At 34.5% G+C, this 110,465-nt stretch overlaps 2 protein-coding genes across 4 annotated transcripts; both read right to left on the reverse strand.

Moving 5' to 3' along the window:
• Positions 1 to 12,624: 12,624 nt before the first annotated feature.
• Positions 12,625 to 70,030, reverse strand: LOC123561700 (nicastrin-like). Of its 2 annotated transcripts, XM_045354245.2 has the most exons (17): positions 69,892 to 70,030; positions 58,815 to 58,919; positions 56,669 to 56,792; positions 55,762 to 55,895; positions 55,294 to 55,436; positions 51,015 to 51,269; positions 49,599 to 49,760; positions 48,735 to 48,827; positions 47,970 to 48,080; positions 47,190 to 47,350; positions 45,421 to 45,619; positions 43,362 to 43,449; positions 37,028 to 37,173; positions 36,714 to 36,834; positions 32,926 to 33,029; positions 30,205 to 30,337; positions 16,329 to 16,467 (listed from the first exon to the last, which is right to left on the reverse strand). In XM_045354245.2, the coding sequence occupies exons 1-16, from the start codon at positions 69,938 to 69,940 to the stop codon at positions 30,206 to 30,208; spliced, it is 2,127 nt and encodes a 708-aa protein (XP_045210180.2). In that variant the 5' UTR covers positions 69,941 to 70,030; the 3' UTR covers positions 16,329 to 16,467; position 30,205. The 2 variants fall into 2 exon arrangements, with proteins under 2 accessions (XP_045210179.2, XP_045210180.2); XM_045354244.2 differs by lacking the exon at positions 30,205 to 30,337 and having other exon boundaries at positions 12,625 to 16,467.
• A 19,839-nt stretch (positions 70,031 to 89,869) lies between these two features.
• On the reverse strand, positions 89,870 to 101,984 carry LOC123561699 (uncharacterized). Of its 2 annotated transcripts, none has more exons than XM_045354243.2 (2): positions 101,744 to 101,984; positions 89,870 to 92,041 (listed from the first exon to the last, which is right to left on the reverse strand). In XM_045354243.2, exon 2 carries the CDS (start codon positions 91,866 to 91,868, stop codon positions 90,411 to 90,413), a length of 1,458 nt encoding a protein of 485 aa, XP_045210178.2. In that variant the 5' UTR covers positions 91,869 to 92,041; positions 101,744 to 101,984; the 3' UTR covers positions 89,870 to 90,410. The 2 variants fall into 2 exon arrangements, with proteins under 2 accessions (XP_045210178.2, XP_045210177.2); XM_045354242.2 differs by lacking the exon at positions 101,744 to 101,984 and adding an exon at positions 100,367 to 101,709.
• Between the last annotated feature and the right edge of the window lie 8,481 nt (positions 101,985 to 110,465).

Raw genomic sequence — 110,465 nt, forward strand, 5'->3', positions numbered from 1 at the left:
TAGTCTGAACAAATTGAAGTGAATTAAGTCGATCAATTAAATTCGTAAAGACTCGCAACTACATTCATCGTATATAACATGACATCTGCGGGTTGTGTCCCATATATCTAAACATTTCTGGACTATCTTTCATAGCCATATATGCGTTTTGTTTTCTACAGAATAACAATTTTCTTCAATTATTTACACAATTACTGAAAATGGGAGTCTCATTATAAGAACTTCTGAACTTTCGAATTGTTTAAACAACCAAATTTACTCGACAGTGTTGGCTTATATTAATCATTTTACACTCTATAAAATTCTGTTTCAGTATGCATCCGTTTATTCAGAAGACTCGATATTAGAGTGAAATATACAAACCATGTGGCCTCGTTATTTTATTTACATGATTTCATGTTGAGAGGGAATTCCTTTATTTAATTATAGAACACAATTACACAGATGTAGAATTGTATGAATACATGGAACATGATTTTACGCTCATCTCTACTGGGTTCATGTTGAAGAAGAAAAATAACAATGAATTCATTGTTTGCAAGCTGAAATGAAGAAATTTCATTACTTTAATTGCATTTTCGAAAACAGAACACAATTTTATTAGTTTTAGTTTAATGTTATGTCAATGAACGCCGCCAATACACGAAATCACATTGCGAAAATCTGGTTCCATTATATTGATTACTTTAAATTTAACTTTATAGGTTCTGAAACCTACGGTTTTACCCTGCCGGAAATATTAAAACTATCAAAGATCAAGAGATAAGCAAAAATGTTTAACACCGACCTTAAATTTTGGTGGATGATATATCAATTAGAATTAGCACGGTGTTATAAATGGTAATGTAATTTTTCTTTATTCCACTGCCACCAGGTTTGTTTTTGTGAGACACGTGGGATAATTATTATGTCATACACCATGCTCGATGGTACTCGTTTCTACTATATCTTATAAATACTGTTAAAACGTACGTATCACTGTTTTCAAACATCTGTAAGATACCAGACACGCGAGGAATGCAAGTATCGCATGTGATGGCTATAAATGATGACTGTTTAAGCATATGGCAAAAGCATTACTTTACCCTTAACCTGCTAAATTTGTATAATGAACTTGTCCATCTTTCAATTTGGACAGTACCATTAACTGTTAAAAGGGGTGCTTACCAAAAAGATACTGACTGAATGGCGAACAGTGCAGACCATGATCAGACTGCAAGGATGTGCAGGCTGATCTTGGTCTGCACTGGTCGCAAAGGCAGAATCACTTGCCGCCAGCAGGCTAAGGGTTACGTGAAATTTGCATTCGAGTGTCAGAATCGTTCTTAAAAACATATACAATCTCTCATGGTTATGTGAGTTTCCATATTAGAGTGTCCATATTTTGTATACCAAGGATCATTTAGACAGATATTCGTTTTGAAAAAGATTTCAAATATAGCTATCGGTTGCTTTTTTGTCTGCATTGATGAAAACAGTGATGAACAGAAAAGTAAATTACTTCAAAACTGTCTTCAATAAACTAAGGTTTCTTTTTTACTTCTGTTTCCTTTGTCGGCGGGTAAAATGTTAAATGCCAATTTGTCACAGCAGGAAGCTCAGTGTATCGACCTTAACGCAGAGTATAAAACTCAACACTGTCTCACTTCCGGAAAACACACAAAACCGTTTATATCGTCTTCATTTAGAACACGTTTTCGGGGCAATACTGGAGAAATTATTATTATTTCAATATGTCGTATAGCTGATTCGATTTGAACATGGTCCACTTTCATTTTGAAGCGTCCATGAAAAGTTGAAAAATATTCTTTACAATGGATTACTCAAATTAAATGATCCAATATACCCGAATTCATATTCCATTCTCTTGTCTGACTTTTTACGATAATTACTGGACTATTTTTTGTTGGGCAACGAATGTTTTGAATTGCTGATATGGGCGAAGTTAAACAAGATAGCAATTTTTAAAAGATCAAACATTTTTCCATTTCATTAAACGGGTTTAAACAAATAACTCAATAACGAGAGTAAGGAAAATTCAAACACGACCCGATTTGTTTACCTATTAAAGAAAGACGCCTGAATATTGTGTTTTCTTTAATATGCAACAATTCAATGTTTTACGTCACAATTGTTACGTTATTGAACCGCCTCCATAGCTCAATGGTAGAGTGTCGGCTTTGAGTGCGGGAGGTTAGGAGTTCGATTCCCGGCCGCGTCAAACCAAAGACGTGAAAAATGGTACTGGTAGCCCCCTTTCTTGGCACTCGGTATGTAAAATGATGTACGAGGAGGTAAAATAAGCCCAGGTAAGTATATGTTACTGGATACCATGTTTGTCGTAAAAGTGTTTTGTTGCTCATGTTGTTTGATGATCATATGCGATGTTAAATAAAGTTAACCTTTACCTTTTTACCTTTATCAAAGCGTCAAGCGTCATAGCTCATACAAAACAGACAAATTTTTAGTGGATATCGTCAAAAATGTACATAGCAATTCCTGATTACGTGTTTGAATCGAAATAATATATCTCAAACAGTGATTTGCTCTTGAATAAAATTTTGTTGTTCACATTCTCCCACATGATATAATTCCTTCGCATTTGAACTACCCAAACAATGATTTTATTCAACGGCAAATCACTGTTTGGGAAGCAATTCAAATTTTTGAAATTCTTTAGATGCAGAAAGTTTGCCTCGGTATACCAATATGACTTAAAGCTGTTTACGCAAATCATGTATGTTACAATATCGCGACAGTTTTTAATGAAATAAGAAAACGTCTAAGTTTAGATAGCCTTATGATTGTTACGTAATGATATCAATTGTTTTGCGTGCACCGTCTTTTCTTCCGAGAATCACCACTCAAGTAATACTGTTAAGCAATCATATCATGGTTGACAAAATAGAACTGAAATCGACTTCAGTTGGCTCAAGATACCGTTGATCTATTTATTTAGAACATAACAAATTGAAGATAATTTACTAAATTATTTAGCCGATCAGTTAAATTACCTTGCAAGATAAGCGAGATCAAAAAGAGTCGCAATTCAGCACGACCACCTGTCGTTGTCGTCAAGACAAATTGTGGCGCATTTTGGAAAAAGACATTTATTCCGAATGGTAATGTCTGGGCTTGAAATGTGTTTGTTTCTTTTCTTTTTTAATAAATTAATGTTAGTTTTTATTTTGGTTTCGCTGACAAAATCAAAATATTTTTCACAGAGTGAACGGTCAATGTGATATCTCCACCAGTGACATTTAAGATCTGACATTTCATACTACTATGGGATATTTTGGTCTTGCATGTTTTCATTTCACGTCTTTTCATTTTTTATAACAAAAATTACCAATTTTGAAATTTAATAAAATACAACGGGAAAACGTGTTTGGTATTTTTCACTGTGAAATTACCATAATTATATCAACAAAACTACATTTCAATAATTCATCGAAAGCATGTGAACAAGTGTACCTTTTCTTGTTTTTCCCCACTAAACTTTCAATTCATAATCAATTGATACGAAAAGAAAATATGTAATTCTTTCCAAATCAGTCATCGGCTTTTTTCGTATACATGACGTTTGCACGTCTTTGACATATCAGAGCATGTGATTCATGAAAGAAATGATTACTTTGACACGCGCACCGTGTGCCAAAAAGCATTATTGGCCGATGTAGAAACATATTTCGCGTGAAGCAGCATTATTAAGTTTCAACGCATATCAAATATATTTTCAAGATTTACAATTTACTTTAAACAAAATCAGTGATCGATATCAGTTAGCTGTCTGGATTGATATCGCTTTGAAAACAAGTCTGTTAGCATACGTCTCTTTTTACAAGGTATTTCTTTGTTCAAGGGTAAAAGATAAAAGTCAATTTACAATATAAAGAAAGTGAATGTATTGACCCTAACTAAACAATGTATGACTTCTGTTGAACAGTACGTTTAACACTCGAAATTAGTAAAACGTGTTTCCTTTAAAAAACACTGTTGGAATTACTGAAGGACTTTGAAGGGCTTTTGAAACAACAATCGCAAAAATTGTAGAAATTTCTAATAGATCGGGTCTTATTTGAATTCAAACAGTATGCTTTGAAGTTTTGATGAAAAGTGGAAATTCCGCCATTTCGTATCAATAGATCACTCTAGATACTTCCTGGAACTGTTCAAAATGCTTTAATTTATATTCAACACCTGATTATAGATTTTTCCCTTTGATGAATTCTTTTACTGCGCACGCTATCTCGATCGGGCTGTGTATTATTTTTTATTTTTTTTTTTATATATAAACAAGGTATGGTAGCGAGTAATTTCAATTAAAAATAGACCATTTTCTCATTTGATATCAAGCGCACAATTTCGTACATTTACAAGAATTATTTCAATGTTTCAACGCAGGATGAAATGTGATAATTCAAACATTTAAAATCGATTAAATGTTGTCTTTTAAACAGAAGTGCAACTGACGGCATATATGGCCGTTCAGTAGATTTTCACGCTTAGCCCATTTTATGAAAAATTCAGTTGAGGACATTTTATTTCAGTTACCAGTTTTATTTTTTTCCAGTCACTGTTTACAAATATCACATTTAAAGGCCTGGGTTATATTTCTATATTTTCCAACGAAAAGGGTACCAGACATCGGATTTTAATCGTGCGCTGTAGGTGTTCGAAATGAAAATTAATCTTGCTGGTAAGTTCAGGTTTAATCTAAGAAGTTAGTGTAGTTTCTAAGACGGCCAAGAAATATCTTATCAGTCTGCTACACTGTGTATTGTGTATATCTACAAATGCAAATGGTATTTAAGCAGGATATGTGGCTTTTAGAAACATTTTCGAATGTACATTTAATATCAATTATGGTGTTACATATTCCTAGTTGAGAAACAAGTTTGCCGGTGTCAGAGGATGTCACTATCAATTACAGGACTACAAAGAGACAAAAAGTATGAACCTGTCAATATTAGCATATAAGCGAGCTGTATGTAGTTTTATGGCGGAAAACCTACATTTATTTTTGATATTTCTTTTTCCGTTTAATAAATATAATGAAAACATAAAAATATTGAGCTAACGCATTTATTTTCGTCGGCGTAAAATGACTGTACCAAGCTTCATTTCCGAAATTAACAACTACAATGTAGAATGTAGTTCTACGAGTTATAACGTCAAAGGTCAGTTAGGCTAAGATAAATAAAACAGGTGTTCTACTTGTTTCGGTTCGCTTGAGATTAACAATTCAATTAAATCTGCATTAAAATCTAATCATGGATGACAAAATAAAGTTTATATAGCCATTGATTGGCTTAAGGTGCATCTCTGCACTGTAGAAATTGAAGGAAGCTGTGTCGATCAATTCCACTACCTTGTAAACATGTTCGGGAAATATAAAACTGAGGTTATAAGAACTCACAACTGCAATCTGCAAGCAAACATGGGTCTTTTATCTAGACAGCTGTGTAGGAAAATATAGATGCAACAAATCAGGAATTAATTCTAATACCGAATTATTCATGATTTGCGTTTTTGATTTGTCTATTTAAGCCAGCAATTAACAGCGTGTGTATTCATATTTGGGAGAGAAACGATGTAATGGTTCTGGACAAAGTTCATGATGTTCCATAATATGTGGTCATTTTTCTCAAAATCTAAAAGCGTTATTAAGCACGCTTTAGAGTTTCATTTCATGACATTTTTATATTTAACTTGCAATTTTGTAATTAACAAGTAAAACATGCTGTAAGATTTTATCAAATACATATACGATACGATTTGAATTGAATGTATAACCATGACCATCTTATACAAGGGGTCTTTCAGAACTTTGGCAACCGGAGGAATTTCTTTGAATTGTACAAGGTGGCTCAAGTTGTCTCCAAAGTAATCTCAATTAGCCAAAGAACCACACTATTTCAGTCGTCATATCCAGTTGTAACAGCTAACATCTACTTCTCCGGTTATAACAGTGAAATATCGCAACCCTATAACGGTCCTGGTGTCATAACATCGTCTAGAAAGAGTTTTTCCAGCATTTGGAAACAGACAAAAATAGTAAGAATTCCCTTTTGACCAGTGCTAATGGTTTGGGGTGTTGCTCTCGGGAACAGACTAAATCAAACTGAGTCTGCTGTGATTTTGCTTGCTTTCATTGTGTTTCTAACGGGTCTGAATATTTAAGGTGTAGAATTATAACCACATTTAGGTCTCCTGTTGTTTGTTTGCATATACTGTGCGATGGTTTGTTTTTGGTATACTGAGCGAGTGCAAAATTTCCGCCGAATACCTCTACCACTGCATTTACTTATTGAATTAAAACACCAAAGGCCAAGAAAACTCCGAAAAACCTTTAAAGCTTAACGATTTAATTGTTTGCGTTACAAATTCCTTGCATTATAAGTCCGTAAAAAACCATTCTAGGCCGATACGAAATCATAATCAACTGATAAATTGTAAAAGCAATCTTTAATTACAGCTGGCAAAACAAAACTGATACTCGCGATGCCGCTGAACAATACAAATCCAAGAAAAGTGATAGATCAATTAAATAACATTGCAAGATATCAACCGGGAATTATAAAACCAGGATCATAAAGAGTCCTTTTTTCGTAGTACGACGTCATTGTATCCGTCCGTCCGTCCGTCCGTCCGATCCCATCTCACATCTCGACAAACTGGAAGTCACAGCAATTTCAAATTTTAATACATAATGATATTTATCAAATGGCTCTAGTAGTGTGTTTGTAGTTCTATCAATAAATAAAATATACTCGACTAGTACTTTTCCTTGTCTCATTCTTTTCACCGAACTTTCACACGTAATAAATGAATAACGAAACATATAGACAAGTTCAAAATATTCTTCGTTCTTTAAATTTGTATAGAACTTCACATATCAGAGTACTAGTCGTGTGTTAACAAAAATCGGCGGAAAGTACCGAGAAGTTGCGTCAGGTCAGAGCTATTTTTGACATGCGCAACACGAGAATCGCGTGCCAAAAAGCCGTTGTCATGAAAAATCATACGCAGTCACTCATGATCATGTTTCCGTTTTGTAAACAAGCTACTAGGCACAATACGTTATAAAATGTGATGATTTATAAAGATTTCAACAGTTATTTATTTGAATTAGTGTTTATAGAGGGACGTTTACGCTTGCGCGATCTTTAGCAACTGTAATAAAATTTCGCGCAAAAAGCGTTTTTTTTTTAAATGAAAAAAATAGCCGTACTTTATTCTTTTGTCGTAGGGTAAAACATCATGCCAGTTTGCCACAGCAGAAAAGTGTGTGTAACGACCCTAAACGCAGACGATAAAACACTGTCTCACTTCCGTTCAACACACGAAATCGTTTAAATTTGCTTCCTTTCGAAAACACTTACTGAAATGCTCAGTCTAAAACACCACTTGCATAAACAGGAGGATTTTTAATGTATTGTTTGAGAATCCTATTTCAATTCACAATCTTTTGAAGATTCGTAATTTCATAACAATTGATCACTTGAAGGACTCTGAATGCTTTGATTTATATTCCATACCGTAGTCCCTTTTTCGCTTTGATGAATACTTTATCCCGGTCGGTCGTCCGTCTTTTTAATTACTATGTTTGATAGTGCGTAATTTACATGAAAATAAGCCATATTCGAATTGACATTAAAGAACTATTTCTTGTTGTCTAAATGCAGTCCTATACATGTGATAATTAGAATTTTTGAGTGGTACACAAATATGTTTATGCCCAGTGTATAAACAGACCCACTTTCTCCACTAATATCGGTAGTGGATCACTGAAAAAAATTCAGCGGATGGCTCTGAAAAAAAAAGACCTTGAGTACAGGTCACATTCCTCTATTGATATATATGTATATATAGACCTCCAATTCCATTTTCAAACAAATAAATTTCTTTGAATTTTTAAGAATCTGAACAAGACATCGTGTTTTCCGCTTAAAAGGTCTCTTTGGCTTGGTGGTTACTGCTGCAGACAACTAGTGCCTGACCACACGTACGTTCGAAAAGGAAAAGAAATATCTTGTTGGTCTGCTTATAATTAATCAATGACGCTCCGATGGTTTGTTAGGCGGTAAATTTGTTTTAGACTGGTACATAAGGAAATTATGCCATCATATGTTCATATTGAGAGTTGGAGGATTTTGGCAATACACTGCAGGTCTTTAAATGGCAAATTCCAAATAGTCTAAAACAGCACATCACAAAGTGTTCTTTGCTATTTTAAGCATCAGTTTTCTCGTTTTACTATATTACAACCGATGTAAAAACTCAAAATATGTGATGGCGGGCCATCTGGCTTGGTTATACTGTATTGTTCATAGTGAGTAAGTCTCATTGGGCTGATGTCCAGTCATTATTGCATCTGATAATACCAAAAAAAAAATCATCTAGAATGCTACAGAATTTTCATAATACATGCATATCGTTTTTATGGTCTATCATAATACTAGAAATCATAATACGAGAACATGATAGTATTTAAGGCGTCAATTTTCTCTATTTTTGTACGTTTATGCATTTACTTGAAAAGAAAGAATGCAGCATACCAGTTTTCACGCTTCAGAGTGACATTTTAATAAGAGAGTTAGATTCCCCGTGGGAGTGATGACAATTCGAACGACAATGTTAGACTGTTGCGCCGCTGATGGCTTATGTTATACATTTAGCACGCGGTGTCAGTGGTCTATTCCGGTATGTTTGTTGTGGGTAGTTATATTTGACCACATGTTATTGTCCGTAAGTATTTACCTGGCACTCATGAATATTCCGTGTATTTCCGTAAATTAATTTTCGGTGTCCGAATATAAATAGCGGTATAACTAAATAGTACATATATCGTTCTAACTGATATACTGTCGCATGTGCAGGTAGCTGTGCGGACAAAGCGTTTACCTGCCAATATCAGGATTGTAGGTTCGAGTTCTACGTCCGAACATATATTTTTTCCCCAAATTTTATATGCAGACTTACTACTCATTTGATCAAACGTATCGTGATATCTATGGTTCATTAATTTAGAGTAATCATATTTTCCAGTTATAAAATAATGGAATAAAATTGTTTTAATAGTATCTTAGATAAAAAGACAAGTTACCTGTCACCAACGTTCCAGGAAAAGAAAATATTACAAGAGAAAACAATCAAAATTCATGAAATATGACACATAAAAATAATGTAAACGATAACCTTACAATGCATTAAATTGAAAAAAGATCTATTCCGTAAGTGATTTCGAACCCATGGTAACGTGCGTGCTAGACACCTTACCTCTACGCCACCGTGCCATTGATTAACTTTACATGTACTTTAGTAATGTAGATACTTTCAGGATACTAATATTGCGTAAATTAACGAAAACGCCCGAAAATATTGGCGAAGATTAATGAGTGCCAGGTCAATACTTACGGACAATACTTATGTTTACAATACTGATACAAAGATATAATAATACACTATATAGATAAAATATAACAATTATATGAACAGGCAGCTATAAAACCTTTGTTCATAATTAATATGTCAATTCTTTTAAACTTATTATACAATGAAATATGCCTGTAGTCTATCGCACAAAAACACTCCATGAATTGATTTTTAACCATTTGTATTCTCTGGTTCCTAAACGCATAAGGACCATGATTTCTTTTTGGGGTTTGAGTTATACAATAAAATTTAAGGTCATAATGGCGACTTTCTAGTTGGTAGTGGAGGAAGACCTTGCATTATTCCACGCAAGGGCGGGCACCTGGATAGAACCACTGATCTTCATTAAGACAACTGGATGTTTCCTCACATAAACATCGAGGTTTCAAATCCGCATCGGTGAGAGGCAAGTGATTAGAACCACCCAACTATGGCGGCCACTCGTAGGCCATGAAGATCTTAGATCGCTCACCTGAGTATCACAACATACACGTTTTATTGGAGCTATGATTTTTAACCAGTTACGTGTATTTCGACAGTGGGTCACCAAAGGAACGATTGTGTGAAATCAAGTTTTATTAAAGATGCGTCCTCTATATATTATATAAGCCGAGACATTGCTGCCATGGAATTAAGTAATCCGTGCAGCCATCCTTGGTTAAAATTCACCCAAGGACATTTCTGCAAACTAAGTAATAAACTTAAATGTTTTGAGTGCGTTTAAAAAAGGTATTTCTATAAGTTGCCCAAGTGACTAGGTTTTTTTTGCCTAGATTGTCCAGTTTCAAACTCAACCGCTTAGCTCAGTAGGTAAGAGCGTTGGTCTACGGATCGCGGGGTCGTGAGTTCGATCCTCGGGCGGGGCGTATGTTCTCCGTGACTATTTGATAAACGACATTGTGTCTGAAATCATTAGTCCTCCACCTCTGGTTCATGTGGGGAAGTTGGCAGTTACTTGCGGAGAACAGGTTTGTACTGGTACAGAATCCAGGAACACTGGTTAGGTTAACTGCCCGCCGTTACATGACTGAAATACTGTTGAAAAACGGCGTTAAACCCAAAACAAACAAACAAACAAACATCAAACTCAACCTAGATTTCATAGAGACAAACACTCGAACAGAGTTTAGTGAGAAAGTGTCCACAAAGGTTGACCTGGTAACCTATTACTTGACACCAGGTAGTCCATTTTCGGACTGATTTATAGTGACAAACATTTTGACACAGGTTACCGGTAATCATATAGAAAATGTTGCCTCCCGAGTGTTACAAAGGTTTTTCACTAATCTGACCTAGTGTCCTAGTTAAAGACCTTATGTACCCCAGTTTTAAATGTGACCTACAATTCATACAGACAAACATACTGACATCAACTCCAGAGCTTTTTTAATACAGGGTTTTCTTTGATTTAACCTGGTGACCTAGTTTTTGACTTCATGTAATACAATTTTGAACCAGTTCTAGGTTTCATAGAAAGAATATACTGACAAAAATCATGATAGTCATCCAGACATATATTCATACGAATTTTCATTACGATGATGTAGAAAATGTGGCCTGTAGAGTGTGAAGGTGACTCGGTGACCTGGTTTTTTACCAAACTTGACCCAGTAAGAAAGGCCTCCAATATTTTATTCAGCGTAGCATTTTGACCAAGTTTCATCAAGATTGTACCAAAACTGTGACCTCTAGTGGGTTAACTGTCAAATTGATGACGACGGACGATGGGCACACGGTGGTCACAATTGAGCAGGTTGTGCTCAGGTGAGCTTAAAATACAACTGGTGTAGTTTAGAGTGAAAAAATCAAATTTGAAAAATAAAAGGCAAGAATGTAGATGTTTTGTTTATTGCAACTCCTTAGGAAAAGCAAGTTCTCTTGCTCCATGCTGATTCAGAATAACAATTCAATTAAATTTGCATCACAATCTAATTAGGGCTTGAAAAACAAAATTAATATTGCCATTGATTGGCTCAAAATGTCATTGACTTTCGTATTCTGAATGGTACAAATTGAAGGAAACTTCGTCGATTAATTAAATTACCTTGTAACATGTTCAGGAATTATCAAACTGAGGTCATAAAACCTCGCAACTGCAATCTTCTAATGTGGTGTTTTCTTTCTGTATGTCTAGAGAGCAGTGGATGGAATTGATCAGGAAATGTTCATTCAACGCAGAATTAATTTTAATTTCAAACATTTGATATGTTCATTTTATAGTCGTGTATCTACATATGCAGTGATCAAAGACAGCACCAAGTATATAAACCTGTCATCTCTATTGTAAACCTGTTAACTCTTAAAGCTGCATACAGTGACTCTCCACGACAACAAAATGTGCCTTGTAAGGTATTTACTTAGACCATTTCTTTCCTATGAACTAAAATGTAACAAGAAAGAAACTAATCAAGAGGGTCACGATGGTCCTTAATTTGCTAAAAAAGGGCAGTGGTACTGGAGCGAACGCTTACTCGAGTCGAGTATCACTGCTCTTTGTAGCATCTAAGTTGAAGGTCTTTCATATCAAATTAAAGTACAACAACCGGAAATCTTCAAGGTGAAGTTAATACAGTCAGTCACTGTAATTTTATGTCATAATTCATTTTTGTTATTTCAAACCAAAACATAGTAACTGATCTGTAAACTGAAAGCAATATTTATTCTTCACTACTGAAGGTTAATTTGTTTTAAAGTCGTAACAACACAATTTTCAGTCATATGGTGACATTCCAGCTTTTCATGGTGTAGGAATACCCCAAGTGCAGGCTGCTGCACTACTGTAAAAGCATGTTTTCGTTGGGTCAAAATTTTGTGAATTTGAAATTTTGAGTATGATCGCGAGGTTTAATATTCGCGAAATTGTAAAAATGGTATCCTACTTGAATCTGAATTATACTAATGGTGAATATTTAAGCGAGGATTATTTTCATGATATATAGGGCCTCGCGAAAATTAAACCCTTGTGAAAATTTCTTTTACAGTATTCCAGGCACCGGTAATGATACCTCGGTAGAACCACAAATTTCGTAACCTAGCTGAATGACTTCCTCACAAGAAAGAACTCTATGCCGACGTTTTAAGATGATTCGAAGCTAGTGTCCTTGATCACTCTGCCATGTAGAGCCCTAGCTATGGCAACAGGACATCCAAAACTATTTGGTTCATTAAGTGGGAAGAAAAAATGTAAACAGTTTATAAATTTTATATTTCATTACAGCATTTTCAACTAAATCATTTAAAAAAACATTGTTCTTTGTAACAAATACATGTATGTATTAAAACAAAAGACATGAAAATCAATTTTTCAGTTACACCACAGGCAAGGCACAAAACATAGTACTGCAGTGATAACCTTACACTCACAATTTAATAACAACTTGCATACTTTCAATCACTTCAAACAGTACTTATTAATGATATTAAACTAGTAAATGGCTCTGTAAAATGATGTTTGGCAATATATTCTATATGACAATAATAACATGGCCTCATCAATTTTATAGCAATGTGTCAACTGTTGTGATGAAATGAAATGTTAGTTTTCTGTCACACCTGTATATGCAGGGAAACCAGTGTGATTAGGGACAGCAGTGTTACTGAGTACCAAACGGTCCTAATGACTCTAATAAACTGATCTAGTTTCAAATCTGTCCTTTTGACTTATACTTCCTGAAATTGCACATTTTTGATACAGGAGGGAAAACATGCCAGAGTCACATTTATTATGACAGTATAATGGTCGGCCAAACCCTTAAAGTGGAATTCTGCGCATTTTTCAAGTAAAAGTCCAGATGAAATAGATGTGTGTGTAAAAAGGGTGGAGGAAATTATAGCTTTTAACCCAGTAACCCAAACTCTTCCTCTTACCAGTACGAAATAATAACTTTCCAAATATGACTTCTTATGACTGGGGCAGTCTTTTTAAGAAAAATCAAACTGCATGCAGGAGTTGCTTCCCTTCAACTTCAGAAATCTCTACATATTGGTAAGGGAGATCACTGAGTAGAAGATTGAAGAAAAGAACTATTATTTTATTAATCCGATTTCTTTATTTCTAAAGCATCAACTTCAAATACTTATGTGGCATTATCGTTAATTTAACACATTTAAATGCACAGAAACCAAAACTTGCTTTTATAAAACTTTCACCAAAACATACTATGTGCAGTAAGATGCGCATAATGCCACTTTAAAGATATCCAGTGGCTATCTTTCACAAAAAAAAAAATTATGTTTAGTTATTTACTTCAAATGTAGAAAATCCTCAAAAAAAATCTTGAAATGACTAATATGAGCCAAGGATGACTGTCTTGACAATTAAATAGTTGGCATATAATGCTTATTATAAGGCAACCATATTAGAATAAGACTAACAAGAGTTAAAGGGAAAAAAAACTCTTTGATAGAATAGGTGCACATTTGACAAGATGCTAAACTTCTCTAATGTAGATACCCCTCTAAATCTGACAAAAGCTTGGTCCCAAAGCTGTCCAGTAAAGAGGGGTTCTACTGTATTTATAAGCATTAGCTGTAAAAAAATGAACAAGACAAGTTAAGACTGAGACAGAAGTTTTTTTCTCTTTTGTTTTGTTCTGCTGGGTTCTATGTTTGTTAACAGTATCCCCAAACATCCTGGATTTGTTTTCTCCACAACAACTTGATAACTTCCCCAATAGGAATCAAAGCTGGAGGATGAATAACCCTAAGACATATTTGCCTTTAGTCAATGACCTCTTATTTTCCGCAAAAAAAAATATATGGTATTCATGTATGATGGAACATGGCTGCATAAGATGAAACAAGATTAAATATGCCTTCTTGGTTATAAGAGGTTTCATTAAAGTTTAAAATTAATCTCAAATTGAAACGCAAATTCTTATCAAACTAAACAAATACATTTGAAGGCCAGTCTGCTAAATCTCAAGTGCATGGTGCTTTTTCTTAAAAATAATACATGTGTAATAACATATTCCCGCGAGACATTCTTCCATTTTAGGAAAACAAACACATTAAATTCTATAAATAACAAACTGAAATTTAAAATGCTATTTACAGTGCATAAATGTACACAAGCAGACAAAATACAAACTGTGGATAGGTGTTTCAGTATCAGTAAAAAAAAGTACAATTCTAAATAAATATAATGTAAAAACGTATTAAAGACAAATAATCATTACATGATCAAATTTCAAAACAATATTCTTACATCAAAGACAACAGTTCTCTGATTCAACACAAACCAAGTATACATGTAACACAAACATTCAGCAATTTTTGTTTTGGGTTTAACGCCATTTTTCAACAGTATTTCAGTCATGTAACGGCAGGCAGTTAACCTAACTAGTGTTCCTGGATTCTGTACCAGTACAAACCTGTTCTCCGCAAGTAACTGCCAACTTCCCCACATGAATCAGAGGTGGAAGACGAATGATTTCAGACATAATGTCTTTTATCAAATCGTCACACAGAACATACACCCCGCCCGAGGATCAAACTCATGACCCCTCAATCCGTAAACCGACGCTCTCCTATTGAGCAATTTCCATACAATTACAAATTCTCTGTATGCGATTTCGGCATTCTACGGCTTGTTGTTCATATTAACTGCATTAGTACCTACATCATGCAGACATAGCACTAGGAGATTACGGAATTGAACGAAAATTGCCGAATGTTATTACAGGTCCATTACCTTAACAATTGAGTCATGAAAAATCAAATTTTCTTGCAAAGGGTGGTCAAAATATTAAGTATTTGGAAGCCATTGACCATACTGCACCATATCTGGTGCCTGTCTGATGACCTCGTCATGCAACTATAACATAATAACCTTTTTATTACATACGTATCTAAACGTATAAATGTAATGCAAATATCATGAATTTGTTCAATAGCCTAAATAAGATTGACAATACTGAACTAGATAAAAACAGATAATGCAATGACACACATTGAATTATGTCACACACCTGATATGAATTTCAGGCGTCAATGTAAAGAAAAATATTGACGTTTCTGGTACCATTGTAACTTAACAGGGAATAGAAATGAGTATGTAATAAAATGTATATACATGCATCTCTAACAAGATTTTTGTGGAATGTAGCAAGATTGTGTTATACACAAATGAACTATGACAGCAAGTGAAGACTTGTAAAAGCAACAACATATATTTGGTCATGTTTTGTTTTGGTACAATGTAGTATTATTACTCCATTTCCACAGTATTTAAGTCATATGTGGCAGTCAGTGTGCTTGATAGACAACTTTCAAACCTGAATTAGAGGTGAGGGATCGACAACTGTAGACATAGTGTTTATAATGTTACATCATCCATAAAATATCTGCCAAACCTGATTATCACATTCATCAACTCTGAATGCTGATTTAACCATTTAGGCAAAATTCAATTTCTCATTTTATTGCTTTATACTATGTGGGAACTGTACTGCCCTTAAGTTATTAATTTTTCAAATTAAGACAAGTTCTACAACTGTTACACCACATATCCTGGTGCATTATGCAAATCTATGAACTGAATCAAATAAACTTGTATGGCCAGCACACAAGTTTAAACAAGAAGTACAAAAATTGTGAAAAAAAATGTGTTGCCTTCCTGCAACAAATTAATGTGCCATCCTTAGTGGCCAACATGGTAAAGTACCAAATAAGTTGCAGTACCTTCCTTCATAGCTATTTTTTCTTTACTTTGTGCTAAAAACCATGTAAATTTTAAAGCAGATTTTTAATCTTAATTATAATTATTTTCAAAACTAAAAAATTATAAATATAAAGAATTGTCCCCTGATTGTACAAGAGGATGTAACACGGAGAATGCAAATGTGCACACTGTTTGTCTTTCACTTTCTATTAAATTAGTAAGTTAAATTATCACATTGAAGTCGTTATTGTCCGGTACTCTTGAAATGGTCCAGGGGGGGCAAACAGAACATCTACACGTCTGTTGATTAAATATACAATCACCATGGAAACCACCAACACAACTATTCCAATACTCAGTGTCACAGTCTGTAATATACAATGTATTATGATTAATTTATCAAAAATATAGATGTTAACAGGAAGTTTACCCCCCCCCCCCCTTAATAACATTCAACTACCCTCATTTTTAAAGATTTAAAATATTTTCTCTCCTCTATACAACTGAATATGTCTGGTGATTAGTTTTAACAAGAAGAGGGCCATGATGGCCCTAGATCGCTCACCTGAGTTTCAGAGCTTAAACAGGCTAGACAGTGTGCAACTTTGGAAGACGACCATAATATGCTCCAGGTGTCTAAAGTTCCAAAGACAGTAGAAGATGATTACATAAATCAGTGTGACAGATGACACACAGTTCAAACAATATATTTTCCTTAGGTCTTTAAAACTGGGTGGAAGAAATGCACACTAAACTGGAGCAGGCTGAGGGTGTTTGGAAAGTCTCTTTGTAATGGTCATCTGTATCCAACCGTGCATGAGAAGTTGTTTACAAGTATTTCTATATTCCATACTAGTACCCCACATCATCTGAACAAGTTTGGAAGAGGACCGCACAATGTTGCTATAGACCAAGTTTGATGAAGATCCATCTAGCCATTCATGATAAAAAGTTGTTTAAAGGTATTTCTATTTTATGCTCTAAAGGTCCCTAAGAGGGTCTAACCACCCCCACTTGAATATATTTGGCAGCAGATTTTACAATGATAATGGATCTTCATTAAACTTGGCCTGTATTAAGTAGTTCATAATAAGAAGAAGTTGTTAAAAAGTATTTCTATATTTAGCTCTAGCAGCCCCTAAATGGGGCCAAGATACTCATTTGAACAAAATAGGGACCTTATAATGATGCTACTGTTTAAGTTTGGGGAAGATCCATCAAGCCATTCATGAGCTAAAGTCATTTAAAGGTATTTCTACATTTAGCTCTAGCGGCACCTAAAAGAGGCAGGGTGCACTGATTTAAAGCAAGAGTGCCTGAATGTCACAATATACGCCCGTCACAGCAAATTTCTTTACTCTAACTGCTGTAATGCAAATGAATCTTAATTTTGTGGTTGTTTAGTAATCATTGTAAGTCTTTTGTTTTCCTAAGTCCACAAAAAAAATTCCTTACCAGGTAGAGAGACCTTAAAATACACCTAAAATTTGAAAGTAACATCTATGTTGTACCATAGAATAGTGGTCTTGGTTTTTCCCTAGAGTCAATTATAAAAAAGTTACAATATAAGTTATTTATAGTACTAAGGGAAGTTAATCTTTAAAAAAAAAAAAAAAAAAAAAAAAAAAAAAAAAAAAAAAAATCCAAAAAAAAATTGTAAGTCCACACAAAAATCTTTACCAGGTAGAGATTGGTCAAAATACACCTCAAAATTGGATGTAGCATGCATGTTGTACTACAGAAAAGTGGTCTCGATATTTCCCTACGACTAGTAATGAAGAAGTTACAATATAAGCTATTTATAGTAACAACAAAGGGAAGTAATTCTAAAGAAAGGAACTGTGCATGACACTTCCTCTCATGATGGTGTATAATTGTGCCAAGTTACATCAAAATCCCTCCATGCATGAAGAAGAAATGCTTCAAACAAAGTCATTCTTGTATCTGACCTTTGGCCTCTAAATGTGACCTTGACCTTAGACCTAGGACCTGGTTCTTATGCATGACACTTCGTCTTGTGGTGGTGAACATTTGTGACAAGTTATATCAAAATCAGTCAATGCATGAGAAAGAAATGCTCCGGACAAGGTTTTCATTCTTGTATCCTTTGACCTCTAAGTGTGACCTTGACCTGAGACCTAGGGACCTGGTTCTTGCGCATGACACTCCGTCTCATGATGGTGAACAACTGTGCCAAGTTCCATCAAAATCCCTCCATGCATGTTGAAGATATGCTCCGGACAAAGTCATTCTTGAATTTGACCTTTAACCTCTAAGTGTGACCTTGACCTTAGACCTAGGGACCTGGTTTTTGCGCATGACACTCTGTCTCATGATGGTGAACAACTGTGCCAAGTTTCATCAAAATCCCTCCATGCATGTAGAAGATATGCTCCGGACAATGTCTGTGGACGCCGCCCGCCCGCCAATCCGCCTGCCAGGGGCGTTCCCATTATACGTCCCATTTTTCAAACAGGCGTATAAAAATTGGGAGAGGACCTTACAATGATGCTACAGATTAAGTTTAATGATGATCCAATGAGCAGTTCTTGAGAAACAATTGTTTAAAGGTATATTTATTTTTAGCTCTAGTTTAAATACCTATAATAGGTGCTGACTGCCCACATTTGAACAAATTTGGGAGAGGACCTTACAATGATGCTACAAAACAAGTTTGATCAATATCCATCAAGCAGTTCATGAAAAGGAGTTGTTAAAGGGTATTTATATTTTTAGGTCTAGGGGTCAAGTGCCCACATTTGAAAGAAATACGGAGATGACCTTATAACATGCTACAAACAAAGTTTGATGCAGATCTATCCAGCGATTCATGAGAAAAAGTTGCTTAAAAGTATTTCTAATTATAGCCCTAGTGGCCACTACAGGGGGCCAAGCCTCACCTTTTGAATAAAATTGAAAGAGGACCTTACAATGATGCTACAAAAAAAATTTGATGAAGACCAATCAAGCAGTTTATAAGAAGTCATTTAAAGACATTTCTATTTTTAGGTCTAGTTGTCACAAAAAGGAGCCAAGCTCCCCCATTTGAATAAATGTCGAACTGGACCTTAAAATGATGCTACAGGATTTAGGAGACACTGCTGAAGATATTTCTATTTTTAGCTCTGGCCACACCCGTGTGATGCAAAGTGCAAACATTTAAACAGCTTTGAAATGGTACATTCAGACCAACTTTCCACAACTTCCATCATATGGTTTCAGAGATGTTATTTGAAGAAAGTGGTGATTGAACAACACACAGACAATGAGTGATCAACAATAGCTTGCTCCAAAACCTTTGTGTTCTGATGAATTAAAATACGATGAGGATCCACAACATGAAAGAAATGTATGGCGCTATATATCATATGTTCATAAAATCATTTATCAACAAAACTTCTTTGCACAAGAATTGGTCCTTTATCATGGGGTAAGATGGAAAATTGATTAAACTTTACATTAGTTAATCTCTTAAAAGTTCAAAAATCAATTCCAATTGCAAAATAATATAAAAGCTATTGAATATCTATTGTAAATTAATCTTATGACCTTTAACCTTTAGCCTGCAATTGATTCTGCCTTTGCGACCAGTGCAGACCAAGATCAGCCTGCACCTCTGTGCAGGCCGATCCTGGTCTGCACTGTTCGCCATAATCAGTCAGTATCTTTTTGGTAAGCACCCCTTTTAACAGTTAATGGTACTGTCAAAACTGAAAGATAAGTAAGTTCATGATTATAGAAATTTAGCAGGGTAAGGGTTGAAAGTTCAAAAATCAATTCCTTTTGCAAAATAATACAAAAGCTATTAATTGTCTATTGTAAATGAATTTTATGACCTATTATAAATGAAGTCACAGCAAAGTTCAGCCTTTCGTCACTCAATATGTAAACCTTTCTTAATATTTATAGATCCTCTACAACAACAGCTGGAAATTTATATCTGGAAATATTGCAGCTATATTAACGAAACCATTCAAATCACCTGTGACAAGTGGCAGACAAGATTTGTCTTCCAAACAACATTTTGTAAAGCTGTGGATAAAGATTACTGAATAAATCATTTACTTAGAAAATGAATGGCAGTAAAGCTGTATGTAACAAGCAAATTCGATGAATTGGTATCTGCCGCCGAAAGGGTTTGTGGTGAGGAATGACAAAAAAATATATCCGGCAAAAAGTTAAGGATGTTACTAAGAAGCAAATAATTTCATTAGTCAAAATCAATTTAACAGAAAACAGATGTTTAATTAAAGAGTAAATAATAAATGTATGATACTTTGATCCTGACTAAAGAATTTATTTTGAATGGTATATGTTTACTGTAATAAGCTTAGCTTTTAAAATTAAATGCAGTTAATTGAAATGTGAGCTTAAAGTTTAGGTGGAACGAAATATTGTCTTCGAGTGGTCTGGCACCAAGCGTTGCTGTTTAACATGTACATTTGAACTTAAAAGAACTGATGTCCTTAAGAGAACACAATCAAGTAAGATATCTTGAACATGGCTGGGGGCAAGATTGGTGCAGTTACAACTTAACATGTTGAAGGTTTGAACATTTAAAAAAAAAAAAAGGAATGGAAATATATATATATATAAATATATGTTTATATTCTTTTTTTGAGGGGGTGGGGGCAGAGGATGCATGATTGGTAGTGGGCATGACTGGGTGGAGGAGCGAGGTGGGAGAATGGTACAACTTGCATGTTTATAAATATTCATGGAAGTTTGTTATGTACAAATATGTGGATTTTTAAACAATTAAACGGCAATAACTCTGAAGTTACAAAAGAAATCCAAACGAAATTGTGTGTGCACAATCACATTTTGGTGATCTAAATTCTGTTTAAGTTTCATAGTTCAAGGTCAAATATATCAAAAGTTATGATGCAGAAATTGCCATATTTAGAGTACCCTATATAGTTAACACTAGAAACTTCTAAGGGCCATAACTCTGGTGTTACTTGGGCAACATGACTGAAACTTGACGGGCCCCATAACCTCATAGTGGTGGACATGTATATGAAGTTTGTTTGAAAAAAATCCAAAAAAAATAAGGAATGAGTTTGTTTTTTGCTTTTTTTTTTTTTTTTGGGGGGGGGGGGGGGGGGGGGGGGGGTCAGGAGTGGGTGTGACCAAGGTAAGGGGGTGACCAGGTGTGGGTACACAACTTCACATGTTTACAATAAATGTTCATGGAAAAGAATGAAAGAAATTTAAAGAAATTCTACCAAATGGTAAGTTTGTTATGTACAAATATGTGGATTTTTATACAATTAAAGGGCAATAACTCTGAAGTTACATATAAATCCAAATAAAATTGTGTGTACACAACCAAATTATGGTGATCTAAATTCTATACAAGTTTCATAGTTCTAGGTCAATTATATCAAAAGTTATGATGCAGAAATTGCCATATTTATAGTACCATATATAGTTAATAGTAGAAACTTCTACGGGCCATAACTCTGGTGTTACTAGGGCAATCTGACTGAAACTTGACGGGCTGCAAAAACTCATTGTAGTGAACATGTATATGACGTTTTATACAAATATTCCCAACCACTTCCTAGATATGGCTCCGGATGGACGGACGGACGGACAAAGCCAAAACTATATCCCTCCGACTTTCGTCGGGGGATAACAAAATACAAAGCTACATCTTTAGACTTTGGTAGTTCCTTTAAAGTAGTGGTTGCGTAATGACAATCTGCAAATTACGTATTTCAGCTGCATTCTACGTTTCACTAGGGAAAGCCGTAAGTGCGTTCAGCTACATTTACATTCGAAGCATGCAGAACTGCTAAACATAAGAATGTAACCATACAAAAATTGCCGAGCGACATCACGGGTCCCACTACTTTAAACAATGTAATATCAAATTTTGTTGTACTTTATCTCACTGTGGACTAGACAGAAGAAAAACAAAATTCATCCAGTTTTGTTAACCACAGACAATTTCAATCAAATGTACTTTTCCCCTTCTGTAACATTTTACATACATTAAATCTACTGTTTTAAGAATGTACTACCATTTTATAATTTTGTCAACAGCTCATAAATGGACAAATACTATGCTGTAAGATTTATTCTTCTTTTTTGTTGGTATAAAATTTCATGGTTAAGACCAACACTGCTATTCATTAGGGACATAAATTCATGGATATCCAAATTTGTTGAAAAAAAAAATGGAAATTTTATTAATAATTGAGCCGTGCCATGGGAAAACCAGCATAGTGGCTTTGCAACCAGCATGGATCCAGACCAGCCTGCGCATCCGCGCAGTCTGGTCAGGATCCATGCTGTTCGCTTTCAAAGCCTATAGCAATTAGAGAAACTGTTAGCGAACAGCATGGATCCTGACCAGACTGCGCGGATGCGCAGGCTGGTCTGGATCCATGCTGGTTGCAAAGCCACTATGTTGGTTTTCCCATGGCATGACTCAATTGTTTCTTGGGATTTAATTTTCTAAACTGATGCAATATCTTAATCCCCTTCAATCAGTCTTCAATAAATATGGAGATTTCAATGTAAGTCAAACTGAAATATGCTAATACTCAAAGAAAAACACAGCACTTTCAGTACAATACAGTTGAGACGCAATATTTCTAAAACTTGCGAATCTCAGAAGTCTGGCTATCAAAGACATTTTCAAGTCCCATCCCAGAAAACACAGGCACAAAATATAACTTTTAGTTGAATTTCTGTTATCTCGAAGTAAAACGCTTGATCCCATGGAATTCAAGATACTGAGTTTCAACTGTATATGAGCCGCGCCATAAGAAAACCAACAGTGTGTTTGCGACCAGCATGGATCCAGACCAGCCTGTGCATCTGCGCAGTCTGGTCAGGATCCATGCTGTTTGCTTTTAAAGCCTATTGCAATTAGAGAAACCATTAGCGAACAGCATGGATCCTGACCAGACTGTGCGGATGCGCAGGCTGGTCTGGATCCATGCTGGTCGCAAAGCCACTATGTTGGTTTTCTAATGGCGCGGCTCATATCATAATACATGACAAAACAAGAAGCTGCGTTCAATAAACGCTTGATGCCCCCGGTGGCATCCTTGTCAATACAAAGCAAACTAAGTCCAAAACAAAGTCAAGTTCAAGGTCAAACTGAGGTCAGGTGATGTCTGAAGATGAGGAATGGTCACAGGTTACATCTGCATTAGTATCAAGTCATTCTAGTAAGGGGTATTTATGCTAGACAAAACGGTCCCATTTGGTTAACCAAGAGATGGCCAATATAAAGCAACCTAAGTCCAAAATGAGGTCAAGGTCAAGGTCAAACTGAGGTCAGGTGATGTCTGAAGATGAGGAATGGTCACAGGTTATATCTACATTAGTATCAAGTCATTCTAGTAAGGGGTATTGATGCTAGACCAAACGGTCCCATTTGGTTAACCAAGAGATGGCCAATATAAAGCAAATTAAGTCCAAAATGAGGTCAAGGTCAAGGTCAAACTGAGGTCAGGTGATGTCTGAAGAAGAGGAATGGTCACAGGTTACATCTGCATTAGTATCAAGTCATTCTAGTAGGGGGTATTGATGCTAGATGAAACGGTCCCATTTGGTTAACCTCGTACGGACGGACGGACGGACAGGACGATCACTATATGCCTCCCGCATCAGTAGATGCTGGAGGCATAAAAAACCCAACACATTTTACAATTTTACTAAAAATATAAGTATGGTATTATTATATATTCAATCAACTAATGAAGTAGCAATTTTAACAGACATTGTCAAAATGATCTGCCCAGTAGATAGACATACCAAGAACTAATAATGAAATTATTATGAAACTTCAAAGTTAAATAAATACATCTGAAACTCGGTATCTCGAATTCCAAGGGATCAAGAGTTTAACTTCAAGAAAACCGAAATTTGAATTATTATTATTATCACTATTATACCAGATTTATATAGCGCCCTTTTCATGATACACACGTTCAAAGGCGCTTTACATAGAATTAAAAATATATTTTGTGCACATACTTTTGGGACGGGACTTGAAAACGTCTTGAGATAATCAAGTTCGAGATATTGAGTTTCAGCTGTATATTATAATTAATAGCATAAATTATACATGTAAAACCTGTAATTCACTTAGCCCATTACTTAAATGTTTTTTTTTAACTATTACTGCCATATTTCTGCTTACATTATTACTTTCTTGCTTTCGATTTCAAAACACATGTAAAAAGTAACGACAACACTGGTAACATTTCTGACTATAATAAGCAAACACAGTCTATATGAAGAACTACCTTGAAAAGAAGGGATACAACAAATATTCACTGTAAATTTCTAGAAAATTTGCCTTTCATAAATCAGCAAAGCACTTACTAGTACTCATAATTAATAAGCATTTATAGGCAGGCCACCTTTGCAATAAAACTTTATGATTTCAACCATTATCATGCTGGACACAATTTATTCTGCCTCTGTGACCAGTGTAGATCATGATCAGCCTGCAAAACCATGCAGTCTGATCAAGATCTGCACTGTTTGCCATTCAGTCAGTATCTTTTTGGTATGCACCCCTTTTAACAGTTAATGGTACTGTCCAAATTGAAAGATGGAAAAGTTCAATAAGAAATATTTCAGGGTAAGGGTTAAGAAGCACTAAAGGGTCCTATGTCCAGATGTACATCAAAATCCAGGTTTCATAGTTCTATATACAACCTAAACAAGAAGTTAGCTACTAGCAACCATGAGTTAAATTTTAAAAAATTTTAAAACAGTATTTTGATTTAATATTTATGTTACTAATTAACAAAAACACTGCATTTGAAGTGAAGACTAATTCCAATTAATACATAAATTTGTAGACTTAATATATCAGTGAGGTTAAAATGGAACAGTTTATTATATAGTAAGTTTCATGGGAGAGTGTAAAGATTATCAATAAATGGAATAAGATGAGTAAGAAAATACCTAGTACCAGTATACTCATGACAAAAGCCAAGACATTGTATTCACACTAGCAAGCATTAGCTAAGATCCTTTCTGTATAATGCATGTTTCATGCATACTCTACTTCATGTGTTCTGATTAATTCTCCCAACTTAAGAGTTGCTCCATAATGTTGGCACTAACTCATTCTAATTTAATCTAGGTTGATTGTAAAACAAGTTCTATAACATGTACTCATAACTCTTGAGACCTCATTTCTGATGGCACCCATCAACAGAAGGGTTTAAGGGAAGAGAACTATTGTAAAATTAAGTGACATACAAGGGAGCCACTGGTACCAACTTTTACATCTTTGGTAACCAGATAATGAGCCTAAAATATTCAAACTGATTTAATTTCCAGTTTTTGTAAATCAATATATTGTATTCATCTCAGAAAATATGGTATTGCAAAGCTGTGCATATAAAATGAGGCTTTTCTGACTCAGTAAGAAAGGATACTGCTTGGCCATGTCTACAAATTGTGGCTTTTGCAATTCTCGAAAGATAATATTGCACAGATGTGCATATATTACATTGGTAATTTAGCCTTGACACTAAGATTATATTCAGTCACCATCATCAAAACAAACTACAGCTACTTCACATGACCTTTACTTTGAACTTAGTGACCAAAATGGATTAAGTTAACAATTAAAGCTAGTTTTATGAAAACCCTTCCAGTGGTTAGGAAGATATAGAGCTGACATGAATTACAGCTACTTGACCTTTAACCTCTAAATAACCTTGACCTTGTACCTAGTGACCTGGGTTGTGCACTCAACATGCAGTCTAGATGAGGCTAACTTGTGAAACTAATTCAAGGGGTTTGGAAAATATGCAGCAGACACAAATTTCAGCTACTACATCTTTGGTAGATCTAGCCGGAGGTTGAAAAGATATGGAGCCAGACATGAATTTGAGTCATTTAACCTTTGACATCCACATGTGACCTTGAACTTGAACTTATAAATGATAAACATCTTTAGTCCAAATAAAACTGAACAAGAGGGCCAAGATGGCCCTAGGTCGCTCACCTGAGAAACACACCATAACAGTGTTGTAAACATGTTTGACCTAGTGATTTCATGGAAATAAATATTCTGACAATTATCATTAAAATTGGAGCAAAAATCTTGAGTATAAATAAATATTTTCTTTGATTCGACCCGTGACCTAATTTTTGACCCCAGAGCACGAGACCCATATTCTAACTTGACCTAGATTTCATCAAGACTATCATTCTGACCAAATTTCATGAAGATCAATTGAAAAATACAGTCTCTATCACATACACAAGGTTTTTCTTTGATTTGACCTAGTGACCTACTTTTTGATCCAAGATGATCCATTTTCAAACTCGGCCTAGATTTCATTAAGGGGACGCATACTTTGAAATTAGAAAAAAGTGGGTGGGGTATTATAAAATTTACCTGCAAAAAAGTACAAGGTTTTGGTAAATGAAATGAATACTGTTTCAACTGTTATAAGTACACAAAGGATTGCTCACTAAAATAAAAATGAGAAAAACTGAAACACGAAAGTTATTGTTGAATTACGTAAGACTTCTTATGTACATTCAAAGTCAACAATTAAGACTTTTTGGTGCGAAAATAATAGTGCTTCACTTTGTCTAAACATTTATCAATGTCCTACAGATTCTAATTTAAAGAAAGAATGTGAAATAAGTTCACTGTCTTGCTTTTCATTTCGCATATGTGAGCTAAAACACATTATTTAGTTTGTTTACAAAGTAGTGCATAAGAAAAGATACGGTGGTCAAGGAATGCCACATTACAAAACTAAAAGAGTATATTCGCCTTAATACATTAAACATTTATCGTTACAGAAGTCTAGTGGCTTACAATAAAGGCCTAGAAATGTTGCCATTATAAATTTTTAACTTGGTATTCATGAACTACAATGCACTTAAATATCAAAACACATTCAACAAACTTTTGAAAATGTATTGTCTTAAAAATCCCTAAAATAAGGTATGAAATTTGGTTGAGAGGTCCAATCAATGTGTATATGTGCAAAAGCAACATTCTAATCTTGTTCACAAAAGTTACTAATAAACAGCAGGAATGCCAATGATCAAAACTGGACGAATATACACTTATCCTCACTTTAATATCATTTATAATTTGTCCTTGAATTCTCCACCATACTTTTCATAACTCTGTTTGCACGAGTTGCACGAGAATGCTGTCATTCACGTAAACAAGAGGACCATGATGGTCCTGAATCGCTCACCTCTTCCCACATGACCCAGTTTTGAGTATGACATCGTTTTTTCTATTATTTGACATAGTGACCTAGTTTTTGAGCTCATGTGACCCAGTTTTGAACTTGACCTAGATATTATCAAGATAAAAATTCTGACCAATTTTCATGAAGATCCATTGAAAAATATGGTCTCTAGAGAGGTCACAAGGTTTTTCTATTATTTGACCTATTGACCTAGTTTTCGAAGGTACGTGACCCTGTTTTGAACCTTACCTAGATATCATCAAGGTGAACATTCTCACTAATTTTCATGAAGATCTCATGAAAAATATGGCCTCTAGAGAGGTCACAAGGTTTTTCTATTTCTAGACCTACTGGCCTAGTTTTTGACCGCACATGACCCAGTTTCGAAACTGACCTAGATATCATCAAGATGAACATTCTCACCAATTTTCATGAAGATCCATTGAGAAATATGGCCTCTAGAGAGGTCTTAATTTTTTTTCTATTTTTAGACCTACTGACCTAGTTTTTGACCCCACGTGACCCAGTTTCGAATTTGACTTAGATATCATCAAGATGAACATTCTGACTAATATTCATGAAGAGCTCATGAAAAATATGGCCTCTAGAGAGGTCACAAGGTTTTTCTATTTTTAGATTTACTGACCTAGTTTTTAACCCCACCTGACCCAGTTTCGAACTTGACCTAGATATCTTCAAGGTAAACATTCTGACCAATTTTTATGAAGATCTATTGAAAAATATCGCCTCTAGAGAGGTCACAAGGTTTTCCTATTTTTAGACCTACTGACCTAGTTTTTGACCGCACGTTACCCAGTTTCGATCTTGACCTAGATATCATCAAGGTGAACATTCTGACCAATTTTCATGAAGATCCATTGAGAAATATGGCCTCTAGAGAGGTCACAAGGTTTTTCTATTTTTAGATCTACTGACCTAGATTTTGACCCCACATGACCCAGTTTCGATCTTGACCTAGATATCATCAAGGTGAACATTCTGACCAATATTCATGAAGATCTCATGAAAAATACGGCCTCTAGAGAGGTCACAAGGTTTTTCTATTTTTAGATCTACTGACCTAGTTTTTAACCCCACGTGACCCAGTTTCGAACTTGACCTAGATATCATCAAGATGAACATTCTGACCAAATTTCATGAAGATCTATTGAGAAATATGGCCTCTAGAGAGGTCACAAGGTTTTTCTATTTTTAGACCTATGACCTAGTTTTTGACCCTACGTGACCCAGTTTCGAACTTGACCTAGATATCATCAAGTAAACATTCTGACCAATATTCATGAAGATCCTGTGAAAATATGGCCTCTAGAGAGGTCACAAGATTTTTCTATTTTTAGATCTACTGACCTAGTTTTTAACCCCACGTGACCCAGTTTCAACTTGACCTAGATATCATCAAGATGAACATTCTGACCAATTTTCATGAAGATCATTGGAAATATGGCCTCTAGAGAGGTCACAAGGTTTTTCTATTTTTAGACCTACTGACCTAGTTTTGACCCACGTGACCCAGTTTCGAACTTGACCAGATATCATCAAGATGAACATTCTGACCAATTTCTGAATCTTGAAATATGCCCTAGAGAGGTACAAGGTTCTATTTTGACTACTGACCTGATTTTGAGGCACGTGACCAGTTTCGAACTGACCAAGTATCAGATGACATTCTGACCAACTTCATAAAGATCCCTGAAAAATGTGACTTAGAGTGGTCACAAGCAAACAGTTTACGGAACGCACGCACGACCGTAGGACGACTGACCGAGGACCCCGCTGCGATCACAAAGCTCACTTGCCACTATGTGACAGGTGAGCTAAAAATACAGCCTCTATCGCATACACAAGCTTTTTCCTTTCATTTGACCTAGTGACCTACTTTTTGACTCCAGAGGACCCATATTCGAACTTGACCTAGAGTTCATCAAGGCAATCATTCCGACCAAAATTCATCAAGATTAGTTGAAAAATACAGCCTCTATCGCATACAAAAGGTTTTTCTTTGATCTGACCTAGTGACCTAGTTTTTGACCCCAGATGACCCGTTTTCGTACTCGGCCTAGATGTCATCAAGGTTATCATTCTGACCAAAATTCATGAAGATTAATGGATAAAATATAGCCTCTATCGCATACACAAGGTTTTTCTTTGATTTGACCTAGTGACCTAGTTTTTGACCCCAGATGACCCATTTAAGAACGCAGCCTAAATTTTATCAAGGTAATCATTCTGACCAAAATTCATGAAGATTAATTGAAAAATACAACCTTTATCGCATACACAAGGTTTTTCTTTGATTTGACCTAGTGACCTAATTTTTGACCCCAGATGACCCATTTTCGAACTCGGCCTAGATTTCATCAAGGTAATCATTTTGACCTAAATTCATGAAGATTAATTGAAAAATACAGCCTTTATCGCATACACAAGGTTTTTCTTTGATTTGACCTAGTGACCTAGTTTTTGACCCCAGATGACCCACTTTCAAACTCGGCCTAGATTTCATCAAGGTAATCATTCTGACCAATTTTCATGAAGATCAGTTGAAAAATACAGCCTCTATCGCATACACAAGCTAAATGTTGACAGAGAGACGACAGACGCCGGACGCCGGACATTGAGCGATCAGAAAAACTCACCTGAGCATTGAGCTAAAAAATCAGAAGTAAGAAAAAACACTTCAGAATGGTGTCACAGTCATTCACTGGATATGAAATTTATATATCAACATGGAAAAGGTTGAGGTTTACAGTTCCATTGTAATTTAACAGAAATTAAAAACGAGTATGCATGTATGTATTGCACTGGACAAAAGAGTTTTCTGCATGCAGGAACTAGCGCTATACAAAGAACTAATAAAATAAGAACTACACACACCTTAAAGTGAGACAGGGGACTGGGAAGTGTCAGGGGTACTCGATTCAAATAGTATAGATGCTCTCTTGTTCAAAAAGTAACCCCCAAAAAGGGAGATAATTAGAATCAGCACACCTACAACCAGAGTGGCTACCTGAAAACAAACATGTGATAAAAATATGCATAAAGTGAACAGGGATAAAATGTGCATGTAATGATGATATATATATATATGGTCAATTACTCACCAAATTTTTAAGAATACAAATGTATTGATAAGTATTTGAGGTAGATACTGAAACAACGCCTTACAGACCTTCATTAAATGACAATACACTTTAAATTAACAATTATGCTTTATATATGCAGGCAGGTTTTCTTTTTTACTAAGAGTGAAAGGGCAAACGCATGTGACTTGAGGGGGAAATAGCTCAGTATGTGGGCAATGGGAATAATATAAAAACTTGACGTAAAGTCAATTTTTTAAGGGAAAACTGCATAATTTATAAAGAGTTTTCAGATGGAAAGAAGACTATAAACTGCCCCTATTATAAAGAAAAACAAACCCTGATATGTGACTGAAGTATGAGAGACACTGTTCATACATTCCAGGTGTTTTTTTCACAAGTTAAACACATGACCTCATTTTCAATACTTTACGAAATATTTACTTGCCATCTCTGTACACAGATACATGGTGTGACTCTAACACAGAGTAAACTATGAATAATGAATATTAATAAGCAGAAATATATGGAAGTAACAAAAATATAGAACAAAAAATGTAAAAATGTCAGTCTCTACAATATGTGAAAACACCCAACTCCTAATCTAGTTCTAGTTAAGTCTTTAACTTTAAAATTAAAAATCTGAGGGGGTTTGGTAAAGTCATGCTAAACAAGAGGGCCAAGAAGACCCTGTATCATCCACCTTACCCAGTATTCACCCCCAGATGACCAAGTTTCCAGTTTGAACTTAATATCATTAAGATAACAAAATTGATACAGTTTCATATACATCAGGTAGAAATTGTGGTCTCTAGAGTTTTAACATGGTTTTTCTACGATCTGATCTAGTTACATAGTTATTTAACCTAGATGATCAGGACTGTGTCTAATAAAATCTGGACTTCATCATGACAAATATTCTGACCAAGTTTCAAAGAGATCAAGTAGAAAATTTGGCCTACAGGATGTTAACAAAGTTTCTTTATTATTTTATCTTGAAACTCAGTTTTTAACCTCATATGATCTAGTTTCTAACCTGACCTAGATTTCAAAAAGACAAACACACTAATCCAGTTTCATGAAGAGTAAGTAAAATTAGAGGCCTCTAGAGGGTTAAAAACGTTTTTCTATGATTTGATCTAGGGACTAAATGTTTTAACCTTAATGACCAAGTATTTAAAACCCCTTGATTCCATTAAAACAAACATTCTGAATGAGTTCCATGACTATCAGGTTGACAGTATGACTTCTAGAGTGTTAGCAAGGTTCTTCTATACTTGATTTAGGGTGTTAAAAAGTTTTTTTCTTTAATCTAATCTAGTGACCAAGTTTTTGACCCTAGTTTCCCAGTTAAGTTGTTCAAGATCTTCTTTAAGCAAACATTCTGACCTAGTTTCATTAAGACTGGGTAAAAACTGTGACCTCTAGTGTGTTAAAATTACAATGTAAATTAATGATGATGAACAAAATACACTAAATGACCTGCATCAAACACAGGGTGATCATAGTAGCTCAACTTTAGCTCAACTTGAGCACTTTGTGCTAATGTTAGCTTAAAAGTTAAACTATGAAAATTACTAAGTAAAAAAGTACCCTCGAAATGGTATAGATTTTGAACTCTGTCCACTTTATATTTCATTACAAAATTACTATTAATAATACTGATTACAATGATTATTAAAGTATGAGGTATGTTTAAATTATCTGTTTAATATATTAAATGAGTTACAGGAGTTAAGACATGCTATTAATAAAATTCTATTAACAGAGTTGTTTGTGTAAAAGTAGAATGTGTTTTTTTCACACACACAGTCCTACTAGTGGGCAATAACATAAAAAGGGGAATAACCATCTTTAAACAGATGCTAACCAATTTACATTTATAAGTAGGAAATGTTTCATCTTCTTATTACGATTTTTGTTTTTCCATCTTTGCAGAATGGACAAACAAACATCACTGACAATCTTTTGACCTTTCACCTAGGGATACGAGTCTTGTTTGCACCACCTTCTCTTATTACTGTGGATGTTTATTTAATACAGAAATTTGAAGATACATCCAACTTGAATACTGATCAGACATGAAAAATTACCTAAAATCTTACAAAATCTTCAAAACATGACCTTGACCTTTGGGGTTGGGGTCTAGATCTTGCATGAATGTTTATGTTAAGTAATATCAATATCTACCACTGCATGGCAATGTTACTGAGCACACAAAACTGGGATGAACCATGAGACTGGGCACAAACCTGAAGCCCCCAAAGCTAGTTTTCAACCAGCAGGGGACTAATTATCCTGACTGACATTTTAAAACTAAACTAATGATATAAAAAGTATTATTGGGAAAATATCAAAATAATGAACATAATAAGAATGGAGATAGAAATAAGAAAACACTAAGTTCTACTTTTTGTCAAGTTAAAATGAAAGGTTTTATTTAGTTACATATTGTGGTTACTCAAGTTTTACATACCATTAAGATATTTATTAATGAGTAAGTGAGACCTCTTACCTCAAATTTTTTACTAGGGATGAGAAAAATTCTGACATTTATTGCATCAATTTGCCAGACACTTTCTGTCCATGTGGAAAACTGTCGTGACTTGAAATCATAGCCTGTAACAATACATACATGTTTAGTGAGTGTTTCTTTATTCTATGTCACACACAGAACACTATATTACTAAATTTACTGGCACTATGAAACCTACTTCAGCAGAGTCTGATTCAGCTTAAAGGGACTGGCCTCCAGATCATTCGACAACAATTTTTTATATTTTTTTAGATACATTGTATCTAGAAATAAATGCTATATTTCTTAAGGCTTTAAAACTTAATTACTGACAAACTATATGTTATGGAAACACAAGGGAACTTGCTGTTTTTACTACTTTTTACAATGAAAACGCTGTAACGCTTTACTCTAGATAAACTGTCTTGATTATAAATAATTATATTTTGAAGTCATAATTCACTTATTCCGCTATACTGTTATTGGTTACGACGACGGAAAAATGTCTTTATTGCCACTGCTGTCCAGCTATCAATTCCCAACCTGTCATATTCTTTTCTTGATTTGGAATTTTTTTTAATTTAAGAAACAACAAGAGTGCAAGAATGTCACAATATACGCCCGTCACAGCAAATTTCTTTACTCTAGCACCTGTATTTGCAAATGGAATTTTAACTTTGTGGTTGTTTAGTAATAACTAAGTGTTTTGTTTTTCTAAGTCCACAAAAAAACTCCTTACCAGGTAGAGATACCTTAAAATACACCTAAAATTGGAAAGTAACATCTATGTTGTACCACAGAAAAGTGGTCTTGGTTTTTCCCTACGGTTAATTATAAAAAAGTTACAATATAAGTTATTTATAGTAACAACTAATAGAAGTTAATCTTAAAAAAAAAAAAAAAAAAAAAAAAAAAAAATAAAAAAAAAAAATTGCAAGTCCTCATAAAAATCTTTACCAGGTAGAGACTGGTCAAAATACACCTCAAAATTGGATGTAGCATGCATATTGTACTACAGAAAAGTGGTCTCGATTTTTCCCTATGACTAGTAATGAAAAAGTTACAATATAAGCTATTTATAGTAACAACAAAGGGAAGTAATTCGAAAGAAGGGAACTGCGCATGACACTTCGTCTCATGATGGTGTATAATTTTGTCAAGTTACATCAAAATCCCTCCATGCATGAAGAAGAAATGCTTCGGACAAAGTCATTCTTGTATCTGACCTTTGGCCTCTAAGTGTGACCTTGACCTTAGACCTAGGGACCTGGTTCTTGCGCACGACACTACGTCTCGTGGTGGTGATCATTTGTGCCAAGTTATATCAAAATCCCTCTATGCATGAAGAAGATATGCTCCGGACAAGGTTTTCATTCTTGTATCCTTTGACCTCTAAGTGTGACCTTGACCTTAGACCTAGAGACCTGGTTCTTGCGCATGACACTCCGCCTCATGGTGGTGAACATTTGTGCCAAGTTATATCAAAATCCCTCTATGCATGAAGAAGAAATGCTCCGGACAAAGTTTTCATTCTTGTATCCTTTGACCTCTAAGTGTGACCTTGACCTTAGACCTAGGGACCTGGTTCTTGCGCATGACACTCCTTCTCATGATGATGAACAATTGTGCCAACTTTCATCAAAATCCCTCTATGCATGAAGAAGATGTGCTCCGGACAGTCATTCTTGAATTTGACCTTTGACCTCTAAGTGTGACCTTGACCTTAGACCTAGGGACCTGGTTCTTGCGCATGACACTCGGTCTCATGATGGTGAACAACTGTGCCAAGTTTCATCAAAATCCCTTCATGCATGTAGAAGATATGCTCCGGACAAGGTCTGTGGACGCCGCCCGCCCGCCAGGGGCGTTCCCATAATACGTCCCGTTTTTCAAACGGGCGTATAAAAACTCATATTCTCATGTTCATAATATGAACAAACTTCAATTTGAAAGAAGGATTATTTTTAGCCAAATCTGGAGGTCAGTGCCTTTAAATTAACTTTTAGTTAAAGAGTTTGCAAAAAAAAAAAACAATTCAATAAAAGAGTAAATGTAGTAAATTTTATCAAACTGTAAGTATTGGGTTCAAGATTATGAAAACAGACTTTTGAAATTAATCTTAAAATGCTGCATTGTGATTGGTCAATTTCAATATTGAGCTTTGAATCAACCAATCAGAAAAGAGAGTTTAAGACTGGTCTCCCAATTCAGCTTTATCATCCTTGACTCTGGTTAAGGATATATTCCATCAATGAACTAGAACTGTCATAGGAGTGACTCATACCCCCACCATACGGTCTTGTCACAGAAGAATGGCAACCATAAGGAATCTTAAAAATACTTTGGAGTACTTCATCCTGGGCTTCCACATATAAGTAATACTAGTATAATACTAGTATAGTAATACTAGTAAATATATTAAATCTCTAATATTAGAGATACACTAAAAGTGAATACAAAAAAGTGTCTTACCGACCCATGTTACCACGGAAAAATGTTCTTATTTTTTACGTAGGACTTATAATAAAAAAGAAAAATACCTAAAATATTGAAAATCTAAAAATAGGATTTCTAAAAATAGACTAATTCCTGGAATTTAAGGGGAAGAAACCCAGTACAAAGGTTAAAAAAAGGTTACTTCCCTTTGGCTCTAAGCCAATCAGAATGAGATATAGTGAAAATACATCAAAATTAACCTTAAATTCTAGGTAAAAGGGGACACAATTCAAGAAAAATAGTGTCAGAGGTATGCATCTTGTGTCACATGATGTGGGTGATGAGGTGGAACATCTATTTTAAGTCTGAATCAAATCCATTCAGTAGTAATTGAGATATAGTGAAAATACATCAAAATTAACCTTAAATTCTAAGTAAAAAGGGGCATAATTCATGAAAAATTGGTGTCAGAGTTATGCACCTTGTGTCACATGATGTGGGTGATGAGGTGGAACATCTATTTTAAGTTTGAATCAAATCTGTTTTGTAATAATTGAGATATAGTGAAAATACATCAAAATCAACCTTAAATTTAAAGTAGAAGGGGACATAATTCATAAAAAATTTATGTCAGAGTTAAGCACCTTATGTCACATCATCTGGGTGATGAGGTGGAACAACTATTTTAAGTTTGAATCAAATCCATTTAGTAATAACTGAGATATAGTGAAAATACAACAAAATTAACCTTAAATTCTAAGTAAAAGGGGACATAATTCATGAAAACTTGGTGTAAGAGTTATGCACCTTGTGTCACATGATGTGGGCACATGATGTGGGTGATGAGGTGGAACATCTATTTTAAGTTTGAATCAAATCCATTCAGTAGTAACTGACATAAAGTGAAAATACATCAAAATCAACCTTAAATTCTAAGTAAAAAGGGGCATAATTCATAAAAAAATGGTGTCAGAGTTATGCACCTTATGTCACATGATGTGGGTGATGAGGTGGAACATCTATTTTAAGTTTGAATCAAATCCATTTAGTAATAACTGAGATATAGTCAAAATACAACAAAATTAACCTTAAATTCTAAGTAAAAGGGGACATAATTCATGAAAACTTGGTGTAAAGAGTTATGCACCTTGTGTCACATGATGTGGGTGATAAGGTGGAACATGTATTTTAAGTTTGAATCAAATCCATTCGGAAATAACTGAGATAATAGATTTCGGGACGCGACGGGACGGGACGCGACGGGATGCAACAAAACTGACTCCTATATACCCCCCTCAAACATGTTTGGTGGGGGTATAATGAGCTAGTTCTTAAGGTTGTTTTTATCTTACCATCTATTTCAAATGCTTTAGATATAGCAAGTGAGAAATTAGCACTTCCTCTGATACAGTAAGGATTTCTTGTACCATTTTCATTCAAAGGTCCCTGTATCCATTGTTCATGATATACTGCCTGCAATAAGACACAGACTTCTATTATTAACAACGTATATACAGAATAAAGATACTTAAAATTAAGGCCAATGCACATATTGCACTTCATTATTATGACAACAGAGGAATATATTTTTACAAACACATTAAGCTTTATACAGTGCCTGTACAGTTAAATGGTTCTTTTAAAAAGTTCATCAAGTGGTACAAACTTGTTTTTTTGTATCTGTTGTACAGTTTTTTGCTATGACATTCTCCACACGGTCTCCAAGGTAAACCATCAGCATCTGATTGGTTAAAGCAGTATAGTTGTTAAGTTGTGTATTCACACCAACATAAAATTGGTAAGGTTCATCAGCTGAAATACAACAAGAGCTATCTGTAACTTTGTAGTTGACAATCTGAAGCCCTTCCATGTAATACTAGCTTACATACAAAATCTGATTTGATTTGTGTTTTACGGCGCACCAACACAGTATAGGTTATATGGCGCCAAACAGGATTACAGATTTTGATTTCACATCTCATTTACATCAAGATAAAAACATGAGGTATGGAGTCAAAATTTGTATACCTGCTGGAATCACAGAGTTACAGCAAAACCAAGTGTTAAGACCCTATTAGTTGCCTCTTATGATCATGCAAGGGTAAAACAATGGTTCCAATTCTTTTTATACACAGATCGCCCCAGAACCACATGGGGCTACATAAAAAAGATTTAGCAAACTCACTAGGTTGAAAAAGGGCAATATTTTGCCAAAAATGCAAGCCAGACTTATGAAACTTGCCAAGTGAGATGATCCCATGAAGACAAAGAAGAATCTGAAAACAATTAGTCAAGTAATTCTCAAAACAAAACTTTCACAATACTTTTATGTTGAAAAGGAGAATAACATTGACAAAACATGAACTAGAGTTATGTAACTTGCTACATGAGGAAACCACATGATGTGTGTAAAGTTTTGAAAGCATTTCACTGAGTAGTTTTTGAGAAACCTGCTTACATGACTGTGAAACTTTAACCAAAATTTTCAAGTTTAAAAGTGGCATAATTTTGACAAATTAAAATCTTGAGTTATGAAACTTACAATGTGTGGACATCTTACAATGCCAAAGTCATATGTGAAGTTTGAAACAATTAGCCAGACAAAACGTTGACAGTGTACTTGACTAATCAAAGCACTGATGGAAGTATGGGATCAAAATATTACCAGAGACTTTCAGACAAAACAAAGAAAAATAGGTAAGACAATCTACCTGCATTTGTAGATTTTGATAGGTCTTGCTCTATACGGCAGTGTGTGACCATGATGGTAAGCAAGTGTACTAAATTCCAAAGCCATATTTCAAACAGTTTAGACAAAATATAGAATGGTATGCAAAACTTAAAACTAATTTCTATGTTAAAACAAGAGCTCGCCAAACACGAAATGCTCCCCTTGATGCATTCAGTAATTGCACAAGGAACAGAAATTATTTGCTCACTGAAAACGGAAGTTCTACTGTTCTGGTTCAATGAGACCTTGACCTTTGACCTAATGACCTCAAAATCAACATGGGTCATCTGCTAGTCATGGTCAACCTCAGTATCAATTTTCGTGATCCTAGGCCCAAGTGTTCTCGAGGTATCGTCCGGAAAGGGTTTAACTGTTCTGGGTCAATGTGACCTTGACCTTTGGCGTACTGACCTCAAAATCTACAGGAGTCATCTATTGGTCATGACTAACCTCCCTATTAAGTTTCATGATCATAGGTCCAAACGTTCTTGAGTTATCATCCGGAAATGGATTGGTATACATACCGACCAACCGACCGACATCTGCAAAACAATATACCCCTCCTTCTTTGAAGTGGGAGTGGTGGGGGGGGGGGGGGCATAAAAAGCTAAAGCATAAGTCCTTGTCCTATTAAAGAAGTACTGCCTACACATGTAGGCTATGATTGTAAACAAGTGGTCAAAGTTTCAAAGTCATACAACAAACAGATTAGGCAAAATATGGACTTGTATGAAAACTTAACTGATTTCCAAGTCCAAAAAAGGCCATAATTCAGCCAAAATACTTGACAGAGTTATGTACTCTTGCCTTATCAAGACGATAAACAAGTGTAAAAAGTTTAAAAGCCACATTTAAAATTTTGACAAAACCTTGACTTGTATGAAAACTGAACTGATTTCTATGTCCAAAAAGAGCCATAATTCAGTCAAAATACTTAACAGAGTTAAGGTCTCTTGCCTACTAATGGAAATCATGATGATAAGCAAGTCTTCAAAGTTTCAAAGCCACATTTTGACAAAACATGGACTTGTACAAAAACTGAACCAATTTCGAAGTCCAAAAAGGGCCATAATTCAACCAAGGTACTTGACAGAGTTATGTACTCTTGCCCACAGATGGAAATCATGATGATAAACATTTGTTCAAAGTTTCAAACCTACATGTCAAAGTCCATTTCCATGTCCAAAAAGGGCCACAATTCAGCCAAAATAGTTGACAGAGTTAATTACTCTTGCCTACAGATAGAGACTGTTATAATAAACAAGTAATAAAAATTTCAAAGCCATATGTTAAACATTTTACACAAAATGTGAACTGGTACAAAAAACTTAACCAAGATTTCTAAGTTAAAAGGGGCCATAACTCAGCCAAAATTCTTGATAGAGTTATGTATTCTTGCCTAAAACTGGACATGGTGATGTTACACAAGACTTTGTGTTGAAAGTCTCAAAGTTTTATCTCAAAAGACTTTGTCAAAATGTGGACTGGTACGAAAAACTTAACCAAGGTGTGACGCTGACGCTATGGTGAGTACGATAGCACTACTTATTCTTCGAATAGTGGAGCTAAAATTGAGAAAAATTTTAACAGAATACCAGCTAGAGTTCTACAACTTGTCATGTGAGGTCAGCTCATGATGCCAAATAAATGTGTGAAGTTTGAAAGAATTAGGCAGAGTAGTGTTAGAAAAACCTACTGACATGTAAAACTTCCATGATGCTGACAGAGAGTAATATTCTTTCAAACCATCAAGCTTGAAAAATTAAAATACTAACATAACATTACTATATCCAAACTTGTGTTAATGTCCATATGAACACAAACAAACTGCTTTTAAAGACCACCTGCTTTATTTCCAACTCAACATTTTCTTGTATTTTAGCCACAAAATATAGACCCCCTTTCAAACAAAGACCAATTTGGCTCTCCCAAGGAAGGTCTTAATATATGGGTCTGACTGTATATAAACAGCTTGACATTAGTAAACAAAGAGAATGATGGACAGGATACAGGGATTTTCTTTATGCAAACAGTAAATGAGCCACACCATGAAACAAGAGGACCATGATGGTCCTGAATCGCTCACCTCTTCCCACATGACCCAGTTTTGAGTATGACTTCGTTTTTTTTTATTATGTGACATAGTGACCTAGTTTTTGAGCTCATGTGACCCAGTTTTGAACTTGACCTAGATATTATGAAGATAAAAATTCTGACCAATTTTCATGAAGATCCATTGAAAAATATGGTCTCTAGAGAGGTCACAAGGTTTTTCTATTATTTGACCTATTGACCTATTTTTCAAAGGTACGTGACCCTGTTTTGAACTTTACCTAGATATCATCAAGGTGAACATTCTCACTAATTTTCATGAAGATCTCATGAAAAATATGGCCTCTAAAGAGGTCACAAGGTTTTTCTATTTTTATACCTACTGGCCTAGTTTTTGACCGCACGTGACCCAGTTTCGAAACTGACCTAGATATCATCAAGGTGAACATTCAGATTAATTTTCATGAAGATCCATTGAAAAATATGGCCTCTAGAGAGGTCAAAAGATTTTTCTAATTTTAGACCTACTGACCTAGTTTTTGACTGCAGTTGACCCAGTTTCAAATTTGACCTAGATATCATCAAGATGAACATTCAGAACAACTTTCATACAGATCCCATGAAAAGTATGGCCTCTAGAGAGGTCACAAGGTTTTTCTATTATTTGACCTACTGACTTAGTTTTTGATGGCACATGACCCACTTTCGAACTTGACCTAGATATCATCAAGGTGAACATTCTGACCAATTTTCATGAAGATCTCATGAAATATATGGCCTCTAGAGAGGTCACAAGGTTTTTCTATTTTTAGACCTACTGACCTAGTTTTTGACCTAACGTGACCCAGTTTCGAACTTGACCTAGATATCATCAAGATGAACATTCAGACCAACTTTCATACAGATCCCATGAAAAATATGGCCTTTAGAGAGGTCACAAGGTTTCTCTATTATTTGACCTACTGACCTAGTTTTTGACGGCACGTGACCCAGTTTCGAACTTGACCTAGATATCATCAAGGCGAACATTCTGACCAATTTTCATGAAGATCTGTGAAATATATGGCCTCTAGAGAGGTCACAAGGTTTTTCTATTTTTAGACCTACTGACCTAGTTTTTGAAGGCACGTGACCCAGTTTCGAACTTGGCCTAGATATCATCAAGGTGAACATTCTGACCAATTTTCATGAAGATCTTGTGAAATATATGGCCTCTAGAGAGGTCACAAGGTTTTCCTATTTTTAGACCTACTGACCTAGTTTTTATCGGCACGTGACCCAGTTTCAAACTTGACCTAGATATCATCAAGGTGAACATTCTGACCAACTTTCATAAAGATCCCATGAAAAATGTGACCTCTAGAGTGGTCACAAGCAAAAGTTTACGGACTGACGGACGGACGACGGACACCGCGCGATCGAAAAAAATCACCTTGTCACTTTGTGACAGGTGAGCTAAAAACCAACATAGTGGCTTTGCAACCAGCATGGATCCAGAGCAGCCTGGATCCATGCTGTTAACTTTCAAAGCCTATTGCTATTAGAGAAACCGTTAGCAAATAGCATGGATCCTGGCCAGACTGCACAGGCTGATCTGGATCCATGCTGGTCGCAAAGCTACTATGTTGGTTTTCTCATGACACAGCTCAAATACTTTTCTAACTACAAGTACTTTCAATCTAGACCATTTACTACTAGACTCACAGTCTTGTAAATTGTTTGTCTAAATGTGTTGAGTATTAAATAACTTTTAGCAAAAGATAGACTAAGTGTATTTACCAAATAACATAAAATGCCTACATCCAAAAACAATATACTGTAAGTGTACTTATATTAGCGCAGCTTAATTTTAGCGCAAACGCCTATAATTGACTAGTTTCGACTTATTAGCGCGTATGTGTATCAGCGCAGTAGCAGCAGTGCTAAAATAGCCAGTTGGCGGTATCTGAAACACCAATATCCGATGAAATATGGAATGGCCCGTACGTGATTGTTGTATCATACAGTTTTGCCGGGACTATAGATCTATAGATTACACGTTTTTTTTTTCTTTAAAAAATATTATTTAATAAAGTTTGAATATGTATTAAGTTTTTAAAAAAAATAAAAGCAATAATTATATATATTATGCATGCCGATCTGTTTTTTTTTTCTTTCTTCTCTTAATGTGGAAAAATCTCTTAGTATTAAATAAATGTTATTACATGTATCTACATGTTATTTTCTTTACACTTTATACATGTATACAGTGCAGAATGGTGATAATTGTTTGTTTTCAAATTCACACTTGGTTTTCAAAGCAGTAAAATGTTATGGTGACAGGTGTTATATACCATGTTTACGGACAATGGTGAAGATTAAAAAAATGCAACTTAATTTACAAAAACAGATGACTTTTGCTCTAATGTTGAAACAGGTTTAATTATTTTATTCCAAACTTTCTGCAGAATATTAGTTAAGAGTGCAGTTATTGCCATATTTACACAATAAAAATGTATTTCTCTGTGTTCTGTTGCATTGTAATAACGGTATTTAAGACGATAAATGTTACTTTTTTATTAGGAAAGTTTTTCATTACAGTCTAATATTAGCGCTAAATATAAATTAGCGCATGCCCAGTCCTGCTAATAGCGCGAAAATTAGTACTCCGCTAATATCAATACACTTACAGTAGATTAGGTAATGAAACCAAAGATAATATCTGGAAAAAGTGGAACTTATGTCCATAATGCAATTAAATTCTATCATCTGACAGTCAGTCCATCAACTCCAAATGGACTGAAGTGCCATGTATAGCCTTTAATAACATAACATAAATATCAAATTGTATCATGTTTAGTTTAGATTAATTCATTTTAGCTCGATTGTGATGAAAGTTTTGAGCTTATTTGAACGATTCGGTTCAGTTTTCTAAAAAACCCGGTACCAGTGTCATATGAGATGGCACAGGCGTCACTCAAATAGGACTTGAACCCATCAACTCCAGCATGAGCATCTGAGAACCTTAACCACTAGACAACCACTCTCCTTACCATGTTTGTAAATGATAATGTTGTATTAATCAATATCAGGTCCATGCTCACATTCTCGGCCGTAAGCAATGCTACCAGTCATAGAGCTGCCTTAAAGACTAAATGCCATCATGCTGCACCAAGCGGGAATAATATGAAAATGAGGCACATCATTAATGTTTTGTAATCAAAGTATAAGACATTACCCAGTTGGTCAGCCTTGTCCTTACTAAGACTTTGTTTAAACAGCTCACAGTTTGGAGATATCAGATAGCAGTATAATAAATGATTAACCTGAAAGAGAAAACACAATCAAGTAAATTACGGCAGTGGTTAAATGATATTACATATGGTTAACTGGAAAGGAAAAACTCATGGTTAGGTAATATCTAAAAGTAGGGCTGTCACTGATTGGGTCTTAGGCATATCGACGATACCGATATATCAGAAGACAAATATCGACGATACATCGATATATCGATTATTAAGTTAGATTAACAACTTATCTGTTCATATGCATACTATATACCTTACTGTAAATGCTATGTTTAGTTTTACTGCCTACTTTTCATATTACTGTTTGATTGTGTTGTATTTGTATTTATGAAATAAAATAAATAAATAAAAATTAATAAAATCTTTCATTTTTATTTTGCCTTCACTTCTCTTTTGCATTTATCCAAATTTACAACTTTATGAACTTAAATTGTTTTTGAGGGTCTGAGTGTTTATCTGGATAGTTTTTTCTCTCTGTAAAATATCGATTTTTGAAAATAGGAATCGATAATTGGTCGACAAAAAAATATCGTTGATACATCGATATCGTTTCTATCAATGACAGTCCTGTCTAAAAGAACAGTATGTAAAACTCAAAAAATTCATATCTAAAGCTAAGTAACACTTTACATTCTAAAACTAACTGATTAAAAATCTAAAACTTAATACCTTTACTTTTAGAACAAACTTATTTAATATTTTAAAACAAAATGAACTTCTAAAACAACATATATTTGATTTCAGTAACTTGGAATGTATTTACTATATAATTATTTTTTTTAAAGTTTTACCCCCATCTATTTCTTAAGGGCAGTTTCAGCAGTTCTTACTGCACAACTTATTGCACAGAGGCCTGTCCGTTAGTTATGATTTTTTTTTCGTCAAATCAGAATTGAATTACTTTCAGACGATACTGAACACTTTGTGTTAATGGAAATAAACTGGTCGAGAGCATATTTTAGTCAGTGAAATGTTAAGTGGTTGGTTTCTATTTCTATCTGTTTACAAGTAAGATTTGTTTGTTTGTTTGTTTTTGGTTTAAGGCCGTTTTTCAACAGTATTTCAGTTATGTAACAGCAGGCAGTTAATCTAACCACTGTTTCTGGATTCTGTACCAGTACAAACCTGTTATATGCAAGCAACTGCCAACTTCCCCACATGAATCAGAGGTGGAGGATGAATGATTTCAGATGCAATGTCTTTTATCAAATCGTCATGGAGAACATACGCCTCGCCCAGGGCTCAAAATCATGACCCCTGAGATCCATATATCTGCGCTCTCCCTATTGAGCTAAGCCGGTAGGCTTTTACAAGTAAGACGACAGAAAGTAAAGGAAATATAGCTTTCTACAATAGGTATTGTAGTCACAAATGGATACAATTAGTTAAAATTCTGACACATGTTTAAGAATGTCTTAGTGTTTCTTAAGAAACGCATATAATATACAATTTTTCTTATTCAAACACCCAAGAAATGGAACAATGCTTGATGATAGTAGAGTTATGCCCCCTGGCAAAAATGACCCAAAATTTGAGAAATATCTAAATTAAACCAATTTGTCATGAAACATATTCAAAGTTTGCTTCAGTTCTAGATTCTCATATTTGGATACCACTGTCAAATTGGTCATGCACTTATCCTGTTCTTAACCCTTACCCTGCTAAATTTCTATAATGAACTTGTCCATCTTTTAATTGAGAGACTGACCATTAACTGTTAAAAGGGGTGTTAACCAAAAAGATACTGACTGAACGGCGATTCTTGATCAGACTGCATGGATGTGCAGGCTGATCATGATCTACACTGGTTACAAAGGTAGAATCAATCATGTCCAGCATTGTAAGGGTTAACATAAAAACGAGCATGGTGACATACCATTAAGACTGCTAAAAATGATACGTGTACATATTGAAGTAGATATATGCAAAATTTCTTTAAAAAAATCTTTCGATAGAAAAAAATTTAATTCTATTTTTTGAAACACTTACAGTATTTTCATCCACAACTACATCATTTGTAGAATTTTCTCCAGTAGCAAGTTTATACAAGAACTTGGCAAGCATATCGGCAATTTGAGTGAGGTTTTTAGCCTGTTCCGAAACTGTATTGTAACACTCTGACTTGTTTGAACCTTTCTCACAATTTGCTTTAATTTCTGAAGCAAGATCTAACCTACTGTTGTAAAATCTGTAAAGATAAAGAAACAAATGTTCAACTGATTTAAGTATTAATACATAAAAGGTTAAGTAATTTCATGATGATACCTTGAGCCGCTATCCTGATACCATACTTCCAGTTGTTTTAAATAGGGTTTATGCCAAATTCATCACCGTTGCTGAAAGGGGAAACTGAAAATTCCAAAACTGGACAAGATAAAATAGCTTTAAAGAGTAAATCACTTCAAATGGCAAACATAACATGCCCTATGTACCAACAAAATACAACAGACATAATATGACATGATTTGACATTATGTCACAGGATTTTAATATTCTCCAGGGGCTTCTGTGGTCAAGTGGTAAAAGTAACTGTCTTCAAATCATTTGCTCCTCACCAAAGTAGGTTCAAAACCATTTGGTCTTCCTCCACCATCAAATGCTGGGAAAATTTTGTTCATGTGACATTAAATCTAACAACAAGAGCACCGCCTTGCGGGTGCTGATGCTCATCTGATTTTTTTTGTATAATAGAAATATTGTCCTACCCATGATTTTCTAAGTCTAAAAAGGGCCATCACTCTTGCAAAAAGCAGGATAGAGTTATGTTTCTTGATGTACAGTGTCCACTTATGATGGTGAAAAACTGTTGCAAGTTTTAAAGCAATAGCTTTGATAGTTTATGAGAAAAGTTGACTTAAACATAATATTCAACCAAGAAAATGATTTTTCTAAGTCCAAAAGGGGCAATAATTATTGCAAAAAGCAAGGTGGAGTTATGTTGCTTGCTGTACAGGGTCAGCTTATGATGGTGAACAAGAGTTGCAAGTTTTAAAGCAATAGCTTTGATAGTTTAAGAGAAAATGTTGACCTAAACATAAAACTTAACCAAGAAATCTGATATTTTCTAAGTCCAAAAGGGGCCATAAATCTTGCAAAAAGCAGGATGGAGCTATGTTTCTTGCTGTACAGGGTCAGCTTATGATGGTGAACAAGTGTTGCAAGTTTTAAAGGAATAGCTTTGATAGTTTAGGATAAAAGCTGACCTAAACATAAAACTTAACCAAGAAAACTGATTTTCTAAGTCCAAAAGGGGCAATAATTCTTGCAAAAAGCAAGATGGAGTTATGTTTCTTGATGTACAGGTTCTGCTTATGATGGTGAACAAGTATTCCAAGTTTCAAAGCAAAAGCTTTGATAGTTTAGGAGAAAAGTTGACCTAAACATAAAACTTAACCAAGAAATCTGATATTTTCTAAGTACAAAAGGGGCCATAAATCTTGCAAAAAGCAAGATGGAGTTATGTTTCTTGCTATACAGGGTCAGCTTATGATGGTGAACAAGTATTCCAAGTTTCAAAGCAATAGCTTTGATAGTTTAGGAGAAAAGCTGACCTAAACATAAAACTTAACCAGGCAACGCCGACGCAGACGCAGACGCCGACGCCGACAACCACTCAAGTGATGACAATAACTCATCATTTTTTTTCAAAAAATCAGATGAGCTAAAAAGAGATTAATATACCTTCATTTTGTCACAATATTCCTTGATTATTTTGTGGAATATATTTTCATACAATAGAAGACAATGTTACCACTTACTTGTTTGTATATTCTTTTTTATGATCTGTTACAACAACTGCAGGTAGATCCGCCTTTTTCAGGAATGACTGGACACTGGCTGGAGGTAACGGAAGTGACATATCTGCCACTTCAACAAGCGAGGGGTCAATATCCTTCAGGTCCGACACCATCTTGTCAACCTACAGGTAATTATATATTTAAGAAATAATATATTTCAAATAGTGATTTGTCATTGACTTAAATCAAGAAAGTTCAGATGCGAAGGAATTATATTACCAGGGCAGAGTCCAAGTGATATAATATGCATAGGACGACAACGATTTTATTCAAGAGCAATATATATATATATATTGTTTTGGTTCTTATACAATATCAATGAAAATAATCCACATCCTGATGACATCCAACTTTTGCCTGTTTTGTGTGGTTTTCTTTTCCAGTGTGCCACTGTGAAATATGATGTCATGATGTAATATTTATGGGTTTCAATATTTCTACACAGTTGATCCTGTACTTATCTGCAGAAAGGTCACTTACAGCTAGCTCAGGTACATACTTTCTAGAGAGTAGATCAGTATCAATTGGTTGACTAATCCATAGCAAAAAAGTTCACATCCTATATATGTGTGTTAAAGGAAGGGCAACTGCTGGCTCCCATAAACTGACAGTACAAATCAGTACTTGCTAGGTATAATACTGCATGTTCAGAATAAAATAAGTCTAACATGACCTTCGAAATGTAAGATAAAACATCAACTACTAACACTACTATCTTATATAAAATTATATACAGCATACCTCTGGCAGTTTAGGTCTTGAGATTGGATCTGTATGAATCCAGACCTTTCCTTCATCTCTATACGCCAGTTGGTTTACTTCCACAAAATGTGAAATATGTCTAAAATTTATCTGAAATATAGGTTAACAAAACATGAAAGCCAACCCATACAGACTCATTCTTAAAGCACCTATCATATTACTATCTCTCACAAAAAAGTCTCAATTCTTTACGTTTTGCTGTAATTCAATTCATACCAACATAATTTCAGGTCAAATGGAGACTTTCCAGCCTGAAGCGATAGGAGAAGATCCCAGGTGACCTTTAAGGCATTACTTAAGGCTTGGGTGAGCCCCCAAACAGATCAACAAAACTTCTGCATGTCTGAGCTTGATGGCTTCCTTACAGAAAAGAATTCTACCCCACATTCAAGGTTTGGACCAACAGCAGTGAGTGGCAAGTGATTCTGAGCCCAAAACTGTAACCACTCAGCCAAAGATGCCAAGGTTTCTATTATCTCCAAAGACGCTATGATTTATCTTTTGTTTTTCAAGAAAAGATATTCTTTTAAAGATCATGGCGATGTTTTCCCTTCTATAGGGTCATTTTTTTTTCACACTTTTGGCATGTAAATATTGTATGCTCATGTTTCCTTTCAAAATATTTAACTACATAAACCTAAATTAACAGGTACAATGTGTTTCCTACTCAAGAAATGCCCCTGTATTTACCTTCAAGAAAAATGGAGAACATTTGGAAGGTATTGTATGAACGTATATCATTACCTTTTGTATGTACTTTCCAGTTACAGACGATGGAAAGAGGTTGTTTTCCATATCATAAACCATTCGTCCTGATCCTATATAGTCAAATGCTTCCTGAAAATCATGTTAATATATCATAGATTTACTACAGTTATCACAAGTCAATTAGGTGAATGCTTCCTATAATGCATGACTGCATTTCTAGCTTAAATAAACAAATACAAAAATGAGGAAAAAGTGTACTAAATGGATAATTCAGTAATTTTGGTGGGATTTATTTTTGTGAATAGTCCATCCCAGAAAATATAAATACTTTTAAAAGTATCATTATTTTTGTTAAACAAGAAAACTATTCTTCAGGCAGTTTCACTACCATCTCACAAAGTGGCTCTATATCCCAAACATCTTTAATACCGCACAAACCAATTGCAATTATAAATAGAGCACCCTTTTGTTTGTGCGAAAATATCTGATTTTAAAGTAGTGAAACTCACTTAAACATATTTAATTTACCTAGAATATCATTTTTGAACACCTTACAATTAGAAATCTTTCATTTTGTAAACCCACTGCATAATCAGTGAAAAGTAAAGAATCTGTGAGGCTGTTACCAGACAACTACATCAATCCAATTAAAGAATATCAATGTAGCTTAAGACATGCTCTGGTTGAATTTTGATTCAATTTGGATGTTATGGCATGCAATGAATTAGTGTGTGAAGTTTCAATCAATTCCCACAAGTGGTTACTGAGATACTGGCTTACATACGAAAACTTAACCAAATAGGAACGCCGACACCAAAGCCGACAAATGGGAGAGTCCAATGGCACTACCCATTCTTCAATTAGTCGAGCTTAAAAAGTCAGTATCTGTAAAAACCTTACCCCTTGAAAGAATGTAAACATGACATCTTTGGTTAAGTTTGAGTCCCGTATTTTGTCCTTCACCTTTCCAATGGCCTCTGCTACTGCCAGCAAAGCTACAATACCTGACACATGGTTATCTGCACTGGGATAGTGATCTTCAAACATCGAGAAAGAGTCCATCTGTAAAATATACATCTAGATAGTGAAATTGTTGCTCTCGTTTAAAGTGACATGTTTTCAGATTTTGTCAAAGAAAGTTATTCAGTTAGGGTAACACTTTTTCACAATAGTCATTGGAAATAGAAAGAAGTTCTGGGAGTTCTGCCAATGCTCATCTTACAAAAACATATTTAGATGTTGTGAAATGTATAGAAAATCTTCTTCTCTGATTTCAATTTTGCTAAATTTCTAAAAAGGACTGGTCCATCATTCACTTTGGGCAATACCATTTATTATTCAATGGGGTGTTCGCTGAAAATTTACTAACTGAACAGCGAACAGTGCAGACCATGATCTGCATGGAAATGCAGGCTGATCTTGGTCTGCACTGGTTGCAAAGGCAGAATCACTTGCCGCCCACAGGCTAAAGGTTAAAGTAACATGTTTTCAGATTTTTTGGCATCAAAGAATGCTATTTAGTAAGGGAAACACATCTTCGTACCAGTCATTGGAAATAGAAAGCAAAACCAGTGTCATCTGGGAGTTTCGGCCAATGCTCATCTTACAAAAACATACTTAGATGTTGTGAAATGTATAGAAAATCTTCAACTCTGATTGTCAAAATTTTAATGTGTATCAAATATAGCAGACTTTCTTTCTTTACCTATTATAGACCAAGTAAATTCGCCCAATGTCTCCTGATATATAAACAACGTCAACGTCAAAACTTTATTACACTAGTGTATTATCAAATTTATGTAATGGCTTTATTTCACTCCCGCGATGTCAAACATTTGATAAACATTTATATAAGAAACCAAAAACTCCATTACATAGAGTCAGACCCCTGTAAGAAATTCATGTTTTATCATTACTAAGACATTCTGAAGTTACCTTCCTTTGATATAAAACTATTTGATCTTTTGATACCAATATGATTTCTAGTTTTAAATTTGTATTTGATAGATAATGGGATATTTCAATTATATGAATTAAAATCAATTCCATTTTTATCTATCAAATACAAATTTAATATCACATTGAACCTTAAGCCCGCAGGTGGCAAGTGATTCTGCCTTTGCGACCAGTGCAGACCCAGATCTGTGCAGGCTGATCATGGTCTGCACTGTTCACTATTCAGTCAGTAAATTATCAGTGAAAAACCCTTTGAGTAATAAATGGTACTGCCCAAAATGAATTATCGACCAGTCAATTTTAAAAATTTAGCAGAGTAAAAGTTAAGAGAGACAGCCCTTAATAGAAATAGATGCTTACCCTTGCAGCAACAACAATGACAGATTTGTTTTCTCTTGTCTCCTCGTTAGTAATGTCTTTCACTGTTGCATAAACATTTTGATCTCCCAAAGCATCACAATATCTGTCTGGATTCAAGTTCAACTGGTGGTTAGTTCTACGTGTGCATGTCTCAGAGTCTTTTGCCCCGTCCATTCGATCTTTGAGCTGTACTGCACACAGTGGGTAGTCTCTAGCTTTACCAGCAGAGTCGCGCTCATTGAACTTCTTGTAACACTGAAATGTATTTATACAGAATAAACAAGAGGACCATGATGGTCCTGAATCGCTCACCTGTTCCCACATGACCCAGTTTTGAACTGAGTATGACGTTGTTTTTTCTATTATTTGACATAGTGACCTAGTTTTTGAGCTCATGTGACCCAGTTTTGAACCTGACCCAGATATCATCAAGATAAAAATTCTGACCAATTTTCATGAAGATCCATTAAAAAATATGGCCTCTAGAGAGGTCACAAGGTTTTTTTATTATTTGACCTACTGACCTAGTTATTGACAGCACGTGACCCAATTTCGAACTTGACCTAGATATCATCAAGGTGAACATTCAGACCAATTTTCATGAAGATCCATTTGAAAGTATGGCCTCTAGAGAGGTCACAAGGATTTTCTATTTTTAGACCTACTGACCTAGTTTTTGAACGCAGTTGACCCAGTTTCAAATTTGACCTAGATATCATCAAGATAAACATTCAGACCAACTTTCATACAGATCCCATGAAAAAAATGGCCTCTAGAGAGGTCACAACGTTTTTTTATTATTTGATCTACTGACCTAGTTACTGACCGCACGTGACCCAGTTTCGAACTTGACTTAGATATCATCAAGGTGAACATTCTGAACAATTTTCATGAAGATCCATTTGAAAGTATGGCCTCTAGAGAGGTCACAAGGTTTTTCTATTTTTAGACCTACTGACCTAGATTTTGACCACAGTTGACCCAGTTTCGAACCTGATCTAGATATCATCAAGATGAACATTCAGACCAACTTTCATACAGATCCCATGAAAAATGCAGCCTCTAGAGAGGTCACAAGGTTTTTTTATTATTTGACCTACTGACCTAGTTATTGACCGCACGTGATCCAGTTTCGAACTTGACCTAGATATCATCAAGGTGAACATTCTGACCAATTTTCATGAAGATCCATTCATAAGTATGGCCTCTAGAGAGGTCACAAGGTTTTTCTATTTTTAGACCTACTGACCTAGTTTTTGACCGTACGTGACCCAGTTTCGAACTTGACCTAGAAATCATCAAGGTGAACATCCAGACCAACTTTCATACAGATATCATGAAAAATATGGCCTCTAGAGAGGTCACAAGGTTTTTCTATTATTTGATCTACTGACCTAGTTTTTGATGGCACGTAACCCAGTTTCGAACTTGACCTAGATATCATCAAGTTGAACAATCTGACCAATTTTCATGAAGATCTTGTGAAAAATATGGCCTCTAAAGAGGTCACAAGGTTTTTCTATTTTTAGACCTACTGACCTAGTTTTTGACTGCACGTGATCCAGTTTCGAACTTGACCTAGATATCATCAAGGTGAACATTCTGACCAATTTTCATAAAGACCCCATGAAAAATGTGACCTCTAGAGTGGTCACAAGCAAAAGTTTACAGACGGACGGACTGACGGACGGACGCACGGACGACGGACGCTGCACGATCACAAAAGCTCACCTTGTCACTTTGTGACAGGTGAGCTAATAAAAATTAAGAAGACAAAAAAATGGTTGAAAGATCTGTGTAGGATTTCATGTTCTGAGCCGTGCCATGAGAAAACCAACATAGTGGCTTTGCGACCAGCATGGATATAGACCAGCCTGCGCATCTGCGCAGTCTGGTCTGGATCCATGCTGCTCGCTTTTAAAGCCTACTACAATTAGAGAAACCGTTAGCGAACAGCATGGATCCTGACCAGACTGTGCGGATGCGCAGGTTGGTCTGGATCCATGCTGGTCGCAAACCCACTATGTTGGTTTTCTCGTGGCACAGCTCTTCTATTTAAAGGGATACACAGGTACAACTGAGGATGAAAAATTAAAAATCTATCAAATCATTATAAAAAGGACATTTCTCACATTTTACTGGCATGCTTAGTTAAAACAGATTTAACGACTTTTGACTTTGATGATGCTGGTATGTAATTTTCATGCTTTTGCTAACCTGAATTACCAATATATATGCCAGGTAAGGACAACACCTAATAAATGCTATAAAATGGCACCTTCGACTTTTCTTTTCTGATGTTACTCATTTTTACCTTGGATATGGTAAGACAATTAGAGTACGAATGATCAAATTGTTGACTGGATGACCTGTCATATGCTTTCGTGACTTCAAATATAGTCATAAAGCTACAACACAGGACAAGAGTTGTTTTTTTTATTAGCTCATCTGATTTTTTGAAAAAAAATGATGAGTTATTGTCATCACTTGAGCGGTTGTCGGCGTCGGCGTCGGCGTCTGCGTCGGCGTTGCTTGGTTAAGTTTTATGTTTAGGTCAGCTTTTCTCCTAAACTATCAAAGCTATTGCTTTGAAACTTGGAATACTTGTTCACCATCATAAGCTGACCCTGTATAGCAAGAAACATAACTCCATCTTGCATTTTGCAAGATTTATGGCCCCTTTTGTACTTAGAAAATATCAGATTTCTTGGTTAAGTTTTATGTTTAGGTCAACTTTTCTCCTACACTATCAAAGCTATTGCTTTGAAACTTGGAATACTTGTTCACCATCATAAGCAGACCCTGTACATCAAGAAACATAACTCCATCTTGCTTTTTGCAAGAATTATTGCCCCTTTTGGACTTAGAAAATCAGTTTCTTGGTTAAATTTTATGTTTAGGTCAACTTTTATCCTAAACTATCAAAGCTATTGCTTTAAAACTTGCAACACTTGTTCACCATCATAAGCTGACCCTGTACAGCAAGAAACATAACTCCATCCTGCTTTTTGCAAGAATGATGGCCCCTTTTGGACTTAAAAAATATCAGATTTCTTGGTTAAGTTTTATGTTTAGGTCAACTTTTTCTCTTAAACCATCAAAGCTATTGCTTTAAAACTTGCAACTGTTGTTCACCATCATAAGCTGACCCTGTACAGCAAGCAACATAACTCCATCCTGCTTTTTGCAATAATTATTGCCCCTTTTGGACTTAGAAAAATCATTTTCTTGGTTGAATATTATGTTTAAGTCAACTTTTCTCATAAACTATCAAAGCTATTGCTTTAAAACTTGCAACAGTTTTTCACCATCATAAGTGGACACTGTACATCAAGAAACATAACTCTATCCTGCTTTTTGCAAGAATGATGGCCCTTTTTAGACTTAGAAAATCATGGGTAGGACAATATTTCTATTATACAAAAATAATCAGATGAGCGTCAGCACCCGCAAGGCGGTGCTCTTGTTTTATACTTAAGTGCAGCAAGAAAACTCAACTTTTCCAGACAGTCTTTTGCATACACTTATCATTATGCAAACAGATTTAATATACATGTGTACACACTCAAGCATGGAATTGCCACCTCTGTACTAAGTTTAACTATGCAAATTTCAGTTCTAAAATATTGCAATGATGTAGTTTTCAGAAATTCTTCTTAAAGCCTGACAATGAAAGCATTAGGAACAATATTATATTATGTATGTTTTGTTGGGTTTAATGTCGCACCAACACAGATGTAGGTCATATGGCGACTTTCCAGCTTTGACGGGGGAGGAAGACCCCAGGTGCCACTCTGTGCATTATTTCATCACAAACAAACACCTGGGTAGAACCACCACCAATGCTCAGAGTGAGGCTAAAACCCACATTGGTGAGGGGCAAGTGATTTGAAGTCAGTGACCTTAACCACTCTGTCATGGAGGCCACCATACTACATATGTACAACAGTATACAGAAACTTGCCATAAAACTTTAGCCTGAAGGCAATGATGACAAAAATTTAAGGGCAAATTTAATAGCCCTCTTTATTCTTAGAATAATGAAGCTAATGTATCATTACAAACATGAACCTATCCATTAACATATATATTTTACAAGAGGTCATACAGACACTTCATAACAATTAAACTTGTTCTCAAGTTAGACATAACATACAAAAATATTTTTAAATTTTTAAATGCTTCCATGTTTATGTAACAGTTATGAACTTGTGAATAAAATTGGTTTCTAAGTACCAATGATGCTCGCATAAAGGTATCAGTACAACATGTTACCCACCTTCTCTATGATGAAGTCCACATCTTTTTCTTGTGTCAGAATAAATATTGGTATACTAAGGTCCTGGAACATTAAGCCCTGTCCAACTGGGTTCCACACTGCCTTGGAACAGCCTTCATAATCTTCGTTACCACTATACAAACCTACAAACAGGAGAACAATCATTATAATATCTGAAAACATGCCATGTAGGATGATCCCATGATGCCCCTAAGAGCATAATTTCTGGTCCAGAAACTGGGCACCTGGCCGAACTATCAGCTCTTGGCAATAAACTGACTTCTCAGATGAATGTATCTGACCACTAGTAAGGCTGGAACTCAATCAAACAGGTTAAGACTGAATGCCTTTCAACATATCCTTTAAACACTAAGTAATATGATTTAAGTCTTGTTGATTTAGGCAAGACTTAACCATATTATAAACCTGACTGGAAGATCCAACTGCAAAGAGAAAATGTGTACTTACCATATCCTTGATTGGGACAGGACTTGTCTGGAGAAAATGCCTCGGCTGGGGGGTACTTGTCTTCTTTACCTGCTACCTGTATAACCATAATGCCATTCACTTTTCCAGACGCCTGCAGTCTTTTTACTGTCCCCCTGTCATTTTATACAATACTTTAATAATAAAGACAAATGCACTGCCTCTGGGTGTCAACACTTTTTTGATAAGAACAATATGTTTAGGCAATATCCAAAACAAAGTTATGATTCTTATCTGACTTACAAGATCAATTGATGACAATACTTCATTTAAGTCTATGAACTGCTATTTCCACTCATAAATGAACCAAAAGTATGCTTTAGAATAATGAAACTTGAATGTAAGAAAACCTGCATTTGTTAAGTGTATGTGTGTATGTCCGGGTTTAACGTCTTTTCCAACAATTTTTCAGTCATATAAACAACGGTGTCTACTTGTAGCAGTGAGCACAATGCCCAACTTTATAGTGCTGCCTCAATGAAATATCACGCCGTAGACACATGGCATGATACCCCACCCAGTCACATTAGACTGACACCGGACTGACCAGTCCTAGCACTATCCCCTTAATGCTGAAGTGTCTGGTGTTTCAGAACACCTACACAATGTACCATTCTTTGATTTAAAGAGTTTGTCTTTAAAATAAGTGTATAAAATAGCTAACTCTTACCATGCTGGACGCGACTTGCCTTTGCGACCAGTGTAGATCATGATCAGCCTGAATATCCATGCAGTCTGATCAAGATCTGTACTGTTTGCCATTCAGTCAGTATCTTTGTGGTATGCACCCCTTTAGACAGTTAATGGCACTGTCCAAATTGAAAGACGGACAAGTTCATTATATAAATTTAGCAGGGTAAGGGTTAACTGAGAATCATGGCAAACTTACATGTTGAAATAACGAGCACTGAGCAACACAGCATATGGTTTGTGTGGGCCTTTTTCCAGGAGCCAATCAATATCAGATGATGTATTCACATAATGTACAACACCAACATTCCCCTTTGGATCAGCTGAAGAAAAATGACTAAGTGCTCACCAAATTCTGATTTGAGAAAAACTGAATTACATTTGTAGAAATTTATTCGATATCATATTGTTATAGATACTTATTTATTAAGCTTTTTGTAACTGATGCATTCTCTTGCAATAAAGGTTCAACATTGTGTCTAGATCTATAATGCTGACATCAGATGTGACAGAATACAAAGTCAGGTAAATTATTCAGAATTTAATATTGTGTACCCAGTAGATGGACTTAAACCACTGAAGATATCTATGTTTAGTATCTATATAGTAGTAACATATTACCATGATTACTGCAAAACAATCTGGGGAACTTTTGTTTTCACAAAGTTTTCTGGGCTAAAATCTTATACAGGGATTTTTGTATGAAATACATTTTTTTGCTAAATTTAAGATTATTAAAGGTTTTCAATACTCAAAAACTTCCACTGTATGTTCTGAAAAACCTTAAATATGATGTATTGTTTCATTCTTGTGAAAATTAAGACATTTTCAAAGCTTACTAAAACCACGAAATCAAAAACAAGAGGGCCATGATGGCCCTATATCGCTCACCTGTTATCATTGCACTTGAGGACAAGAAGGTCCTCAGAAAAAATATCCAAGTACAAAGGACAGGAACAACAAAGGGAAGGAATTTAACCAAAAAGAAAAAAAAATCTTACAATGTATAGATATGCTAAAATACACCTAAAAATTGGAGGTACCATCTATGTTGTACCACAGAAAACTGGTCTCGTGTTTTCCCTACGGCCAATAATAAAAAAGTTACTAAAATAAGCTATTTATAGTAACATAAAAGGGAAGTAATTAAAAAAATAAATATTGTAAGTGGACAAAAGAAGGATCTGCCAAATAAATCTGTTGACATAAATGAAATTTCAGATCAGTATCTTCATTAGTTATGGAGATATAACAATTTTAATTTGAAATAAAGGGAGGTAATCTGACATAAAATCAGTCCATAGTTATCTACCCTGATTGTGTCAGTCCAACTAATAACAATAATGAAATTTCAAGTAAGTCTTGTAAGTACTTACTGATATAAATCCATTTTGATTACAATCAGGGGAGGTAATCAGATATAAAATAACTCTGGAACATATGATTGGATCTGATTTGTCATGGAATCCTAGATTTATTGTTGTTGAAGATATTTTGGAAGTTTGAGTCAAATAAAACCATAAATGAAGTCTCTACATGGCTGCAAAAGCCAAAATAGCCAATTTTGGACCTTTAAGGGGCCATAACTCTGGAACCCAAGACAGAATCTGGCCAGTTGAATAAAGGAAGCAAGATCTTGTGGTGATACAAGTTGTGTGCAAGTTTGGTTAAATTCAAATCATAAATGAAGCTGCTATTGTGCAGACAAGGTCAAAAAAGCTAATTTTGGCCCTTTCAGGGGCCATCACTCTGGAATCCATAATGGAATCTCGCCAGTTCAAGAAAGGAACCAAGATCTTATGGTGATACAAGTTGCATGCAAGTTTGGTTAAAATAAAATCATAAATGAAGCCGCTATTGTGCAGACAAGGTCAAAATAGCTAAATCTGGCCCTTCCAGGGGCCATAACTCTGGAACCCATAATGAAATCTGGCCAGTTCAAGAAAGGAATCAAGATCTTATGGTGATAAAAGTTGTGTGCCAGTTTGGTAAAATTCAGATCATAAATAAAGCTGCTATTGTGCAGACAAGGTCAAAATAGCTAATTTTGGCCCTTTCAGGGGCCATATCTCTGGAACCCATAATGGGATCTGGCCAGTTCAAGAAAGGAATTGTGATCTTATGGTGATACAAGTTGTGTGTAAGTTTGGTTAAAATAAAATCATAAATGAAACCACTATCGTGCAGACAAGAAATTGTTGATGGACGGACGCACAGACTGACGACGGACGAAGGGTGATCACAAAAGCTCACCTTGTCACTATGTGACAGGTGAGCTAAAAAAACAAAAAAAAAAAACAAAAAAAACTGAAGCATTTGTTTTAAACTAGCAAAGTGATTCTTACATGTGCATCCAATCTGATGTGTTCCATTCAACCTTCTGAAGCATGGTGACCTCCCACTTGAAGTTATATCTACATAGATCTTCTCTTTTGTTCTCTCACAATATACTGAAATGACACATGAGTATATATAAACTAGCTTATGCTAATTAAGGAATGTCTTTTTCATGGCCATGCAATAAGTTTCATGTAGTGAAACCCTTTATAAATAGCTTACGTGAGGATTCAATCTTGTAAGATACAGAAAATTAATAGAAAAGAAAATGTTGAAGTTTTGAGTTGTATATTCGACATCCCTAACTATACCCGCCAAACGTAAATGCAGAAGCAACATATCATAAATGCAGCCTAGTAAACACACCAAGTACCTATTTTGCACTGCATTCAAAACACTGTCATGTGCCATATGATCTTTGATCTCAAGCAATGTCAGTTAAACAAGCAATAAGCCAAAGACAGGTTTGGATGTAGAACTGTTGACCTAACATTACTTTTATTGGTAGGATTATACACTGCTCAACCTTTGCACATGACAACATGCTAGCTGAAGAAATTACGAATGCAAATTGTTTTTTTTTTATGGACAAAATATTTAACAACATCTCAGAAGATGAGTTAGAAGAAATGAAACCATGGTAAAATTTTCAAAAAAGGCCTTTTTAAATATTCCTTGATCAACATATCTAAACAAGCTTAACATATAAAGGCCTTCCACTATTTCATATATTCATTAAAATAAGTAGACATTCTTAGTGATGTTTTTTTAATAAAAACAGAAAGGCTTGAATGCAGGTTTTCCCCCCTATAAATCTACCTCTGGTAAAAGGAGGTAATCCCAAAGCAAAAAAGTATCTTTTTTTCCTAATTCTGAATTTAAAATTCCCTAATGATTGTGACCTTTCAGGGTTTTGCTGTTTTAAAATAGTTTTGCTAACTTGAATTTATATTTTGGTTATTGTTTGTTTGTTTTGGGTTTAACACCATTTTTCAACAGTATTTCAGCTATGTAACGGCGGGCAGTTAACCTAACCAGTGTTCCTGGATTCTGTACCAGTACAAACCTGTTCTCTGCAAGTAACTGCCAACTTCCCCACATGAATCAGAGGTGGAGGATGAATGATTTCAGACACAATGTCTTTTATCAAATCGTCACGAAGAACATACACCACGCCCGGGGATCAAACTCACGACCCAAAAATTTGTAGATCTGCACTCTCCCTATTGAGCTAAGCGGGCGGGTGCTATTTTGGCTATTAAAGCAACAGTTATACTGTTGAACAATTACTGTAATGCAATCCATTAAATTAATACTTTACATAAAATTTTTTTTTACATAGATTTTGGTAATTTGCAATTTTTCCCAATTAAGACAATTTCCGAGAGCATTTCCCCTATTCCACTGGTGTTGGTGGCATTCCCAAAATGATGAAAAGCCTTGAATGGTTTGACCAAGTAATGTAAAAATCCCTGAGAGCTACTTGTATTATATCATCCCAAGTAGTAGTTGACTTCATACATATATTTTATGTATCATTAACAACTTTATTCTGTAACAACCCTTCTGTAAATATGCCACCAATGTCCATCATTTTCCATTATTTTTCATGGCATTGTATGGCATTCAGTGGCATATCTGATGGAAAATATGATGGACAATACTGGCATCTGATGGAAAATTGTTGCCTTTTCCTTACACTGCCACTGTTTGCCACCAAATGACAACACAAGTTCCACCAAATGCCACAGAACTGTAGTGGAAATCAGTGGAAAGTTGAACTTTGCCATTTTTATGAGTGTAAATCAGTGGAAAACACTTAGAATTTTTCTCTCATTCTGAGACTGGAAATTTCTGTGCTGAAATCATTTGTGTAGTGATAAAGCTGAAACATTAGATTTAAGTAAAGACTTGTCACATCGAGTTCCTCTTGCAAAACATAATTATTTTAATCATAATCATAATTTTTGCTTATAATTATAATGAAGGTGAACTATTGTTTGAGTCACTCTTAAGCATGTAGTTTATTGTTTAAATTTGCTGTTTCTACTGTGTAACAAACCTCAATTGAAATAAACATCAAACTTATAGATAGTTAATATTGTTTCATCATTGTATCTTACTCTGGTTACTGAGAATCTATTTGTTGACTAGCACTATAGTATAGGGGCTGTTCTCTCACAGCATGGCCTTGATACCTGTACATTGTATAAAAATACAGTGTAAACACACTGCAGAGATAAAGGGTTAACTCTGGAATTCTGCTGTGTTATAAATAGAACTCTCAACCAATGAAAATAAAGATATGTAGTAGAGCCAAAACACACAAAGTAATCCCAACAGTCCTGTTTTATTTCAAAGGCCTTTTAAATATTTAAAAATAGACAAATGAGACATATTCTCTCTTTAGTAGATATAAGTATTTGTTAAAACATTCTAGTGGAGATTCCTTCAACAATAGATAGCAAAATAGAAAGCTGCTCAAGAATATCAGAAGTTTAAAAGTAAACAGGAACTTCTTTGTTGGAGATATTCCTTTACACATGCAGCTGGAATTTAAACAGTTTATGTTGCTAAAATAACTTTTAAATGGACACTAGGTAAGTACATCTATTTACTTATTTTCTATTTAAACATGTTTATAACATTCAGGAAGCTTCAGAATAAACTTGAGTAAATTAAATGCTGACTCAATCTTTTCAAATGACCATTTATTCTTCAATGATTCATCTCTTGTCAGTTTATACACAAACTAAATCAATAATAAACATAAAAAGGTTTAAATTCTTTTATCATGATTACTTTTCAGATAAAGTATCAGGTTAGTATATGCAGTACCTGACATATGCCAAAACACACATGGATAAAATTATGAGGCCTGAGACATTTTCAGGCTTCAGTGATTTACACACTGCAGAATGAATGGTGCTCACAGAGAAACCCTATTGATGTGTGAACTTTTGTTGTAAGTATGTCTGCAGGTACTTTAATTTAGCACAAAACTCACTGAATAGTGTTTATTTTAAGTAATGTTCTTGTAACATCTTTTTACTTAACAGTTCTTAGTAAACTTCTACCTTTAATACAAAATTTTCTTTTATCTAAGCATATTCACTTCAAGAATTTTTAAATCAAATGAGCAAAGTTGAATTGTGCTTTAATAATATCATGAAAATGGTGTGATTTAATTGACAGTTTAAAAAGGAAAAAACTACATAAGCTGCTCTAATGATTATATTCCTTTCTTTCATTATTTATTTCATATCATGTTTCCAGCATATGCAGTGATGGTATACACCTCATGGACTTGATGGCAAATGGTGGAAAACAGTGGCATTCTCCATGCTGGTTGGTGGAGAAATATCCATGGCAAACAGTGGCATTTAGAGAAAAACAGTGGCATATTTTACACTGATTGCCAGAACAGTTATGGTGGCAAATAGTGGAAAATTTTAGTGGCAAATGGTGAAATACGTTCCAATACTCCACTGATAGTGGCATTCAATGGAAAACAATGGCAGTTTTTACATCAATATGTGACAGTGGCAAACAGTGAAAAACTTTAATGGCAAATAGTGAAAAATGTTCCAATACTCCACTGATACTGTCATTTGATGGAAAATGGTGGACAATTTTGACTGGCCTTTCCATCCTCTATTTTTTCAATGTCAGTTTCCACTCAAAAGGCTTGTTCCAATACTCCACTGTTTTCCAATGATTTTTCAGTGGAAAATGGTGGCAAATTTACAGAAGGGTAGGGTGCTGTAGTGATAGAAGGTTCATAGGCCACTTCCAACAGCCTTGCTAAGTCACAAATTTTGTAACATAACCCGGAAGTCAAGATGGCAGCCTACTGAAAAAAAAGTGAGTGATTGGTTCAGAATTTGCTGAGATTGTTTAGGCTAGTTGTTATAAGTTTATATGCAAACAAGAGCTGTCTGATGACAGCCAGACATCCCAACTTTTTCTGAATGCCAAGTGGGAGTTTTTGCTTTCTGAAGTGGGAGATTGAGGTGTTCAAGTGGGAGATTTTATACCGCGGTAATTATGTTCATGATAACGAAGCTTTTAACAAATCTAATGATAATATAAACTTATTTGCCCTTATAAAATCACTAGTCTTAAAAAAATTCACTTGTCTATATCTTATTATTCATGCATTTTTAATGTTTTGGAACAATAATACATGAAGCCTTCTGTGCAAAATTAAATAGTTATGGCACTTTAAGCACTATGTCTAAATTCAAAACACCACTGAGAATTAAACCTGCACTTTTATTTCTTAAATTTTGTTGGAAAGAAGACTCCCCAGGTGAATTTTACATGACAAACAGTACAGCTGTTAGAACTGTAAAAACAAAATGTATATAGCTAAAAGAATAAAAGTTCAAGCAATAGAAAATTTACTGTTTGATTCTCATCCCTGTCAACCAGTATTTAAAACCCCTGGCTCAAATACTTTTATTGATCAAAATTCTGTTATCCAAAATTGAATGTCCGGGTATAGTTACACTTTCGTAGATTTGCCTAAATCTCCAGTTAAAAGGATGTGTTTGACAAATTGTTATGATGCAAAGACAGTTTAACAGCATTTGATAGTAAGTGATATTAAAATTTAGCATGACATTTCCTCTTATCAAAATGATTTAAGAGAAATGTTTTTGATCTTGATCTTGATTCGAAGCCTTCCGGCCGCAATAACACATCGTTGTCGTCTCCAACCTCGGTAAAAAGTCACAATGTAAAAGTCTCTCAGGTAGTATTTTGTATTAATCTTGTAACTTTTATATTTAAGCATTAATGTGGAGTCCGGTTGTGTCATCGGTCAGAACTGACTTAACAAATCTTTTTGATTTATCAATATACTGGCTCAGCTCGTCTAATATAACTGGTCTTATGTCTTTCCACTTGTCATTTTCTCCTGAAGTTAGTAACATCTTCAGATTAAAGTCTCGAATACCAGTTCTTAGAATCAGATTTGTTCTCATTGTTTCTCTGTGGTTCTCTGTAATTGGGCATTCCAGCAAGTAATGATCTACTGATTCTGGGTCGCCACATTCACAGTAGGGGTTACTGTCCAGTCCAACCTTGTATCTGTGTTCTTTTAGATTGCAATGTCCATTCTGCAATTGTATGAGAATTCTTTGGTTAGAACTATTACTGTAGTCCAGTTGTTTCAATTTAACTCTTGGCTTCATCTCATACAATGCCTTTCCCATTCCAGAAGTGTCCCATCGTCTTTGCCACAACATTGTAACTGTTTCTTTTGCTGCCTTCTTTATATCTCTTTGAGTAATTGGCTCTTGTGTCTCCCCTTTTATTTCCTCAGCTTGTAGTGCAGCTTCCTTAGCTAAACGGTCTGCAATTTCATTCCCAGCAATTTCGGCATGCCCTGGTGACCAATCAAGTTTTATAATGGTTTAAAACCTAGCAGGTTGACTCGGCGACCATCTACTTTCGATTTCAGAAAGTTACAGAAAAAGGTAAAGCCAGTATAATTTCTAATCTAAATTTGATTGAATTTAATTAGATATCTAATGTCTGGATTTTAATTTCAATTGTGACACATTAATCATCACCTGGCTTTGTTAAATCATGTAATAAACAACAATCAGCACGGGTAGAATAAGGTGCGAAAATATCTGAAAGCTGTTGTTTACAGACTCGTCAGTAGTGATACAGTATCAGATAGGCGCAAAGAAGTGGATTATTTCATAATTTTTGTGGGTTTTTTTGTTGTTTATCTTGTTTTGTTGTTGTTTTTTTTTAATCAGGAGATTGAGACTTCTGATCGGGTAGTCTAAATAATGAGACCTCGGTCAGACCGATTTCACAATTTGATATTTTACGTTATCTACCTAGAGGAGGCGGATATCGACAAGTCAAAATAATATAACGATATTCAACTCTCGAGTACAATTATTTGGACTACTGATCGGGGTGATCGGGTTTTACAACCAGAATCGGGAGAAACCCGATCGGATCGGGAGAGTTGGGATGTCTGGACAGCGCTCGACTATTCGAAGAATTGATTGAAGAATGAGGTCAAAATATTTCCATGGAGATTCAGACAAAAGAAATAAATAGATTAGACAAACAATGTTCCTGTATTACTTTGATTTCAGTACGTCTTGCACTAAATGGCAATATATGAGCCAATTTCAAAGTCCAAAAAGGGCCACAATTCAGTCAAAATAGTTATGTACTCTTGCCTACAGATGGAAATCATAATGATAAACAAGTGTTCAAAGTTTAAAAGCCATATGTCAAATAGTTTTGACAAAACATGGACTTGTATGAAAACAGAACCAATTTCAAAGTCCAAAAAGGACCATAATTCAGCCAAAATAGATGACAGAGTTATGTTCTCTTTCCTACAGATAGAGACTATTATACTAAACAAGTGATAAAAGTTTCAAAGCCATAAATTATGTCAAACACTTTACCAAAAATATGAACTGGTACGAAAAACTTAACCAAGATTTCTAAGTCAAAAGGGGCCATAATTTAGCCAAAATCCTTGATGGAGTTATGTACTCTTGCCTATAACTGGACATGGTGATGGTAAACAGGTGTTGAAAGTTACAAAGCTTTATCTCAAAAGACTTTGTCAAAATATGAACTGGTACGAAATATTAACCCAGATTTCTAAGTCAAAAGGGCCATAATTCAGCCAAAATCCTTGATGGAGTTATGTGCTCTAGCCTATAACTGGACATGGTGATGGTAAACAAGTGTTGAAAGTTTCAAAGCTTTACCTCAAAAGACTTTGTCTAAATATGAACTGGTACGAAAAACTTAACCAAGATTTCTAAGTCGAAAGGGGCCATAATTCAGCCAAAATCCCTGATGGAGCTATGTACCCTTGCCTATAACTGGCCATGGTGATGGTAAACAAGTGTTGAAAGTTTCAAAGCTTTATCTTAAAAGACTTTGTCAAAATATGAACTGGTACGAAAAATTTAACCAAGATTTCTAAATCAAAAGGGGCCATAATTCAGTCAAAATCCTTGATGGAGTTATCTGCTCTTGCCTATAACTGGCCATGATGATGGTAAACAAGTGTTGAAAGTTTCAAAGCTTTATCTCAAAAGACTTTGTCAAAATGTGGACTGGTACGAAAAACTTAACTAAGGTGTGACGCCGACGCCGAAGCCGTGGTGAGTAGGATAGCTCTACTTATTCTTCGAATAGTCGAGCTAAAAATTGTAATTTTCCAACATATCTGCCCTTTAAACAACATAATTTTTAAAGAGGTTTTTCTCATAAACATACTTATTAAGTAAAAATGTACCAATTTTAGGTCTTTCAAGAAAACAAGTACCGGTAACTTTACAGTGCTCGCGCTGCCAATCGACATTATCGCCAAATGGCGATTATTTTATTCAAAAGTCGATTAAAACGCAATTTTTGGCGATAGAAAATGGCGATTAATTAATAAAAATGCTACAAAAAATATTGCAAAAAATTGTCCATAAACAGCTGGAACATGCATAGTGTTATCGACAAAAACATGCGAAGTTGGTAGCAGGAAGTGTATTTGCCTAGAGGCATAATTACCCCCTCTAAATGGTGACTTTGACTCAGTAATTATCGGCAATTAGCGTGACACCTTGTGTCAGTTTTGTTGTTCACAGTTTGATCTTGGTTGGAGATAACACTCTATCTTTAACTAGTATCATAATATCTATGATTTTTTATATTTCTTTCATCAAAAAAAAACAAAACAAAAAACAAAACAAAATCAACAAAACATTATTCCTGTTTGTTTGTTAAATACATACTGTTTTCTGACTGAACTAAAGATGCATAAATGTTTGATTATTCAAAGCCTATGATAAACATGAATAATGATAATTGAAAAATAAAGTGTGTTTAAGTGGTCCATGAACAAAAAAAGATTACATAGTTATAAATTCCCTGTTTTATGTTTTTTATTGAAATGCGAAAGTGCACGGGAATAACGCGCACGCAAAGTTTGTCTATTAATTTTTTCCCTGAAAAACAAGTGGCTATTAATTTATAATGGCCAGGGCTAGCACTGACTTTACATGACTTAGCTAAAATATTTCAGCTTCACAGATGTTATCTCTGAGCAGCAACGAACCTTTGAATTTAATGTATCTTTAATCCATTTATTCATTTAGCGTAAAATGAGCCGTGCAACACCATTTGAAAAAGAATTGATCCTGAAATTCAAAAATAAACATGTGCTAGCCTACGAATGACGTCATCAGTTTCTTCTTCTTCTTTTACGATAATGGCCTCGTTCAATTACAGATATATTTTGGCCATGCGTGGGGGGTTAAGAAGTGAAAGACTATCAGGTTTCCTAAGCTAGGGTACTCGGTCCACCTAGTACTCCCCAGGGCCGTCGCTGGCTTCGAAAAAGTGGTCAGGCCATTGGACCGCAAAGGCGTTCCGCGAGTGCCGAAGGCAGGAGAGGGGGAGAGCAAGAGAGGGGCATTTCCCCCTCTCGTAAGGGAGGTTTGGGGGATGTTCCCCCGAGAAATTTTAAGATTTGGGATGCCCGTAAGTGCGTTTTCCTTGCATCTTGAAAGCATTTTCCATAAAGATTTTTAGTCAATTGTATAATATTTTTCAAGGAAAACTCACTGGCACCAGAACAGAACGAAAATGCCTCTGTACATGTTATACCTTACCCCTAGGTATTCTATAAGAACCATGGTTATGAACGGGAAAATATACTAACCCGTTTCAATTATACATTTCTCAACTTAAACGCGCAGTTCAGTGAATGGGTACCTAGTATATTGAACAAGCAATAATTTATCTTCCATCGTGCACCAGTCACATTGTCTCAATATTCCATATTGCTGAGATTATCAACATATTTTATGCTTTCGTCTACGTTACAGAAAAAACTTGCGTGACCTTCCCTAATGAACATCCGGTCTAGAGGTCACGGCAGTGTACACATGTTTGGCAAAATGTAAACAAACAAAAACAGAATTTAAAAATATCACAATTTACACTAAAACTCGAAATGATGAATGAAATTCATCTTGTATAATTATGATCTTTAATTTGAAAACGTACATTGGTCTGCATCTGTTCTGTTTATTTTATTCATTTTGCACATTTATGCTGCATTTTCACATTTTAGCGAACATGTGTAGTAAAATGACGATTGACATACATTTTCACTACAGCCAATCATAATGGTTTTGTAATCTAGAACGGAACTTCACCAGGGAAGTTCAAGCAAGTTTTTTGTGTAACGTTGAAATAACTATAAACTACGCGTTGTTTTTCTAAGATAAGATGTTTGAAGAAATGTGACTGGTACACAATGGAAGATAAATTACCACTTTTTTGATATCCATAGTACACATTTACCGAACTACGTGTTTTAGGTATGAAATGCGCAATTGAAACGGGTTAGTATATTTTCCCGTTCATGACCATGGTTCTTATAGAATACCTAGGGGTACGGTATAACATGTACAGAAGCATTTTCTTTCTGTTCTGGTGCCAGTGGGAAAACTATCCGACATTTGCCCAATGAATGCTGATGTATTTCACTTCTGAGTGTCAACCAATACAAAACAAAACAACTATTTCGACCCCTCTGTGATTCTCATCAGACGGTGGCATCAAATTTAATGCAACGATAAAGTCTGAAAATCCATTTATAATGATGGCTTTATCAAGATTTAAACTTGACAAAACTTGCCGTCTCTTTGAGCAACCATACACACATGACAATAAGCGAGGTCATTAGTTTCATCGTAATACAACCACGACCTATTGGTGAACCACGAAGGCTGAAAACTTCTATTCACTGGATTTTTCTGACCAAATGTGCGTTTTGGAAATTTAAATGTCTTAGGTTGATTTGGAATTTTAGGTATGTCCATTTTGCAGCAATAACTTAAGCAACAAGTTAAGCATACGGTTTCAGAACTTAGAGTAAATAGTATCAAAGTTTACATTTTTTATAGTTGAGATGTACGTTGGCATTTTATTTGATTTAAAGCAATTACTAAAGATTATTCAAAATGATAAGAAGATATTAACTTTCGGTTAGTTTTGTTTTATTATACCGCGAAAAAACACAATTGTTTCCAATTTTTTTAAATATACGACTATTTTTTTTCATAAAAAAAAAAGAAATAATATAGATTAAAAAAAAATCGCCCTTTAGATCATACCGGATTAAAGATGTATCAGATAAGTGTTTAATTATGATTAATCCAATCAAGCAGGGTCGATATGTTTGACACGAGATGTGTGCCGAAGTCTTCACACCCCGCGGGCAATCATAACAGATACCGCTCGTTGTGGATAATTAGGAAGGCAATATTTCGGCACTTTTAATCTAAGCAAAAGCTGAAATTTTATGTGAAAAAAAAAAAAAAAGAAGAAAAAACTGGTACAGCCGAACGGCCGATATCATGCTCGGCCAAAAAAGTGGTCCGGCCATAGCCGGACCGTCCACGACGGCCTTGCTCCCTAACAGTTGGTTATAAAAAAGGTGCAAAAACCTAACACCTTATAGCCCTTTAAGAAACATTTTAATGAGAAGATTAAAAGCTATTTTTGATTCAATGTGATAGTAGGATGTAGCTAATACTGGTTCAAGAGCAAATTGCATGGTAAAAGTATCAAATGAAATAGAGATTTTAAAAAATGGCAATAACACAAAATTAAGGTCTTAGTAGTCACATTTTCAATAAATGCAGCAGTATTTTGCGACAGATCATGACTGAATTTTTCACTTGTGATAATCATCGTAGTATAAGACAAATTTATAAAGTCTTATCGCAGAAATTCGCAACATGTACGGAAACTAAAACGGCATAGATCTCCATTCTTTGTGATTGTCTTTTGTCTCATAAACAATTTGAATGCGAAAATAACTATTTTATATTTGATATCGACATATTTTGAACAATTTTTATTGGTTTTATATAGCTAATTTGTGGCTTTTCTGGGACCTGAGGAAGGCTACAAGCCTGACAAGTGTCGAAAATAGGTGCACTGGTGTAAAAAATAGGTTGTTGGGGATATTTTCGTCTATCACACTTGAAAGTATCTGCTTTTAACTAGACTATTTCTTACCTTTTGAACATAGGAAGAAAACGGTAAATATCAATAAGAAATTAGACATTTTCTTTCTTTTCTCTTCCTCAATGAATCATAATCTAGAGAGTGACCTCCCTTACTTCATCAGTATCACGAGGTGATTCTAATCCAAGTCCGATGGACGTTTGAGGCGTCTGCGTAGGTTGTACTATAGCATTTTTTTTTTTTAAAAAAAACGGTGGTGCTATTTCATTTTCAGTTATAAATGCTACCTGAGAGGTAAGCGATAAATTATCAGGTCTCTTTGGATCTGATTCAAGGTGATATATGATTTTTGAAGACATTTTAAGCAGGTGCACTATTGTGTTTATATCAAATTTCAGAATTTTATTAATTAGATCTTATATTTTTTTCTTAGCCATTAATTTGATGGTAATATTGTGTAATCTGGAGTTCTGCAGCTATATATAATGTATAATGTGCATTTACACTTGAGAAACAATTAATAATTATCGTATACAACAGATGAGATCAAAAAGCGTAGTGATTAATATTATACAGTACAATGTAACTTCCGAAAAATGCACACCCGGGCCTCGGTATTAAAAGAAAAGTCCGGTTTTTGGAAGTTTCCGGTCTTTGGAAATACGGAGTAAGTTGGACACCATAAGCAGTTTCTTCTTTCTGATCTGGAGAAAGTTCAGACTCGCGAATCATTTTAATTTTGTCCTGCAGGGAGAGTGCAGTTATATGACGTTTCGACGGTGCCTTGATCATTTAAGTTATGAAAGCGATTGAAATTTCGTAAAATGTCATGATTCTAAAGGATTTACTCATGTACGTTTTACTTATTTGTACCCTTCTTTGAAGTTGCTAATGTTTATGAAAGTGTTTGATCAATTACGAAACCAAGCCATTGTCCGAAGTCAAGTCTTCGTGCTGGTTAATTAATTTCTTAACTAAATGAACGCTTTCAATGATACCGCAATTAGAATTAAAAGTCCGTGAAGATATTTGATATAACATCGAAATTTAATTTAATTCAATTTTTCAATTTATTGCACAAAGCATGTTTAGCAAGTACAGTCATAATATGGAGTACAAAGAGTGCATAATTATTTTTAGAAAAGAATATAAACTCAGCCTAAGACACGTTTGAAAAGATGAAGAAAATGAATATTTTTGTATGTCTGACAAGTGTTTATTACTTGATTTCAGTTATTATGCTACAATGTCTAGAGATGCTTTAATGTCAGAATAAAGGTTTTATGAAGATCTTACAATAGTAAGCGAAAGTATATGCAAAGTGACTATAACATGTGTAATGAGCGAACCTTTTATTTATTACAGGGACACAAAGTTATAGGTACGAACTCTAAAAACTATTCTAAAAAGTTTACCATCCTTTCTAGCTTTGACAAAACAATTGAGTTATAATACTCTCTGTGATAAGATTCTGTGTAAAAATGAAATTTTGATTTAGTTTTAATGTATACAACCTAGTAATTTGCCACTAGTATTTGAAAAAAATATCTCAGCGAGGAATTAATTTTATTAACACTGACTTGTCTAGCCAGTTGAAAATCGGAACATTGTAAGGTCGGCATGGCTCAAACGTGTTTAAACCCTTTGTTAGGTAGCTGACCGGTCTAAGGGACAAGTCATTTGATATTCGGTGCGGGGCGGGGGAGGGGAGATATTTTTTGTGAAGAAAAAAGTCTGATTTTGAATTTGCTTGAAAAAGGTTCTTGCTTCTACATATTGAGAAAAATATTTCTAGTTTGCAAATCACTGGAAATAGATCCTAACTCGAGGTCAGATTAAAACAAATTCCATATTCTTTGCTTTTGAATTGCTTTTAGATTCCATATTTTATAAGTACATAATATGAAGTTATATATATATATATTTGTACTTGAGAAAAATCCCGAGAACAGATGACAGACACTTTGTGGGGAGGAAAATAGGATGCTCTTTATCTTACGAATAACCGTCAAGTAATAAGGAAAATATATTAAATTCTTATTGAATCGGGACATTTTCTCCGTGTGTATGTATCCAAAAGTAATGTGGGTTAGTCACCGTGCTGTTATGTTTTTAGGTCAAAAAGCCCGGACATGCGCATGATTTCCACAGGTATAACTTACCATATTACTAATTCCAAAGGGGGGGGGGGGGGGAGATTACATCTCCATATATACATTAAATTACACCAGAGGTATTCTACAATTCAAACATTTTCCGGAGAAGTGGTGGAGGACATGCCCCTGAAACCCCTTAAGGTATTGGACCTGTAATAGAGTATCTCCTTTTTGAAGAGTATTCAATTCCTACAATAAACCTACTCTGACTGCAATTTTCGGGGGGCGTAGGTAACCACTGACAATTTTTTTCATTTTCTTTTTTAGTAAAGATGTTTACTTTTAAGAATTTGGATTGAATGTACAAAATGGAATTTTCATTTTATACCCATTTTTGCTGTTAATATTTTAATTTACCCTGAATCAGGGGGAGAGTTAGATCTTAAAAAGACTGAGGTCAGTGCGTAAAAGTTCCTATTTTGCTTCATTCTTAGATTAATGTTTATAAGTAAATGAGGTAGGTTTTATATCCCCAAGGTTATTTTGAATGAGTGAGCAAAATTCAACAGACCACCGGATCGACCTTAATTTTTCATGTTGGAGTTAGAATTCTGTCTCATTAATCTGTTACTTCAGGCACCTAGAAAAAAAATTATTTTTAAAGTTTTATTTGTGTTTTAATTGTTACAATAGTTTGATGTTTCTTTTACCAAAATTAATGTTGTAATGAATTCTTTGCAACGTTAGATAGTGGCCATCACATTGAATTTGTCTCTCTGAGCATGAGAAATACCATATTTACAATTTTACAAAAACGACACGGTGAAAGTTGTTTAAAATTTGCAACACAGTGTGAAACATGGTCAACTTTAAGAATATACCAAGCAAATGTCATTTTTAAAACATCACTATTAGGGGTCCAATACCTTAATTCGTCTCTCGATATCCATTTTGGCTGTATTTAACCCTTGTGGTTCATTTATTTTTCGAGTATCAATAATATAATTTATATATGTGTACATTAATAGCAGATTTATGTACAATTTGCTTGTAAAACTATATGACGAAGCTCAAAATAAGGAATTATAATTTGGATCAAAGGAAAAAAGGAAATACACTTTAGTTTACTCTCACCGATAAAAATTTTCTGACCTTCGAGATCTGAAAAATATGGCTTTCATAGAAAGCAAAAATAAATTCTTGACGCCAAGTAAAATCTCAACCGCCGGGCCCCAGAAGTTCAGATGGTCGGCCCTTAATGGTTGTGCATATTTTCAACCTGCCTTCTGTCCGTTTCATTTAATATGTTATAAGTATTATACTAGTGGCGTTTCACACCCCACACCCCACAACCACCAGGCTCTTCTTTTCCTTCCCCTTTTTCTTCCTCCTTCTTTTGCCCAATCCCGATATTGATACCCCTCATATGTTTAAAATGTTATTGTTGGTGGGTATATGAAGCAATCAGTCTGCTATGTTTTTTTTCTATGTTTTATGTTTGTAGCTGGCTAATTTGCCAGGTTTCTCTCTGGCTATGTTTGCTGTTCTCATTGATTCTAGGGATTCGACTCTTTAATTTCTTTTTGTTTGTTTTCTATAAATGCCAAACTTGTCGTTGAAAATGCGCCTAAATGTTATGAATATTCGTTGTAGCCACAATGGAAACAAACACAGCAACTGACCCCGGATCATACAAGTGTCATTTTAACTAAGAAAAAGTAGGATTATCAACTATTTTTCCATGGGAGGTCTGTGTAAATTGACGAAAAAGAGGTTTAATAGTTTCTAGCTGGAATAATTTCTATTATGTTCCCACCCCTTAAACATTTGCAGTCATTTGTGTTCTTCTACCCTACACATGCTGATACTTGTCCGTACATTAAAACCCATTCTTTAATTTTCAATCTACAAAGCCTAATAAGGAAGATGAACATTAAAGCGTCTCATTTTATGCTTAATGCTAATTGTTCTACGGAAGAGAAAGTGCCAATTTAGCTCCAGTCTTACATAAAAATGTGTAAATTCGAAGAATTAGAAACAATTGAGTACATTTTAGACCGAATTGCTATAACTTCAATTTTTATATTTTACTTGATTTTCTTTTTTATCTGGCGGTGACTTTTGTTATTTTGTTTAAATATTTCCAATAATAAACACAATTCAGAACGGTTTTTATATACTGTGACAATATGGTTTTTTTGCGGTTTGAACAATAGCAAAGTAATAGGTCGGAACTAACACATAAATGTTTCCTGGTTTGCTGAGACATTGGATGTGTCCTAAGTGTGTGTTTCTTTTTCTGATCTTGTTTTAAGTCTGAACTATTTTCACTTCTATAATTAGTACTGTATTGAGTAACTTGTTTTGCGAGAGGGTTTAACATCACATTGACACAATCATAGGTCATATGACGATGTTCTAGCTTTTCGCGACGGAGGAAGGCCCCAGTTGCCCCTCAGGGCATTATTTCATCGCAAGCGGGTACTTTGGTAGAACAACCGACCTCCAGCAAGGCAGCTGGATGGCTTCCTCACACGAAGAGCGAGGATCGAACCCACAATGTTGGGGGGCAAGTGGTTTGAAGTCAGCGACCTTCACCACTCGAACAATTTAGTTAGGTAGTATGCATACTTTGAAGTCTTCACCTTATTGGCAACTTAAATAAATTAAATGTATATTCTATGTTGTACCTCCTGCGGTTAATTAAGTTATGGACCTAATTTCAAATTAAAAGACTGTCTGACTGCTTTATATAACTGAAACAGTCTACAATATGATTTAAGAGCTGATGAATATTACAATGACGTCAACCCTCCTTTCGTCGTTAATCTCTCTATATAAATCCAGCCAAGGTTATTTTCGTATACACATTGTATATTTCATTTTATTAGAGTCTCATCCATTTACATTTTATACACATATACAAACAATAAACATCACATGTCATGCAAGTAAATGGCCATTCTATATAGAATTACAAGAGACTTTTTTAAAAATAGTACATTACACTATTAAAATCACAGTAAAACTATTGCAAGTGTATTGTGTTGCATTTTGTGTTGTGTTCATTTCAAGTGGTGCATGTTTGTGTGTGTGTGTGCTTGTGTGTATGCGTTTGTGTACTGAAGTTGTGTGTATGTGTATACTATGTTGTGGTTGTGTTGTGTTGTGTTGTGTTGTGCATGCATGTATCGTTTTATTTTTTATTTTAGTCTCATCTTTATGCAAACATGTAAGTTTACAATTCAGTTATACATAAATGAAACTAAGTACATAGCCGCTCTATAAGTAGGGCTATAAGAGACTGTATCAGCTGTGACACCACTTGCTCCAATGCACCTGGGACCCACCACTCAGAAACCATAAATGCAACCAAGAGCTGTCCGTAATACAGCACGCTTGACCTTTCTCAGTGCCTGACTCTTAATTAAGAGTTAAAAAAAAGGGAAACAGGCATAATTCTACCAAAATTCAAATAAGAGTTATGGAGGTTGTTTTCTGGTGTAGACTACTATAATAATTACTACTTTAAGCTTCAAGTCAAAATCTGTAATAGTGACAATAATATGTAACTTTTCAGAAACTTTATCCAAAACCACTACATTACAATTAAAGGGGCATAATTCTGTTAAATTCAAATATAGTTATGGTGATTGTCACTCCTGGCGTATACTTTGATAATCAACACCTATTTAGATTCCAAGTCAATAGCCAGTAACACAGACACTTGACTTTATCCGCATGGGCGAATGCAATAGCTCTACATATCCTTCGAAAAGACGAGCTAATAAATTCATGAAATTGTTTCAGAGTCGTGCATTCCAAATGCGCCACAGCAAGAAGGGGCCATTTTGCCTCTTACAATACAAAATGATGCACTTTGAAAGGTACATAATAAAATGGATTATATAATCTATAGTACATGGTAAAACTAAGTAGTAGCTGCTAATCTTTCATTAAAACACAGTTAAGACGAAGTTCAAGATTACAATTTTGCGAAGAAATACAGGCACTAATGCGCTTATATAAAAAAACTTTTTAAAAAATCATATATCACCCAGATCAGATCTAAGATGAACTGATTAGCAACTGTTACTTAGATGAGCTAAAACGAATATGACTAGGTTAAGAATTATAATGACATTATTTACAAAGATAAGACTTTCTTCTATTAAGAATAAGAAAACAGGTTCTGGCACATGATCTAATTGTCTCCTTATTTGTAAAAATAAATGCTAGCTTTTCGGATTCTGGCATATTTTCAAACAGAGGATTTACAGGTTAAACAGTACATGTGACTCTGTCTCAACAGTATACAAAGGCATTTCATCTCAATGGCTAAACTCATACCGACGTTCGTCTGACTGGTGTACCACACTAAATTGCAGTTTCGACTGTGTGCAAGTGGTAATTCATTTGACAATCATTTTTCTACACACTAATTTCTTTTGATAAGTACAATAAGTTTCTATGTAAGCTTATTTCTGCCTTTTCTCGAATTACCAACTTGACTGTTTAAACTTTCCTTCCAATCATTTACAAACTTGTCCATGAGTGATTTACATACTGTCTCAGTAATATATTGCTTAGGAGCAGGATTCCTAATATCACAATACATATGCAAATGACATTCAATCAGTTTAGCCTTTACTAAGGTGTACCAAGTTTTACGAGAGTTGGTAGCCCTTGATGCTGCCCACAGTGCGACCCGCTTATTCAAACGAACATTACAAGTATTACACAGCCGAGTCCAAAAATTAATCACACTTTTCCACTGGCGGACAACTGTATTTCAATTTCATTTTAATTGCTACTTTTCATAGGTTACATGATGTACTATTTTAAGCGAACTAATCAGTTCTGTAACACATGGCGACATAGTGCTTCTCTACACGTAATGACTTGGTGATAATTATGTCAATAATCGCTCAAACAGACACGAGGGAGTGGTTCATGATATTAGCATGTTTCACTAATTGAAGGTGCAAATTGTAATGTCTGGCTCGAAGGTAACTGTTCAAGCGGCAACGAGTTACCGCAAAACAGTTTCTTAAATTGAGAGTTAGATCTTTCCATCCATACCTTCAACCAGTGAAAGATATTGTTTCTTTCATACCACATTCTTCAAATAATAGAACAAATAAGATAAAGCGAAGAGGCCTTTTAAAGCACTTTTTATGGTTGCAGCATATGATATTACGCATTCATTAAAAAATTAAAGCACATGAATCATTATACATCCCGGGGTGTAAGATGATTTTTTTCTAACACCGGCAAAGATCCTGTCTGGCATTCAAAAGTAGTAAATATTTACCCCAAGTTGTCTATGTAGCATTCATCCAAGACTGTTGGTATTATATTTTTTCCGTGTAGGAAATACAAACCATTTACTAGTATCCATAATAAATGTGACAGCCACTTCGGCAGCTAATGTTTTTATAAATAGTAATGTGAACATCGGCAAGTCACAAACCTACTTTTTTTTTAGAAACACACTCACAACGACTTATTCCAATTGTCGAAATGTTTTGATTTAAAATATATTTCATTGCTGTTTCAAACTGATTGGAACATACGAGGGATGTTCTCGTACAATTTATTTATATAATGATTGGCATAAGCGATTTGGTTAAGCTGCAAGATATTACGAAATTAGATTTCAGCAATCGTCCCAGTAGCCTCTACATGACATAATACAGAAATTATGAATCACGGATGAGAGTCACATTAAGTGAATGACGAACAATTTCAATAACTCACGGAATTTTTCGTCCAGTTCCTATTAGCAGGTATAACACTAAATACCTTTCATCAACAGACAGTCTGCTGTATTGCTAAATTGACTATCACAACAGCAAACGTCACCCCTTACTCAGACTCAATGTTTCTATCGTTTCTGGTATTTTGGGGTCATGTAGTCCGTGCTTGTAATGATGTCGATGCAAAGAGATGTGAAAGGTGTTGAACTTTCCACTCAGTCAAACATAAACTTCTGTTGTTTTGCTTATTTCCAAATAATCTGATATATTTTACAACTTCGCCAGGTAATCGGGTACGTTTTACATCTCCATTTAAAATCATATATTATAACCTGATGTTAAAAATTCGCGGGAATCCTCAGAAATACGCTGGAAGTTGTATTTTCTATACAAATAAAATGCTCTGTATGGTATTGTTGTTTTGGTGTGTGTGTGGGGGTGAGGGGGGGGGGGGGGGGGGTTGCGACGGAAGAGAACAGCAGAACGTTTAGTGGTTTCACTCACTGACAACGTCAGTTGGGAAAATTATTACAATGAAATGGAAAGACGAAGGATATGCTTTTCTTCCTAGGGTTAACGCGCGTTATTTGAAAAAGTCGTCTTGATAAAAAAAAATTGTGAACTGAGTGACCAGATTACTGTATATAAAACTTTTGTGCTATGGGCTCTACCTAAAAGTCTACTGAGCCTCCTACCGCGGTAACATACATTTATTTTATGCTGATTTGTTAGGACGTAGGTAACTGAGCCGCAAGCGTCCCATTTCCCACTATAATTATTCTGTATACATGTTCATAGCTATTACATCCTGAACTGTGTTTGTCATGTTTTTTATTGAATATAATTAGCCATCACGAGATGAACTGAACTAATGATGTCAAATTACGTGTTTAGAAGTCAGATAAATAGATTAATTATTCATCAAAGAAATACCAACGGTATCGGGAGAATCTCAATGACAGTGATGACATACGTATACTGTAGGGATCTATTAACAAAATTAATGTACATTTATAGGGATAAAACAGATGCTTTAGAACACTGACCCCCACACTAATGAATTAAAAATGTCATAATCATCATGGTAAATTTTAGTGTCATTGAACCAAAAAGGACAATGATATAGAAATGACAATTCTATTTATACTTTTCCTACGTAATTACATGAAATTTCAGTGACCTTGAATAGTGCCTTACGTTAAGTTCGGATTTAAGTCATACTCACAGCTTATGATTTGGGAACTTTCCAAGTTTACTGGTTATATTATTTCAGGCATGGGTGGGCACTTAAATATTACCACCAATATTGTGCATGCTTGGCAGCTAGATGGATTCTATACGTGAAATAATTTGATTCCCTGGCGGGGCTTGAAGCTGTGACGGTGAGGAGCAAGTCACCTTATCCGCCGAGCAATATTTAAAGCGACTCGTTATAAAGACCGAGAGTCCTCTCAGTGTATACAATCAACCTACTAGCAGTATCTGAAAACAATACTTTGCGTCTACGATGGTATTGCAATAACTGAATATGCGAAATAGGTCTTTGCGTTCTGATGTGTACCTAAAATGATATCATGACAAACCATTATTCTGCCTTGTTCATTCAAGATTTTATCTTTTAAGATGTTAATTTTTGTACCTATAATGAAATCATGTTAAAACACCATCTTGCTAATTATGTCTCCCACACCACTGTGTGGTGGGAGACATATTGATTTACTCCTCTCTCTCTCTCTCTCTCTCTCTCTCTCTCTCTCTCTCTCTCTCTCTCTCTCTCTCTCTGTGTGTGAGTGTGTGTGTGCGTGTGTGCGTGCATGCGTGTGTGTGTGTCCGTCCGTTTGTCACAAATCTTGTCCGCACTCTAAGTCGAACATTCGATCTTCCCCAAACGAACAAAATGTGTTTGCCAATAAGTCCTCGGCCAAGTTCTATAAGTAGCCAAATCGACCCAGGCACTTCGAAATTATGGCCCTTGAATTACCGAAAATCGCTCAGGTCTTGGGGACATAAAGATTTAATCATGTAAGATGATTAGGCAGTTGTGGTCTTGGTGCATGGTTGACTCATATACTACTATTCAGATGATTAGGCAGTTGAGGTCTTGGTGCATGGTTGACTCATATACTACTATTCAATGTTTAGCATGGTCTTGGCATGGTACTCATATATACTTTAGTGATTGGGCAGTGAGTCTTGGTGCATGGTTGGCTCATACACTATTCATATTAGGCTTAGCTTGGATGTGCTATTAAATTAGTGTAGCAGTTTAGACATGTGCTTCTCAAAAGCAGCTCTAGTTAGTATATAATCTTCTCCAAACAAACTGTCTTCTTAACGCACTGTTGATGCACAATGGAAGTGGTAAAAAGCCAACAAGATACACGATATTGTTTATTAATGGCACTGACCTCTAGATCGTATGGCAACAAAGAAAACAGAAAAGTTTAAGATATAACGATATGATTTCTTTATTTTTGAAGAACTTGGTTACTGACAGATTATATGTTAATTATCGGAATTAGTTGTTTTTGCTATTTTTTCCAGTCAAAATTGAAAAGCGTTTACTAGTATGTAACAGGGTACCGAAGTCACACGGCCGTAATGGTACTTGGACTCAGTCTTGTTATACTTTCTGGAGGGGTATATTAATTTAGTTTTTATAACAGAATTCTGCTTAAGCCGGTGCTAGAGGTTGAATAGAGTCTGCTATTTTTTTGCTTGGTTGCATTTTATGCTTCCAAAGGATCTTCATATAAATTTAATATATAAACGGTCGTTAAGTACGATTCCTCCGTGGTGTATTGGCGAAGGTGGTAGGAACGTTTTTATAGCCGAGGCAACCCGAGTTCGATTCCCGACTCAGACAATTTTTTAAAAACAAAATGTTTAGAAACAAAAACTCATGATCCTATATTAATTATATGGTTAAACTTCAATTTAGATAATGATCATTTTTAGCCAGAATCAGGAGTCAAGTCTCTTTTTCGTATAATACGCTGTTCCCCTGTTGAAAATGTTAATGATACTATGTCATGGGGATTAGTTTGGCAAAATTAATTGAATGTACTTATTTTCTAAGGTAGAGCGGGGACATGCTCTATCGGAAAGATTTCCGCAGCTGCATTCTCGGGGCATACTGAAAAATGATTTGAAGAAAAATAAGGTAAATAAGCTTCTTCTTTTTAAATTACTTTCTATACATCTGCTCATATTTAACAATCTAAACTAACTATTATTGTACGTATTGCATACATGTATATAAACAGATAATATGAAGAACAGTATTAAGAACGGCAAGACATACACAAGCTATTCTAATCAAGAGAGCTTTTCGATGATGATTTATTTTTAAACCTATTTATAGATATTTTGTGTTGTTTTTGTATATATTTTTTTTCAAATCAAATGAAATCTGAGAACAACTCGGAACTATTACACATTGTATAAAGAAAACATGCGTTGTTGAACTGATTTCTTCTAAAAAGTTTATGGCTTGGAGTAGAGATAAAGGTTATTTCTTCTATGTAAGTGAAAGTATAATGTGCATTTTGTTCAAAGCTATTCTTAGTACAAAATTCGATGCACAACATAACACTAGATTATCATATTACGTATTTATGAGTGGACATACACTATATATAATTATTTTGACGTCCAATCAATTCCTGTACGAAATTTTACAGCTGTAAAAGACCTGTATTATTGTTCAAAATTACAGTTATGATTATTTAAATTTTACACCTGTAGATTTTATATAACAACATTGGTTCTACAGCTGTATCTTGCAATAAACAGCTGTAAAACGACTGTAAAACAGGTCGAATTATGCAAATGAGATACAGCTGTAAAAAACTTACAGCTGTAAAAATGAAAAAGTTACAGCTGTAAATATGCCTAAAAGTTACAGCTGTAGAATTATAACAGGTGTTGAAAAAGTGAACTTTATTTTAAGGGACGAAAGCAGAACTACAGAAAGTTTAAGGATGAATTGTAATTCTCTAGAAAGGGTAGCAATTACTGCACAAATGGCAAAATAAATGACCTAGTAAGTAAAGAGCAATATCAAATATGTTTCTTGTATAGCAATTGCAAACTTAAAGAGTAGGATACAGAGTAGAAACTATGCATCATATCTTGTTTATATAACTTTATATTTCACGTAAACATGTGCCAATCTTGTAATTATTTCCTTTAAACCTATCAGTTTCAAAGAAAGAGTAAATTGTTAATGCATGTGCTTACACATGTCCTTTTACAACTGTATTAGATAATTAAACATATGCACTTACTCCATAATGGCTAAAATTCCAATATTTTAGATGATGTGGTGTCCCTTCTGTGAATTTCAGTTATATCCCGCCAAAATGCAGTAAAGATGGCTGACAGTACTCATGTTCCCTCCAAAAAAAGTTACAGCTGTAATTTTGAGACATGACCATTTACAGCTGTAACTTTCAACTAAATGTTTTACAGCTGTATTTTTGAGACCTACAACTGTTTTACGCCTGTAAATTTCAACTGTATTTCTGGTAATTATCCACTTACAGGTCTTTTACTTCTGTAATTTCAAAATACAGGTATTTTACAGACGTTTTACAGCTGTAAAACAGGTCCTATTTTCGTACAGGTTGTACATATGTAGTATTGCCAATGACGACATACCTGTACTGACGTATGATCGATTGATTCGCCCCATCGCCCTAGAAATACGCTGATAATATGTCACGCGTACTATGAGAATTTTAATAGCCTTTGCTGGTTTGTATGAGTGTTTACTTTGAATCGAAGCTGCCTGCTTTTCACGGTAATTCTTTAAACTCGTGTCGCTGTGCGACATTTTCGGTTGCGTGTCGCCGTCACAGCATCGGTGTGCAGTTGTGTTTATATTAATGACATGGCACGTATAGAGGTAGTGTCCCCTACTAGACCTTAATCACGAAAACGGACGAGGAAATGTAAACGTACATGTACTCTGTACTTCAGTCAAATTTGAGGGGTCATCTCAACACTGTAAATTACTTGTTCAAGTTGTTGAACGTGCGTGTATATTAAAGATATATTGAGGGCTTTGTGCAAAAAGAAATTACTAGTAGGCCTATTTCGTATCTTCATTTTTTTCTCTCTATCAAAATATGCAGATTAAAGTTAGGAATGCTGTAAATTTCTCTCAATGGACTATGATTTTCTGTAATTAAATAATAAGATGGATAAATAATGCTGATACATCTACAAACAAGTATTTTAACGTCATGGTGGAAATAACATTATTAGCGTTTCTAATTGTGACGTCACTGATGACGTCATTTATATGTGAAATACTGTATTGCTATAAAATAATAATAATAATGATAAAAAAAGAAAACAATAACAATAACAACAAGAAAGGGGAAAAAATCCGCAATGGAAAAACTTTCCATTATTTACATGGCCAAGTGGAAGGAAGAGTTATCTCTATCACATAACAAAATTTGTAAAGTTCACCGCGAATACTAGTATTTTTCGAAGGTCTGACAACTTGTCAGCATTCCTTTTTTTTTAAAGAAACTAAATATCTTACTAAAATGATTCTTTATTTATTTAAGGGTGTTTTTTTTTTAACAACAACCACTTGAAGTTTGGAGATATGAAAACTATCTTGACAATTTTTTTATTGAATTTTAATAAGAGACGAGAGTCTATCCGGTATAGGCCTATATAGTCCCTGAAGATTCGTAACAAGATTAGATCTACACAGTTTGGCGGTAAGAGGTATTTTGGACGAGTAAAATATAATTCAACATTTTGAACGTAACTTAGTCATAAATGAAATATGTTGTAAGTACTAATGAACTGCACTTATCATGTGTCGCCTTCAGATAAACAATAATTAGAGAAATATATGCATGGGTCTCCGTAGTTTGATAGCTTTAGCGATGTGTCATGCATTACCAAATCTAATGAAACATACACTCTATAGTAGTTTTATAAACTACACTGCATGCTTAAAATCTCAAACTTTTAAGAATGCATCTAAGCAATCAACTTTTCATTCGATTTATCATTGATTTCAATGAAACGGTGGAAATTTCAAATTCTATACATTCTTTCAGCGTAATACAGATTTACATAATATTTTGATAAATATTCATTTGAGTGAATTATTAATCTTAATACTTGAATTTTACAGATGTTGGCGAAATAAATAGATGCTCTTACATAAGTTAGTTATTTTACTGAATTTATTCAACTAGTTAATTAACATAATAAAACGCGAGGCTCGTGACGAGCATTTTATCTTTAATACATAAATGAGGCAAGTGTTTCTTCCTCGTTCTTATAATTAACCGAATATTATTAGAAATCAAAACGTTTTAGCAAATAAGTCCAAACTTTTCATAAATTTCAGCGTGTGTCTGTGGCTCTAATCCGTTTAGTTTAGGAAAACAGTACTATATGTGTTCTATGGACAATTCACCTTTTATAAAATCTTGTGACGTTATTACTGATAGTCTTAGTTATAAAATGGTACAAATATCTCAATTTTGATTTAATCCTCTTTCTTGCATTCCAATAAGCCCTTTTTATATAATTACACATTAAGATACACTTAAATGAAATTACGTTTATCCAAGTAAAGTTGCATGTCGTACAAGAATTCAGAAACAGTTCCGAAATAGAAATTGCCTGGTTATAACTACATTGGGGTAAGTTAGTTCTGCTCAACAACTTTTCAGACTGGCAAATTTCCAAGATAAATAGTATATAGCAAATGTATTTGAAGACCTAGCTTGGGATGGTGTTTGGGGCGCTAGATTCAGTGTCAAGATCAATATTGCTAAAAACATTTTTGTTAATGTGTCCTCTCAATGAATTTATATTAGAGTGAAACCTTGCCTACAGCTAGCTTCAAGAAAAACCAAGACTCGAATTGTGTTTGCAGCCAGAAGGTTCAGTCTAAATGTGCTGTACTTGAAAGACTCCAGTGTGTACAGCGATCTTAGGCGCTGGTCCAGAGTACATTTCACATTTAGGAATTTTGAAGATTTGTGGTTAAAATCTCGATCGGAACTTTACTTTGTTTTAGCAGTGTTGATTGCATTAGGGTAAATACTGCCAAGGTCAAAATATAATACTAAAAAAGATGAAAAATAATTCAGTAATTGGATCGTCGAGCAAAACAGATGGTTTCCAGTTTACAGCTGAAGTACACGAATTGTCGCCAAACTCTGTAGATAGCAAGCTTCTGTAGAAGCTAGTGGGACCGCCTAAGTTAATGTCAAGGTCGCCAGTATTTAGAATAGAACGGGATAGAAGTTTATTCAGTCAAGAAGGTTATTCAGTCAAGTTGACTTAAATACAGTATGATATAAACATGGTGTGATATTAACACTGAAATAGTAATATTTAAAACAGAAAAAAATATAAGTGCAATAACTCGCTATAAGACTGAAATATCACCACGAAGCTTTCTAGGGTAGAAAGGCTTAGACTGTATTTGGGGCCGATCGAGGTATTTAATAGAAATAGACGAAAAACAGTATTTGGCCAACAACTTAAGGGACATAATAATTATCCACCAAACATGGTATATAACATGCTAATATAAAGACCCAATTTGTGACTTTATTTGTGACGCTGTTGTTTATTGAAATTGATTAGTTTCGAATTTTATGTTTTGAGAACAGAGTACGTTTACATTTACATTTTACATTTACATCTCCGTGTCCGTTGTAAAGGTCTACTAAGAATATCTTTTGAAAGAAGAAACATAAATGAAGACTATTACTTTTCGTCCATTTTGCTGGATACATATTTTATTATACACCTCTGCCACCTTATCCTTTACTTTTTATTGCATCTTTTGTGGCATTTTGTAGTTTTTATTTTGAGAAAAAGTGACGATATGTGCATATAGTTAATATATGAAGCTAAATCAACGTATAATGTCGAAAGTGTGTGCCACACTATTAACTGTTTGTTTGTTTGTTTTGGGTTTAACGCCGTTTTTCAACAGTATTTCAGTCATGTAACGGCGGGCAGTTAACCTAACCAGTGTTCCTGGATTCTATACCAGTACAAACCTGTTCTCCGCAAGTAACTGCCAACTTCCCCACATGAATCAGAGGTGGAGGACTAATGATTTCAGACACAATGTCGTTTATCAAGTAGTCACGGAGAACATACGCCCCTCCCGAGGATCGAGCTCACGACCCCGCGATCCGTAGACCAACGCTTTACCTACTGAGCTAAGCGGGCGGGCTACACTGTTAACTGATTTGTTACCTGATTTGTTACCTTCAAAATAAAGCATACTGTCTGAAGAAGATGGTGAATCAATTAAGAAGGTAACGTTTGACAATAAACCACTTCGTATATATACACTGTCTGAAGAAGTTAGTGAATTAGTTAACAAGATAGTATATATAATTGACATTACTCCAAGTTCGGGTGCACATAATATCATTCCAAATGAGAAAAAAACAGTATATAATTTTAAGAAATGAAATGTATCTTAATCTGTCGTTCATTTCACATGAACACCGAAAAAATATATTTCATTTCTTATATTTACGTTATATTTCCTTTCCATTTGTAAACAAGATTATATTATAAATTGCACACATTTTGTTGCATTTAACATTAAAATCAGCTTCCCGGCCATTTTGTTCACCAGACGGAACAATTGTATCGTCATCTAAGGAACGCTTTTCCGCAGCGTTGACTAACTTTCGCACCTCAGGAAAAGAATAGGGCGAATGTAAATATTGTGAAATAATTGATTATATGACGGAGCATTAATAATGTGTTAATATTACTATTTGACATGTATCATTTCAAGTGTAAATAGCAACATTTTATTTAAAGACGTATCCTGGAATAAGTTGTAGAGCAGAGAAATTTTTAGAATTTTGCTTGTACGTCATTTTAGATAATTATGATAAAATAAAAACAAACTTCATAACAATCGGTTGCCATGCTAACTCTTGTATTTTGACTATTTTTAGAACACCACTATTTGGCATTTAACAAAAAATGGGCGTAAAAATATCAGTTACCAAAACTCAGAAAACTATGTATTATACTTTATAATAGAGAAGCCAAGTAATAATATTTCAAGCTATTTGATAATACGGGTATGTTATTTACTAAAATTTTAATTTCAGCCGCACGTGGTCTATGTGTAAAATCTGGAATAACCATAACTGTATCAGTTATTCAAGATAAGATATACATGTTTTCATTAATAAAAAAATCCTAGTGCGGAGAAACGTACATTTTTCTTGTATATATAGATCAACATATATATCATTAAGAAATGTTAAAAAACTTAAAGGTCGCCTTGCTTGTTTCCGAGATGTATAGACGCGACGTCATAAGTTGGAGCTAAGTCATTTTTGGCTATATTTTCTATTAAAAAAAGTTTCACTATCGCTATTTAAGATACAATAAATACATTATGTAATATATCTTCTGAAACAAGAAACCAAGCTCTATTTCATTTTATAGATTTTACTTAATATAGATATCCTATTAGCGACTTTTGCGGGCCTAGATAGACCTAACATAAAGAAATTCAGCTGTAGAAATATAACGGGAAATTTCATGCATCTACGATAAAAACAGAGATATGAAAAACAAAAACATGTCTGACGCTCATGAAAATTCCGTGAAATTATCGTCTGCCATAAGCTACTGACGTCATACACGTAAAATAAAACAACGTAATCAGAATCGAGTCAGATACATGCACTTAAAAAGTTCAGACATGGATGTGTAGAGCTTCAGTAGAAATAGGACTCGTCGTTTTTTAAACAAAAATCTATATTATTTCACACAGAAAATATTATTTTTGTACTTATTCGGAATATGTATATATCTGACATTTTATTTCAATGTCAGAAATGTACATATAAATTTTTCATGTCTACACGCTACTTGTAACGAGTATAACTGAAACAAACTTAAAGTTCCAACTTGGTTTAATTTACAGGTAACACAGTTGCGTTGTTTCTGTAAACAGAATTAAAATATTATTTTTTCCAGCTATTGAAAGCTGTATGTTAAAACAATCATTCAATGTATCAGAAAGTTATTACGTTTTTTCCGTGTCCAAGTAAAATGTCCCATAGCGTGCTTTCTTTAAAGGCGCTGTTGACACATCGATTTTTGTTTTTGTTTTTGTTTTTTTTTTTTTGTTTTTTTTGCGAAAGAGCAGAATTCTGTCGAAACCCCTTTACTTTAAGACGAAATCACATAAATACAACTTATAAAATATATTCCAGATACATGTTAATGGATATATTAAGTTCATGAAATGCCAGAATTCCAGGAAGACAGGATCCTATATATGTGTGTTAGAAAAAGACGAAACAAACGCTCGGGAAGCTAAGTGGAAGTCCGGAACAAATATTACCAAGAGCAAATACTATGAGAACTCCAGGGCTACCGCTAAAGTACAAATTAATCCAAGAATATTTTGCGCTCATGCTCTCTTTGTCCGTAGTCTTCAAAATTAAAATTTCTTAAAGAACGCACGTACTGTTAAATATTTCCGAAGATCATCATCATAAAATCATAAAAAGTGCTTAATAAAACTTGAATTGTAAAGACATGTTCAGAATTATAATGGTCCTGTAATTCGATCTACAAGAATACTGTACATTTTTATGTTGTTTTAAAGATATTTATACTCTTTGATATACATATATGATGTGCATTATTATGTGTAGGCCTACTTAGGAACAATTTATAAACATTTAAGCTCGGAAAATATTTTAGTGTAAAAATATGAATAATTAGAAATGAAAATAGAAAGATTTATGTTTTCTTGTCGTTTATATAAACAGGGTAATATAAACGTAATATGGTTTTTTAGAACAAGTGAATGTTCGAGCTATTACCAAGCGTCAAATGTAAGAAAACGGCGTTTTTCTGGCGTTACGCCTTTTAGATCCAACTTATGACGTCGTGTCATAATAACATTTAATTACATCCCTTTTAAACTTTTAATATTTTAGTACACATTCTGTCAACACTTTCAATCTTCTCTTCTGATAATAACACTATGAACAATTGATTTAAACAATAAAAACCATTGCGATTAAAAATTGATTTAAACAATAAAAACCATTGCGATTAATGAATTATTTCAAATACTGGAGACAATGTCCGTTATTTGCATGTGTTTTCGGCTTAAAAAAACTTATCACTTATTAAGTAACTCATATCTGGCTCATTACAGTCGAATTGTCTATTATATCTATAAATATTTGTTGATGAAGTGATCGATTCACTGTGTTCTGCTAAATTACCCGCATTTTAAAACAATTAAACAGCTTTTGTAGCATGAAAGTGAATGCGCAAAAAGATGCGCACTGACAACTCCCGGATACGTCTTTAAGAAGATGTTAAGTTAGCTGAACAAGATGACTAATGAACAAGCCCCGTGTTCATAAAACACCTCAGTCCCGGCTGAGTTTGATAATGAAACTTTATTTGTTATTTATATTTATATAGCATGTTTAAAACTAAATTCTATGTTAATAACTATTTCAAACGGCTATTTAGTATTAGTAAATCCTGAATACACCAATAAACCTAATGGTTGCTACCGGCTCAGAGTTTTGATGAACGAATGTAGAAGAAAGAGGTCTGTAAGTGGATTACCTATGTTGTTATTTACATCAGTTTTTGTCTTATTTTTGCACGACTCATTCCCAAAAAAATTAACGACATTATCTAACTTGGAATGAAACAGTTGTGCCAGGAGCTAAATTGAGAAGAATTAATCGAAGTGTAATGTCAGCAAGATGTCAGTTTGTTGTTTTACAGTATTTTCATTTGCTTTGGGTTTGTTCAATACTTCGTGTGATGCTATTTTATATTTATTTATATATTGCAACTGGAATGCATTTTATTATGTAACTGGTTCTGCTTGAATAATATGGATCTTAAATTGTAAAGCACAACACAAACATAATAACTATTGATGCTAAGATATTATAGGGAAGATTTTTTTTCTTGTCAAATACATAAGAGGAAATTCCAGCTTATATCTAAAGTTATGTATTGTGCTTAAAAATATATATTTTGCTGATAGTGATATATATTTGTTACGTTATAAATCAGTACTATGAAATGATCTGGTTCATTGAAAGACACCATTCAGACATAAAAAAGAACATAAACTAAAAGTTTAATGAAATATATTTTGAATACAAATTACATTTATAAACAATAAAATGAATGAGTAACATTTGCCGCTCTAATTCACAATTCAGTCATTTCTTTAACTTTCAAACTTAATTTTAAAGTCAACATATTTATATTCTGAATTTGTAAAAAAAAAAACAACACAATTGTTAAATCGTGCAGTCATCACAGTCCACAGACGAAGCAAAAACGTTCTTATTGAAATCATATTAATGATATCAGTTGCATGTATGTCGAATTCTTGCATACATGATGTCGAATTTTTATGTGTTGCCAATGTACCAAGATCCAGTTCTGTTGAGAAACAAAGCGGTAAGATAACAAAACGTCAGTTGAGTAAATAATTTCGATGCATCTAGATCTATTCCGTTTTATACTGGAGAATTAATGCTAAATAGTAAATGCACTCAAACTGTTTATTTTCTTAAATAAATCATTATATATTAGCATAATCTACAAAACTGATATCCAAAAACAAAAAATCTTCCAAATGGTTTTGTCACACGAAAGGCGCCACACAGACTCATTCCTCTATGCATGATGGCGCTATCGGTTTGAGCTTTCTGGGTTTTCTATTTGTGGTAACGTTGTAAGTTTGTGTTGTGCCACCGTCGTAATTGCTAAACTGTTTACCCATTTCAGAGTCTTTTTTTATTACTAAGCCAGTAGATAATGATTTGTCAATATGCGTTTCATTAGTTCGTGATTTATAGGCGTTTTCTCCCGAATCACTTTTAATTCGTTCTTGTCTTCCATTATAAAAATAACGCTGATTGCCTTCTGGTATTGAATTTTGCAGTCTTGAAACTCTGTTTCCATGGAAACGATCAATCACTTCAGGTGCTGAATGGCGTTTGTTTTGATTGTTGCCTAGGAAACCGATTGCCGGTTTAATTGTCTGGCGAGAACTTTTCTCATTTGTGATAACATTTATTGCGTCTTTTGATAAGGAAGATCTTTTCTTCGCACTACCCTCACGGCTATTACATGTGTCCTGCATAAAGAACAAAACAGGGTCTACATCACGATCAATGTCTTCAATTTGCAAATTTATGTCATCAATTCCGTGGATTTTGTCAACAAGGTCTGGATAAAAGGTACTGATGCCAACGTGATAACCAACGTCATTTAAAACATCATCGGGTTCGGTATTTCTTACACTGACTTGGCGTTGGTTCGAGTCTTTGTTTAAATTCAATGGCATATCTGTAGATTCATCGGAATGCAATTTTGTTTCTCTCTTGTCACCAATACGAGATTTAGGTCTCTCGTGTTCTATCTTATGGCTTTTCTTTTTTCGTTCTATTTGTTCCACATTATTATCCATTGATTTTTGACGTCCGTGACTCGTTTTTGGTCTAGATTGCAAATTTGACACTACTTCGGATTCAGAAAGGTCAGTTTTTCTTGAATCTTTTCCGCCTGGTAAAGATGTTATATATTTTATGTTGGTGTCTGATTCCTCGTCACTTATGCCCAAATATTCATCTTTCACGCGTCGCTCCCATCTCGAATCGGGCCTGGCTGACATGGGTCGAGATTGTGTAACATTGCTCGATGACTTTTGTGTCTGCTGTGATGAAACGTTCGCTTTGATATCTTTACTTTTGGCCTTATTATGCCTGCTTTCGATCAGAGAGGAATCCTTTCCATTGTTAAGAGAACAATTAGAAACTAATTTGTTTAACTCTCGTTTGCCATACATTGTAACTTCATTTCCTTTTGCCATTTTGTCATATTTTCTAGCTGCAAACATCTCTTCTGTTTCCCGGTTGGATTTAATGTCAGAAAAGTTAGACTTTTTCTCGACCCCATGGGTTACACTTGTAGGAGCAGCAGCACTAGTAGAACTTTCTTCATCAGGAGGGCGGTACATGATCCTCCTCCGTGCGGCGTTTCTTGCATTCGCAATATGATTGGACGAAATAGGCAACGGCGTTATTTTATAATAATTCCTGGCGTACTGATTTCTTACGGACATTTTTATGTCAAATTTAAAATTGAAATGTACTTTTATTTCATATCGATCTATAACTGAACATAAATAAACATTACATCATTGAACTATTCACTTGTCATTTCACACACCTTTAATCACCAGATTTTACAAAACACAATAGTTTTTGACAGTAGCTTGTTTCTGATGGCTGTTTCCTGTAAAAGACAGAGAGAACATAATTTTAATCTTTCTCGCATTACAATAGATATGGAACAATAATCTTGATGAAAAAATGTTAATATTCTATTTGTGTTAATAGTGTAAAAACTCATCAGTCTCAGTTCAAATAACAAAAGCATGTCTGTGGTATATGGATAAGCAGAAAATGGCCTGCGCAATATATTCAGAAAAAATAAACGCGCGTGGAATAATGTTCGTCAAAGTAGTTAATGGCCCTCTCATTTTACACCAGTAGGTCTCGCTTTTTATCGTGATGGTTCTAATACTTTATGTCTTAAAATAAATTAATTTTTCAACAAGGTGTAATGTTTCCATTCTGCGCTATGGAAGGTATGTGACTATCAAAAATATATTGCAATTTTAAGTACAATATCTGACATTATTTATGGTATTAAAGACCCCCTTGCACGTATTTCCCGCGATCGCAACTATTTTCAGATTACCAGTAATCAAATACACAGTCAGTGATTCCGGAAAATCGCGTGACTCCAGATCTAATGGCCGCAAAAAGCCACTTATTTCGTATAATGAACGATTATTTTAAAACACAATATGTGATCTGTCCCGTGCGTAATTGTGTCATCAATAATGAAAAAGATATGACACCGCATATGACGTGATTTGTTGATGCGTTGCCTTGGTTACCAGAGAGGCGAACGAATTATTGATGACACTGTTACAGGCTGTCTTAGGGACTCAAAGCACTACAACGCGGATGGATGGTTAAGTTTGATAACCATAAACAGAGATAAAAGTCAATTAATAAATTGCTTAACTTTGATACGCATCTTTTTATGGATGTAACCTTCAGTAATAAGCCTTTATTACTTTAGATAGAGATAACATGTATTGACCATAATACATTCAAAGCCGTATGCTTTTAGGAAAAGAACAAGTTTGAATCTTTTATGTGATGTCGTCATGTTTAAGTTCGTGCGTTTTCTGAATGTATATTTTTAAATTTGACTTTATACAAAACTTTAGTGAAAGAAGCACATGTAGCTTTTGTACAGAAGTAAAGTCATTGTAAATACTTCAACTTTAGAATAAAATATATAATTATACGAATCGACAAACATGATAATATATTTTTGTTAAGTTAAAAATGTAATACATTTGTACTATTTGCCTTAGAAAAAATAGAAAGAGATATATCTTCTACATTAAAATTTCATTACGGAATTATTTTGCCCTTGTTGCCATGTCATTAATCAATTGTCATCAATATAAACATTATGAATATTTCATATGTAATTACACAAAATGATTATTGATAATCTTCGTTATAACTGTTAATGTCATAGAATTGTAATTTGCTAATTGGAAAAAATATCCCAGATGACTTCGTGACAGTCTAAACTGTCACCCGTTAAACGCGACTAGGTCAAATCGAGAAAGAATGGTTTTTTTGTTTGTTTGTTTTGAAAATATTTTCTGAAGTTTGTTTCTCAGAGTTTCATCTTCTATAAGCAAATGCCTCCAAACGGGTTAGAGAGGTTGGTATCTCATAAGTTCTAACGCAGTTACGTGCACGTGTACAAAATCGTCCTTATCGCGTTAAAATTAAATTACAAGTCATGTAAAGTTATTTTAGTTGTTGCATGGATTGAGATAGGTTAATATGCTTGGTTACGGCTTATGGATAGAAATCTAATAGGATCAGTTTTATACTTAAGCCTGCTTGTTGACATGCACAGAAATAATTAGAAATCTGACAGCAGTTGACATGTTGGACGCTATTGCAAGGTCATTTCCAAGTCAAGATGGAAACTTGTTCTGTCGACTAATGTCAGTCAGTACACTCACTATACACAGAGATTTATTGTTTTATTTCATATGAATATTCTAAAGTCGTGTTTTTACTTGAGTTCTGGGCCCGGTTGTTCGAAACTTTAACAGGGGATTAAGCTAACAGTTAGTTAACTTTTAGGGTTAGTTTTCGACATTTTAGAAGACTTAGAAAAACAAATGTTTGAGTTAAGAACTATGAAATTTGAAAATTCTTTACAATAAAATCAAAACATCATACTTGTGTTTCCCACCAAGACTAGTGTTTTGAATCAAAAATTAACCAGCGGTTAGTTTAACAGCCGGTTAAAGTTTCGAACAACTGGCCCCTGAACGATACTTTAACGTAACACTATTTCTTCATTATGGAATACAAACAAATTATCTAAAAAACAAAACAAAGCTGACATCAACTAAATAAAGCGAACAAAAAGAAAATATAAACATTTTCAATCAATGACCAGATTTGGATATCAGCAATAATGTTACTTAGACTAATTTGTTACGGTCATCGTATGCTGCCAAATTATATGGAACAACGACTAAAATAAACAAATCAAATCTTTCTATCTAAACTGGAAGTATTGCTTGCATTTTATTTTTTGCAGTATGTACTTCCAGTTTTTGGTCATTGATAACATACAAGCCAACATTGATAAAATGTTACGTTCCGTTAAATCGAAATGAAGGTTGATATTTGCTTAATAAGGAAAAGCTCATTTCGCACTGCTTTTTCCTACTAATCTAGTTACTCTTGCATTTTTTGTTCGAACTTAATTAGTTCATAGTTTTATTATAAAACGCAAAAATTATTCCTCGTAATTATCATGCATTATTGATGACACGCGCAGGTTAAACAAACTTGTCGTTTACTTCCCGTTACCTGCATCGAACCATTTTATTGCGTTTAATTATTGATGTTACGTTCGTTTGTCTGCTGTTGTGAAAATGTTGTTTGACTGATCTTTCGTCTCTATGTCGGTTTGTTTGTCGATCCCTTAGTAGCAATTCATACCATGTGTGTACAGTCAAAGAGATTTTTTCCACTGTTGAAATCAAAGAGTTGTGTACATTACGGAGTTCAACATGACACAACATAGTATTTTCAATTTAGTTAAAAGGAAATTGCACAGCATTCCACTGTTTAAATCATGTAGAACTTTCCACCAAGAGCTGCAACAATTAAAACATACCACGTGACCTTGTAGGCAGATTGGTAACCAAATTGTTAAAAATTATTACTTTTTCTAGATTATATCGTATCTCTTATTTACGGTGTTCCGTTTGGACAATCGTGACTTTTTATTTAATACTAAACCGCGATGCACGATGGTACGATGACGAAAACGCGATGGCGCGATGGCACGATGATGAAACAACGATGGTACGATGGTGAAAACGCGATGGCACGATGATGAAATCGCGATGGTGCGATGGTACGATGGTGAAATGTCGATGTAATATCGCGTTTTCATCATCGTACCATCGCGTTTTCACCATCGCACCATCGTGCCATCGCGTTTTCATCGTCGTACCATCGTGCCATCGCGTTTTCACCATCGTACCATCGCATTTTCACCATCGTGCCATCGCGTTTTCATCATCGTACCATCGTGGTTTCACCATCGTACCATCGCGTTTTCACCATCGTACCATCGCGTTTTCACCATCGTGCCGTCGCGTTATCATCATCGTACCATCGTGGTTTCAACATCGTACCATCGCGTTTTCACTATCGTACCATCGCGTTTTCACCATCGTATCATCGCCTTCCGGTTAGAAATGCGTAGTCCCGTACACTTGTATTTTTATCAACAATGGATAGAATAGAATGTATCTCAATATATTTTGTGAGACGAAATTTACCATTTAGATTCTGCTGTTTTGCAAAATGTTTTACAAAATGTTCAGTGCTCAGTTCATTAAAACTGTAAAATCTTCAAGGCCGCGTCCTTTGTATTTTATGTATGCATGAAAGTAAATAAAAAAGCTGGGTGTAATAGTCACATGGTATTATTCAAACTCAGCTTATTCTTGTTAGGATGTAGAAGGTACATAGTTCAATGTGAAATGAGATTGTATCAAGCCTGTATTTTACTGACAAATATACTGTACCACTGCGCATGACCACCGGAAGGCGATGGTACGATGGTGAAAATGCGATGGTACGATGGTGATAACGCGATGGTACGATGATGAAAACGCGATGAAACGATGGTGAAAATGCGATGGTACGATGATGAAAACGCGATGGTACGATGATACGATGGTGAAAACGCGATGGTACGATGATGAAAACGCGATATTACATCGACATTTCACCATCGTACCACCGCACCATCGCGATTTCATCATCGTGCCGTCGCGTTTTCACCATGGTTCCATCGTTGTCTTATCATCGTGACATCGCGCCATCGCGTTTTCGTCATCGTACCATCGTGCATCGCGGTTTAGTATTAAATAAAAAGTCACGATTGTCCAAACGGAACACCGTACTTATTAGCTAATAAAGTTCCAACATAAGAAGTAGGGAGACCGTGCGATGGTGCAGAAAATAATTTTTAAAATAATAAAATGATTCCGCACGACTGGATCATTTTCGTCTATTCGACACAGAATTTTCAAGGTACCAGTACTTGTTAACATTTACCCTGCTTAATTTCTAAAATGAACTGGTCTATCATTCAATTTGGGCAGTACCATTTATTATCTGTAGGGGTGTTCACTAAAACTTTACTGGCTGAATAGCGAACAGTGCAGACCAAGATCAGCCTGCATGGACGTGGACGTACATGCTGGTCTTGGTCTGCACTTGTCGCAAAGGTAGAATCACTTGCATGTAAAGAATAGTTCAAATTGTATTGCAATTTTCGGCAAATCACTGCCAAAAAGGCAATAAATACAAAACATAATATGTAAATCACTTGGGAGAATAATGATAAGGCCACATACTCGATTTTCGCTGGATTATTTGAGCAATATGGACCGCTTATAAAAATCTACAATTTAGGTTTTAAAGAAATGACTGATAATGTGGTATTTTTTTATCGTATCGTCGTATCAAATTTATACATGTACAAGTTTGTAATTTAATGCTAAATTTGAAGCTGATAGTATAACATTCACTTGCAAACTGTTTTTGGCAATCCACTAAAATCTTCAAAGGCGTGCATCCTTTTAATCATATCTAGAGTGTATAGAAACCAATGCATTTTTAAAAGGTATTTTAAATCTCTAAACAAATATTCTACTTGATATGTAAATATATATTCAAATGGCTACACTTTTGTTATTAGCTAAAACATGAATTACTACTTACGCGTTGCATTTATGTTTTCGTATGTCAGACTCAGGTCTTGTACCAGGCTTTTACTTGTGGAATTTTTATGTATTCGTATGCAAATCCCATTATATATACACGTTTATATTACTGTAACAAGCGTACAAAAGAAAAATTCAAAGGTGACATGTCCGTACAACCAATTTTTGCCTTACTTGTCACGCATGCCTACCGGAATTATACATTATAACAAAGCAGTATTATTATACATTTTTGTAAATATACTTTTAATTACATGTTTTAGGGAATTATTGAGAATTTAGGGTAAAGTTTATCAGTGAAAAATGCCATATATATTAATCATAATTGAATGCATCTTTAATGATTTAAACCAATAAACAGCATGAAATGAAAAGGAAAATTATTTGATTTACATGAAAGACCAAAACAAATATGTTTCAATCATGAACACACTATTTTACATTTTAAATCAAGGCTATGTTAAAAATGCTCACTCACTCGGTGACTTGCACTATAACAAACAGATATCATCTATATATTTTCTCTTTGTAGCTTTTTTTTGTAATGAAGTTGCCAAGGTTTAATTTGGCGGACGTGATATAACTTATCTGTTACAGACTTAAATGACGTTAGTCAAGTCAAGTCAAAATTTATTCGGCAAAAACATATACATGTTCATCGCCAATTACAATGTGGAGGTACATATACATATGAGTCATATATGGTATGAGTGGAGTTTACAATCAATTATAAACATATTAAGCATTATGAATAAATATAGTTTCAGTTTCAGTTTCAGTTTTATTTTATTTATTCCATAAGGCTATTAGCCCATCATGGCATAACAAGCATACATACAGATATGACGAAAAGTGAAAACATATATATAATTACATATACTTCAATGTGGAGAAGGTCTGACAAATATGTTTTGCAACCTTTTCATTTAACATAAATGATTTAGATTATGTTAATACAGTATTTCTTTTAATGTATTATACACTTGTATATAAAATATTGATATAGTAGACACATTCATTCTGATAAAATTTAAGGAATTATACATTTATAAATTCTGCATTACTTAGTGAAAAATGATGCAGTTGCATAAGAGTTATATTGTCAAACGATAAACACATTAATATACATATGCACACACAAAAAACACTAACTGTGGCTATATACATACAAGCAAGAACATTTCATTCATTACAATAGCATAAAAGTAGCTATCCAATTGCTTCATTTCTTTTAAGCGTTGCGAAGTAAATGTATTTTCCTAAATTTAGAACCTTACTTCTTTGAGTTAAGCTCATAATAGTTTAGAATTTATGAACACTAGGCCATACACAGTAATATTTAATAATTGTAATATGTTAGTGGAACATATGTGTAGGAATAAAAGGAAGAATGAAAAACAAATGCAACCACTTCAGTACTAAGAATCTTCAAAATTGAATATAAAAGAAAATTCGAAAACTGTTTGAGTTTTAACATGAAGCTGTCAAAATGGAAAATTTCTATATTTGTTCTGTATACGTTTGTTTACTTGTCTTTCTGTTCAACATTTAGAACGTTTATTGATAAATTTTAATGGTGAACCTTATGACTAACGTTTTATCAAAAATTGAAAGCAGCAATATTGGGATTACATATAATTCCGTATGATTGAATTTTGAAAGATATCAAATGTGTTTCTATGAAACCTATTTGATACACTGGATACCTTATTTTTATTTTGAATACCCGGTATTAATAATATTAATATGAGATGTTGATGTTAAATAAAATTTCACCATTGTTTATGTCATCTTACACTGTTACATACCAGAACAGCTTTCCCCGTCTTCTTCCGTGCATTTCAAAGTTATATTTTACAGTCATATGTAAGATCATCGGGATATCTGGTTAATAATGCCCATAAAATAAGCACAAAATAAGGTACAAGTAGAAATAGCACGATTTCCATTCCAAATTATTTATGCGTATATAGAATGATTTATGACCACACATAGCTGCGATAATTAACAAGTGCTGAATATTATCTTCAAAGTCAATAAAATAACTGGAATTATCTTCTTGGTCCAAATCGAAAAGTTAAGCTTTTTATCTGATTTCGGCAAGAATTGATACATCTTTTTGTCAGGATTAATCAATGACCAGGCATGTTTTGAACTAATTACTTAAAAGCGGAAATTTTGACTGGTTTAAAACGTAGCTCTTAAAAACAGGATAAACCTGAAATTTATACGTTTTTGCATATTTTTCAGGGTTTTCCCCTTCCGTTCACCATTGCCGTCAATGGCATCAGGAATTTCAAAATTTGCTTTTTTTTACCTATTTACAAATGTGTATTAATTCTTTTAACAATACTGAACCTAAAATACATAGACAGCCATATGTTCTACCCTTTTGATGTATTAATTTTGATAATGCTGATCAAATATAGAAATTTCAGTGTTGTTTCTTTAAAAAAAATATGGGAAGTACATGAAGTGTATCGAGAAAATTGTTGGTAAACTTTTTGCATTTCAAAGGGTATTGTATTGATGATAATGATGATAATAATAATAATAAGAAAGAAAAATAAGAAAAAAATATTAGAAAATTATTGTACATTGATTTTCTTATTTGTATACAAGTGTGCAACAATTTTATGCAATTTTAGTGAATTTTACAATAAATGCAGGAAAACAGAATGTCTTATAATATCATTAGATATATAAATGAGCCGCGCCATGAGAAAACCAACATAGTGGCTTTGCGACCAGCATGGATCCAGACCAGCCTGCGCATCCGCGCAGTCTGGTCAGGATCCATCCTGTTCGCTAACAGTTTCTCCAATTCCAATTGGCTTTAAAAGCGAACAGCAAGGATCCTGACCAGACTGCGCGGATGCGCAGGCTGGTCTGGATCCATGCTGGTCGCATACCCACTATGTTGGTTTTCTCATGGCACGGCTCAAATGTATTTCAAAAAGTGAATATATAACTGTAAATATGTGTGCTGTGCACAGCCGGAAATTTTCTTTCTTTCTTTTGTAATAATTACAGAACAGAACAGAACATATAGTGTATTAAGTCTTAAGCCTAACAGCTCATAATATTTACATATGTATTATAAAGTTTGTTAAAGACGGTAAAAACGACACATTGTAAATTGAGTGAAATATCTATTCAAAAATATGTGTAAAATCAGAAAACAGACATACCTGATTATATATAAAAATCAACGACATCAGAATACAGCGTGTAACATGAATATATTTTTAACAAAAAGGAGACTTTATGTCAGCGAGTGATATCACCCAATACAATATAATTGAGTGAGAATTGTTTTACTACCAACCGCCCATTTATCGGTCTAGTGTCGGCATCAGTCATGCAGCATCTATCACCAATATTGGCATTTTGTGTCAACGTGGATCGAAAATTATTGGATGCTATAACAAATTTACATTGGAGTCTAGAATGTATAGAAATATAAAGTTACAAAATCAAACTGTTTTCTGACAATAGTGTCGGGAAAATTAATGAACAATAGCCTTGGAAAATTGAAATGCCATTTATTCTGCTGGCTGCTTGTTCGTAACGTTCATTATCAACCCATTTGGTCTAAAATGATAATAATTCATGACATGTGTAAATCATTTGCCAACTACCTTTTTTGTAGATATAGTAGAAATCAAATTCCTCGTGAGGAAAGATATTGTTTATGTTGCAACAATTTAGACATTGAAGACGAATACCATTTTGTTTGTGTATGTAAATGTTACGCTAATATTAGAAAGAAATATTTAAAAGTAGAATATTGTAGACGTTCATCGGTGTATAAGTTCATACAGCTCCTTATATTAATTCAAATAACAAAACCGAACTTATTCAATTATCTAGCTATGTAAAAGAAGCTCTAACCATCAGAAATGCAATTCTCACTGTCGAACGTTGATATCTTATGTTCATTCTCCACATATTTTCTACTGTATATATAATTATATTCAAGGATAAAATACTAAATATAAATGATCCATTATGCCATGTTAATTGTCACGTTGATATTATATATGTATAGAATATGTATTATAGATGATGTACTATGTACAAGTCTTAATAAACTATCTGTTCTGTTCTGTTCTGTTCTGTAAAGATTTTAAGATAAAATGTTAGAGTCCACAGAATTTTCAGTAAGTACAACACATGAGAAAAAAAAAACTTTTCATATTTCTTTAAAGAAAACTTCAGCTGCCATATTTTTACTGCAAATAAATAGTTTTCCGACAAAGTTGCATTTTGTTACAAATTTTCGATTTATTAGCCAAACATTTCGAAAAGAAGAGCATTGCAACGTTAATAACACTGAATGTTTCAGACGGTTTCTACAAAATTTATTAAATAAAAAAAATACTTAGACATTTTAATTAAGAAATGAAATATTGTTTTTCGTTGTTCATGCGAAATGATCGACAGAATAGGATCGGCAAATCCATGAATCGCGCTAGCGGATGAACATGGAAAACATATTTCATTTCTTATATTTACATTATATTTCCTTTCCATTTGTAAACAAGATTAAATTATAAGTTGCATACATTTTGTTGCATTTCACATATAAGTCAGCTTCTCGGCCATTTTGTTCACCAGACGGAACAACTGCGCCGTCATCTAAGGAACGTTCTCCCTGACTATACGCGGACGTCGTCAAAGCAACGGCCCGTTATCACTAAGCAGCGTTGACATAACTTTTGCGCCTTTCCTTTTGCTGTTCATACGAAATGAACGTCATAATTTTCAATGGAAAAGAATAGGGCGAATGTAAATATTCGTAACTTTTGTTCCGGTCATAAGATAAAATAGAGTTTTCAAACAGTAACATGTTTTGAAAAGTGATTTCGGATTTTCTTCATTGTCAATGTAAATATTCATTGATTTTGAAAAAAGTGATATATATGTATTGATGTCTTCTACTATATTACAAATGTATACATAGCTTAATTCATCTCCCATTTGTGAACGTTTAGCATTAACTTCGCATAAAACGTAATCGTTTTGACGGATGCCTCAGCGCTGACAGTAATTCTATACCATTTTAATTTAGACACCACAATATTGCCCAACACTAGAGTCTATTGATTTTATTATTTACTTTTTCTTTTAATTTCAGAAATTGACACTATTGTGTGAAATAAAATCGGTATCGTTACTCATGCTTTTAATGAAATAGAGAGTATTTTTTGTTTCAATGTGATATCTATAATGTAGAAATTCATATTTTTCACGAAGCGAAGCGTCATTGTCTCCCATTATAAATGACGATATGAGCCGTGCCATGAGAAAACCAACATAATGGGTGTGCGACCAGCATGGATCCAGACCAGCCTGCGCATCCGCGCAGTCTGGTCAGGATCCATGCTGTTCGCTAACAGTTTCTCCAATTCCAATAGGCTTTAAAAGCGAACAGCATGGATCCTGACCAGACTGCGTGGATGCGCAGGCTGGTCTGGATCCATGCTGGTCGCAAAGCCACTATGTTGGTTTTCTCATGGCACGGCTGAAATCTCGCTGAACCTAAACACATTTTATTTCTATTTTGTACTAATTCGCATTGTACGTAGGTATATTGGCCTGGCACTCATTAATCTTCACCAATATTTTCGGGTGTTTTCATTATTTCATGCGAAACATTTGGAAGATATCTGAATAGTCTAATAACCAGTGTATTTAACCAATGATACGGTGGGGTCATGGTAAGCACTTTGACATCTATGCACGTTGCTTCGGGTTCGAATCATAGTCAGTTAAGAACTTTTTTGATTTTATTCTAACATTTTCCTATATAACATATTTCATGTTCTTGTATTTATTTTGTAATTTCTGTTGTTCTTTTCGTCTATTGACACCAGTTGCTTGTATTGTCCTTTGAATGAACAAACGCTTTTCCAGTCTTGGATTCTCCTGACAATATTTGGTATCGGCGTGCTAATTTGAGGTGTTGGTATGTTGGCGCGTTTGAAGGGCACCAACAAGTCAGAACGGCAAATTAACGCCAAATACCGGTTATGTGCCAGGGTTTATTTAGGCTACCGTATACCTTCATGTCTGCGCTATGTAACTGAACAGCGTAAATAATTTTATCGTTCTGACTATTTCTCGCTCGTTTTCAAGTTCAGTGGTGTCGAAGTTCAAATTTACCTTTTATTTACAGATGTTAGTCTAACTTAGAAATTTGATCATATCTGAGACTTGTTATCTAAAATCCGGGAAACAGCAACAACGTTTAAAGAACAAGTTAAAACATTCGCATGTAAACTTGCAACAGAGCACCCCCTACGGTTGCCGAAGGCTGAAATAAGGTTGATTAACATCACCAAGTTTCACGTCGATTCAACGTCGGTGTCGGCCGGGAAGCCAGTCAGCAGCCTCCGTACGTTTCGATAAAGTTATGTAACATTTTTATGCCCACTGTAACTGAGATATTAACCTTGGTCTTGTCCATAAACTTGGATATTCACCGCATCATCATGCAATAACTGTTTGGTATGTAAAACACATTAGAACGTGCTTATTATGGAAAGGGTGCTACATATATTTGGAATAATAAAAAAATAATGACTTGAATCTTGAAAACAGTAGCTTGACTATTTGGTCTTTTTCGTCAAAGTTGATTATGTAACAAAATTTGTTAGGAAGAATCTGTATTATACCTGAACATATTGTTATATTTAGAATTTAGTGTACATACCAATATTCTCTTTTAATGACCTTTTTTTCCAGTAAACTCCTTTTTAAAATACTTTCCAGTACGTTGCAAATTTGGATTACAAGTTCTAATTTTATTTTATTGGACATTTCACTTGAGCAATATGTTCTAAACTCTGGGTTTTAAACTGACATAATGTTTGTTAATAAAATGTCATTATTTATTGTATGATATCCTCAAAGTTAATCTACTTTAAGAGGCATTTTAGGCAGAAAGGATTCTGTATTATTTTCTATAATATACGGGGCCTCCTCGGCCAAGTGGTTAAGGTCGCTGACTTCAAATTACTTGCTTCTCATCGATGTGGGTTCGAGCCTCACTCGGGGCGTTGAATTCTTCATGTGAGGAAGCCATCCAGCCGGCTTACGGAAGGTCGGCACCTGGGGTCTTCCTCTACCATCAAAGCTGGAAAGTCGCCATATGACCTATAATTGTGTCGGCGTGGCGTTAACCCAACAAAACAAGTTTTATTACAATATCATACAAAGGGGTCGGACTACAAGATGATTAAAGTTTGTGAATACATATACAGGCCATAAGAGAACAAATCCAAGTTTTACTATTATTTATACTATAATCTTTCCCACATGTTTTATTTATATCATCTTATCAGCCAGTATTTAATCTCTACTGCACTATAACAATTTTGATGCCTTGGTATTTTAAATTCTATTAATATCTTAGGACATCATGTCTTTTAAGCAACGGATATTTGACTTTCTTTCTTAGCTTATCTTCAAGAGATGGAACATGTCTGATGTATTGTAGTTATTATCAAACTTGTCTTATGTCTTGATGTAAATTAAATGATTTTCAATGTAAAATACATGATTTGCATGAGAATTAAAGGTTTGATAACATTAAACATATCTGAGACACAGCTCGCATTCGATACAGTACTCTGTTGGTTCTTTTTATAAAGTTTGATTCATTACCCGAATTAATTACGTGGATATAAGGTCATCCTAGCTGTAATGTGGGGCAAAAAGGAAGACAGAGTCTATTATAATGATGTGGGAAGTGATGAATAACCTATCTTCCAGATCGATTCTGTCCTAGCAAACCTTTAAACAAATAGCTCGGAAATTAAATTGTGTCCTTTCTCTTTGATGAAATGCATCCAATAACATGTGTTGCTACTGTTTCATCTTGCCATATTCTTTAAGCGCATGTGCCCGGTCGAGATTCTATCTTTGGCTTGCAATTACAATATCGTCTAAACAATGTTTTATTTTGCAAACAAATTATCGATTTCACTGAAATTGTCACGTTCTACTTTATTGTCATAAGCGTTTGATTTGTTGATATGTTGTGGAATTTGTTCTGTGATTGTTGAAGGAAGCATGTATGTAGTATGTTTCATAAAGAGTTTTCAAGAACGATATGTTATAGACTGAATGTCAGGTACCTACAGAAATTGTTATACTAACCTAATACCTGTATTGACAAGTTAAGATATTGTCATATAAATTGTGGATGAATGACAAGACATATTATAACAGTCAGTGAGCTATAACAGCCATAAACTCAATGATCTGTTTTATCTGTTAATATATCTAAAAGATCTTTCCTTAACTGTATAAGTTCATATACTTGCCAAATTACCAATGATGCAAAAGGCAGTTAGCATACATAGATGATGTTCGGAATTATAGAATAATTTTTTGTTTTTAAGGTATATCAAACTACAATTTTTTTTCAGCTATGAAAGGGGATATGTGCTTGCAACCAATAATAGTACGTGTTAATCCAAAGAAATAGTTAGAAGCATTTTTCAGATTTTTTCTTCTCTCCTGAATATTACAATGTTTAGAGGTCATAGGATTATCTGAGTCCGCCTCGGTAGCCTAGTGGTAGAACGCCCGCTTCGAGTGCGGGAGGTCGTGGGTTCGATCCCTGGTCGCGTCATACCAAAGACGGTACTAGTAGCTTCCTCGCTTGGCGCTCAGCATTAAGAGGATAGTGCTAGGACTGGTCAGCCTGGTGTCAGTTTAATGTGACTGAGTGGGGTATCATCTCATGTGTCTACGGCGTGATATTCCAGTGAAGCAGCACTATAAAGATGGGCATTGTGCTCACTGCTACAAGTAGACACCGTCGTTTATATGACTGAAAACTTGTTGTAAAAAACGATAAACCCGCACGCACGCACGCACGCACCCACACACATACACACACACACATATGATTATCTATATAAGGCAGTGTCCTCAGAACTGGAAAGCGTTACCGGCCGACATGTTTACTGTCCATGAACAGGCTCAATTAAACCGAGCCTGCAACATTTTCGTTTTTGTTGTGTTGAGCGACCTGTGGAGTTTCCACTTTTTCTATTTTAAATAATTCAGCATTTTTTATTCATTTACTTTATCTATTTGTTTGAATCAGTAATTATATTTAGGTGTCTTATACTGCACTACATATCATAAATGACGGCTGATGTCTGGAATATTTCATGTCTAATGTTTAAATTATATTTACCCACGAATACTTCATGCAAACATGTGACAACTATCTCATGATTGAAATGTAAACTAATACCTTGTTTGTGAATAAAGTGTTTTTCTATGAAGTAATCATGTCCTTTGAGATTTCAATAACGTCCGCTGTTAATTCTTCAATCGTTTACATTTTGTCGCTACTTGAGGTTTGAAATTTGAACGCTGCAAATGTAATGTAAGCAAATTTCAGGATTATGAATTTATGATTATATATTAAATCAATCATTAGATATCAGCTTTTCTGCAGTTAATGTTCTTTCTTGTGCACCTTTAAGACTATAGGTTACAAATACTCGCCCATTCTTGCACTGCTTTGGTTTGTGGTCAAGGGAGGCTGCGTTTTCAATTGAGGCTTTCTCTACAGAATATTTATATCGTTGCCATTTTACCTTCCTCCACTCCTTTCTCTACCCTATCCCACTCTTTGTATATAGCATATAATCAAAATTTACTTGTTGTTTGATTTTTTAAGCAACCCGTCACTTTATCTTCCCACTACAGTTTCAATTTGTGACGGGCCTACTTTGCGATGTTTGGTCTGGCTATGTTTGCAGTGCTCCATGAAGAAGAAGTCGGCCGTGAATGATACAACTTTTGAAAGTAATCTTGGAGATAAAACAGGGCGAAGTTTACATGTAACAAGTTAAGAATCATAAAAAAATGAAAATGGCTTTTTCATATGATTCATACTAATACTGTTATACTGCATGACTTATTGAATAAAATATTATATTTTTAATTATAGAATCGTTTTGATATGCTGTTTTTGCTAGTGACACTTTCCATAAACATCACATTATTCTACTTTGTACCTTTTCACTCTGATACAACGGTATATAAATTCATGTAGCAATATACAATGATCACCTTTACAAATGTCATTCAGACAAATGTTGGTCTTGTTTTTTTTTATTTGTTTGACAGGTAGAGTTAGATAATTTTGATGTAAAAAAGAACGGCTATTGCGGTCACCTTGAGTGTAATTTTCACTGTCGCGTGAGCCTCATGCTGACAGATACGTAGACAGTAGGTTATTTTTGGAAAATATTAACTTAGGTTTTATGTACAACTAAGGATATAAATGGACATGAATGAATGAGCTATTTCCTGTATATATTGATTTAATTTTAGCATACCTTTAAACAAATATAGGCGGAATTGAACTGTGTCCTTTCTCTTTGATATAACACATCCAATAACATGTTTGGCTTGTTCTTTAAGCGCATGCGTACGCCCGAGATCCTATCTTTTGCCTGCAATTACACTATCGTCTAAATAAAGTATTATTTTGTAACCACATTATTGACTTGACATCAATAAAGATGTCACAGACGACATTATTGCCATAAGCAAATGATTTGTTGTGCTTTTGGAATTGTTTTAAGTGGGATTGGTGAAGCAAGCATGCATGTAATGACATATTTGTATGAAGTGTTTGTTGGCGAATTTAAAAATGAAGTCGATATGTGATAGTTATGATTTCAAAGATCATAAAATATACTTGAGATAATGCAAAAAGTTTTCAAAATAGTTATTTTTTCCATTATGATTGATGACATGACATATTGTCAGCCCCCTAGACAGACATTTATTCCTTACGTGTGGCTCCCCATAAAATATTTACTTCAACAAAGTAATGAACTACGGAAATTGAAAATGCCTGTATTTTTTGATATTGTAGCGTTAAATGTGTAAATTATTAACTTAATAACTTTTTGATTTCTGATACTAGGATGGTATGTAATAACAATTATAGGTATTTGGGCTGAAAGGTGGTGTCACTTTACTTAGAATTTAGTGGAAGATACCACTTAGCATACGTTACGATAGAACTGCGTGTAAGGAAAATGTTTACCAACAAATGTATCTAATTGAGTACGAAGTACAGAAGGAAGAAGAGCACTAAATGTATGAACATTTTATAAAGCCCAATGCCCTAATGCTGTGGGTTTTGACGTACATAAAGAGTGAACTGATACTACCGTTGCAATTAAGATTTAAAACTGGCGCACTTTGAATTAAACTAAAATAGAATAAAATTTAAAGGAAATTCCCTACTTATTTCAAAGCATTCCTGTAGCTTTTATAGTTGTAAAATTTTAACTTGAAGTTAAAGATGAATCAGGACAAATGAAATAAACAGATAACTTAAGATGTTGCCACTACAAAATAATGATTCGCAGCATTAAATGCTTTTTGAAATTAATCCCAGTATCTATAGACAACAAAGCCTACCTAGTTTTAGATTACTAATTATTTGAGGAACGAACATGACTTTTTTTATACGGACACTTAAATCGCGAAATCATTCGCTTTTCTTAAAAATTCAAGTCCCTAAAAAGCGAGCGTACCAAGCCCGATCCCTTTGAATTCGAGATACCGAGTTTCAATTGTATTTTGAAATTGACAGTAAAAATTATTAGAACACCCAATCACACTTTTTTCTGAGAGGACATGTCTGGAATTTAATTTTCTCTATTTTATCTTAAATGTAATTTACTGTAAAAGAAATGACATAAAAGATTACACGTGTAAATATCTAACTCTGCAAGAAACCGTTTCAGTCAGGTCTTAAAAGTCTCAACATAAAGAACAACTATGAAAAGATTAGGGTACCTAAACATATTTCTTAGTTTTATATTGTTTGTAACTTTTAATTAAGTAGCAGAAATTATTCCTTTGAATAAAAGATGTAAATTTGACAACATTAACATTCATAAATGGTGCACAAAAACATTTCTGATGTCAGGGTTATTGCCATATGCGACGCGGTGTATCAATATTTGATTTAAACTAAATGACGAAAAAGGGTCGCCAACAAAAATGATATTACTACTTAGTTTTTAAAATAGCTGCTACAAAATTTAAAAACAATGTAAGATGTGGTTTTACAACTTGAGACTTTATACCATGCAGAATATATAAGAGGAAAGGAACCATAGTTGCTAAAACTGTGGGTGGACAACCGACTATTGATTAATATCGATTGCTTTTTTTATTTTGGAACAAATATTTTAATAGATACAGAATATTAACGTTTTTTTGTCATGGATAAAATTTAGTGTCATAATATTTAAGCAGTGTTTTTAAAACTTAAACATTGTTTTAATAATAAAAAAACAAACAAAACCGTAATAGGGCTGGGCACTTATCATCATATTTATTTATTTATCTATTTTTATTTATTTATTTATTTATTTATTTAAGTTCCTCTATTGAAATTAGTAAGCTGTTTTTGCTGCTTTGTATTGTACTCCAAATGTATTGTACTCCAAATGTATCGTGACCTACACCAGTGATGGCTTACGTTTGGATTATGTCTCTTTCAGAGTGTAGCGTTATTTTCATGCGAGGAAGCCATCTAGCTGATTATCTGGAAGCTGCTATTTCAAACCAGGTGTTCATACGTGCTTTGATGCGTTCTATGCTTCCAAAGAACCTAATCACGGATTTTATTATGAATATGACGAGAAGACCATTGTAATCGTAAATATCCATACTTGAAAAAGTTGTAAATTTGGTTCGTTTAATGCGACCCAAACTTTATTTTCATCCACAAGGTTTTAATAAAGCATTTTTCATCTGCATGAGCATTGAACATGCATATAACGGATTACTGTAATATCAGTTGGAAGTTGTCATATGTGTTATGTAGGCTCCTACTGAACAAGTTGTTACTCAATATGTTGCCGTGATAGGAACATGTCAATTGAAAAATATATTATTTGAAGTTTTATATACATATGGGTTGTTCCATAAGAAAACCTGAATTAGTAACATGGTATAGTTATTGCATAATGAATAGTTTAAAATACCGGAATTCAGTATATTTTAATTCAGTTACCTAAGGCAAATCGAATTCTACCATATTCTACAAATAAATATCGTGTTGCCAATCGAGATTCCAATGCACCATTATAATATTGAGGTGTATAAATAAAAGACCCATGAGGAAAAAAGAAATATACGGTTAGCGATTAGCCTGACATTTTGAGAAAAAAATCTAACAACACCAAATCATAGAAAGAAAGGGTTGTTTTAAATGGAAACTTA

The sequence above is a fragment of the Mercenaria mercenaria genome, chromosome 10 (genome assembly GCF_021730395.1).
Source record: "Mercenaria mercenaria strain notata chromosome 10, MADL_Memer_1, whole genome shotgun sequence".
NCBI classification, from domain to species: Eukaryota; Metazoa; Mollusca; class Bivalvia; order Venerida; family Veneridae; genus Mercenaria; species Mercenaria mercenaria.

Coding starts and splice junctions, on each gene's coding strand:
- LOC123561699 (XM_045354243.2), bottom strand. CDS start 91,868: ATGTCCGTAAGAAATCAGTACGCCAGGAATTATTATAAAATAACGCCG.
- LOC123561700 (XM_045354244.2), bottom strand. CDS start 69,940: ATGTCTAATTTCTTATTGATATTTACCGTTTTCTTCCTATGTTCAAAA. Junction 51,270..55,293: donor TGGACTTCATCATAGAGAAG/GTGGGTAACATG, acceptor AATACATTTCAG/TGTTACAAGAAGTTCAATGA. Junction 47,351..47,969: donor CAAGACCTAAACTGCCAGAG/GTATGCTGTATA, acceptor AATTACCTGTAG/GTTGACAAGATGGTGTCGGA.